The following is a 121,491-nucleotide window of genomic DNA, read 5'->3' on the forward strand; positions in this document are numbered from 1 at the left end:
TCTGTCTGATCACAGCTGGGCTCGGATCGCACCAGCACGTACCAAACCTGAGGAAACATATTTAGAATAATCAGTAGTGGAAGAAATATTCAGAGCCTTTACTAAAGTAATACCACACAACATATTAAAGCAAAAGTACCACGCTGTTATAGTAAAAGTCCTGCATTCAAAGTCTTACTTAAAGAAGTATTTCACCGCTGGAAAGATGTTTTTTTTCTGTCTATGCAGTAGAAAAGCACAAATATGTTTGAAATTGGTGCTATACATGACCAGAGAAAAGAGAGAAAAAGGCTGTGTTATTCACTTTTGCTAAAAAGACAAAGCTACAACACCAAGAATGCACTGGGCTTGCCACTGAGTAGACAATTTTTAAATCAACTTTTTTATGTCACTTAGAAAATAAGTACAGGGACAAACAAAGTGCTGTCCAGTTCAAGCAAGGACTTCTGTCCAAACCAAAATATATATCAAATAGTAGCCTATATATTTTATATATTACCAGCAAAATGTACCTGTGCCAAAGTAAAAAGTACTTGCAATGCAGAAATAAATGGCTTCTTTGGTGGTGTTTTTATTATAATATATAACTTGGTTTTGAGAACCTTGATTTCCCAGATGTCATTGCAGTACGGGTGTTACTGTTTTGTGAAAGTTGATTTAAATCAACTTAAAAAAAAAAAAAACTTGTCTGTAGTTTGAAATAAGACAGAATAAGGCAGGTTGCTGAACTGGAATTATGAAAAATGACATAGAAAATACTTGAAACAAGTTCACATGCATTGAAAACAGATTATTCTTATAGCACTGGCAGATTGACTTTTATTTTTTTAAGAAAATAAGACTTTAAAGGTGTTGTTGATAACATTGATAACATTCAGTGGCTAAATGTCACACTCTCCTTCCCTCGTTCCATTGCTTTCACTTCATAACAAGGGGTTGCCAGTTTGTTGCACAACCTGCATATTTTATGGTTGAGTGGAGTGAGACTTTGACAGACGGACATGTCAAGTGATGAATTACAACCTCAGCTATAGTTTTTTCTACACTATCTGGCAACTTGATCGCTGACGACCCAGAGATACCACATGATACCAGCGTCATTTTACTATTGGCTCACAAATCTTGTTAGAAGCGGGAACAAAACATCAGATATCTTCCACAGAGATAAACAAAACATTAATTTGGACCCATCAACATTTTTTAAATAATTAATTCACAATCATAATAAATGATACAGAATTAGAGGGTCAAAGTTTAGAAATTTGTTAAAGGAAATTGTTTGAAGGTCAAACCTACCATGAGCAGAGCAGCAGAGAGAAAAGCCTCCATTGGCAAACTGTACTTCTCTAAGGAGTAAGTTACCCCTCTTTCTTCCTGAAACAACCCTAAAAAAATAATCATATGATATATTATTTATAATAAAAATAAGTATTTGCATGTGAACACAACTCTAAAATCAAACATATAAAGACAGCTGCTACCAAAAAAATCCCCTTCTCAGAGGCTACCAGAGAAAAGCAATAAAAACGTACTTATGTTACTGATCCATATAGTTCAATAAGCAGTGTATCTCTCATAGACTAAACACAAATTTGCAGCTTCCAGTTTGGTTCGCCTCCCTACAAGCTGCTCCACATTCAGCAGAGGTGAAGCGGTGGGAAAACTCTTTGGGAATGCCCCTCATGCTACATCACTAATGACGTAGGAGAGGTTCCCCACCAGACTACCAACCAATGACTAAGAGACTTTCAGGTCCCCCACCTGGGCGCCTCACGTCACACCTGGTCTTCTCATATTCCCTCTGGGGAACCCGCTCGTTCTGGCTCCGGCCTCTCAGACAGTGAGCAGAGAGGAGGAGGGGAGCCAAATAAAATGCATGAATGAGACCCTTGTTAATAAAAAACGTGTTTCCAACAAAGAGACTTTGTGTGTGTGTGTTTGCAGACTGGAATAAAATCTTTAATACTGCAACCGGTATTGTTTTTGTTCTCTTAGACTCCGCTGACGAGGGGCATGCTGAAGGTGAGATGCTGTTAATCAGTGGCGGACTCAGGCTGTCTGAGGGGCAGGGACCAAAATAATAAAGGGGGCACCAGCACACAGAAGCCTTTCTAGCATGATGGGCAGCCTATAGTGCACTGCAGCTCCTTTTCTCCATTGGAACGGCACCATAGAGGGCATTTTATCATGTTTTCTCCACTAGAAGGACATCCTAGAGGGCATTTTATCATGTTTTCTCCACTAGAAGGACATCCTAGAGGGTACTTTATCATGTTCTATCTACTGGAAGGGCAGATTAGAAGGCAATATCATGTTTTATCGACTGGAAGGGCATCCAAGAGGGCACTTTATCATGTTTTCTCCACTAGAAAGACATCCAAGAGGGCACTTTACCATGTTTTCTCTACCATAGAGACATCCAAGAGGGCACTTTTGCTGCGTTGAGTCCACCAGTGCTGTGAATCATAAAATAGTTCCCAACTTGACAAAATCATTCATTTGCAATACACTGTTTGACCACTTTGTGGCAGTATGGAGACATAAAACTGACATGTCTCTATACTCACCACACTGACAGGATATTATGGGTGTACAAAAGGAGGAGATATTGACATATATTGGTTGTTTGAATTGTTTAGGCTTAAAGGAAGGCTGCACTATGGACTAGCTTTACTTTCAGGTCTGTACAGCTGAGAACCAGGCAGACATGATCATCACATGTCACACAGAAAAGCCAATTAGATTTGTTTGAGCAGCTATCACTTGAGGATAATTGTAAAGCACAAGAGTAGAACAAGAATATTACTTTGACTGTTTGCAGACCTGACGTAAAGAACACATACACCTGTTGTCTCAGTCATAACCATGAACATATTGAACCATTAAAAAAAATATTTTCATATCCAGCATTTGTAAAACAATTGCAAGCTATGCAGACGGTGTTTTATTTCTATATATTGAATCATGTCATCTTTAGCTTTTAGCTAGTAACACCACACTATATAAATAAACTAGTAAAATTTTCTATTTTCTTGCACTTAAGTAAAAGTAAAGAAACATTACTTGCAAAACGTACTTAAAGTGTCGCAGTAAAAGCAGGTTCTTTGGTGGTGTCTTTATTATATATATATTAGGGCTGTCAAAGTTAATGTTATGTAGTTAATGTAGTTAATTGTTACGATAATAACGAGTTAACACAAAGTCGTTTTAACGCCACTAATTTCTTTAATGCATTAACGCAATCGATCTTTCAGAGGTTGTTGCTCAGTTTTAAAACTAGAGTGAAGGTACTGGTGATATGAAACTAGAAAACCTAAGGAACACATTGGTACCAACTGTCATGTCATACTAGCTTGTCGCAAAGGAGGCTAAATAATGCTCCAAACTTACTTCCTTAAACTTTGGCGAGGAAAAACTGGCATGGCCATTTTAAAAGGGGTCCCTTGACCTTTGACCTCAAGATAATCGAATGAAAATGGGTTCTATGGGTACCCACGAGCCTCCCCTTTACAGACATGCCCACTTTATGATAATCACATGCAGTTTGGAGCAAGTCATAGTCAAGTGAGCACACTGACACACTGACAGCTGTTGTTGCCTGTTGGGCTGCAGTTTGCCATGTTATGATTCATATTTTTCTATGCTAAATGTGTCCTGTGAGGGTTTCTGGACAATATTTGTCATTGTTTTGTGTTTTTAATTGATTTCCAATAATAAATATATACATATATTTGCATAAAGCAGCATATTTGCCCACTCCCATGTTGATAAGAGTATTAAATACTTGACATATATCCCTTTAAGGTGCATTATGAACACATAAAAATGTGCGATTAATTTAGGTATAATCATGATTAACTATGGACAATCATGCGATTAATAACAATTCAATATTTTAATCGATTGACAGCCCCAATATATATATAACTGGGTTCTGAGAAACTTGATTTCCAGGTGTCATTGCTGGTGTTATTGTTTTGTTTAAAGCTTTTAGCTGCTGTGACCATTAATGTCAATTAGAATCAGTTCTCAGAAGCATCCCTATAGATGGAATTAAAAAGAAAGCTTATAACAACCCTAAATGTAAAGCTTGTTATGTATTGAGACAAGCCATTTTGATAACGTCACAGCGTATCATCAAAATCTACAAAAACAAGGGTGTGTGTCAAGCACTTCTCAACGTCCTGCAGCAGTATTTCTTGTAAACTTTAAGCCTTGTTAAGATAATTATTGCCATTAAAACTTTCTCTGGGCCCACTGACACTAAACCCAGGTGCATTCACACTGAACACAAATTACTTGATTGTGTCAATAGGAGAATTTAGAGACTCACATTTGCACAGGTTTCATGAAGTTGTGATTGTAACGTTATCGTGCTTGTTAGTTAGGTTTATTGCCGGTGATTAATGAGTAACTCGGGGAGCTGCAGGGAGAGGGCGTGGAGGTCCTCTTATAGAGAAATGAGGTGACGCTTGCCAGCAGATTCAGACTCATGGCTCAGACAGCTTCTGAACTGACATTGATTTCTCACAAAATAGCTTAAACTTCAGATTTGAAGGAGATGACCGTGGTAAGTCTAAGTTCTGAATTAAGCCACATAAGATAAGTCAATAATTATTGTATTATTTCAAGGTAAATGTAAATTAAATCTTTTCTTTCAGCAGATGACTACTTGACTGACATTGAAAGCGTTTTTGTTTGCTGTCATGAACTCCGTCAGAAGCCTGTCTTCTCTAACTCTAATCTGTCTGTGTCTGCAGCTTCTGGGTTCAAGTAAGATTTCAGACCAATGTTTTTCAGACCAATGTTTAAAGTATTACAAAATATAACTTAGAGCAATAAGTGTAAATACAAAAAAGTGTAACTAGTATCAGAAATTCCACAACAAGTACCAACACTTTTAATGTCTTCAATTGTCAATTTCTTTTTTTTAATTGACTCACTTAAACCATTCATGTACTTTGTTCTCCACAATGGAAAATTGTTTCATCACACAATATCAATGAATACGGCAAAGAAAATGTCATTACATAATCATAAATCCAAAAGCAATATTTTTATGTGAGGGGAAAGAAAAAAGAAAAAAGAAATAGAATAAAATAAAATAAAATAAAATAAAATAAAATAAAATAAAATAAAATAAAATAAAATAAAATAAAATAAAATAAAATAAAAAAGGATAACATTAAATTAAATTAAATTAAATTAAATTAAATTAAATTAAATTAAATTAAATTAAATTAAATTAAATTGAATTAAATTATTAAATTAAAGCCAGGAGAAATAGCTAAACAAACAGACAGAATAATAATAATGTTAAATAAGTAATTGAGTGGAAAATAAATTGAAATTCAATTGTCTTATTATGTTTATATTTTTGTATTGCCTGTTGTGGGACAGCTGAGAATAATTGATTGCTTTGAAGGCATACATTATGCCTGTCGGGCTCTTTTTTTTAGTGTGATCTGAAATATCTTCTTGTTTTTCTTGATCAGCTACCTCTGCCAGTACCAGCCTGTGGGGTAAGAAGCTGCCGTTCAAGAGTCGTCCGTGTATGTGGCAGCTACAACCAGATGTTGTGGTACCAGCCCTGGAGGAGCTGAGTGTATGCATCCTTTTACGTCGTACCTATGAAACACAATGGACAGGTTTTGACTACAAAGCACCTGGGGGAATCCGCACAGAGCTGGGACTCAGGGGCACAAAAACACAGCTGACAGCGTGGCTCTTCGGAGAAGAACACAGCCTGAAGTGGGATTTGAAATTACATGAATGGTACTCTTTCTGTGTCACCTGGTCCGGCCCAGCTCGCAGGCTGCGGATCTACATTAATGGAACCAGTCAGCTTAAGGCCCCCCTGAGCTCCGTGACCCGACCACTGCAACTGGCCCCAAACGGCACTCTCACTCTGGGGGTGTCTCATTATGTAAACACAAAAGGCGAGCTGCAGCCGCAGACTGGGACGAATCTGCTTGGTGAGATTGGTCTGTTCAGGATGTGGGCCAGAGAGTGGAGCGCCGAAGAGCTGATGGAGCAGAGCTGTGCAGATGGAGACGTGGTGAGGTGGGACCTGCAGCAGTGGAAACACAACCTCCACTGTGCACCTGAGCCTGACAATGACCTACGTTGTGGTAAATATAGTAGGACCTTTTCATCAGCAGTTTGAGCTGTCTAGACTTTTAAAAATGAATTACTCTCAGGGTTTCCTCACACACAACAAGGCAATCTAGGGTAGGGGAGAGTTGAATGAGTGGAATGAGTGGGCAGATAATACACTTTGTTGTTCAGTAACTACGGTTTAAGGTCAAAGAAAAGGTAAAGCACACATTACTGAGTTCAGCAGTAACAGGTTCATAAACCTGTTGATAGGTCTAACAATTTCCTTGGGAAAAATTGCAGATTTTTTCATTCATTCAATCTTTATTTAAATCTAGAGGAATCATTGAGGGCATGCCCTCATTTTCCATGATGTCGAGGAAGAGAATTATTATGCTTTTGTGTTTTTTCTTCTTTCCTTTATTGTGTTATTTATGCATGTAAAAGGTCTACAAAGTTACAAAGCCCAAAGTCCAGAAACACTGCTCCTGAACTACCTGAAACGCCTTGCTCGAAGTCACGCCTTTTCTTCCATAACGTGGTGATGTCACCAAGTAACACATTTGCATAATACCTGCCTAGCAGCTAGTTTGGCACACCCTCAAACAAAGCTAGTTAGAAGAGTTTGGTTTGGTTGATCAATCACAACAGAGTGGGCCAGCTGACCAATCAGAGCAGACTGGGCTTTAAATAAAACGGTTTTGAACATTAAGCATGTAAATATGTTCTAGTAGAAACCCGTATTACAAATATGCACCTGAAAATATGTCGTCTTTAAAGCTGCCATTTTCTTCTCTTTTTTTATTTTTTTTAGCATGGTCACTCTACAAAATCAAAATGTGGACATTCATAGTTCCCGCTACAGAGCCTGGAAAATGTTCAGTGTCACTGGAGGAAGTGACAAGAAACTGGGTATGAAGATTGTTCGGATATGTAAATGGAATTTGTCAAACAATAACAAAAAAGTCAGATAAAAATAGTTCATCTTTTTGTCATCTCTTATCAGATGGAAAGCATTTTCCCTCGCAACATTTCCGTCCATAACATCCATGTGTCATCGCCAAGGTAACGCAACTGTTATTAGCAAAACACTCCATTCAGCTGTTAGTGGTGGAGGAAGTACTCAGATCATTATCTTACAGGAAGTAGAAGTAGCAATACTGCAATATAAAGATTTGAAGAGTCCTGCATCGGAAATATCACCATCAGGTATTATTAGTGACAAGCACTTAAAGTATCTAAAGTAAAAGTACTCAATGCAACAAGTGTTATACTATAATATATATATATTAATATATATTATTGGATTATCATTACTGATGGAACAAATTTTAGCTGTTTTATATACTGTTGGACAATTTAATCTACAACTGTGCAAGGGGGGTCGCGATATACCGGTATTGACAATAACCGTGATATTTAAAAATGAAATTTTGATATCATGTTAATAAGACACATATGATAATGTTGTGTAAATAATCCATTTTTATATACAGTTATATTCTTTTGTATGTAATCTGTAAAGTAACCAAAGCTGTCACATTTATGTAGTGGAAGTACAGTATAAAGTAGCACAAAATGTATATATTCCTTTAAAGTACAAGTACAGTCCTTATAAATGTATTTAGTTACTTTCCACCACTGCCAGCTGGTTTCTCATTAAGACAGACTAGCTGTGTGTCTGTCTGTGTGTGTGTGTGTGTGTGTGTGTGTGTGTGTGTGTGTGTGTGTGTGTCTTCTGTAATCATGGTTGAAACCTTTGACGACATTTCTGTCTGTAATTTCTGTTATCTGTGTTCCCACACAGCCGCTCCTGCCATGTGGTTAATAATTCTGCTGCTCAACCACCTCAGGTACAGCGCTATTATTAAGAGTCCGCAGTTTGATTTTCCACAGAAAGAAGCAGCAATATCCTCAAAGACCAGCTGATTAGGAAACAGATGAGAGGCTTTTTCTTTTTATTGAGAACATGACGTACGTGAGGTCAGTTCAGAGGCAAGGTGGCTGTGAATTATTATATTAAGATAAATCAGTTAAGTAACTAAGTAAGTAAAATCGTTCAACCTTTTGAATGAAATGTATTATATCAGGATAAACTCCTTGAGATGCATCATCTCCAAACAAACACTCATAAAACAAATGGAAAACAGAACAGTACAAGACACAATGTTATATAACACAACGACAGCGACAAAAGAAACAACAATAATACATATATAATAATAATAATAATAATAATAAGGAGAAGAAGAAGAAAAAGAAAAAGAAGAAGAGCACAACCTTAGACTAAACACAATCAAACGAACAATGATCAATCTCTAAATAGTGAGAGGAACAGTGATGGCATTCCTGAATGCATTGGTCTGTTTTAAGATGTGAAAAAAACATTTTTAAATAAGCGAAATGATGACAGAGAACAAATATTTAAAGGTAACTTATTCCAATCTGAAGGAGCCCAAAACATTAAAGCTTTCTTACCAACTTCTTTATCTACAAAGGGGACAATAAAAAGGATCTGATCAGGGCACCTTGGTGAATAATTTGACGTATAAGGAACAGAAAATTGTTTTAGACAATAAGGATAGTTAAAGTTAATGCATTTAAAAAATAAATTGATACCAGTGAAATGTATGTCTTATATCTAGAGGGAGTGTCTAACATTGTGCAATGGTGTTTAAACCTTTTAATAAAGATGTGAAAAAATATCTGTGTTCTCAGGGATCAAGAGCATTGTCAAACTCCACCTGTGACAAGTGGTAGGATTAATTCAAATCATGAAAAGGATTATAATAATTACAGTATATAAACAAAACAAGCCAGATATTCTCCAAACAAGGAACAAATGCAGATTTAACACATGCCACTGTGATATATCCCCAGTTTCAACTGTGAAGTCTACGTGAACGTGGATCCTGCTGCTAACGTAGAAGTGGTTCAGGCGGGAATCGCCTCGTTGCTGACTTCCACCTTCTCTTACGACTTCCTCAACCTGACAGCTGACCCGAACAGCATCAGCATACTACCTGTGGGTACGTATAGTCTGTACAGGAGTAAAACGCACTCACTGTTGTGTTTTAGTGGACTACTGCATCAGTCAAACATTAACCAAACACACATTTTATGACCATAATTATTGTCTTCAAAAAGGATGTATGTTCATGTCACATGAAAGTTGACGGCTTCTCTCGGGAGTGTATGTACGTATATGATTGTATGATGTTTGTTCAGTTCTTGTATTTTATGAACACAAGAAGACTTTGGGGTTTACTGGCAATATTCACTTGATGTATGAACATTAACAAATCCATTAAATTGATTCAATTTACCATGCACTTTCCCTGAGGTTGTTAAGTGGCTGAATTAAAAGGATTCTGCCTATATAGCCCACACTAATGAAAAAAGTTATTGCACACTTGCAGAAATACATTAGAGCCAGACACGTCATTTCTGTGTTTCTAAAAATACCTGAATATGTACGACTATTTATTAGAGGAAATTTACATTTCCATAATTTGATTTCCATCAGACATCATGCTATTTTTGTAATGTATGATTTATTTGGTCTCTGTCAGAGTTACTCCCTCCAGTGTCAGAGCCACTGCCAACTGTCAGCACCGGTGCACTTTCATCAGGTGAGTATGCAAGAAACGATAAAACAATGTTCATGAGTAACAGAAATATGAAGTAATGTAATTTATTTTAATCAAGTTCAAGACAATGTCTTTGTGCTGTGATATTATCTAGTCTTGTCATTTGATTTCACAGAAACAGGTCCGACTCAAAGTCATGGAGCTCGACCCGCTAACATGTCAACGACAGGAGATCCTCTAGAAGTCAACAAGACGGCCGGTCAGTTCACTAAACTCAGATGAATCATGTTTGTCCGTCTTCTTGATTCTTAGTTCAGATCTTCACTGTTCTACTGTACAAGAGAAAATGCATTTTGCTGGAAGGCAGCATTTAAACATAAAAACATGAACAACATACATAAAAACACAATGAGACATTGAAAGACATTAAACATGCTGGTTGTGTACACAGAACAGAGTACAATAATGTGATAAAAGCAAGAAACAATACGGAGAAGATGAAGTGCCAAGCTGTGCAGGGAACAAAGAGGCAGTTTATATTAAGAGTGCTTATTGCACATGAGATGAAGAAAAACTTGTTGCATCTAATTTATGGAAACGTGAATTCCTGACTAAAGAAGTCCCTTTAAGACAGGCTGGTCTGGATTTGCTATGATGGATCTCGAATGATTTTAGTCGCTGCCCTGATTGATTCCAGTTTTCACACAATTACCGGGTATTATGATCAGTAAAATAACACCATCAGCTCTCTGTCAATATTTAACTTGAGCAGAATTTATAGTCTTTGTTGCCTAAATGGTAAATGGGCTGCGTTTATATAGCGCTTTTATAGTCTTAGCAAGCACTCAAAGTGTTTTACAGCACAAGCCAGCATTCACCCATTCACACACACATTCATACAGTGGTGGCAGAGGCTGCCACAGAAACATTCACCCGCACATTGACAGGAGCAATTTGGGGTTCAGTATCTTGCCCAAGGACACTTCGACATGTAGACTGCGGGAGCCGGGAATCGAACCACAGACTTTGATTAGCGGACAACCTCCTGAGCCACAGCCGTCCACCAGCCGCCTGAGTGTTCAATTCAAAAGCTGAATTTCCTATCATTACAAGTACAAAGGTACTGGGGTCATTAACAGTTTATTAACTCATAGCCATCAGTCATTGGTGAAGAGACTAAAGAGGGGGGGCAGAACCAAAATGTTTCAGGGAGCCTGTGGAGGACAAATGCAGCTTAGACAGAACACCACTTTTTATTCTTCTGTAAAATGTTTGACAATTTGATTCAGATTTTGTCTTTGAATGGTCCGAATCAGAGACGGTGTTACATTTAAATCGGTGACCGCAGACAGCCAGCAACACGAGGTCACCGTTTCTGATGGCTGTCGTACACTGTACCTGTGTAATACATGACAGAAAACAGACAAAACTAAATTGTTAAAAAACATAAATATATTTGATTATTTTTATTTTAAATATATATTCACAAAACTGTAAAAGAAAAGTAAAAGGAACCCCATAGGGGTCACATTTTCTGACGGCAGCCATCAGAAATGGTGAGTTTATGTGTTACTGGCTCTCTGCGGTCACAGATTTCCGTGTAACACCGGCTCTGACCAATTTAGTGCCCTAGGCAAGACTTTAGCTGGTGCCCCTTGCATCACAGCTAATTCCATTACCAACTATTGTGTTGATACACTCACACAGAAACTGCATAGCTTTATGTCTTTGAGACTATAAGCTATGCAGATCACACTCAAACAAAAAACTGTATTTCTCATAATTATGTTGTAGTCTGTTCCCCAAACACCTGAATAGTCTTTCCAACTTTCCCTAATGAATTTAAGGTCGAAGTACTTGACGTTAACTCTAGCTATTTATTAGCTATTATAGTATGATGCGCCGGGGTGATGCTGCGGGCAAATCAGGAAATAGGGCCTATTTAATAGGCTTCATATTTATGTTGTTGTTGGCTTTTTTTAATATTTTGAAATAGTATTAAAATAGTGTTAGCAAAAAATAGTTAAAGTTCAATATTTAAAATTAATTTTCTTCCCTCATTTTGGGGCGCCCCTGTGGATGGATGGTGCCCCTAGCATTCGCCTATACCGCCTATGCTTAGGGCCGGCTCTGGTCAGAAAATATTGACAAAAATACACATGCAGTGTAAAGATGCATCGCTGTTTTATCTGCGTTCTTTTCACTCCTGCAGTTCGACCAGACACGTTCTTCAGAGTTAATCTGACCTTAAGCATGACTGGCAGCCCGACAAAACCAGAGGAGATTATTGAGAAATGGGTATGAGACTCACACAACTGCACATGAAAGCGTCCTTTACTATAAAAAAAATAATGTGTAAACTGAATTTCTTCTCTTTGGGCAAAAGGTGAAAGAACAGCTGGATGTGAATCACACCATGATTGTGCTGAATCTTCTCATAAAGGAGAACGCTGGCAGGTGGGTCCCATTGAATTCACTTTATTGTTGCATGACTAGCATCTCTGGTTGACTTATTATTCATCTGTGATATTTCATAGGAACATGGAGCAGCACAATGGACAGATGGTGAGAATGTGCTTCATTTTAATACCAAGACAAGTCAGATCAACAGATAAAAATTCACTTTACAGTTCAATCCTCGGAATAATATCTCACACCACTATAACAACTGATGTATACAACGCAACATCTCTCTGGTTCCCTTTCTTTTAGATTTCCCCCGGCCAACAAAAACAGTAGGTGACTAAAACAAGAGAAGAATTATGGTGCAGAAAGCTTCCTGTTTTATATGCAACTAATTGTATATTTCATCCGCAGATATTGCTGCACCTTCCATGTTCAAGAATACAACGTAAACAGTGCGGCAGAAACTCAAACTGTTATTAAAGCTGCCTTGACATCAAAGTATGAAAATAACTCCATCATTATTCAACCTATGGAGGTGACGATCAAGCACATTGGTAAGTTGGATTTACCAAACACATATAAAGATGTGTTCAGTTATGGAAGAAGACTTGACAACGTGTATATATTATTTTTTCAGTGCCAGAAAACTGTTTAGAAGAAACTACTTCAACAATCTATGGATTATACATTTGGCCTGAAGCATTTCCACAAGTCAACCAAGAAATGGGATGCAGAAAACCCAAATCAGAGAAAGCCTTCAGGCTTTGGTAAGACATTAACTTCCATTTAACGTCCAGTGGATTTAATATTTGACCGGAGATGAGGAAATTATCAGGGCAAGAATATGATCTTAACATAAGCCAATAATCAGCCCAAACACTTAAGCAACCATCATGCTGTACAAAATGATTTATTGACTGACATTATAAAGCAGCGTATTATAAATGTCTTTATAATGACGCATATTGTGATTTACGATTGAGACAAAGTGTAATAATGTTCAGGGGTTTATTCACACCAGCCTGAGTCATCTGAGCCGACACTCATCTCTTTTTTTTGGGTATATTGCTCTATTTACTCGTACAGATCCTGTTTGTCTTTGTCGTAACAACCTGTTTCCATAGAGACAGCTGAGCGAGACAAGAAAAATTCCCTCAATTACGATGTCCTGTTCTCAACCAGTCCTCCCACTCTGCACACAAGCTCTGACCCACATACATGTAACACTGATGGATCCGTGCCAGCCTGCAGCTCAAATCAATTTCCTATAAGTGAATTATTAGTGTAATGAAGGGCTTCAATCTTCTGGCTGCCAAATTTGATATAAATATCACTCAAGGGACAATATGGGTAATCAGTTTTATGGTCTCTTAGTGAAGCCGTTGATGCTTATTAAGATTAAAACACATCATCAGCAGTGGACAGGTGGTTTTTATCACCCTTTTTCTGATACTTTGTCAAGTTCAATAAACAGACCAGAAATCATTATTAATGTCTTCTTCCTCTGTTGTTTCTGTTCCTCTGATTCTCTTTAGTAAGTTAGACATTGAAACTGACGCGACCAGCTGGGCTAATCCTGATATGAAGAACTGCAAACCGTTTATAACCATATCAGACCTCGACAACATCACTGTCACTACCGGTAAGAGCATCAGACACACACCATCCAATGTTTATAATATTATTTTAAAAAGATACTTTAAAATAAAACATTTCCCTTTCGTGTTTATTTTTTATCCTTCCATCTAAATCCTGATATATCCAAAGACAAAAGCAATAGAGTAACACATCACAGCACTAAATTTGGACAATCAGCTTTCTCCATGAAGGGTTGTCAGCTACACATTACCAACTGAAATCAAAGTAATTCCAGGTATAGAGTCCTTTATAACAAACGTTAAGTGTTTGTGACTAAAAGCAAACCAGAGCTGTATCCATTTTTAGCAAGTTGTACTGTAAAATACCAAGTGGTATGGGTGTACTGTGTGATGTGTATTTTATTCTATTTCCATATTTGTATTGTGTTGTGGTCTTATGATATAAAAAGCTGTGTATTTAAATTACCATGTAGATGTAAAAGACCAACTAAGGACAAGAGTTGAAAATTAACAATAGTTCTAAACTCTCTGCGCAGCACATTTGTTTCATACCCTGTATGGAACTCTGTTAAATCTAGAGCAATAATAACGCTTTAATGCAAATTTATTTTAACGCCTCTAATTTCTTTAATGCATTAACGCAACTTACAATTTTTAGATTGTAGTGAGCTCAGTTTAAAGGCTAGAATGAAGATTTTGGTATCATATGAAACTAGAAAACCTAAAGAAACCATTGGTACCAACTATGTCATACTAGCTTGTCACGAAGGAGGCTAAATAACTTTCCAATCTTATGCTAAATTTTGGCGATGAAGGTGTCCCTTGACCTCTGACCTCAAGATATGTGAATGAAAATGGGTTCTATGGGTACCCACGAGTCTCCCCTTTACAGATATGCCCACTTTATGATAACCACATGCAGTTTGGGGCAAGTCATAGTCAGGTCAGCACACTGACACACTGACAGCTGTTGTTGCCTGTTGGGCTGCAGTTTGTCATGTTATGATTTGAGCATATATTTTTATGCTAAATGCAGTACCTGTGAGGGTTTCTGGACAATATTTGTCATTGTTTTGTGTTGTTAATGGATTTCCAATAATAAATATATACATACATTACCTTTGTATAAATTGCATCGTTCATAAATCATAAAACAATAAATCATACATCAAAATCAAATAAAACTACAACAGAAAAGCATGGCGAAAACACAACTAGAAACATTAATGACAGTATTGTTTTGTAGGTAACGTGGCCGAGGTGGTGGACATGATTCAGGACCTTGTGGATGTTCAGTTAGGTAGCAGTGCAGAGCTATCTTCCTCCGAGCTGGACACGGTGGTGGAGAAGCTCAGGGAAGTGGTTGATATCAGCAGCATCAAACCTGCTGTTGGTGCCAACATCGTCAATATTGTTGCAGATATCCTGATTTCCAAAACTGACATCACGCTAGTGGCCAGCATGTAAGTGTGTGTCTGTTTAAAACACATGCATGTGAGCAGTGGTAGAATGTAACTAAGTACATTTACTCAAGTACTGTACTTAAGTACAATTATGAAGTACTTGTACTTTATTAAAGTATTTCATTTTATGTTACTTTAAGCTTTTACTCCACAACATTTTGACAGCAAAGATTATGCTTTTTACTCCACTGCATTTATTTGACAGCATTAGTTTCTAGTTACTTTGGATATTCAGATTATTAATAGAAAATAATAAATAAAAAAAAAATCAACTAATACATTATGGTGTATTATCACGGGTTAAGTTACCCAGCAGTATACAGTATAAAGTACTTACAATGAGCTCCACCTTTACCAGCTGCAACATTAAAGTGACGGACTCATGCATTACTATTTATAATTAAAATTAAAATCAAAATGCATAATGAGTACTTTTACCTTTGATACTTTAAGTATACTTTGATGCTAATACTTTTGTACTTTTACTTAAGAAAGACTTCGAACGCCAAAACAAAGTATTTTTTCACTGTGGTATTGCTACTTTTACTTCAGTAAAAAGTCCTCATACTTCAACCTTCTTCCTCTAAATATTGTCTTCTCTAATCTTATTTTCTTGTTAATCTATCTGTATTTTTTCTTTGGGAAAAGTGTCCTTAATCTGACAGATCAAATGGGGAACAATATGGATTTCCAAGATGAATATACTGTCAGTATAACAGCACCCTCTCTGGCCCTGTCCATGATCAACGTAGATAGAAATAATTTCAGTGGCCTCACCTTTGGTGTGTCCTCCATTTCTTCAACCATGAATCCAGAGGTGAGACGCTATAATATGTAATAAAGGGTGCCGCAAGTTTTACTCATGAGTAAGTGAGATATCCACAAGCCAAAGAAATGCCAGGCATTTTTCACAGCAGCCATTTTGACATGTCATTGTTCCGCCCTCATAAAAAAGAGTCCCCTTCCTTAATGACTCTTTCAACACACTGTAGTCAAAGAATGATGGATTCATTACGCACCACCGTTTAGTATTGACAGTGTGAGAATGGGGTAAAACTCAAGTGAAGAAAGAAAGTAAAGGAAACAATGATAGGATAAGCCTCATTCATACACATTCCCATCATGCCTATTTTATACCTCATAAATCTGATATATCTGGCTACCAATATAGCTAACTGAAAGCCATTAAGAGGACAGGTTATATGGTGAAGGATGAATAGTGCATAACACATAAAAACATGGCCTAACCTATAGCCATCCACACAAAATATAAACATTAACGCAGTATGGGCATCTTATAAAATCTGTACTTACAGACAATGCATCTAAAAAATGATTCCAAAAGAAGATGGATGTAAATGCTTCAGCAAAATAGTTCCACAATGTGACTTCTACCCAGGAGTGCAGGGAAAACAAAGATGTCCAACTACAGGGTTCAAAGGTCAAGCAATGTCACCTGTTTTAAAAAGATTCAGCACCACGTAGGCCGTAGCCACAGTGGCTGCAAAAATTTACTAAAAGTTTACTTTTCTCAGGCCGGAACAGTCATTGCAGGGTAAACACAAGGTTAATTAATAACATTATTATTATGGCCCTGTTCCATTTAGGTGGGCCAGGGCCTGGTATTGTGCATGCTGGCTCACGGGATGTTTTTTAATTTAACCTTTATTTAGACAGGTAATCTTTAAAGGACACAATGTCTTATTCTCAAGGTTAGGAATGGCTGTGACACACTATTACACCTGTGTTTACCCTCTGTTGCATTAATGTCCTGGAAACAGTGTTAATAAATTGACGGTTGCTTTTAGATTGACAGTTGATGAGAAATGACCCATGACCTTTTTTTTCTCAGATTTTTGTCAGCCAGAGCTTTGAGAGTCAACCGCTCCCTGACACCAATGCAACGATCTCTTTGCCCTCCGAAATCCACAACTATTTCCCTCCTGGAGAAAGAAAGAAAACTCGAGTCCAGTTTCAGTTCTTTGGAACAAATGAACTTTTTCCGGTATTAAATCTTCTTCGCTTGTTACTATCTGTCATCTTGTTTTTTTCTTTTTCATTTTTCTTATTGTGCTTTTTGTGACATTTTGGAAACAAGTTTATTCGCTGTCTTGCAGAGAGTTAAATCAAAAGATCGACACCACTCTCACGTCTGTGGGATAAATATGAAGCTACAGACAGGAGATGGTTAGCTTAGCTCATCATTGAGATAGGAAACCATTGACTGTATGTAGTCTGTAACAGCATAAGATGGACAACATGACAACTCCCTAAAAGTGAGCCAAAACATCTCAATCGCCCCCTGGTGGCTGGCGGCAGTATAGGTTATAAAGCCCGCCTCCTATGGGACGTGGGATGGGACATGGGCCAAACTAAAACGTCAAAATACACGTTGAATATGTCAGAGATGGTTTCTGTCATTTTAGGTAGTTCTTATCACGCTGATGTATGTTCAAGTGTTAATTTTTCTGATACGTTTGATTTAAATGAGTTATTATGATGCTGTAAAAAGGGGGGGTGAGACGTCATGATTGGCAGCTGTGAGCTTCTCTCGCTGACAAGCTGCAGCTGTGCTCGGCTCGTAATTGGTTCGGGCAGGTGGAGCCGCGGTATCGAGGTTACCCGCTCACTACTACACAGACTCTGGCTACAAATGACGTCCAAATCTCAAGATGGTAGATATTTTGGCGTCGTTTCTGTACAGTGGGAGGAAGTGGAGACGCGACATCCATCTTTATATAGTCTATGGTGGAAACATAGCCAACAAAAAACGCCTACAAGCGGCTCGTAATTAAAACACGTTATTTCTGTTTAATCCGTACAAAAAACAAACTGTAAAAATGACAATTTGTGGGTTTACGGGGGGTTATGTACCAGACTATTTCTTGGCTGGGCGCAGTGACTTCCGCGAGTTTTGTCGTCACCTTGAGGTTGCCAAGTAACCAGCAGAGAATAGTTGTTTTACACTTGGGTTTTTGTGAGGATTAAACAAATAAGATATGATGTGCTAATTTAGAGGATTTTGAACTGAGACAGGCTAGCTGTTTCCCCCTGTTTCCAGTCTTTGTGCTAAGCTAAGCTAACCGGCTGTAGTTTCATATTTACCGTACAAACATGAGAGTGGTATCAAATATCTCATTTAACTCTCGGCAAGAAAACAACTTAGCGAAATGTCAAACTCTTCCTTTAATGAAATAACAATAAAACAAATGTGGCACTGAAATAATTATATTTTTAGCATATTTTATTGACCAATGACCTTATCCTTGTCCTGTCTCTTAATGTGACAATACTTTTAACAGGAACCACACTCCAATGCAACACAGAGCAGCTGGAAATTGAATTCCTATATAGTATCTGCCAACATCAATAACAGTGATGTCAGCAACCTAAGTGATCAAGTGGTGGTGACCCTCAGCCACCAAACGCCTAAACAGGTGAGAAATGAATACAGTTCATCAGTAAGAAGAAAGGTTCTGTATTTCACTCTAAAACCATCACCTCCCTGTTTTTACAGCCAGAAGACAAAGTACAATGTGCGTTTTGGGATTTCCAGAAAAACGGTGAGTTTGTCATTATTTATTATACTTTATGTTTACAGTTGTATTTAGATGATTTACAGTAATTGAGCCTCATAGTACGTTTTAGGAACCAGTGACATCAATAGAGATCCTTAACGCAGGAAGATGTGTGTCTGTTGATAAGCTGCTTTAATCAAATGTTTGTTTGCCAGGTGGGCAGGGTGGTTGGAACAGCAATGGTTGTGACACCCTGAGTATTTCTGCGTATCAAACCAGCTGTCTCTGTGATCATCTCACACATTTCGCTGTACTCCTGGTGAGTCATTGGTCTGCTTTTTATAAATCAAACCAGGGAACAAGCAACACCCACAACCACCAACATACTGGGTGCAATCTGGCCAGTTGCTAATGATGCAAGAAGCTGATGTTAACACCACAACACCACTTCATAATTATATCATTTATCTTTCAAATAATTATGATGGGATGAGTCTTAACAGCACAGTCTTGCACTTCTGCTTCCCATCGTGTCTGTTTGGGTACTACCACTAGGGGGGTTTAAATACAAGCAAACAATAGATTTTGTTTGTATGTTGTGTTTCAGGATGTATCCAGAACGCCCATCAGTGAAGCTGACAGCCAGATTCTGACAATGATCTCATATCTTGGTTGTGGTATATCCTCCATCTTTCTGGGCATCACTCTTCTCACCTACCTTGCTTTCGAGTAAGTCACGCGGAGCGACACTATCATGCTCATCACATTTTCTGCAATAACCAGTTAGAGGAGACTGGCGTTGGAAAAGCGGAGGTTGTGCATTAGCAATGCTGCTTAAAATCTAATTTTGCCTGTTATCAGTGTGAAATCCAGAGGCCTTTCAGACCGAGTTGTTCCCTGTGTCGCATTTCAGGAAGCTGCGTCGAGACTACCCATCTAAAATACTCATCAACCTCTCAGCTGCCCTACTGGGGTTGAGCATGCTCTTCCTGCTGGGCTCCTGGCTCTCGTCCTTCTCCAACTACAGTCTGTGCATTGCCACCGCTGCAACGATGCACTACTTCCTGCTGGCCTCTTTCACCTGGATGGGCCTGGAGGCCGTGCATATGTACCTCGCTCTGGTCAAGGTCTTCAACATCTACGTTCCCTCCTACATCCTCAAGTTCTGTGCTGTAGGATGGGGTAAGACAGAACCTGAAGTGCTTCTAATTGTAGTTGAAAAAGTCCAGTTGGCTGATTCAGGTTCAGGAGTGGATTTTGATAAGTTGGGATCAAGCAGCTGGGGTTTTATGAATCTTGATTTCCATCAAGTATCCTGGAAAGAACCATGTAATTTATTACAGGGAAATAGGAATGTCCTTGATTGAAAAAAGCTCCATTTGCACACAATTAAATATTTATGCATTGCTCATTTATCATATCTCTTGCTCATAGACAAATTGTTCCATGTTCAGTTGATCTACTGTGCTGTGACTACAAGCCTCTCCGGGTTAAACTAGCAATTCATTTGAATATCATTGAAGCTGCAGTCGGTAACTTTGAGCAAATACGTTAAAAAAGTTATTTTTATAAAACGGTCACTTTATCCTGACAGTAGTGCATGAGACAAGTAATCTGAAATAAAATCATGTGTCTCTGTGTCCTCCTATAGTTCTCCTAATGGCATTTGCAAGACTGCACAGCGCCTGAAGAAAAACAACCAATCAGAGCCGAGCAGTCTCTAAAGCAGCTGTTGCACTGCTGGTGAAACTCGCGAACTCCAATCAAATGGTCAAACTAGGCAGCGCTGATCAAATATGAATCAATTTTCTGTTACTGTAATTCCTATTTCTCACCTCAAATGCTTTCAGAAACATCTTGTAGTGTACTGTTTAGCTGTAAAATGAGGCCAGTGGGCGGGGCTTGTTTTTGGCTCGACTGTTTTTAACATGTCACAAATTCCTCGGCTGCTCTGATTGATTGTTTTTACTCGGGCGCGGTGAAATCTCACAGATGCCATTAGGAGCACCGGAGGACACCGGAGGACACAGAGGCCCATGATTTCTTTCAGATTATCTGTCTCATGCACTACTGTCAGGATATAGTGACCGTTTTATAAAAATAACTTTTTATCAGATTTGCTCAAAGTTACGGACTGCAGCTTAAAGTGTAAGTGTGTACATATAGAACAAAGTCTCTGTTTTACCTATAATTAGATTAGATTGAAAAAAAGCCCATAAAATAAAGCATCACCAATGAGTTAGACGTGATCCAGGGGTTGTAGCAGAACCTTTAAGGGGAAATCAGCTATTTAAAAAAAAAATGTTTGTTTGTTTTTGATTTGAGAATTAATTCAAAAGCAGAAACTGCAACAGACAGAAAATAACACTCATTTCATTATTAATGGCAGGAAAATGAGCACCTCACACGGTCAGTTTGGGAATTTAAGAGAAAAACATAAATCAACAAAACTTCAAACCAGAAATATATCTGGGAATTGTTTTCTTCTTTGCCACAGTGTGTGAATATGTTCAGTTAACTCTGATCTGAATAGTATTTTTTTTGTGTGTTCCCACAGGTGTTCCTCTGGTCATAGTCAGCCTGGTGCTGGCCATAGATAAAGATGCATACGGCAGCAATGTGTCTGAAGAGTCGACTCTGGCGTTTCAGTCCGCTGAATTGTAAGTACAAGCACTAGTGGTCTGTAGTTGAAGCAGGGTGAGTCATGGTGAGTAATGGGAGCTTCATGTCTAAATTGATATTCGGCAGTGTCTTAAACAAATAAAGCATGTAGTTGATGACATTTATCATAAATCCCAGTGTAAATGACATGATGACCGTCCCTCTCCCTTCCTTCAGCTGCTGGATTCAGAATGACGTCTTCTTCTACGTAACGGTGGTGGCGTTTATCCTTCTGATCCTTCTGTGCAACGTCTCTGTATTCATCGTGGTTCTGATCCAGATCAGACAAATGAAGGCCAATAAGCGGTCAACAAACAGCAGCAGTGCTCTTTATGACTTGAGGGCGGTGGCCAGTCTCACCGTCCTGTTGGGCCTGACGTGGTTAATGGGCTTTTTTTCATTTGGGCCGGGCAGAGTGGTCCTGCTGTACCTGTTTACCATCGTCAACACCTTTCAGGGTAAATATGAGCTGCAGCTGGTGTTAAGTAGGTACAGAAGAGCGAGTCATTTTTAACTCAGCATGTGTTCAAACTGTTCACATTCACCACCATGCATTTTTACAGTTTATCTCCTTGGTTTTAAAGAGGACCTATTATGCTCATTTTCAGGTGCTTACTTGTATTTTGGGTTTCTACTAGAACATGTTTACATGCTTTAATGTTCAAAAAATGCTTTATTTTTCTAATATGGCTGTGCTGCAGCACCTCTTTTCACCCTCGGCCTGAAACGCTCTGTTTGAGCGCCGCCTTCCCCTCCAGAAAAGCCCAGTCTGCTCTGATAGGTCAGCTGAACCAAACTCTATGGACTCCGCTCCAGCTCCGCTCTAACTGCTTTGTTTGAGGGTGTGCCAAACTAGCCGCTAGACAGGTATTATGCTGATGTGTTACTTGGTGACATCACCACATTACGGAAGAAAAGGCGGGACTTCAAGCAAGGCAGTTCACGAGCAGTGTTTCTGTGGGGGAGAGTAACTTGCTTTGGCGCGGACTTTGGGCTTTGTAACTTTGCAGACCCTTTACTTTCACAAAAAACTATATAACACACTACAGGAAAGGGGAAAAGCACAAAAGCATAATAGGTCCCCTTTAAACTGATTTCATATTTGTGGTACACAAATGTAAAGACAATAACACTTTTAAGAGTGCAGTTAAAGGTAATAAACGAAAATGAAACTATGAAGTGCTAAAATGAATAGTAAAACAAAAATACTATTGTGTCTATATCATGTTGCAGTATTTCACAATTGTCTACAATGTCTGCTCTTTTGTCCTACAGGGTTTTTTGTCTTTTTGTTCCACTGTTTGATGAAAGAAAATGTGAGGAAACAGTGGAGAATCCACTTGTGCTGCGGTCGTTTCAGACTCAGTGATTACTCAGGTACATATTGTTTATGGACGTGGAACGTATTGCAGCACAGTGGCCAGATGGTTGTGGGGGAAGTATTTTCAAGACGGATGATTTATGCATTGTTTTCTCTCTCTCTCTGTCTTTCACTGTGTGTTCAGACTGGAGTCGCACTGTGACAGTGGGCGGTCGCTGCAAAAAGAACCATCTTGTTAACTCTGACTCAGTCGCTTCTGACAACACTTCCACCATCAGGAAGGTCTCCGACTCCTCAACAGGATCAGCACCAAACCACCACCAGGGGGCATGAGCAGGCCTCTGTATGTGCCCTTCAGTATACAGTAGCTCTAAACCCTTCAAGATCCACTGTGCAAAAACAAACACTGATAGCAGAAAATAGAACAGCTCCATGTCTGTAATGGACAGGGAAAGATCAACTAACCACACGTTCAGAGAGATACAATGGGTATGTGGACACTCCTGCACATTAATTAGCCATAATAATAATAATAATAATAATAATAATAATAATAATAATAAGGTTACAGTCAGAACAGTAAGTTCAAAGTACCGTAAAGGTTACAGTCAGAACAGTAAGTTCAAAGTACCGTAAAGTGCACATTGTATGCAAGCATACATGTTTTGTGTTTGTAAAACTTTTAATAGTAATGAGTGAAGTAAATGTTGCACAGGAAGCAGTTATAAGAGTTTTCCATTTAAATGTAATGTGAATGTAATGGAAAGGACAGTATCTGTAACCAAGAACTGTTTTCAAGTAAAGTACATGAGAAATTATACTCGTGAATATATATATATATATATATATATATTTATATATATATATATTTGCACTTTAAAAGACATGAAACCATCTCTCAGTCTGCAGTCTGCTTCTTCTTTGGACCTTAAAAAGTTTCACTGCTCATGATATTTTCCTTTGAAGACATTTTTTTAAAGTATACTTAATGTCAATGATAATAAAATATGAATGTTTGGTGAGCGTCTGAAGATTGCTTTTTTTCTATGTGAAGATTTCAACCCATCAAGAGCACCAGTTTGTGAAACAGTCATGAAAGTCAGTGTATTGATTCGTGTATATAGACACGAATTTAAAAAAAATTTTGTGATGGTCAGCACGAAATCAATCCACGTTGTATGTAATCCACGTAATTGTGAACCGGGAAGGAGGCCGTAGTGGATGGGTGGATCAAAAAACACATGACTTTCGCCCAGGAGACTGGTCGAGGTTGATTTAAATGCCATGTAACATCTGTACTTAAATTAGGCCGCTTCCAATGTTCAAGTAGTTTTGTTGCCTAAACCTAACTAAGAAGTTTTATTTTGAAAAGACTGGAGCGAAAATGGACACGTATTGCTGGACATTCGTAGGAAAACAGGTCAGGTGGTAGAGCAGGTCGTCCTGTAGTCATAAGATCGGGGGTTTGGTTCCCAGCTACAGTCCACATGTCAAACTCAAAACCATTTCCTTGGGCAAGATACTGAGCCCCAAATTGCTCCCGAAGGCTGTACCATCGGTGAGTGAGTGAGCATTTAGATTATCTTGTAGTCTATGAATGTATGTGTGTGAATGTTGACATGTAAAGCACTTTGAGTGTCTGGAAGAACAGAAAGGAGTTATATAAATGCAGGTCCATTTACCGTTTACCATCCATGTTGAATTAAAATACTCTGAATGGCAATTCACCTCAGAGCTGTTGTCGAACTGTGTGTAACTTTCAGACAGTGCGACTGAGGAATGTTTTAATAAGGTGTCAGACCGGTTCAGGAGGAACTCGCCGGATGACATTCTGTTCATAGCTCTCTGCGTTAAGGAAGCATCACACGCCCTCCCAGTCCAACACATTAAGTAACTTTTGAGGCTCAGTGAGCGAGATGTTTTGTTCGTCGAGGAAATGAACGTTGGCGTTGGTTCTTCGAATCTAATCGATGACTTTGATGTTTAAACTCAAGCCAGGTGATTTTTTTTTCAACAATTCCGGCTGCTGCTCATGCAGGTGAACACATCAGCTTTGATAAACCAGTCAATGCACGGACGCACTACCTGTTCATCTTTGGTCAATCATCAGGTCAGGTAAGAGAAGCGAGATACTTAAAATATAATTGACTCAATGCTTCAGTTCTTTAATCACCAACAGCAGTTCAATTAAGTTTTTATAGGATGGATGTAATAAAATTATTTACACTTCACTCCTTCATATAGTTTGCGGTTACAGTGGCTGGCATAATGTTTGCATTTCTGCAGTGTAAACCCATACAAGATATTACAAATGGCAAATAACAAAGTGAATTCTTCCAGTTATTGACATGTTTCTCAGAATTGATCATTTGGTGCTGGAGTAAACATGATGTGCACTATCATGGGATTTCCGTGCCTACTGAGCCATAACATGTACCAAAAGGAAAGGTGTACTTTTCTTGTTTGTGGGAAATGTTTGTGGGAAACTATAATCAGTCTGCTTCAAGGAGCAGCAGTGAGTCATTCAAGGCAAGTTTAGTTTAAATTGCTTCCAATAATTGGCATCCAAGAGAAGAAGGTTTTTAGGTGTTTCAGGGAAGCAATAAATAAAAACCAGGTTATCACTATTTGCAAAGACAGATGAACTGAGAATGTGGACCGCTACATGATGGATTAAGTTGTCTTTTGTGTGACTGCAAATAAATTCAGCGAAATATCAAATCTGTAGTAGCATGCATGTTGTGGAGTAAACAACCTGTTTTGTCTCAGTCACAGCTGACCCATGGAGGACAGAACAGACAGTCCCATAGCTGTGAAGGTGGAGGAGCATTCACGGTGTGTCATCCTGACTTACTTCCAGGGGGACATCAACAGCATGGTGGACGCTCACTTCAGCCGCGCTCTCAGCAAAGTCTGCAAGGCCAAGGCACCGGCAGCAAAGACAAAGAAAATCCGTAAAACTATTAAAATGGGTAAGAACATGAAATCAACAGTGTATGAGCTACCTGACTACAAGCAGGACACATCCATCCTCACTATTTGGCTTCTGTCTTTGTCCCCTGCAGAGGAAAGCAGCCCCTGTCAGGGGAGTTCTGTCGACTGCTACTCAGAGTCACAGCTCCCTCCTGCAGCAGGACGTCTCCTGAACTTCAGTCCTGCAGACGACGCTCCTGGCTCATGGCACACGTTCACTACCAGGGGAGGAGAGGCCCCGGGTTTGCCGTCCATCGCCTACTCTCTGTCCCAAGAAGGGTTGAGTCTAACTGGACAGCAATACGCCAACTCCCTGCTCAACCTGCTGCACAGTGACCGGGGTGAGATGGGACCCAGCATGGCCTCCAGCTCCAAGCCAGAACTGCATCCCAGCTGGATGGTGCCTCAAGGATATAGAGACTCCGTGGACCCTGCTGTGGGTGTGTTTGAACCTGGTATGCAATTTAACATCTTTAAAAATGTCTTCCAACCAATAAAATGAAAATAACTGCTTCTTAGATAGAGGATTACACTTGAGAATAAGGTCAACAAAATCTTAAGAAGTAGTAAGAACCAGTCGATAATTAGAAGTAAACAAGATACTAACGGAAACAATCTAATGAGGAGCTTCTACATATTTATGAATGTGCATACTGATTACCTTCTCAATTAATTAGTCCTGTTTTAAGGGGGTTAATAGTCATGGGGAGCACTACACAGCCTGTTAAAACACTTGTAGTTGTGTCTGTTGTGGCTCTGAAGGAGCGTTCTGAGAAAATAATCCCCGGTGATGTCACCCGGGTCATCTCGCCTTGGACTTGGAGACTTCAAATGATTAACAAAGAGCCCCAAACTTGGGGTGTGGAGTTTAAAAGACGTAGGCATGGAGGGTCTAACGAAAAGATGGTAGTCTGTAGATTTTGGATGTTGAAACATACTACGTAGGGACTAAATATCTAAAATATCTCGGCCTCTTCTGCATCACGTTTGACAATCTGTTTCTTGTGAGTCCCCCAACTTCAATGGAGAAACTAAATTCCTGAACGAATCATACAATGGCAAAGGCATAACCCACCTTACTCTGTGTCCCCTCAGATAAAGTAGAGGTGTCACTTACCCAACAATGACCAACTGATTTTTACTGGACAGCTTTAGTCGTTTATAAAATCACTTCAGAGAGAGCAACAGTCCAAAATAAAATTAAAAAAACATATCATATTCAGAGCACATTCACGGTAATATTCACACCCATTTGTTACAATTACCTCTTACGTAAAATAGTAAGTAGATATGTGCCAGAATTTCTAAAAAGTATGAGCCAATAATTACATAAGAGTTAATCCTATAATTTAGTTTCAGTTTAGAGTTATTTTGGGACTATTTGTTAGGTATTTTTTAATGACCTGTTCCTGTTTTAATGACCTGTTCCTGTTCCTGTAACCACTCAGGAATTTGTGCATCATATTCTCAGAAATCCTACGATGTGAAAAGGATACTATATATATATATATATAGCAGCTAAATTTGACTCAGCATGCTTGTTCATGTACATCCATTAGAGCTGCTTAGAAATAACTAACATTGTGTCTCCTTTCTGTCAGGACGACGTCTGGACAAGAAGGATTTGTACTGGTATTGAAGAGAGAGCGTGGCTGGAGCAGCAGAGACAGGGAACGGCTTCAACTACACCACATACTTGTGGCTCTCTGAAGCCGCCCAGCTTCTGTTCAGCTGTCACATGTTTTCTTGTCAAACAGGCCTCACTGAGTGGCATCGAACAAGGAAGAAACACTGCAGCGCTTCCATTCCCCTCTTTCTACTTCTCAGTGAAATGACATCAGCATGTCGGCATGTACCAAGCGAAGCGACCTTTCTGAAAGGGAACACTCTCGACAAACCTGTTCTTCAACTCTGTTACTCCTCTTGTAGATCTCGTAGCACTGTATATGTTGTTGCACCCGTTGGATGAGGGGCATTTTCTGTTGCCTTAATCAGGCACTTCTGTCAGTGGGCCTACACCAGTAAATGGACCAGTATTACTGTAAGCTAAAGTGTGGACATTTGGACATTTGAGTGTATAAATATTAATGTTAATATCAGTCTACAGTTCACCTATATCAGTTTAAGTTTATATATTCAAACAACAAAAATGAAGGATAGTAATGTTAATGACTTGTTTTCTGTAATCTTGAACTTGTATTATGTGCTGTACAAAAATGGAAACATATACAAACTTAAATAAATATCTGAGCGGACAAACAAACAATCTCAAACATCATTCAATGCTGAACACAGATAACTTAGCTACTTAAAGGTGCTAAATTCGAGATTGAGAGCATTTCTATTGCCTCCGCACGGCTCTCAACATGGGATGAGAGTGGGATAACAGTGTTAACCTGAAAGGGAACCGGAGGGTGGTAGCTACGGTTCCGCGACGACACCGTCAGTCGGGACGGCGTTATCAGCTGTAACCGCCGTATGAGAGCAGTGCAGAGCGGCGACCGTGAGCTAGCCAGTGGGGCACGCTCACATGCACGAACATGCACTAAAAACAGACGCAGCCGGTCCGGCTATGTCAACAAAGCACAGAGAAGCTCTGATTACAACACACACAGAGGGAGACTGATTTCATTCTCTGCTCAGGTACTCTTCTATATCTTTACATAGAAAATAGTTGTTTGTTGCAATATTAATGCTCTGAATATCGTATGGAGAACCTTTAACATATTCATAATGTGAAATACCCCTGAAGTACAAAAAAATTATCAAAAACCATACTTTGTAAAGTAATGAGCATCAGACAGCAAACCTCACAACCTGAACAATACTGATGATACTTGATACTTGATGACGTCTTGTACAAGATTTTTGTTATACAAATGCATAGTAGACATATGACCAGGGGCGGAAAGTAACTAAGTACATTTACTCAAGTACTTACCAATTTTGACATACTTGTATTTTACTTGAGAATTTCCATTTTATGCTACTTTATACTTCTACTCCACTAAATTCAAGAGGGAAATATTGTACTTTTTACTTCAATACTTTTAAGACAGCTTCAGTTCACCCTACTACTTTTCAAATTAATAGTTATCTAAAACATATGATTAATTCATAAAATATGATTCATTATCATAGTCTAGATTAAACAGTACCTATAATGCTCATTTTCAGGTTCATATCCCCAAATGTGTTGCAAATGTTTTACTTGGTGCCATCACGACGTTGTGGAAGAAAAGGCGGGACTTCAATCAAGGCGTTTCAGGTGCAGTGTTTCTATGGGGGAGAGTAATTCCCTTTGGCGTGGACTTTAAGCTTTGTAACTTTGCAGACCTTTTACATGCACAAAAAAACTATATAAAACACTAAAGGAAAGGGAAAAAGTACAAAAGCATAATAGGTCCCCTTTAATCTACACAACAGTATGAAGTAGTTAAAATTAGCTTCACCTCGCCCAACTACAACATTAAAGTAGGCTTACATATTAATGTATCAATAATGATCCAAAATATATTAGTATATATTAGTATAGTATAATCCTGACATGGGATATTCTGTACAATGACTACTTTTACATTTCGTTGCTAATACTTGAACTAAATGTAGGACTTTTACTTTTACAGGAGTATATTTATAGTTTATTACTTAGTAAATTATATGAATATGTCTTCCACCACTGCATATAATGTATATTTGGAAATCCAAGGTGTTCAATATTGAATAGATAAATGAAACATTATGAAATTAATAATCACATGAAGAAATACATACAGTATACTGAGACACTGTAACTGGCTCTGCTCCGTTTGTCTTGATGGTCTTTGGGGAAAATTACGAAAAAAGGACAATAAAAAAAAAAAAACTAGGACTACTTGTCCTATAGAATTATTCAATATTGAACACTAACATTTTCCCCACAAAGTAATGCTGCTTTGCGAAGTTTATGGAGCAAACCCATTAGAGCTACATTAGAGTGCCACTCAGATAACGAATTAACGAATGTACAATTTTACCAACAGGAGGTGTGACTCAGAGTCTACAAGCTGTTTGTTGAGGACACACAATGTCCATCATCATCACCACCCCTAATTAATTCAACTCTATTCACCGGTTTGTTCCTCTACCCCTTCACACATCCACGTCTTCTTTCATTTACTAACCGCAGAAGGAGATGGTGCAAAAGTAGCCTAATTAAAATGTGTTTTTTAGTAGAACTTCGGAGGTCTGTTGTTGGAGCATGTTGACACCTCGAGTTTTGCTCTTTCAACAAGAATTACACTTGAAGCTTTGTGAGAAAGTTTATTAAAGTTTTACACCGAGATGACACTTTTTGAAAGGTGTTAATATTGAAAGTAGACGAGATAGTTGAAGTTTATTTCAACTTCAGACAAGAAGAAGTTAAGAATGAATTTCTTGACTGAAAAGTCTAGTCTAGTATAACACTGGTCATTTTAACATAATCACATCTTTTTATTGTGGTGTTTTGGAGGAAAAAAAACAAGACTAGAAGGGTGTTTGAATTCGCATGTTAACATACTACTCATACTAAGTAGGCTATGATGTAAAATTTAGTATGTAATGCATTCCAGCTGCATAATATATGGATTTTGTGGACACGAGAAATGCCCAGATGTAACTAATAGACCTTTTCATTGCCATTTTGTTGCTAGGGCAACACCTGTTGTCCAAGTTTATCTTCTGTCAGCTACTGCATTAACATACTGTATATGTTTATGTTATCAAGTCTATTTGCTGATTATCAAGACTATCTGAGTGCAAGACGTGAACTTTCTGGACATACTCAAACACCCTTCAGTGTGAACAGTCCGCTGGTGGCATAATTAATCATTAATTGAATAGGTAGTTTGCAGTACAGTATTATCCAGTACGTTACGATAGTATGCATTACATTAGTATGCAGTACGTTAGTATGCAGTGTATTAGTATGTAGTACGTTATGATGCTGATCTTTAGCATGTTAGCATATAATGTTTACCATGTTCGCATACTAAAATATATTAATTATCACTAAACACAAAGTAGCCTACAGCTGAGAATGATGGGAAAGTTATTAGGTCATAAACCAAGTGTTGGACAAATGAAGGTGCTAGAGGAAACGTAAAGGGATCATTTTTTATTATAATTTTATATATATATTTATTTTTTTACATGTGTGCTTGAAAAGGGAAATTCAGATGCATCATGTGAGTTCCCCACACTGTCAGAATTTATTGAAGGATTGTAAACAGGGAGTCAATCAAACGCATTTGGACACTAGCACTAGGACTATTTCTGCTGCCTTATATCCATTTTTACCTAAAGTGACACTGAGATTATTCATCTGCAACACATGTTAAGTTGTCTGATTTGTTCTTCCATAGTGAGTCAGAGATACATGATGACCGTATCCACATTTCACTGCAGACACCATTCATGGTCACAGTTGGAGGAATAGCCATCTCCACATGAAGAGGGCGGATTATTGAAGTTTCTGTGCTAATATTAGTTCCAGATTCCAGGTGGGTGGAATAGAGGGATTTCATGTGTCTTCGCTCAGGGGGCCAAACATCTCATAATCAGGCCAGGGCATTAAACAACGTCTGTGTTAAAAATGTGACGCCAGAACACGGAAACATCGCAACTGTCGTCATTGAGGAACATACACATAACACATTTGTTGGCAAAACTGATGCACAAAGGCGTATATGCATTGGATGCCTACACAGTCTATATCTAGATTACATATTGAAATGTTCTCATAAACTGGATCTGCACAACGTCTACTCATTAGCGTATCTACCACCTGGTGCACATAAGCAAATAATATGCAACGATAATTGAACATCCTCAGGAATATGACTGACTACACTATGGTGTACGGTCTAAAGACCTGCTCTATATATAAAGCATCTTGAGATATCTTCTGTTGTGATTTGAATCTATAAAAATAAATTGAATTGGTTTGCTTTTGTAGAGTTTTTCTTTTTACTGGAGAACCAATTTTTTTCCTTCCTGGGTTTTATTGTCTCTGCAGTTAACATCCAGACGGACCCAAAAAGCCAGTCACCAATTGGCCCACTCCAAAGGTCCTTTGATCATCTCAACAGCTACAGGATAATCATCAACAACTACAGTTTTGCCAGATGAAAGGCTGACCAGGTGATCGCTGACCTGAAGTGATGGTTCAACCGATGTGGGGATGAGTGCGATCACAGCACTCTTCTCAGGACCAGAAGCACCATCTCCTGCTGATTACGTCCTGCAGTGTGAATTACAGCATCAGTAACACATCTTGGTCGTCAGACTCGCCCAGGAGGGATGGAATCCCATAAAGTAGACTGACATGAAATTTTATATAGACATTCGTGTTCCCCAGATGATGACGTCTACTGACTGAGGATCCCTTGACCCTTCCTTTAGAGCCACCATGAGGTTTTAACATTTGTGGTTTTGAGTGAAATGTCTCGACAACTATTGGAGGGATTGCTGCAGGATGAATTGAAATAACGATCCCTTAACTTTTCATCCAGCACCATCATCTTTTCAAGTTATCATTTTGTCCAGTACTTTGGTTTATGGCAAAATACCTGCAACTGTACTGTACTTGTACTTTATGTTTAGTGCTAATTAGCTAATTGTCACAATCAGCAATGCAGGGAAACAGGGACTGGACCCAAATGCAGACAGACGAGGAATCAGCGGGATGAATTCAGTGATTTAGTTTCAAAAAGCTTTCAGTGATCAAGAGTCCAAATGGCAGTGGGTCCGGCAGGCAGGTAGCAGACAGGTAACAAGAAACTGCATAGCAATGATGATGATGAGTTTTGGTTTTCCACCTCCGATGAAGAGCAGCGCACAGCCACTTCTCAAGCCTAAGGGCCCTATTTTAACGATTATTTGCTATTTTAGCATTTAATTATTAAACAATGTTTATGAAAAAGTAATTTTAGATAAATTTTGAGGTAAATATATTGGGGTAATTTGACAGTAATTCCAAAGAAATTTCAAATAGGTTACTTGCTAATTATCACCTAATTACCATGAAATTCGCAGACCTGTAAAATGAAGTGTTACCATATTTGGTACATATTGGTCTTTTTCTAATGTAGCCTGTGGTATGGCGATAAAACATAACAATGAATATAGCTACATCTGATTAAACACAGCAGTCAAAATAACCAGTTCAAGCACTGTAACAAGCAGTTTTTTGTCATTAAAATTAATAAAACTATTATCTGCCGGTCGAACAAAAGGAGAGTCTGAAGGGAGAGGAGACAAGTCAGAGGTCGCAGTGCATCGTGGCACCAAAGACAGATGGTAAAAGAATAATCCCTACAACCAAAATACACCACTCACCCAACCTATAGGTGACCACAACTAAATAACTGCAGAAAAAACGCTGCCAATCCACGGGCCACACCACATGAAACCATCCCCAGTGTACTCACTGGCTGCCACCAGGCAACCCTACAGAGGGACACGGGGGACCAGCATTAGTTCAATATTAAAAATATGAAAAAGCAGGCAGCATTAACGAACAAACAAAACATAACGGATAATCATTGGCACTTAACAGATATTTAAGTTCACACAACCCAGCAGCCATAGGGGTGTGTGTCCTCAGGAACAGCTCGGGCTACCAGTCACTAAGGTACTTTGAATTACCACCACTTTATATTTGAGAGGGGAGGACTGTGTTTAATCAGCTTAACCTAGATCTCAGTGTGTGCCTCAAAAAAGAGGTGAAAGACAAAGAGGTATACCACACTTCAAGCTAGGCCCTTTCTGTGACCCAGCCTCCTTTCCATAGGCCTTGATCTGTCATCTCCTAATTAACTACATATCCTGGATCCTAAAATCCCTCCGACTATAAAAAGTTTAGATACTGAACATATGCCCTTGAACACATATGCTGTTGGGCAGTATAGAAGTCTAGAGCACAATGTTGTGCTGTTACACTGAAGTTTGTGTGGTAGCTTCACTAAAAAGCTAAAGTTAGGTCAGGTTACTTGCAATTAAAAATTATTCACTTTATGTTAATAGTCTTTTCTTTGCTTCTATTATTCAGAAACCATCTAATATTATATGACTGTGGAACAACAGGCTGCATGTACAGTACATGATAGTTCAAACTACCCCAGAGTTTCAGTAATGTCACTTATTCATATGGTAATTTGTCATTTGACAGCACTGGGAACTTATTGAAGATGGTATTTAACACACTGTGGTCATTTAGACTCTATAATTAACTGACTAGAATCCCATTCATGAGGCGAGGAGGATGAGGCGATTGGGTCTGCGTTGATGACTGCCCATCGAGCTTTTAACAAGCCAGTTATGCAGATTGCAGAGCGGGAAAAGGTATTAATAAGTGTTTATGGTCTCTCCTGCTGACACCAGTGGCTTCAGCAATTGAGATTAATAGAGATCTCCCCTGCGACGGCAGCGTCAAAGAGCACACTGACGTCAGTCCCTCCAGTCATGTATCACTGGAATCATAAGATTTCACATGAATGCATCTCGTCTTCACAGCAGTGTCTCTCTCCTCAGCATCACTGAGAGGTCTAGTGTCAAATAAAGGTAATAAAGATTTTTTAAATGTTTTTTCAGTGTCTGTTTCCTTTCATCTGGGTCTTATTTATTTACAGTTTTGATGAAAAATAATAAATCAGAAACAACAGAGAAGGACATGCCCAAAACAAGTGACTTAATTTTGCTTTGGAGGACCATACTGGTGATTTTGCATTTTTAACACCATTTACTAAAACTTAAATATACTTTACATCTCTGCTAACTACTTTCCAAGGCATATCGTAGTGTTTTATACATATATTATATATATATTATTCTGGAAGGTTTTTTTTCTGTACTTACAGATAACCATTGGTTTCCATTTATTTCACTGGCATAAACATTTGTTTAAACTAATTTGAAACTAGCAAGTAAAGTAGTCCATTACTGTCTGCTTTTGCTGTTGTATAAGTGACGGTAGCCTTTCATAGCAATGCAGCTGGAAGTGCAGATGTCTTCACTTCATTAACATGCAACAATAACTGAACTTTGGCAACTTAGACTTAGATTTTCAACACCTATCTCAAGTGAGTTTCATGTCAGCTCACACAAAGCAGAAGTCAATGGGAAGTATAGTGGCTGTAAGGACAATTTGGATAATGGTTAATGCAATCTAAATAGGATAAAACATAGAAAAACACTAGGATGGTAAAGTTATTGTGGAAGTTTTAAGAGAGGCTGTGCATAAAATAAAATGCTGAACAGGTGTGAAACTTTCTTTGTTGATGACTTGCTTTGTTCAGCAGCAGTCTGGCACAGAAAGCAGAAATGAATATAAAACGCACAGCTTAACAAAGTCATGCAACCAAAGTTTGTATTTCTGGAGCGGAACGCTCCTGAATTATTCTGGGAAATGACAACTTCATTTTGGACAATCGCTTAATCTGGCCTATATCTGCAGTGGAAAAATCCTAAAAGCCAAAGGAGGTCGGTGTAACTATGTGGAATTGATGCGCGTCTCAGACTGAGCTCAGCAACAACGCCATGAAAGGCATTGCATCTGCTGCTGGAAAGCAATAAATTTGAGGGATTTACTGTATTTACACAGGCCATTGTGATCAAAAGGGAAGGCAAGGCACGGCAAGGCAAGTTCATTTATATAGCACATTTCATACACAAAGGAAATTCGAAGTGCTTTACATACAGTATATTAAAGCAAGATAAAAGAGCACAAAGTGCATAAGATAAAAACGAATAAAAGAATATAAAAGTATAAGTTAAAAGAAAAAAATTAAAAGGATAATAAAAACAATCAAAAGACAGTAACGTGCAGCATTTGATCAATTAAGAAAAGCTTCTGAGAACAGTTTGGTCTTGAGTCTAGATTTAAAAGTGGCCACTGTTGGTGCATCTTTGATCTCATCTGGAAGTTTGTTCCACAGTTTCCACAAAAGGACTCATTATAATAACTGCACTGTAAACAATTGCTGTTAATTTACAGCAGGATTTCAACAGTATTAACCTGTTATTGCTAGAAACATCACTTTACTGCTGATCAACTGTCTAAAGTATCATCAGTACCAGTTTCAATCAGTATTTTTTTAATTCTGGGACCTGATCTGCACATGTGAGGCTTGTACATTGTACATGATTGTAAAATCAGTGAATTAGCTTTATTGTTCTTCACTCACATGTTGTTATGGTTTGCATTCTGTGCTTGTAGCCAGCTATAGACACACATTTTGGGAAAAGTGTCAACAAGTCTATTATAGCCTTTTTCCTAACAAGTGCCTTTAATTATATTTAGTGTGACTATTCCTATGTCTGTAACCTGCTAAGTCTATTCATCTAGGCAAAAAATAATGTTTATTAAAATGTATGTACAAAATACAACCTAAATAGTGCATTAAAACAAATCAGTAAGATAATGTAAAAGAAAGTTGAAAAACAGCTATATAATGTATCTTTAAGCTGTAAATTAACTGTAAAATACTGTGAAATTAATAAAAAAGAAAACTGTATTTTTCATTAACAGTACAAAGCTGTAAATTTCAGCGACAGTATAATAATGTTAATTTTACAGTAACATAAAGGCAACCCTGCTGCCAGTTCTTTACTGTTATTTTACTGGGAAATTCTTAACAGTGTGGAGAGACTCTGAGTAAGGAAAGACAAACAGTGGGTTTAGTGCTGTGAGAGAGAAGGGGGTGGGTTGGTATTTACATACATTATAAAGGGTGCAGGTATAAAGAGTGCACATGGAGGGCAACTCTCTTCACACTCTAATAACTGTGGCATATAACCCTCATATGAGCTGCTGGCTGTAGTGCAGGACTTTCTCTGCAGCCCTCTGCATCTCCTCTCTCTGCTATGGTCGTCCACATCGTACGCAACTTCAGCACCACAGACAGCTCAATCTCTGTCTCCAGCTCCAGCTCCATCCTCAGCACCGACTCCTCTCTGCGGGACTCCCCGGCGTCCCAGATGAGCCGGACCGGACACACGGTGGTGGCAGTATGCCTGGGTTTTATCCTAGTAGCGGGAATCATCAACAACTTCCTGGCTCTCCTGATCTTTGCAAAGTTTCGCTCCCTGTGGACGCCCATCAATGTCATCCTGTTGAACATCAGCCTGAGCGACATCCTGGTGTGCGTCTTCGGCACACCGTTCAGTTTCGCTGCCAGTGTGCACGGCAGGTGGCTCATTGGAGAGTACGGATGCAAGTGGTACGGGTTCGCCAATTCACTCTTTGGTGAGTGGGAACTTTTTTGTCTGTTTATTCTACACTGTAAAAAATAAATAAAAAATTTGCCAAATTTTTTTTTTAAATCTTGAAAAAAACTGTAAAAAAAAAAAAATACTTATTTCACACAATCAAATGCAAATCAATTTATAACTTTTATATGATATAAATAAACCTACCATTAAAATTATAAACCGTTCTTTTCTTTGTCAGTGGGCAAACTTACAAAATCAGCAAGGGATCAAATACTTATTTCCTCCACTGTATATACTTTTATTTTTCATTTTCTATTATTATTATTTTTATATATATTTATATATATGTATAAAATCTGCCTGGGACGGTTGGGACAGTGGGTTCGGTTGTTCTGAGCTAAAAATAAACAACAAAAAAACATTTAAATTAAAAAAGATTGCAGTCTAAATTTGAACACCTTATATTTACAATGTCACTTGTTCACACATTTCTTCGAGAAAAAGAAAACATTTGTAAAATTATTATATTTTCATACATTACTGAGATACAGGATTTGGTAAAAAAAAAAAAAAAAAAAAAGTTTCTGACTGGCAGCAACTTGAGTAAACATTCACTCAGTGACTTCCCAGTGGGTCTTATTCAATTAGGAAAAGCCTTTGTCTGGTTTGTGTCTGCTTTTTGTTGATTGTAACAAAGTAAGAACTATAAACAATACTGTGAGAGCAGACACACTTTGGACTCCTGTGCTATAGCTACCAACAAAACTTCAGACAGCAAACACCAGCATCAACTGATAGGTCAGAAAATAAGCTTTACAACAATATGTTTTTTGTATGTGGCATAACTAAAAACAGGATGGTAGAAGAAAAATAATAAAAGAGCCAAAAATTAACTTACATGCTGTATATTTCGAAACTTATAATAAAAAAACTGAATAAAATGAGGAATAGTCAGAAGGTCTCCACTTTGAGGTTGAAAGTGAAGAGGGTGTGGATGAGTATGAGCATGGTGAATGGCATAGTTGCTTTCTAAATTAATAAAAAGGCTAACTGTCACTACTGTCCTAACTGTCCCCCTGTCCCCACCGACCCCACTCTAAATCCTCCTGAGAAGAACAAGAATGTGTTAATGTCATGGCAAACCATCCAGTAGTTGTTAAGACATTTCTCTCAAAACCACAGATTCAAACCTCATACTGGCGTAACAGGAAAAGTCACTAAACTCATCAGGATTCAGTGTGTGGGAATGTCTGTACAAAACAATCCATCAAATGGTGGCTGAGATAGTTCAGTCTGGACCGACCGCCGTCAGCCGAGCCCCGCTGTCTGAAAAGGAGAAGATTTGACAGCTGTCTAGAACATCATGTGATTGTGTAGGATGTTTCTTTGAAGTTCTCTCGGCCTTTGAACGTGTTCTGTCTCAATAAAAGAAAAAAGAAACGGTTTCCCACCCACATTCCACCACAGAGCGTCTTCAGTATGGTCCTATCAGTCAGTAATGTCTGTGTGTACATGTCTCACATACAGTTTGTCATGAGGATCTAGTGTCATGATCCTGCCATTGGATTAAATAAATCATTCTCCATGTAACGAAAAAGCTCATATGCATGTTTACATTAGGAATCACATTACTAAAACCTATAGTTTTTGACAAAAAGCGTCTACTTTCACATTTTTTTATTTAAAAGTGTAATGATTTCTAAATTGAATTAGTTCCTTCAATTAAAATAAGGGCTCAATAAATCCATAACTGTTCTCATCCAGTAATCATTCAGCCGATTAGACTGTCATCAGGCCATTAAAAAGTCGCCATTATCAGTCGCTATAAGCACCATAAATGTAGTTTCAATAGGGGCCTACTACACCCACTAGTCGGTTTTATCATCTATTCACATGGTAGATCACCGATAAAAGGAATAAAAGAACACGACAGCGACCTCTCGGGACCGTAGTAAGTAAGTTTCGCTTTTGAAACATATTCTTTTTAAGCCAAAACACAATGTTTTCCCCTAAACCCAATTGTTTTTGTTGCCAAAACCTAAAGAAGCCAATTTGTTTGTGTTCAAAACGTAACGTTTCATTCAGTTTTAAAACGTGTTTGAATGTGTTGCTTCTAAGTTTCACTTTCACTTATACAACGTAGTAGGTGTAGTAGGCCCTTATTGACCCACATCTATGGTGCTTATAGCAACCGATTAGGCCTATTTAATGGCCTGATAACAGTCGAAACCATTTGTGAGAATTGGTTTTGAAAAAAAGAATCCTTATTCACTGTGAAATGAGGATTAGGTTTAGGATTAGGATTCTTCAGCAGGTTGCGTTAGACCCTCAACATGGACTCATTGGGAGGCAGTGAGTTTAGAGTTGCTGGGGAAAATGAGAGGAGTCCTTTCAGGAGAGGATGAATCCCTGTAATAATTGCATTCTGATATCTTGTGATCTATTTTTCTGCCTCCTCCTCTCTTGATCTTTAAGGGATCGTGTCCCTGGTGTCCCTGTCTGTCCTCTCCTATGAGCGCTACACTGCCGTGCAGCGTTCCTCCCAGGTCGACATGTCAGACTTCAGGAAGGCCTGGCTCTTTGTCGGAGGCTCCTGGCTCTACTCTCTCCTCTGGACCTTGCCGCCCCTGCTGGGTTGGAGCAACTATGGGCCCGAGGGACCCGGCACCACGTGCTCCGTCCAGTGGCACCTCCGCTCACCCACCAGCGTTTCATATGTGTTGTGTCTCTTCATCTTTTGTCTGCTGCTGCCCCTTCTGCTCATGGTCTACTCTTATGGCCGGATCCTGGTGTCAATCAGGAGGGTGAGTGAGTTCAGACTAATCTGTGACACTCTTAACAAGGTAAAGGCATGTTGAATCACAAATTCACTGACAAAATTTCAAGATTTTTGATAACTACTACAAAATAAATGTGTTAATTGTTTTTTCCACTGAGTGCTACAGGAATGAGTCCTAAAACCCATAAATGAGTTAGCATCTTTGCACTTCCAGTTCCCTCGTCTGGAAGTCAATGTTTTTTTTTGAATGGGTTTGTTTATAGCGTAGCGTTTCTACTTCTGGCGATTGCATTTACATTTCAAGAATCATAAAAGTGGTGCTCATTTGTGGAGATTATTTTACGGAACAAAACGTGTTAGTATCATAAACGTTTGTTTGCCTCAAATTTTATTTTTCTGCAATAATCCCAAACCCAATGAAAAAATCCCATTGGTATTTAGTTAAGGTAACCAGGGCGATGCTCACTTCCTGGCTGGCCTACAAAAATACATCATCCCTGCAGCACTTTATTGGGGATACAAATACAAATAAAAGCAGGGTAATGAAAACACATGTAATACAAAATCACATAAAAAAAACATATAATGCAAATTTTAGGTAAAGGGCCATCGCTTCTGTTTTGTTATTTAATTATATACGTACATTATTTCTCCTTCGTGCGTGAATGGGAACACCCTTGTATAAAACAGCACATAGGAGAAAGTCGCTGAATAGCAGATGGCGGCTCAGAGTTAAAGTGACTTAGATCTTAATTTAGATACATGTGTCATTCATATGCAAACTTACCTACAGTTATCAATTATATCTGTCATGCTTTGACTACTTTTTCACAGTAAATCACCCATTAGAATTCATGTTTTCCCTTTTTTAAGCCATCAGTGGTTTCTCTTCTTTTGCAGCATCACTGAAATAATGTCACTCTATTTTGTACCATCACTTACATTGTCTTCAAGAACAATTCCCAGACAGTATGCAATACAATATATATAAAGGTTCAGTGCAAAACACACATTACATGCACAGAGTTGACATTTTCCCAGGATAATGTGCTCAAATTGCCGCCTTTCACCATGTCCATCTGCTATGGAGCCTTAATAGCTCTGTTAAAGTAGGCTCCATTGTGGCTTTTCTTGGACTATCAATGCGTTCTTAGAACATAACGATCGTAGCTCAGTGGTGGAGCAACGGGTGTCAGACTCTTACAATCAGTTTATCCAGCAGGAGAAGGAATGAGGGCAATGTTTTCAGCAGAATGCATATATGTTCTTGGCCCCCCCTCAGCTTCCAGTGACTCATCGCCACTTTGATGGCGCTTACACAAACCTGCTACTCACACAAATAATTGACAATTAAGGGCTCCAAATTGGTCTTTGGCCCCTCTGTGTACTTTGCAGCTACTACTCCTATCAATGAATCACCAAGAAGTTATTTTTAGATTGTGGAAGTAACCTGTTACTATTGGATACCTGCTATTATATAAGCACCTCCATTCTTTTTTTAAACTCCATGCACCCGAGGGAGTCAGAGAGCCTTGCAGACTTGATTACTGTACCGGTGAATGTGGGCTCAGCCGCCCGCCTTAGGCTTTTCTTAGACACCGAGCAATCAGTCTGTGGAGCCTCAAAGGTGGCTTGAAGTGACACATCAGGAGGAGACATGACATTTATATCAACAGCATCAGTGTGGATTAGGCATGAGTTTTTGTCTCTCTCTGCATGACAACATCGCATTTAGAATCAATTCATGATACAGTCTATATAAAGCACACACACTTTTGTGAATTACTGTTCCATAATTGTGTCCAACACATTGTCATCCCTCATCCTTTGTCATGCCCCTTGGCGTCACTTTATTTTCGTCATCCAAACCACTATATTTACCCTGAGCGTCACTTTAGGATTAGGCAACAAAACTGCTTTAGTTAGGTTTAAGAAAGAAATACATGGTTGGGCTTAAAACTACTACGGTTGTACAGAGAAAATGACACAGGGGACACGAACGAACAGCTGATTGTAACATGATGCATGGGGTACGAACAGCGATCTCCTGGATGAAAGCCTCATATTTGTTGGACCCATCCACCTCCCGTCTCGCCCGCCCAGCCAGCCCGTTCTCACTCCCAACTCGTCAAATACCACCGCTTGGTAAGTGCCCCTCGGCGTTGGAAACCGACGCATGGAGGCACCTTTTAGCAACAGTATGTGACGAACCGGATTTTCAACTAACTCCAATGTAAACCCACTCGTGGAGTTATTTGACGGTCAGAGCAAGTGACGTAGTATTAATAGCATGAGAGTTCACTCAGGGCGGGTAGGAGAGGTGGTGGATGGGTCAAACAAACACAAGACTTTCAACCAGGAGACCACTCTTTGTGTCCCGTGTGAAACTAAAAGTAACGTTGACTTATTTTGTCACGTTAGTCACGTGACTCATCGTTATCGTCAGTCCCGTGAGTCACGTGAGTCGTAACTATCGTCAGTTCCGTGAGTCACTAGTCAGTGAAATTAACGTCAACCACGAACGTTTCCTAACCCTACCTCAGTGGTTGTGTTGCCTGAACCTAACTTCCTGTGAAAACGGAAGTTTATTTTGAAAGGACACTATGCATGTAACGAGCACATATTGACATACCGTCCCTGGTTCGTCCAAAAGTAACGCAAGTGGGGTACCCCGTGCGTCGGTCTCATCAAGAGATCATTTCTATAACCCATCTGTAAATCATTCAAATTACAGTCTAATACCAAACATTAACAAGGATATTACACATTCCAAACACATATTATTGGAAACAATAGTATAATTGCCAATATCACGTAAATGACATGCCAGATAATAAAAACTGCAAACCCCTGTTTGTTATAATTGTGATTATTCGGTTGCAAGAAACGCTAAAGTTTCATAAAGACATACCTTTGTTATTACCACGGACATACAGTTATGTGTATTTGCACGTCATGATTGATCCAGATAACAGCAGCTGTAGACTATATGGCGGACGATACATTTTTGGCATGACACCTGTCATATCTGTCCTAAAGGGTGCCGTGTGTTGCGGTACTGAACGCCAACAGCCGTGACAAAGCGTTTGTATTTAACGCCCTGGGAATGAGAACAGGTTGTTGTGTCTTGTTGTATTGACAATGGACACATTTCCTAACAAAAATATACAATTTTTATTCCAAAACAAAAGGCTCAATTGAAAAGAACAAAACATTTATTTCCATTTATTTATTGGGGCACAATTCTTTTTAGGATTATCTGCCATATTTTAGAGTTCAGATGAGGTAGAGTTATGTATTAAGTCTTGCCAGTGGGATCTAGCTGTGATGGTTCTCAGATTTATTATGTGGCTAATTCTCCAAACATAACAACAGTGCAGCCATGCAGAAATCACCGGTAATGGAACGTTGTCAGAACACGTATAACATGACAGGGGATAGAGTAAATGGAGCAGCAGAGGTCTTGACCTGATAACCACACAAGGTGAAGTGTAATTGAGTGTGCGAGAGATGTGCGGTAATTTGACAGTAATTTCCTTCATCTGCCCGACACACTCGTTTATTCATGAAGCACCGCGATGAGCATCACCGTGGTAATTACACAAGACTGTGACTACAGGGGTATGAAATCAATACTAAGGAGGTGACAATCACCGCAGACGATAAGCTGCTTGGCTTATAATATATGATCTAATTTTAGCCCACAGCACCTCAGTACATCAGGAGAAATCAGTAGGACAGATGTATTGAAACACGCCGTATGGCCACACTGCTGTCGGCCAAACTTCAATCATGTAGTATGATTTTTTATGAATGTTTCTATGGTTACGATGACCATTTCTGAGTCATACACGTTGCATCTGTTCTACTGATTAATTAGATCCAGCAGTCATTAACGAGCTGTGCTGCAAGTGTCCACCATAGTTTGTCTCTGAAATAAGTGGGGGAACAATTGATTAAAAGGCACAAAATGGAAAAAGTTAAATTTGTTCTGTCTGAGATGGAGCCCTCATAGGTATTAAAGGGGTGCGCCACTGATTTAACACATTAAAGGTGCAGTGTGTAGGATCACACTTCAGTTGGTTGCAGATTGCAACCAACTGAAGCTTCTCCCATGTGCCAAGTTTGTAGGAGAACTACGGTGGCTGACGTAAACCCCAAATGGCCCTATCTAGAGCCAGTGTTGGGTTGATTGAAACGGCTAATTCTAAAGTAACGAAAACACCATTCTTATTTTTAGGTGATTATACACTAAAGAAAACATACTTATTCATATTGTATTCCATTCCTGCCAATAGATCCCCTAATTGTTACACACTGGTCCTTTAAGGTCAGTTCAGTTGTCATGAGTTTTCATGAGTTGTCTTCTGTGGCGTTGGAGGGAGTTTTCCAAACTGTGAAATAATAATGCTGTTGACATCATCAGGGATAGTTTTTTTTTGTCTTGTCGAGTCACATTTATAACAGAAAGCCAGTGTTACAAACTAAGTGTGTGATGCCAGACAGGGAAAGTCTAATGAAAGAAACTATTGAATTATGGGAAATGTAGGATCCAGTGTTTTGGGAGCTTGAACCATACAAGATATCTCGGCCTCTGTTGTTTTCGATTTTGACCATTCATTTTAAAATGTGTCTCATTATGGAAGAGCAACACTAAATTGCTGGCGTACCCCTTTAAATCCACAATTTGTTGAGTTACAAAATAATCCAATCCCATGGTTCACTTAACAGCTTTCTTAGAGCTTTTAACCACATCTCATCAAGTGAGCGCAGCCCGTTCTCATTCCCAGGGCATCAAATACCGGCGCCTCGTCACAGCAGTTGGCGTTAAATACTGACGCACAAGGCACCCTTTAGCATTGGTATGAGACGCACCCAACCCATCCGCGTCAACATTTAACGCTCAGGGAAAGTGCGCCAAGAGTGTAGTGATGTAGCTTTGAGAGCGAAAAGAGACACATGGGGCGTGTCCAGTGTGTCAGGTTACAATAAGCTACTCGTTCATGTCCCGTGTTCACAACGTTCAGTGTCATTTTCACTGTACAAACGTAGTAATTAAATTTTTTTCCTAAAACTAACTGAGTGGTTTTATTACCTAAACTTAAGCAAGTGTTTTTGTGTACTTCACAACATTAAGCACGTGTTTACTGCGACCGAAAAGAGTGATGCTGTGGGGTCTGACAAAGCGTGATGATGAGTTGAATGTGTTTTGCTTTTTGTGTGTGATTATAGCCTCTTTCACATAGTTGTGATGGGTTTTGTTTGTAGAAAAATTAAACAACCTCATTGATGAATCTCGGTGCTGTCTTTCTCAGTGTTCCTATGATCCAGGAGGAGTTTATCGGCATGCATTGCTGTGTGACCCTGTCTTTTTTTAATACTACCACTGGATGGCGCCAAATAAAGAAATGTTCAACAAGATGAAAACAGAAATGCCTGTAGAAGAGGCATGAAAAAACACCTTATCTACCTTTCCCTATAGCCCTTCTGGCTCCACACGCCTTAAATGACACAACATGCCTTTTCTTTAACGATAGTATTTAAATCAACATTGGGTAAAAATGATTGTCAATACAGGTTTAACATCTCCTCCTCTTTCATGCCTCCAGGTGGGTAAGATCAATCTGCTGGCAGCTCAGCGCAGAGAGCAGCACATCTTGGTGATGGTGTTGTCCATGGTGTCCTGCTACATGCTGTGCTGGATGCCCTACGGCATCATGGCGCTGATGGCCACCTTCGGCAGGTCGGAACTGGTGACTCCCACGGCCAGCGTTGTGCCCTCCGTCCTGGCCAAGTTCAGCACCGTCATCAACCCGGTCATCTATATGTTCTTCAACAACCAGGTGAGGGCAGGATGAAGAATGATGACCCAGAATCACTGTCTTTCTAATGCATTTGTTACCACATTGAAGAGTGTCATGTAAGATGGATGAAGGCACCTAGGCCTCTGTGACACTGAGGATGCAGCTCAGTGTCAGTTATTATCACTCAGTGTCTCTTCACCACCACTTCTCAGGTGCTGTATGCAGCACACTAGATGGCCACAAGAGCTCTCTTTTCCCTACAGCTGTATATAATGGCCAGATGTTGTGTGTTCCTACTGATTTGTTTTGAGTTAAGCTTCGATTAGGTGATTTGCAGGTCTAATGACATTTGGAAAATCTGTTTTTCAGTGCTGTCGAAACAATGGTTAAATGTAACCTTTGTGTCTAAAAATCTTTCATTTTCAAACCAAATGATTCATGCTTACTGGTAATGACCCTAGTCTGTTGTGCTTTTACACAGTTTTACAGATGCTTTGTGGCCTTCGTGAAGTGCAGCGAGGAACCCAAGTCTGTTCAAGGAGAGGAGCACCCGACTCCGGGGACGCGGTTCTCCGGTTTCTTCCCCGTCCGCAGACAAGCCTCCCTCAGCTCTTCACAGCGTCAGATCTGCAGCCGGCACAACGACCGCCACACTCTCGTTGTCCACTACACGCCATAAGAGCTTTTCATCTTTTTCATCTGACAGACTGTGAAAAGTTAAAACAAATGTTTGTTTGTTTTTCAGAATCATTATTGTCCAAAAGTGCAACTAAAAGACACAGATTTCTCAACACCCTGTTATTGATTTTACATGTGCAGATGAATGTCAACTCTTTAACATTTGAATGTAAGCTCAGTGCCGTGTAGTTGAGCCTGTGCTTTAATGCATATTTGATTTGGTCACGTGCTGACCTTCCAAGTGCCAATGTACATGTGTTGAATGAATGCTCTGGAAACACATGAATGCATTTGCTGCAGGTTTGACCAAGTTGAAGCAGTTCTCTGAGAGACATCTAGATGCATATAAGTATTAATGAATGTCTTTCATCAGTTATATAAAAAGTTATATCCACCCCCCACTTATCAGTTAGACCAGAAACTTGATTTTCAAGTATCATCCTTTTTTTTTTGTCTCCACAATAAACAGCAACCACAGCAGATATGAGTATTGAATTCAATATCGACAACTACTGATACAACAACTACAAGAACATAACTTTATACCATTAATAAAATGATCACATATCGTCTGACACCACAGGTAAAAGTTAAGACCATAAACTGATTAAGGGAATTCTGGGATTTGTTATCTATCAAGTATATTTATATTCTGTATGTGCATATAAATACTTTTAAATATTTTTAACCACTAGGGGAAGCTATGAGCCGTTGCAAAAAACTGTCTACACATGAAACTTTACATGAGCAGTATGATATGCTGCATAAATAAAAACATAATAATAATTTGCGTTGCTTTGCTGGACTCCATGTGAGTCCGTCTTTTTGGCAGCATCGATTTTCTTTTTTTTCTTTAAGGAAAAATGTCTGTTCAGAGAAATTAAGCTTTTATGCAAATGCATGAATGTATTCTATTGTATACTCTTTCCAATAACACTTTGTAGTGTACACAGTAAACATACTACAGTATACTGTACATATTTAGGAGTTTTAAAGCGCAAAACAATGCTGTATAAAGACCAAACTAAAAATATTACTCAGTTTGGGTCGCCATAGCAACGATGCAATATTGGATTAACTTTAACCAATATCAAAGGGTTGTTTTGGTCAAGTGTTAGTGTTGTCTTTTTAAATTACATTTGGGTTATTTATCCAATTTAATATATATATATAATACTTAAATCGCAATGTGACACATGATTGTCCATAGTTAATCGTGATTAATTGTAAATGAATCACACATTTGTTCAAAATGTACCTTAAAGGGAGATTTGTCAAGTATTTAATACTCTTATCAACATGGGAGAGGGCAAATATACCTGCTTTATGCAAATGAATGTATATATTTATTATTGTAAATCAATTAACAACACAAAACAATGACAAATGTTGTCCAGAAACCCTCTCAGGTACTGTATTAAGCTTAAAAAATATGCTCAAATCAAAGCATGTCAAACTGCAGCCCAACAGGCAACAACGACTGTCAGTGTGTCAGTGTGCTGACTTGACTGGGACTTGCCCCAAAACTGCATGTGATTATCATAAAGTGGGCATGTCTGTAAAGGGGAGACTCGTGGTTACCCATAGAACTCATTTTCATTTACATATCTTGAGGTCAGAGGTCAAGGGACCCCTTTGAAAATGGCCATGACAGGTTTTCCTTGACATCCTTGAATTTCCTCGAAAATTTTGTGTAAGTTTGGAGCGTTATTATTATAGGACAAGCTAGTATAACGGTTGGTATCAATGGACGCCTTAGTTTGTCAAGTTTCATACGATCCAAGTATCGTCACTCAAAACTAAGCCCACTACAACCTCTGAAAGATTGATTGTGTTAATATGCGTTATTATCCTGTGTATGGTGTTATTGTCAACCGTGTAAAATTATGTCACTCAACATTCAAAACTGCAAAGGATGTTAACAATCAGTAACAAATAGAGTGAATAAAGACAGTTCACAACAATACAATATTGTACTTTGGGTAATTAACCCAACAGTAATATATAAAAACACTGGGTCAAACGATCAGTTGTCTTGGGTTCTCAAAATCAAAAGCTGCACTGACCTGCTGACTAACAATAACTTATTCTTATTCACAGTGTGAATACGCCACATTAAAAACGTTTCACAGTAGCCTAACCAGACTCTGTGGGAACAATGAAAAACATTTGTTGGTCTCATTCCAGACAAATGTCCCACCACAACCAAGCAGAGTTCACGTATACTGCGGTTGTCGTCAAAGATCAACGATCTCGATATGCATCTGAATAAACCTTTTCAAGTTGAACTGGATTGAATTCAGCAGGCTAATACTAATCTGGTCATTGCTTACTTGTTAAAAGGCCGAATTCCTTGTGAAGTAAATAACTGCAATAATCAAACCAACATTGTGAAGATTTTGCTCACCATGTGGTCGTACAGTTTGCTTTTGTTTAGTGGTCACTGAGGTGTTAACATTGATGTTTTACTTCGGAAAATGAGCTCTAAATGTGTTATTTCCTGCTTCTCTATAAATCTATTTGCCGCTGCTGTGGACTCAGAAATACCCACAGCATCAAAACTGTGTGAAAATACCATTGAAGACATACATAGACCTGTGGGTGTGCTCTGTGTATTCTCGCCTACTTTAAATACTAATATGGTACTATTTGTCATTCTACATTACATACTAAACTTCTTGCAAATTCCAATGGCCAAAAATAGAAGTATTGCCACGCTGACACAGAAATGCTGAGTAACACACAGCCTCATGGCATTGTGTGGCAACTAGGGAAACATATCTGACAGAAAGGTATAGGAAAAAAATGCACAGAAGTATGTCTGACAACACACACACACACACACACACACACACACACACACACACACACCTGAACTCAGAGGTCACAGATCTGCGTCTGCAGAGCTTCCAGGAAGTAAAGCGAGAGAAAAACCAAGTTGCTTAAGTGAGCAGTGGTTCAGAAGCGCATGGGATGTCACGGACCCGTGCCTCTCTAGGTCTCACCTCTCTTCTCCACCACCATGATCAACACCTACCAGACCAGCCATGCTCCACCGCCGGTGCCTCCGCGCCTCAGCAGGTCCCACCCGGTCCTCATCCCGGCTCCATCACAGCGAGGCCACAGCAGATCTCTCATCCGATTTTTGGTCGGTGTGGTGTTGCTGCAATTGTTTCTGTCGGTCGGAGGATTCATCTATCTGTACCACAATGACAAAATGGTAAAAAATAAATCATCTTATTTTTTTCTTTTAGATAAGTACAGTTTAGTTGTATAGTTGGTGGAACTGCTGCATGTATTATTACAGTAATTATACAGTAATCTTCCACGACACTACAAGTTAAAATATTTTACTTTGCACCTGCTATATAAATGATAGAGAACAAAATGTATTAAATATATAAATGATAATAATAACAATATATTCTTTTTATTTTTATTATTATCAACTACTGTTAATCTAAAAAAATACGTTTTAATTCTATAAAAAAAAAATCAATTTTATTGCCAAATTAATTCAGTTTCATTATAAAACGTGAAACAAATGATTACCACATTGCACTTGAGTTTACTTACATTAGAATATTGAAATATATATGTTTTTTTATTAAATCTCCTGATGGTTCACACATTTTTCTCAGTGTAGAATATAACAGTAAGAAGGTATGAAACGGTGTTTGAAGAACAGGAAATGCTCTGGAACAAACAAATGAGGTGTAAAATTCACACCTCAGGGTCTTGTTGCAAGTTTGTGAACAAAGATATGACTGATATTTAATTATGGATATTATACATTTATTATAAGTATCATAAAAAAATCTAAATTCAACATTTTGTACTGCCTGTTCCTAATCTTCTACTTTTTTCATTCCCTCAGCTTTCATTTCAGCATTCATCAGATGAAGGAAAAAGTAGGTTCATTGAATTAATTTCTTCCTGAAAGTAATTTTACAAATTCAGTTGCATAAAAAAAATGCAATCTCAGTGTCTCTGACCAGATGTTTGTTCTCTTTTCCAGCTGCCTTTCTCTCATCAGAGAAGCAGGAAACTTCCTACAAAGCCTTGGCACACATGGTAGTCATAAAACCATCAGATAAAGAATCTGAATGTAAGAAATTATGATATATGGGATTTTTAAAATGTAACAATAAGTAGCCAAAATGTATTTATTTAATCTATTTAAGAGTAAAAATATTCTCAATAATGTTGCCTAAACTTCTTCCTCTGTCTCTGCAGTGAATTATCTCCAGTGGGACATCCCCCACTCCGTCCGTAGGAGCATCAACTATTACCACAAAAGCTGGCTGACCATCCTGCAGCCTGGCGAGTACTACGTCTATTCCAGGGTGACCTTCTCCAAGGGCCTCTCTAAGATCCCGCTGGTCAGCAGGGTGAAGCTGAGGAAGAACGAGACAGATCGAGAGGAGAAGATTGTGATGCAGGCCTACTGCAACCTGGACAGCGGCAGCGGGTCTGAATCGATCCCTCGCCTGTGCACGGCCACACAGGGAGAGGTGATAACACTGGAGAAGGGAAACCAGCTCAGTGTCTGGGTACCAAACCTGTCACTGGTGAACTACGAGGAAGGAGCCACAACCTTTGGGATGTACAAACTGTAGGACTCCTGTGTGAGCACATGCATGGAGCTATAAGCTGAACAGTGGGAACTACTTGGATTTAAATCTACTGAGAACGCTGTTAAATAGACTGGATCAATAATCAAACTAATGGATCTTTTTTTGTGGAGACAAAGACCACATTCCTAAAACATAATTTATTAAATCAGATATAACTGTTGTTATTTTTGTGGCAGTATTGTGAATGGTTGTTCTGTATTTATTGATGTAAATGAGTTTGTATGGCTGTGAAATGAAACTTTGATATTTAATCTAAAAGGTTTCTTCTCTTTTCCTCACTTCTTAAGGTGTTACCCAGATTTATCACAAGTATTAAAGGGGACCTATTATGCGTTTGTGCATTTCCCCTTTCCGTTAGTGTGTTATATAGTTTTTTGTGCATTTAAAAGGTCTGCAAAGTTACAAAGCCCAAGGTCCAGGTCAAAGTTATTATCCCCCACAGAAACACTGCTCCTGAACTGCCTGAAACGCCTTGATTGAAGTCCCACCTTTTCTTCTGTAATGTGGTGATGTCACCAAGTAACACATTTGCATAATACCTACTGAGGGGCTTGTTTGAGGCACTCAAACAAAGGTAGTTAGAGCAGAGCTAGAGCGGAGTCCGAAGAGTTTAGTTCAGTTGACCAATCACAACAGAGTGGGTCAGCTGACCAATCAGAGCAGACTGGGCTTTTCAGGGGAGGCAGGAGCTCAAACAGAGCGTTTCAGACAGAGGGTGAAAAGAGGTGCTGCAGCACAACCGGTATTAGAAAAATAAAGCATTTTTAGAACATTAAAGCATGTAAACATGTTCTAGTAGAAACCCAAAATACAAGTAAACATAATAGGTCCTCTTTAACACAGCAAAGATTAATACTCTTCTGACATACCCAAAAACGTTCCTCCACGGGCTACTCAGAAATCAGACTTTTACTGCATTCGTTGTAAAACGCAAAACCTACTGCATTCTAGCTCAGTGGTGTTCAATTTCTAGGACGCGAGAAACCACATAGCAAAGATGCATTTTCTCATGAAGCAAAGCCACAAGAAACAATACCACTAAAGATGTAGGTTACCACTCGAGAGGTGGTAACTACACTCAGTACTGACGGTCATTTTGATGTATGTATAGAAACATATGCATCAAACTGCATGTTGATTTCGCTGGTACAAGAAAGTTCACATCTCAATTAACTCCAAATCATATACATGTTTGACAGTTTTTCCAAGCAAGCTGCAGACGTTCCACTTTTTGAGATTAATTTTTCCTTCTTTACACGCAACCATTGGTTCCCATTCATTTCCATATGGTATATGAATCATTTATCAAACTCTTTAAATTTGTTTGAGTTGTGTAACCATCACAGTAAACCCACAGGTTTCATTTATGTTCTTTGTCATGTGGTGATACAGGAGCTTAAATGCAGATTGATTTCAAATATAGGCACTACCTCACAATGAGAATTAAACTTTGACAGAAATGATTAAAGAGGTAACATTTATTATGATAACATTACACAATTAGATTTTTACACTGCATACAATTAAAACTATACCAATGGCTCCTAAAAGACAGGAAAAAAATTATTCAAAAGCTGCAAATGGACTAAAATATGAACTGTAATTGTCCTGTTAAAATACACATGTACAGTTTTAGACTTTGACCTAGATTTGATTTAATCACTGGATGCACTACAGGCAGGATATGAAATTAACACCTGCCACTTGCCATACAGGGTAAATGTTGGCTGTGGCAGGTCACCTGCCACCATGGCAGACAGGTTTTCCTTATATTAAGAAATATTATTTTTTAAAAGCAATTCTAAAGCCTAAATTAAATAGTCATGGATTAAGTTTACATGATATATTTCAAAATTCTACAGTCTGGTACCACTGACTGACTCAGTGTTTACAATTTTAAAGCGTTCTACCTAGGTTTCAGAAGTTGCATAAAAAAAAAAATGAGTGGCCGTTAGAAATGTTCAATGAGCCGCCACAGTAGCAGGTGAGGAAAAAGGTTAATTTCAGACCCTGCCTACAGGTATGATTTACTAGTAACTTGCTGACTAATATAAGGTTTTGAAAGTACTTGGTGAGTAATGTAAAACAGTTCTACCCCACCCAACCCACCAAAAACAAAGTGCAGTGCAGTGCAAGTTTAGAGTTAGCACCTCAGACATTACAAAACCTGGCAGAGCGTCTCGCATGTCACTGCTGAACAGTATGGAAAGTGTGAATCTCTATGGAGGTGTGTACGGATACAAAGGCGTCGCACTTTCACAGGATGTCATCTATTCTAGTCACCGCTTCCATCCTGTAAAGGGTTGTTTCTTGCCTCCGAAATCTGAATAACCCACAAATTCCTGAACCGCACATGTGCCGAACGCTGCATGGGAGAGCCCGTCTCGGTGGATTTTCCAGTATGAACGAGGAAAACCTGCAGTTCGTGCTGTGTGTTTGAAACCTTTGGAGTTTTCCATTTCTCGCAATGGTGAAATTAATGTCAAAAACTCCACCTTTTATATTAAATTTTTAATAAAAGAATGACCATACCAACACAAAGTACAGAGTGTCTAGAAAAACAAAAAAGCATTACAATACTTGCAACAACAATAATTGCATAGAACAACCTTTCAAAAACAATACACACACAGTGGTCTGGAGATAAACAAGATGAAACCGGAGGTCAGCCTCCTCCCACCAGTAAGTGCTCGCTGAGGCTATTGAGAGTTGAAAACTACAGTATGTAATGTGTGTTACCTAATAGAAATTATTTAGGGTACAGGAACAGCAATAATGTTACAGGGACCAGGCACACATCTGTACAGGAAGCAGAGTCTAGTCAGAGGGATAACAGTTAAAGATCAGCCTTTTTACACGCTGAAGTGCCCTTGAGCAAGACTCTGCTGCAGATGTGCCGGTGCTGTCTTGTACCCTACACAGTGCTCTGACCTCCCTGGAAGGAGGTGCACTCAAAAAACAGCACTTCCCAACAACGATTGTACATTATTATTACATTTTGGATCATTTCTGATGAAAATTGGGACCTGGACAGTGATCTTTAAACACTCGTCAACACCAAGAGACTTGATTAAATAAAGGCAAATGGAAAATAATGAATAGCCGAACTGTGTGGTGGATTAACCACACGGTCTGGCCCTTTTTTTTTGGTTAATAAATTGGGTTAATTCATTCATTATTATTGCAATTTCTCCAAATCTGGCCTACCATGCTGGGACTTACCCAGAGATCGGTCAGTAAAGCAGTCACTTATTGCATTTCAAATAGCTTCCGCTGCTGCTCTGAAGCGCAGCAAGAGTAGATAACAGTGTTGACAGTGCACACGCTCAACCTCATGAGGAAATGTACCGCGGTGGGTCTTTGTGAAGAGGCTGCATCTTAAATAGCGCAAAGCCCTGCATGTTTTTCAGACCCACATATATATACCCATTAAGCTTGAGCCATTCTTATTGAAATAATACAACACACCAACTGTGACACTTTCGAAATAAATCATGCATTTAGTCCCAGTCCGGTCTTAAACTCTCTTTTAAGTTTATCGACCCCTTTCTGGAGGCACTTAAACAGTTGAGCTCTACTCTACTCCCACAGATAAACCTCTGTTAATTTCCTGTTTCCATCAGCTCTGCAGGACCCTGTTAGGAGGCCACAGAGGCTGCAAACAAAAACCTTTGAATTCTTAAAGTCAGACTCATTATTAATGTAATTTTTTCCTTTTTTTGTGATGAAAAAATTTCTATTTTCCCTTGACCAAAACGAGGATATTTTTTCTGCCTTTACACATCAGTGTAGTTTAATAAAATTCCAGACACAAGTAAAGGCAGCAAAACTATATCTATAAGGCTAACACCACAATTAAATGCTCGGGTGAACAATAAATAATGAATATTCTTTTAAAAATTCAAAATAAAGCAAGGCTATGTAATTAATATGTTAAAATCATACTTGAATATATTTTAGTAAGAAGAGTAAGGGTGACATCTCTGTCATTATTTGCGTACTGTTGTATATAAATGATACACAGTTAAGCCTTTTCTATTCTATAATGCAGCTGCATCCCTGATAGCTTTGGACTATATATCTGAATATTGTGATTATCACATTTCTGATGCAGAAGTCATACTGTAGAAACACTGTACATTCATGCAGTTTTTTAAATATACAGTCATTTGGAAACAACTGAATGCGGCATGATGAGCTAACCTGTTTGAATTGCTTAAACGCCGACAAAACGGCGAGGAAACTTGTAATGTGAATGTCCAGAATTGTACAAAAATGCCAGTCGCACATGAAGCTCAATGAATCCATTTCCCCGCTGGGCGTCCTTGTGACACATAAAATATGACAATGACAGAAAAAGTCATGATGTGAAGAGAAGAAGTCCCCTTTGTAACAGAAGTGCATGCAAGAAGAGAACACCTATTGGACGTGATGGCTTCGTACTCCTCTATTTCCGACTGAAGCAAAAGAAGCAAACAGAGAACTTTTTTTTGTCCTAAATTGTCCCATTTGCTTGGGGAGTGTTCACAGTGCAGAGGCAGTATGTCGGAAACATCCCACTCTTTAACCAGTCTTGATTTAGCTGAGAAGCATATTTCTGGTCTCGTCTAGTGAGGCTGGATCAGGAAGACAAGATTAGATTTCATCAAAAAAAATGTCAACTCGAGCTCCAGCACTTGAAGTAAAGAAACTCCAAGCGTCGTCGTCGTCGTCGTCGTCGTCGTCGTCGTCGTCGTCGTCAGCGAGGGAGTTCAACTCTGCGATGTGTGATTGAAATATGGAGACGCAACATAGACAGATACACACACACACACAACTAGCCCTCCACAAGCACGCTTACATAAATGTACACACACACACACAGCCAGACTAGCATGAGGATGAGTGTGTGGATGTGTTCAGTGGCCGCCGTCGTCCCAAGCACAATCGTTCTTCTGCTTGGCCAGTTTTCGAACCACTCTCTCCAGCTCTTTGCGAGACTTCTGCTCGTCCTCCAGAAACTGCTTCATCCACTTATTCTCCTGTACAACATATGAGCAATGACAGTATTTACCAATGCATCATTAAGCTGATATTATTAATAATAAACTTTATTTATACCGCACCATTCAAAACAAAGTTACAAAGTGTACTACATGGTTGAAACTGGGATAAAAAACAATTCATAATTTCATAATTACAATAACAATACAAGGTAAAAAGGGAATAAAATACCCAAAAATAATATTAAAAAATAGACGGCAGTAACATTAAAAAGTTAAAGTTAATTAAAAATTATATGACATGTTGGAAATAAAATTATGTGCTTGCATTGAAGGTGTAAAATACGGGGTTGGGAGCATTTCTATTGCTCAAGGGCTTGCCGCTAATGGTTACAACGCGAACAGTGTCAACCAGCAATGACAGGAGTGCAGAGCATCATGCACAGAGGGAGAGCGACTTCTATCTCTGCTCAGGTAGACATTATTCCATTATTTCTTTACAAAGCAAATAGTCGTTTGATGCTATATTAGTGCTCTGAATGTTGAATTTAGCACCTTTAATAACAAAAAAAAAAAGATTTTGAGAAATGATTTAAAAGATATTGGCTGATTAAAGCTTATGACAGAAATACTGAATCTGTATCGACATCTATGTTGCAAAGTAGTAAATGATGCAATAACAAGTGTTTTATTGGTGGAACTTTAATGTATAGTTGATTTATTTTCTAACAATAGCCATGTTCGTTGTTTAAGTTTATAATGATCATTTTGGGGAGTGGCTTTGGAGGGAGGCCTGAAGCTACGGGCTGTCAGTGTTGCCGTCTTGGAGACTTTTTCTCTAGATTAAGCGACTTTTGGAGCTACTGCTGCTAGCTACTTTCATTGGAAACGAGATGGCAACATTTTTTAAAAATCTAATGTACTTGCTGGTTTCTCAAGATCACTGCCCCTGCCTTTAATGTGCTTTTATTTATAGTTAAAAATTCCCTTTATTATGAATTTACTGTTTTGCGACATTCATTTGTATATGCTGTTGAAAAACATGATAGAAAATAATGTCATAATAAAAAGTTAAGATATACAACACTCAGCACATTCAGTATGTTAGTGAAGCTACATTCACACTTACCTTTTTCAGTTCATGAACCTCGTCCTTTAAAGCATACACAGCATCAACCAGGCTCCTGAAAGAAATACAGAAAAGTAAGTATTGTGAGACAACATCAATATTTTCCCTTTCAAACATCTACTCACAATTTAGATATCAAGGTTATACCAGCTTTCAACCAAGCAAGGCCATTCTGTGCAAAGATTCATGCCTCAACAGCCTAAATAGGATCAATATCATATTTCCAATTCCAATTACAGAGTAAATAATGACAAAGCCATGTTTGTTAGCACAAATACAAAAAAGCCTATCTATCCAGAGTAATAATATGCTTACTTTTCCTCAGTAACTGTCTGCCCATTGCTCTTCATCTCCTCCACAATGATTTTCTCTTCCTCGGGCAGAAGCACCTGAGGGACGCACTCTTTCCGCACCGCTGCAATAAAACACAAATGAATGAGAAAGCTTGATTCATGGCTGTATCAGTTTATGAAGACGTACAATCGAAGAAGGCATTAAAGAAAAACATTGTCCTTACATAAACGCACGCCCGTGGTGGTCTGGTGCACGCTGGCTCCGGTGCAGTACGCCTCAATCACTCTCAGGATCTGAGCGTCCTCCTCCAGCGCCACCGTGCCTGTCGGATCCAGAGGTGATCACAATCAGAAATACACACTCATTCAGCAGATGGTGTCACACACATTGCTGCTTTGGTGGTGGATACAATGGATAAAAATAATTGCAAGGAGGCTAAATCACAAAAGTTAGTTTCAAAGTTAGGCAAACGTTTGGCGAGGAAAAGCTGGTATGGCCATTTTCACAGGTGTCCCTTGACCTCTGACCTCCAGATATGTGAATGAAAATGGGTTCTATGGGTAACCACGAGTCTCCCCTTTACAGACATGCCCACTTTATGATAATCACATGCAACTTTGGGAAAGTCCTAGTCAAGTCAGCACACTGACACACTGACAGTTGTTGTTTCCTGTTGGGTTTGAGTTTGCCATGTTATGATTTGAGCATATTTTTTATGCTAACTGCAGTACCCTACCTGTGAGGGTTTCTGGACAATATTTGTCATTGTTTTGTGCTGGTAACTGATTTCCAATAATAAATATATACATACATTTGCACAGAGCAAACATATTTACCCACTCCCATGTTGATAAGAGTATTAAATAATTGACAAATCTCCCTTTAAGGTACATTTTGAACAGATACAAAATGTGCGAATAATTTGCGATTAATCATGGACAATCATGCAATTAATCACAATTAAATATTTTAATCCATTGAAAGCCCTAGTGTGAATATTTCTGCATACTGGGGTCCTTAAACAGTCTTGGAATTACATGAATTTGGTATGATTGTAAAGCTGAGACTCTTGTGGATTCAATGAGCCGATTGTATTCATGTGTGATGAATTTAGTCCCCATAGTAGCCATTTCATATAGTGAGACCATTTTTTAAAAACTTGACCTCATTGTATAAAATGACCTGTGGTGACCGCTAGGATAATCCCAGCCTCATGAAAAAGACCTAGAGCATTCAGAGGATGGATGGCTTTCTTAGGTAGATTGACAATAAGGGGGTTTCTGAGCAGTTTCCAGAACAGAAAAGCAAATATGCAATTCTTGCAGAACTCTCCAAATGTCAAAAGTTTTTGATACTGAATCACAGCATGGCTTTTTCTATGGCGTTCCTCAAGGTCTTGGTGTCTTAATGTGATATTCTGGAGGGATTGTTGATAATTTTGATCAATTCTCTTGTGGTAAAAAATGGTTAAATTTAGCACCAAATCTGTTTAACAAATTGATCAACCCAAAAATTGCTGCAACAACGTATGAGACATGATAGAGCATGGGAATGGCCATCATTTACTTCTATCATAATGTTCTAAACCCTTATACGCTTTCACAATTTATTTTAATTAATTAATTAATTAATGTTTATTTCTGATTCATGACTAGAACAACTTGACACACAGTGCTGAGCTGCATCTTAAATTAATCTTCAGGTTCCCAGCTTTCAGATGATGTACACCACTTCCATGAGACATATACTGCTGACCTGCTATCTCCCCCTAAAAATACCCCCCTTAAAAAAAGAGAAACAAAAACGGGTCTATTATTGGTCTCAGAGGGTTAAGCAATCTCTCATGCCTCCCATACATTTCATATTATAGTGAGATGAAAATCTCGTACTTTTCCTCGTTTGAATGTCGTCATCGGAGGGCTTTCGCTCTTTCTTCTTGCCTGGCAGGAACTTCTTTATGGGCCGTGGGCTCTTGCTGGAGTCCTGGAGGAGTGCGACATCAAATTCAGTACATCTCTCTCTACACACACTGCGACACACACCTGTAAAGCCAAGGCTCCAAACCAAACAGAGGGCAAGCTTACAGGGACGCACATCCCTTATGAACAAACAACATCAACAAAGATTCCATCAACAAACAAGGCAGCAAGCGTGTGGTGATGACTGTGACCAAACCAGCCAGGTGTGCTAATATGAATCCTGCCCAACCAAGCATAAAGAAAACCAAAAAATCAAAACACAGTACTTCTCATATCAAACACATTTTACCCACCGCTGACTACTGCCGGGGAAGGAGAGAAATGCTTAAAATATTCAAGCTTTACCTGTACAGTGTTTACAAAGCTATGGGACAGGAAGCCAAGATGTTATCACATTATTTACTACATTCTATCACACCACAATCTTGTGGTTTTATGAATGAGAGATTCTCTTTTGGGTCTGAAGACAGGCGCAACGTCTCACAAGCTGAGGTGTGATGAATAATTAAGTCACTAAAAAGAACAGTTTAGTCATGGTGAAATGTTCACACCAATGCACACGGGTGCTGCTAACTTATGTCATATTCTTATAACACTTGAAAGGAAGGAATTTGCACCAAGTCCTTCCCTGGAACGGAGAGGCTTAGTCAAACACACAACAGGAAAATAAATAGTAAGCAATTGTCTGTTTTAGTAGCTCATGGGGCATCCTAAAACTCTACCACAGACTCCTAAAAGTCCCTCGTAAGAATCAGGAGGAATAATTGACGGCATCATGTTTCTTAAAACCTTTGAAGGGGTTAGGCACGAATGCAGGTGCACGGCACAAAACACCTTTTCATGACGTGTACTGAGAGGTTCTTTCCTCTCGTGTACAACAGTGGGAGGAGAGGTGAAATGGGGTTTTGTGCAATTCAGTGGCACGCTGCGATCTTTGCATCAAGATTGGCAGCATTTAGCTCCATCCACCTGCTTGGAGTACATCAGTAGTGCATTACGCACAGTGTGCACACATGTTCTGTGATATTTACTTATCACTTTAAATGATTGAAATGATTGATTTTTATGGCCACTTTGGAGCAGGAGAACTTCACCAGAAGCTTACAGACACAAGGCCCTGACATATGAACGCCTGATAAAGCTGTTTTGTCCAACATGTTAAACAACTGCCAACACATCCAGCAGACACAGAGGAGCTTTAGCGTTCATTTGTTTAAAGCCACCTGGCGGATAATGAATGTGGATCATTGTGATGTCTAATACATGACGTATTTTATGGTGTAGAACAAAACGTTAGAATCTCTTCAGCTTGTGTTGACCAAAGACCTTATTTTATCTAACTAAAAATCCACTCATAAAACCCATTGACTTTCAGACAAGGGAACCGGAACTGCTAATAGGATAACTCATTCCCGGGTTTTAGGACTCATTCCTGCAGCACTCTATGTCATCACACACACCTAAGCCACGGCCGTAGCTGCCAGTATCCCACAGGACGCTGATTGGTCCGTGGTCTGGCTTGCCGGACACAAACGCATTACTTGAAGGTTGACAAGATGGATTTTTGTGTGATATGTGATCCCGCGATTCTCGGGTGATCTCGTGACATCGCGAGAATCCAGCTGCCGTGAAAGTTAAGCTCCGACCAGGTTTCTCCAGAAACACGTGTGCAAACACATTCAGGCCTGCATGAGAAATGAGGCATAGTAGACATGACTGTGTCTCGATTTACCAAAAATAGCACCCCCAAGTAGAAATTAGTAGGCTGCTACTCAGAACGTTTTTTTAACTCGACGCCCTACTGAGAATGAGAAAAAAAAGAGCAGACACGCAGGGCCACAGAAAACAGGAAACCAACAGATGACAATGAGAGAGGAGTGAAGCAAACAGAGCAAAGGCATGCCAGCTCAACACTGGGGCAAACACACACACACAGGCAACCCCATCCCCACCCCCCTAACCCACATCCTTACCCACACACACACACACACACACACACACACAGAAAGGAACAGAGTGAGATCTAACCTTACCTTCATGATATAAGACATCCTCTACAGAAGGCAGGATGGAGAAAGAGAGAAAAAGGGGAAATGTGCATGAAAAAATACGACGAGAGAAGGGTGTGATAGAGAGTTAATGGTGAACATTTTTACACCCCCCTCTGCCATTCACCTATTCTTTGTCTATGCAGAATAGGGTGATTACTTCATGTAAAAAAAGAGAGAGATATGGAAAGAAAGAAGGTTATGCATTCAGAGGACTACGCATGCAATCTCTGCAGGGCAGAGAAAAAGAGCCGGACAGCTACGAGCCTGCTTGGTTCTATTTTCACTGAATCAGTTTGTGTGTATTTGGTGTTGAAAAGCATGGAGAGGCATTCATTTTTAGATTAGAGCTTTTAAAAAAGAAAGTGCCTAGATGCATGTTTACTGTAGATATATCTATTCAACACATCAATAGAATGCTAACTGAAAGTTTTAAAGTGCTGACTGATGATAACTGTGTGAAAGCATCAACCTCCCACGTGGACCACAGAGTGAGAACACCATCACACTTAACGACAAGAAGCTTATAACCGTTGAATGCCAGTCAGACTTCATGCTGCCGTTACTGGAATTAACTTCCTCAGAACATAGTCATACCATGTCTCAAAGTAGTTTTAAATCTAGTCTACTTTCTCACTGCATAATTAATAATGCTTTAATACTATTTGTTGCTGCTTTTCAGTCACCACGCACTTTATTTAGCTGGCCCACGCGCTGTGCAAAGTGCTAATCTACAAGGCTTTTCCTGTTTTCATAACAGCACAGTACAAGGTTATTAGAGCCTGTGACTAGGGCTGCAACTAACAATTATTTTCATTATTGTATATTTCTCAATTAATTGATTAGTTGTTTGGTCAGAAAGTGGTAAAAAAAAAAAAAAAATGACAATCAGTGTTTCCCAAAGCCCAAGATGACTTCCTCAAATGTCTTGTTTTGTCCACAACACATAGATATTCAGTTTACTGTCATAGAGGAGTAATGAAACTAGAAAATATTCACATTCAAGAAGCTGGAATCAGAGAATTTTGAGGGGTTTTTTCTTAAAAAAATTACTCAAAACTTAATTTAATCGATTATGAAATTAGATGGCGATTAACTTAAAGCTTCAGTAGTCAGAAACTTTTTGGCATCATTGGGCAAAAATTCCATAATAACCTTTCATCATATTGTAATTGTTTCTGAAAACATTTGAGGGGAGAAATATGCATTGCAGTAACAGAATATTAATTAATATTTGATCAGCGCTATATGTTTGATCGGAGTTTGTGAGTGATTGACAGCTGCTCAGAGACGGCAGACTCCAGCTCAGCTCTGATTGGTTGTTTTCCTTCAGTCTGTGAAATCTTGCAGATGCTGTTAGGAGCACCGGAGGACATCGGAGGCACATGATTTTTTTCAGATTACCTGTCTCATGCACTACTGTCAGGATATAGTGTTTTATAAAAATAACTTTTTTTAATCATATTTGCTCCATTTCTACCCACTACAGCTTTAATAGTTGACAACTAATCGATTCATTAATTAACCGTTGCAGCTCTACCTGTGACCATGTGTAGTTTAAGTTATTGTAAACATATCAAACGTCGCTAAGGAGTAGTTAATAAAGGTGTTGTTGCCTTGATGAAAAACACTCAAAGCACAGTTCCTGCTACTAATCAGTACAAATGTTGAGTAATAGCAGAAACGTTACTAATCAAATATACATCTATTAATATCTTTTACAGCTGAAGATGTGTCACTATGAGTACAATTATTGGATTAAAGGTGTGTATGTCAACTTCACTAGTGTTATTTGCATATCTGGTGGAAAGTTTTGTGTAAAACAGGATAGTGGAGGTCTGAATAAAGTCAGAAAAGGGGGGACAGAGGGGGGCTTATAGAGGAGGAGGGAGTTCTTGCGGTGTCTGACTATCACTGTACTTCACGACCGCTTTTCAGAGATGCGTATCAAGCTTGTGAAAGTCTCTTTGAGCAGCTCTACGACCTCCTACCTCTTTGTATCCCAGTGCGGCAGAGGGCTTGAGGGGAGGCGCGGGGCGCAGGCAGCTGAGAGACCAGGGCTTGCTGATCTTTGGCTGTTCCAGGGGGCCGCGACTGACGGCACTGAGGCTTCCCAGATGGGACAGGTGAGTGGGGGTGCCGACCATGCTCAGCGGCTTGCCTTCTACGGTCTGCATGGGACGATCAAAGGAAAGAAGACAAGCGAGCGTGTGGGAATTATACGTGCAATGAAAGATGTTTTTCACACCTCAGCATGTTGCAGGTTCACTTGTGGTATTGTTATGACACTTTACTGTAATATGTGTGTTTGCTAACCTTTAAGATTGTGCCCGTGGGGCTGCCTCCTTTGGTAAAGGGCTGAAGGTGCTCTAGCCATTCTTGTAACTCCTGGGCACTACTGCAGAACACTGTAAAACGATCGATCATACCTCCTGCAGCACATAAACACACACGCTTCCTTCAGTGAAAGTCACATATGGCTGACAAAAGTCAACACATGCCACGACAATGCAATTCATTCAACGTGACAGTAACAAATACATGATTAAATGCTAAATCTAAATTTTCTGAATCAAATGCTTTATCTAAATCCATGTGTGTAGCAGCTGGTTTTCTTTGAAAAAGTAGGGCACGTCTGATATTCTTTTATTGAATGTGTACAGACACCAGCATGAATATTTCACAGGGCTGCCTCCACAACTAGTTGAAATTTAAAATGTTCAGAGTACTGTCGTGCCCTGGGATTGGATTGACAACTGTAAGAACTTTAAGACAGAGTCCCACGACTGTTCAATGAGCTAATGCTTGATCTGTGATTCTTTATTTGGGCTGCAATTCATTGTACTGTGTTACTGCGGTATCCTCAACTAAACTAAAGAAGATCATTTTCTCCAGAGCTTCAAATGCAAACCTGTGATGTCCAAGGCGTAGTGGGCGTTGTCTGCATCCTCTGCATGTCTTGTTACTGTGGTGCCTGTCAGTGGTAGTTTTCCCTGAATGGGACAAACAAAGGGAGAGGAAATAAGACACCATATAATAGGTTGGACATGTGCTATATCTTGTTATCACCTGACATTAAGGGGAGACACTACAGGTGAATAGGGTAAAAAATGTGATAGATATCACTGTGAAACTTTACCAGTTGATTATTTACATTAAAGCAATTCTTTTTTTGTGTTACAAGTTTTCTGAAAATGTATGTTTAAATATTCAAATGAGGCATTTTCTTATTAAATATGTGCTAACCAGAACAGAAATCTGAACATTGGATAAATCCTAGTTCAGAATTCTTGTTTCATTTTGTTGACATATTAGAGTCAAAGGTTTTTACACAGGGAATGTTGGATCTCTCTTTTTTATCATTCCATAAATCAGAAACTGTCAACAGCCATAAAAAAAAATCCAGTTTTGCCATGTTTTAAGGAATAAAATGTTCTATAAATCAGGCTATGAATGATATATGAACAGACCCCTCTGTAAAAACCTTCAGAATATAAATAGGAATGAAATTGGAAAGTTTGGTGTATGTAAGTGCTACTGAAGTGGAGATTTCTGGCTCAGAGTGAGCTAAACCTAATTTTGCAGGTTTAAAGATATGGATTGTAAAAATTCTAAACATTTACACAACTAATAGATATCACTATGAAACTTCCCCAGTTGATTACTTACATTAAGACAATTCTTTTTTGTATTACAGGTTTTTCGAAAAAGATGTAAATGAGGCATCATCTAATGCTACCTTTTGGTGAATTTAGGAGAAATCTACAGACACAGATAGACAAAGTGTAGTAAAATAAACACCTAAATGTGTATTTTGGATGTTTTCTTTCCACTAGTCTGAAAGAAAACATCTCAGCCCAAAATCTCAAAATTGACCATTGAATGAAAAACGTATTTTTGTTTTATGTAGTGTCTCACTTTAATGGAATTATGTCCCCATTACATTTGAAAACTTATACAAATGGACAAATACTCATGAAGGACTGATGTAGGGGACATACTGTGTACAGTGTACCTCACCTGATAAATAAAGCCACTCATTCGGGGACTGGCGGAGAGCATGACTAACATATTAGGGAAAAGCATTACATAACGCTCCTCTTTTTCCTGTAAGAAAGGGACAACAAAAAAAAAACATTGGGGCCTATTAGTTTATGCAGTTAGTGAAAGGAAGGTGACCACAGCTGAACCTGTTTATTATCTTGCTCGTCAGAAACCAAATGTGTCACACCTACTAATGCGAAACCATCATTATAGCTGATTTGCATATTTAAGCTCAAGTGGGCAACTAGAAACTGCTTGTTATAGAAATGGAAAATAAGATGAGCTAGAACAAATGTGGTAAATAGCATGGTGGTTGGAAAGCGGTTAGCAGTGATTAAAAGAGGGTGAATCTAAAGATCTATCGTGGGCTTCCTTCCAGCCACCGGCTCAAAGTCGACCCCTACACAGAAACCCCACAAGACAGAGGAGATGGTTTCTCAGTGTGCATATGGCCTACATAGGTTTCTGTTTTGACACGAGTGGGGATACTGAATTACCAAAAAAGGAGGATGGATTTTTGCACATACCCTTCATGAATATTAGAATAACACTTAAATTCACATTTGTTTTAAATAATGACACGCTTCTGGGCATCAGTGCCTTTAACTCGTAATAGTAAGACTTGGCATTAGTCAAACAAATCTAGAGCACTTCACCTCGAAGGGACATTCCCACTTCCTCTGTCTGCTTACCTGCGTCAAAACATCGCATGCATTCTCAATCTAGGACAATGCATGAAAAATAAAAGACCCGATATAAAGCATGCAGGCTGTGAAAATATTAGCCGACGGATGTCTGAGCCATGCATCTCAATTTGGACTCATGTAAGGAAAGAATACAACATTTCTTGAACAAATGTAGATCATTACAGCTGTCTGGATTACGGGCTAAATTTGATGACAAAAATGCTAAATACTTTTTTTACAGTGCAATTTTGACAACTGCATGTCTAACTGCTAGTATATGTTATACTGTATGGGAGTATGAGCCAGTGGGCTTCATTGAGAAATGGATATGATCATATTGATATTAGGTTGCATTCACACCAGATCCGGCGATGAGGTATAAACGCAAGTCCTCCTATTCATTTTGAATGGGGGTAGTGTGTTTGGGCTGCGGCTGCTGCGGTCACAGGTGGTGCTGGAAAGAAAAATCCAGCGGCGGAAAAGTAGAAACAGAATCAACTTTTGGATAAAACGCAACCCGACGTCACGCTGCAGTGGCAAATCACGTAACCTCCAATCCAGAGCTGCACAACCCAGCCATGAGGGAACAAAAGACATTAATCTTTGTGCAGTCAATGGGCCATTAAGTGACTCTCCCACACCACCGCACAACCCTGTGGCGAATCGCCACAATGCCTGATCTGGTGTGAATGCAGCCTTACAGGGAATGACTCTTCTTAAACTATTCTAAAGTATTTTAGAGATGGGAAAAGAGGCACATAGAAGTCCTTCTTACAGTCTTCTCTGTACATGCTAATGCAAATTTTGTGCTTAGCAATGCAATGAATCCTGTGACGGTTCTTATCTATCCTCTTTGACTGAATGTAACCCAGGAGACTCTAATCTACAGCTTTAACTAAGACATCCAAATCCTGATGTCACTAAATGACAATTGATGTGATTTCTGTGTTGGGTTGCACCAGCTATTCATAAAATCCATCACTAAGTTTGAACGTTCCCTAAGTTCTTAGCTACTAAGAACTTAGGGAACTACACTAGTCTTACATACACACAGGCAACATGTTACATGTTACATGGAGACCAGGGCTACGGTCTCCCCTGAGTCTTCTGGCCGCGGTCGGGGCGCTGTAGCAGGATTTGCTGGTTTGCAGGTTTTGCTGCTTCCGTGGAACTTGTGTTGGAACAGCGTAGTCACACGCGAGCACGCATGGGATACCCAACCCGCAATGATTTATAAGAGTGTAAGTGTAAGAAGTTACAAACAGTACCTTTAAACACTAAAGTTAGAACTATCTAGGCGTTTGAACTTAGGTGCAACTAGCTCCTGGTCGTCCTGGACAAACACGTCTCTCACCTCATTGGAGCCATTTTTCACGTGGACCTGGGACATGTAGGCCACGTGACCCAGGCTCTTCATGCTGTCTCCCTCCCAGCCCCGTACTGGTTCGGACAAGATCTGGAGCTCCAGGTTCTTGCGCTTCCGCAGTTCCTGGCACTGTGTCTAAACACACACACACACACACACACACACACACGGACACACACATATGTATATATATATATATAGACATAAACACATGAGTCAATGAAGATGACAAAACGTTTCATAATTCACTGGAACAGGGAGATACATGGGGCGACTTTGGATAGATTTGGAAATAACTTTTGTTATTCATATCTATTTATAGATTTCTGGATTTGATGAGTTTTAGTCAAATATGTGACACCTACTCTTACAAAACAAGGTGGTTTCTTGCCTTTTAGAAACACTGAGTAATGAGCAGCAGGAATTTCTCCCCACTGTGGATGTAGCTTTGGAAAATGTAACTGTTTACGTCGGTATTTACTTTTTTTTGACTTCGTTGTCAGAAGTATATGGAGTAACCTGCAACATAAAGTAGGACATTTTCAGGTGCTATGCAGGGACTCTCCCGCTTCAGTGACAATGCAACATCTGCCATTTTCCACAGCACGTTGAGCAAAAATTAGGTTTTTGCAGAGGAGTAACTAGCATTTCTTTAGCGCCTGCCCACCCAACCACACATTCAAAAACACACAAAGAAAAATGAGACTTGCAAATTACAACAGTCAGTATTGTGTGATGTGTTTTCTTGTCCCGCTTTCCTGTGCAGCTCTTCTGAAGAGACATCTGTGAGTCACCTCATGTATTCTTACTAGGAACTTGGCGCGCTGTACCGAGGAAACTGTTTCTCAGAGCGATGTTCACTCAGGTAAAATGCGGTTACTCTTTTCTAATCCAACTCCTCTAAAATGACATTTCAGTTCACACCCACTATGGGGAACAAAATGATCACTCAACATGCAGCACACACTATTTCTTTCCCCTCTCACCAGAGCTGTGCTTGGTTACGAAGTGCTACTGTATGTTATGTTACACTGTGATTTGTGTTTAGTGCATCTGATAACAAAGGTGACATCATAAAACTCTAAACAATTATATAAAAATAACCCATACACAAGACTGATTTAATCTGAGTGATTTAGTCAGTTAATTAACATTAGAGACAAAACATAATGGCGTACATTTGAAAAGCAAATTTACTTAAACCTGCAGGAGGCAGAAAGTTTTTGGCATAATTGGGCAAAACGTCCATAATAACCTTTCAGCATATTGTAATTCAAGTGTTCTGAGAGAAAACTAGACTTCTGCACCTCCTCATGGCTCTGTTTTCAGGTACTGTGATTCGAGGCTCTAGCGAGCTACAATATCAGCAAAGTGTTTCAGAGATGGAGAGAAAATGTTGCTAATAGTTTCTCCTGCTAACCATAGCTAGAAACAGTTAGCAGAAGGCTAAACTATTAGCAACATGTTCTCTCCATCTCTGAAACGCTTCGCCGATATGGTCGGACTCTCTTTTTGATAAGTCTGTCTCCTTTTTTCTGGGTTTCTTTGCAGTGTAGACAGTATTTCCTGTAAAAGTTAGTGCTGTAATAGCAAGATATCCCAGCATTGAATCAGGCTTTCACCCTCTGAAGGGATGTGCATGTCCATCTGTATTTGTAGAGCAGCCAATAAGAACGCTCTCTCTCTCTGAAATGACCGTTGATTGGCTAAAGTCTGCTGTCACAGGCTAGATTTTCTAAAGCCTAAGAACTGAGCCAAGAGGAGAGGCATAAGTCTAGTTTTCTCTCAGACCTTGTGAATCACCATAGTAATTATTTTAAATGAATCATTTTTGCCCAATGACGCTAAAAAAAAAAACCCTGCCTACCCCAGTTTTAAGCCACGTTTTAACCTTTGACACAAAACTGTGTCTTAAAATCTGTTGGGAAGATAAATCAATAAATGGACAAAAATAGGAAATCCAGACGATTTACAACCCAATAATTGAGAATTGACATGAGACGCTTACAGGTTGTTAAACTCCTAATCCTAATCCCTGGTGGGGATGAACAAAGATGATATAGTTTAAGGCTAGTTTAAGCATGCAGAGCCCCCTGGATGTCCCAGACTTACCACTAGGTTCCTAAACACTGCCGTTGCCTTTACAATGTCAGCATAGTCTGGGTGGGCTTCCTGTGGGGGAAAGAAAAACCACATCAGATCAAACATACAGTAACAGCCTGAATCTAGTCCTCTGAATGTTAAAGCAAGACAAGTGCACATGCTAACTAGCGATTGAAAGAGGTAAAGACTCAGGGGTTCTTAACATTGTCAGACATTAGTGCTCATTTAAAAGCTGTCTAAACTGTGCTTACAAATATACAGTACAGATATACAGTAAATACAACATTCTTATAGTATTTCAATTACTTATGTTTTAAATAAATCAATTTAATTATATATTATTTCAGTATATATTTAGACATTATGTGTTTATTGTACCTCCACATGTCTCTCCAGCTCCTGCAGCAGCGTGGGGTATTTGTCGAGCCTCATGAAGGGCTTACTGAGGCTGGTGGTCAGGGTCAGGATCCCTGGAACAGTGGCTCCCTGGCTCTCCATGAACTTGTCTAGTTCCTCACTGGTAAACACACACAAACAAACACGTTTTTATGCACAGTTAAGGTTGTTAGATTATGTTTATGGGGATAAACTACAGAGTACAGAGCAGCAGCCTGACGGTATAGGTCGAGTTTCAAGGACACTTCAAAGATGCAGATTTCTGATGATAAGAATTTGATGGTACTGTAAAAACATTAATGCTACGGCAAAAAAAAAAAAAAAATTGTTTATTTCATCGCATTAAATTGAAGATTTATTTCAATAAAAAGTTTATAATTGTCAATAAATACATCTGTGAGTCCAGATGGTACACACACAGTAGTACTAGGATTCACATTTTTTACATACAATAATGGTTTTACCATCTAGTCAAATTTTCAAGAGTAACTTATTAAACATGATGCTATCTGTGTAGCTTAAGTGGAAAATAGATATGTAGATTTTGATGTCACCAAAGAGGCAGTGTGTTTCCACAGAATGAGCATTATATGTGCCTCCAGAACAAAGATACATTTACATACAACACAACACAGATAAACATCATTTGTACCCTAAAACTGAAAAATAGGAACATTCACTGCATTATGAAAAGCTCTCTGAATTCAGATTTTGTGACTGCAAAACCATGAAATAAAAAAAGAGCTCACTTTCTAATGAAGCCTGGGAAGTGGGCTTCATATGTAACCACTTGTTATTTATTTGTCATTGCTGCAAAACCACTATGCATATATCACAGGTGGGGTGCGTGTGAAAATGTACCACAAACAACTGTAATGGGGTTAATAAAATTGCACCACAAATTAGGTCATCATTTTTTTGCACTTTTCATGATTCAACACGCTCACTTTACTGCAAACAAGATTTGAAAGTAACACCATTCATGAGTTTCCATTATCCAAAACTTCAGTCATATGGTATCCTGTAGCAACACTAACTGGTAACATTTAGTAAATGTCAATGTCACTGCAACTGAAAAATGCAAATGTGCTTAGTGTGAAAAAGCGCCTCGCTTGCATTTCAACATAACCACAACTATATGTATCCTGTCAACAGTCGGCTTCCTGTGTGTCATTGAGTTTAACCTGCAGCTCACAGTGTAGAATCCGACAAGCCACTTCTGCATGACTCAAGATGGGATCATTTAAACTTTACTTTAAAGCAACTGTGATCTATGCAATACATATTCATAACAGCAGGCCCTACTCAATGAGAATGATGCTTTTTAATAGTAACTGCATTGAAGGAAACTTTTAGCAGACGGGGACTTGGTGGAAGAGCTCAGACACCTCCCGGTCATTTACAGATGGGAAGCCTGACACCATGTGGTTCAAAGCTGAACTACAGCTCATCCACAGAAAGCAACATGCAGTAGTTCAAAACAAATCATGAAACAATGACCCATGTCAACTCAAAATAAATAAAATATATGAAACAAATTGTTGTAATGTTTATAATAAAGTAATTTTTGATACATTTTGAGGTAAAGAGTGGCGTAATTTGGCAGTAATTCTAAAGAGATGTCAGATAGGTTACTTGCTAATTATCACCTAATTACTCTGAAATTTGTGGACCTGTAAAATGAAGGGTTACCCAAAACTCAAAATTTATGTAGTAGCCTATTCTTTTTTCTTATTTCATACCCTGGAAATCATCTCATGACCCCTTCCATTAATCTCATCAGGGGCGGATTTAGTGATTTGGGGGCCCCAGGCCATCATCAGGCCGTCTTGCTTTACTTTTCACTTTTGGCAGTGGTAGAAGAAAAAGGCTACTCAAAACTTTTTTCTGAAGTAAAATTATTGACTGTTAATAGTAAAACTATTAATACCGCACAGTAAAAGTCCTGCATTCAAATGTTTACTTCAAGTGAAGAGTGAAAGAGGGGCATTAGCAGAACACTGTACTTAATGTGGTGGATAACTTTCAATTCTAATATGATGCCGAATAGTTTAATGAATACTAAGACATCATATTTTAATTGTAACCAGTAACATTTCTCTAGCGGGTAAATGTAGTACTACAATGTATTACTCTGAAGTAGAAGTACACAGTAAGTAGCCTACAGTTGAGTTGCATCTTGTGACCCCTGCTGGTTTATATCATAGTTTGAAGGATGTTGTCAACTACTACAAAGGTGTAACCTTCATCAGTTGAGAGAATCTACCACCATGAGGCACATTAAAGTCAATTAAAAGCTTGAAAATGAGGCTAAATGACATAACACAGTGGTCATGTGACAGCAGGGTTATTACATTTGCATTATTCATCCCAATTCTCAAAATATCTTCATGATTCAGAATAGGGGTGTCACAATATACCGGTATTGACGTTTTCCATGATATCATTTTAATAATACATATTCGATAATACTGTGTAAATAATCCAGCACCTTTTAAATAATTCTATATATAGTTATGATTACAGACTCTCTCCACCTCTCTACACTCGCCTTTTGAGTGTAATTAATTTGTCAAAAAAAGAGACAAAACGCACAATAAACAAAGTTAAAGATGAATTTGACTGATAGCATTATTATTCTATTTTTTTTTTAAATATAGATATCACAATAATATCGTTATAGTGTTAATTCTTTTGGATAATCGTGTATTGAAAATCTGATATAGTGACAGCCCTAATTCAGAATCAGACTTTTCTTTGTTGTGGTAGTGAATGACTGTGGTGTGCTGTTCTGTGTGCAGAGGCTGACTGACCTGTGGTCAGTGAGGATGCAAACAGCTGAAGGATGGCTGGAACAATAAGCCAGGTACAGAGTCTTGATCTGACACAACAGGTTTAAATAGCAGCCCGTCACTCGCTGCTGGCCCTCCGGGACTCTGCAAAGACAGAGAGACAGACGAGGTTAGAGAAGTGAGAAAAAAAAATGGTTGGGGAGAGAAAAGAGATATAGGAAGAATCAAAAAGAAACTATTGCTGTGATGATATACTGAATAATTTCCCAATAACTGAAAATCTGCCATTATTCAGGGTGTCTTAAATTTCATCGTGTCAGAGATGTTTTTACTAACAGGTAGAATATAAAGGTCTGAAACCTGGCACAATACAGGTCTTCAACTGATTTAACCGTCTTTAACTTTAACTGACAAAATCGTCTTAAGATTTCTTAACCATTCCGAGGCCTCAAGCTAAACTGCTAGAGTTTACAGTATTTTAAGATTTGCACATACTTCACATTCCTACCGGCCATTTTCCAAAGCATACCTTTGTCTAAGGCAGCCATTTGTTTCCAGAAGCTTTGGATGTCAGAATGCACCAACACAATGTGTGTAAATTCACAACTTTGAGAGGAATGCATTAGGCTGTAGGTTCACTATGTTGTATTACAAATTTCAAACATTATCAGTCTCTGCAAGTTGGTATCAGTACCATGAAGAAATAAATAGGAAGAGACGTCTGGGAGGAAGGAAGTGATTGCAAAAATGTAATGAAGTATGGTATGCTTTGCGGAACACTTGGCAGTAAAGTAGTGTGCTTGCAGTGTTGTAAATGAGCTTCTGTAAAACATAAATGAAAACTAGAATGTTCTTCTAAAGGCTTTACATTATGTCTTACAAAACAAGCACAGCAGGGTCCAACCAGTGGTCTCTACTAAGATAAGTTAATTGAATAAAACTGATCAAACTACAATGAGTTTCATGGATGTCCGTGTCCAGCATGACTTACTTGGTGCAGTCCTCCAAAGCCACACACAGTCCCTGCTGGAAGGTGAGGATCTCCTCCAGGTTTCCACACAGGGTGGCGCTGTCTGCACTGCTCAGCCTGAATGTACACATGTTTAGAGTAAGCGGAGAGAGTAGCGATTGTCCTTCAACATGCACGGTGAAATAAAGTATGCATTATCATCAATTACAATTTCAGTAAATTCAAGAATATTGACTTATTTCTAAAAAAACGTTAATTTCATATGTAGAATAAATTGTTTTTCGATCATCCAATTAACCAAAGAGGTTTCCCTGATGATCCACATTGCTCTCTGCCTTAGATGATGCATTAATGGATCTGTCACATCTCCTTGGCGTTGCTCTTACTTGTCGCTGGCTTGCAGGGGTCGTAGATAACAACTCAGCACTGTTTGTAATTCTTTGACAAACTCCCGCTCGTGTTCCAAGATGTCCTGTACCACCTGCAAAAGCAACATAATCAGCTGAATATTTCATGTTGGCAGATTCCAGGAAAGCAAAAGTAAACTGTTCAATATAATAATCAGAAAAATCTGGATGATTTTTGTCTTTATTCGTTCACAATACTTCATCGGCACTCTGGTTATCTTTAGTTTCACTTCAAATGTGAGAAAACAAAGTGATGCCGTGCTGATAGACTGTTGTTTAAAAATGGAGAAGTTACATACAGTATTTGTCAAACTTTAAAAACAAGATAGCTCCACAATGTATGAATTTCTGCTTTATGTATTATTAAGATCTACAAAGCGAGCAAAGTGACATAAAGATTAAATATTTTCACAAGTACGGCACAATTTTGACTCACCACACTGTAGTAGTTCTTGGTCAGCTGAGTTCCTTTAGGAGACACTGGCTTCTCTGTAGAGGAGATAAGTAAATAAGTAAGAGTTCATTCATAATAATCATCAAAAAGATAAAAAAATTAAATAAAAAATAATTTATAGTGAATATCCAGACAGTAATAACCATTGCAGTTTGGGATTTTTAACACCCAATTGGTTGTATGACTCCGCCAACCAGTCAAGTGTCAGTTTACATCCATGTCTGTCCAAAATGTCATCCCTTTATTATTTTATCCTGTTAGACATTTGTGTGACATTGTCATAATTAGCATAGGAATTCTTGACTTATGGCCGAAAACTAGTTTTGTGAGGTCAGAGTAATCTTTGACCACCAAAATCTAATCAGTTTATCCATGAGTCCAAATGGACGTTTGTGCAAAATTTGAAGAAATTCCCTCCAGGTGTTCCTGAGATATCACGTTCACGAGAATGGGATGGATGGACGGACAACCCAAAAACATAATGCATAAAAAAAATTAGACAATTTCTTTATACAAATAATGTTAAAGATGTCATACTATCCCTCTCTGACCAGGAGGCTAAACTAGGTTTCTAGCTATTATCTATCTAGCTATCTATCTATCTACAGAGCAGCCACTCCATCATCATACTCTACTATAGCACTATCATTACACTTCCAAAATAAGGCATTAATACAAATTACTATGCAAGTTTAGTTAAATTCATATGTTGTACATTATATGAAACGCTTGTATAATAAAGTCCTTTTGAAACATGCAGCACCATCCTACTCCGGAATGGATGATCCCAACTCACCGCAAGTTTTGATCTCCCGGACGTAGTTGCTGGGGAACCAACCCGACTTTCCGTTGATCGTGCCCTCCCACCATCCTCCATCCTCCTGCCGCATCACATGGATCAAGTCTCCTTTATTGAACGACAGCTCATCCTCGTTGTTCTGCTTGAAGTTGAAGCGGGCCTTCACCATAGTCTGCCCGCCTCCACCGTTCTCAGACATCTCCTGTTAGAGGGTACGGTAAACACAAACACAAATCTCACTGGGGCTTATCAGCGAAAATATACGGTGCATTATAAACAAAAATATTCAACCAATCTTTGACCTGCACATTTTGCTTAGTATGAAATGTTTTGTGATATATTATTATTCATTGTGCAGGGGAATGCAATGTGTAGTCATCTGAGGTAAACAAACACTAAATGATCTGACAAATTCAATGTAAAAAATTTACGAAATGTGGAAAATCAAATTGGGGGTGACCCAGTTTCAAGCATGAGAAGTGAGTAGACAACAGAAAGACAGAAAGTGTAGATGTGTATAGAAGGTACCATACCACTGATTTGGATTGTCTGCGCAGAGAGCCTTTGGATTTGGCGGAGGAGAGTGTGTGTGAAGATGTCGACTGACTAGGAGAGTGGGCACCGGACTGCGAACATGACCTCTCAGCAGCACAGTCTATGGACACACACACAGAGGAAACACGCTTTTACTTTGGTTACATTGATGTTTGAACCTATGACTCGCTGGCCTTGTTCTCATCAGGTGAACAACTTCACCAACAACACACACACCACCATCATCATCATCATCATCATCATCACAGTTGACGCAGGTGCACATACTTTGGGGGCTGACAACATGATGATAATTCATGCGAGTATGGTCCATTGCTTTGCACAGCCCCAGGATAGTAAATACACACACACAGGCTGCACATTTACAATGCCTGATAGAATCATATGACTTAACCAAAACTGGCACACAGCTACAAAATAAGATGAAACAGCTGTAAGAAGAGAGGCACTATGCAGTCTTCAGATTATAATATAAATGACTCAGTGATCGCTCATACTGTCTATGTGTTAGTTCAGCAAATACGTTCATTCTGACTACTTGTTTACACATATTTAAGGGGAGACATGACAGGTGAATGATACTATGTATTACTTACATTAAGACAATTATTTTTCTATTACAATTTTTCTTAAATGTTATGTTTAAATATGCAAAAGAGGCATTATCTTATTAAATATGTGCTAATTTGCTTACATTTTTAGAACAGAAATGTGAACATTGGATAAAGCCAGGTTTCAAAATTGTTGTTTAATTTTGTTGACATATTAGAGCGAACGTTTTTTACAGAGGGGATTTTGAATATCTCTTTTTATCACTCCATAATTCAGAAAATATTGTCAACAGCCATTTAAAAAAAATCTATTTTCGTCATGTTTTTAGGGATATAATGTTCTTTAAATCAGACTATGAATGATGTATGAACAAACCCCTCTGTAAAAACCTTCAGAATATAGATGGGGATGAAATTGGAAAGTTTGGTGTATGTAAGTGCTACTGAAGCGGAGATTTCTGGCTCAGAGTATGAGGAAAAACCTCATTTTGAGAAATCAACTGTTAAAGATATGGATTGTAAAATTCGATACATTTAGCTGAACACTACAGGTGAATTTAACTGATATCAACATGAAACCTCCCCAGTTGATTACTGGTATTAAGACAATTATTTTTTTGTGTTACAAGTTTTCTGAAATGTTTTGTTAAAATATGCAAATGAGGCATTATCTAATGCTGAATTTTGGTGACTTTAGGGGAAATCTGCAGATGCAAATAGACTAGTGCTGTACCGAATACCATTTTTGGGGTATTTGAAGCTTCGCGGAGCAGCACGGCGGGGCAGGCTGACATGTTCTTCTGTCTGTCTGTCTCCATTTCCACCGTTTGAGTGCCCGGGACAGTGCCGCTGTACACCGATATCTGACTGAGAATAACTAATAATAATTCATGTTGAATATGAATAATGAATAATGTTGTAGGATATCCGTATTTCAAAGGCTATTTTGGGATTCATACATCATTAAAACGAAGCATTCAAATAGTGATTTGGTTGAATACCATGGCAACGGTAGAAGCTTAGAAGCTCCAAAGCATTCGTGTCAGCCCTAAAATAGACAAAAGTGTAGAAAATGAACACCTAAATGTGAATTTTGGATGTTTTTTATTTCTACTAGTCTGAAAGAAGACGTGTTATGGAAGCAAAATAGCCCAAAAAAAATGTATCAGTGCATGACAAATTATGTTTTTGCCTGTAGTGTCTCGCCTTAACAATATTTCCTCCAACCCTGTCTGAATCTGAAGTGCAGTTCAGTGAAAAAAAAAAATTCTAATTTATGTTTCTCGACACTCAGCCCGTCTACGGTGTCATCGCTGAGCCGCTGCAGCAGAGGAGCGGTGATTTAGGGTCAGTAGCTGCCATCTGTCCTGCAGCGTGAGTGCAGTCCTTGAGGTGCACTGACAGAGGCATCAATTGTGTTGCCAGTACTCACTTGAAAAGTGACACATGGCAGCCCTGCAACCTCTCACACGCTAACAAGCAGAAACACACTAACTGAGGAGGAGTCGCCATCAAATGCCAACTGGATGCCAGCCAGGTCCACTGTCTAATCCGTGTGCAAATCACAGGAGAATTAAACATCAATAACAGTGAACCATTAGCCTCATAACCTTTAATTCAGATCCAATAAGTAGTTCAACTATAAAACTGACAAATGATTTAGCGCACTTTCGCTTACAGGCAGTAAAATGCACTATGGTAACACTTTGTGAAATCTTGTTTCATCATGTAGAACATGTGGAATGTTTGTTAAGATGGAAAAAGGCTGGATGTTCCCGACTGCTTTCCATATGCTGGGACTTCAGGGAGGCCTAACTGATATATGATGAAAAGCACACTGAAGGCAGCAGGGTAGTCCACATGTACTGCAGGTGGGGTTCACGGATCCCCACATGCTACTCCCGACACACACAGAGAAGCCTAACAAGCCCTTCTGTCAGCTACGCTCTGTGGTTACCAGAGTTATATTTGTACCCAGGCTACATTCAAAAGCATTAACCCTAAACAAACATCCATCCCGAGCACAGAAATAACGTCAGGAGCAAAGCCAGACTTGGAAGAGGATCACGAGTAAAAACACAGAGAGGCCTCTTATGTTTGATCATATCAACTAACTTGTGACTAATCCACCTCAAATCATGTTCACTTTTTTGAAGATTGGAGAACAGCTGCTGGGCATAGCCGGCCCATAACAGATTTGCATATCAAGCAGCGCCGGAGTGCAGACGGTGGCTTCTGGTCCACATCCCACACTGTGGCACGCGTCCTCTCCTTCATTTAGGTGCACTCAAAGAGATTGATCGTGCATTAACAAAGTCATAGTAAGGGGAACATATCACCAAAGGAAGATAATAGTGTTGAAACAATTAGGTGACTAATTGATGGGTCAAAAACTATTTAGATAATGAATTAATTTAGTCATTCATAAAAACAAACGTGCCAAATATTTGCTAATAGCTTCTAAAAATGTGAGGCAAACTGTGAAGGTAATTTCTTTGACAATTTCCTGACATTTATACATTAGACTGTAATCAGAAATTAAAATAATCATTAGCCAAAGCTAATATCATGCTCCATCTTTACTTTCATTTAGGCACTACACTGTTTAACGCGCGTTTTCAAATAGCCTGGAACGTTATGCATTCATCATAAAGCATGCAGAGGTGGCAGATTGATCCAAAAACGCTGACTAAATAATTCTGCTGCTGGTTCACCCGTTCAGTGCCCCCAAACAAGCCTCTGGAGCAAAGGAATTAGCCCCAAACTGCTATGAGGTCTGCTGCACTGCGAACCATTTTATGCTGTGTCCTTATTGAAGAAATGCTCTTGAGAAGGGTGTGTGTGTGTGTGTGTGTATGTGTATGTGTGTGTGTGTGTGAGATGCACTCATATTCCGCCACATAATGCATTTCACATCATTCTGAGCTTAAAACGAACAAAATGAGGAGATTATTCAGAGTGTATCGATGGATGCACATGACTAAATATGGCACCCAGCATGACTACAGGCACACACTGCCATGCCAGCTGCTCAGGGGTAACAAACTCTATCATGATTTACAAAAGGCTGCATGGACAAAGACCACCATCATAGCACATACATGTGGGAAAAAGGCATCACCTGCTACTGCTAATATGTAGCTACATGCACTGTTTTTCACTATCCAAGCTTGTTTATTGAAATGTTTGCATCAAGTGACAGGGGAGGGATGAACACTGAAGAAGCATTTTGTGTATTAGCGTAATATACAGACTTTCATTGTAACGCACGTGAGACCTATTACTACTACTAGTGCTGGGCAATATGACGATATATATCATCAAAACAAAAAACTTCTATATTAGGCCTGTCAACGTTAACTCGATAATAACATGTTAACGCAAATTTGTTTTAACGCCACTGATTTCTTTAACGCATTAACGCAACTTGTGATTTTTAGGTTGTAGCAGGCTCAGTTTTAAAGCTAGAGTGAAGATGGTGGTATCATATGAAACTAGAAAACCTAATGAATCCATTGGTACCAACGATGTCAAACTAGCTTATCGCAAAGGAGGCTAAATAACGCTACAAACTTACGCTAAATGTTGTCAAGGAAAAACTGGCATGGCCATTTTCAAAGGGGTCCCTTGACCTCTGACCTCAAGATATGTGAATGAAAATGGGTTCTATGGGTACCCACGAGTCTCCCCTTTACAGGCATGCCCACTTTATGATAATCACATGCAGTTTGGGGCAAGTCATAGTCAAGTCAGCACACTGACACACTGACAGCTGTTGTTGCCTGTTGGGCTGCAGTTTGCCGTGTTATGATTTGACCATATATTGTTTATGCTGAATGCAGTACCTGTGAGGGTTTCTGGAGAATATTTGTCATTGTTTGGTGTTGTTAATTGATTTCCAATAAAAAATATATACATACATTTTTATAAAGCAAGCATATTTGCCCACTCCCATGTTGATAAGAGTATTAAATACTTGACAAATCTCCCGTTAAGGTACATTTTTAACAGATAAAAAATGTGCAATTAATTTGCGATAAATTGCGCTCAACTATGGAGAATCATGAGATTAATCGTGATTAAATATTTTAATCGATGGACAGCCCTAGTATATATATATTTTTCTATATTGTTTATATCACGATATAGGCTAGGCCTATATTTATTTAATTTTTCTCTATAATTTCACTTAAAACTGTTATGTTCATTTTGCACTCAAGTTCTTCAAATGAGAAAATACTTTTCATTTGTCAAGTATTAAATGCAATAGGCTTTACAATGTGGTTATTTCATATAGACCAGATAACGTGCTGTATTGTGATATTTATCATTATCGAGATATGAAATGACCTATATCGTAATAGAAGATTTTGGTCAAATCGCCCAGCCCCAACTACTACTCACTACTATTTGTTATCAAGCAGTCCCCAATATGAGAGACTTGAGGTACAGAAAGAGACAGACTGCATAAATCTTACCTTGTGTGGCAAAGTTGACTGCCATCAAAGTGGTCAGCACCTTTCCAAAACTCTCACCAGTGTATAAACACTCTGGTTCAAACCCCTGGATGGAAAAGGAACAGAGAAGATGGCATCAGACCAAAAAAAAACAAAACCATCTGTTCAAACAAGCTGGAATCCAACAGATGTGGAAGAAGAGTAGAAGTTTTTCGACTGATAGCACAGATCTGAGCCGTAAGGCTTGTTAAGTGTACACAGAGAGGCTGCAGCCCAAACAACAGAAAGACACACACACAATTAAACACATACAAGGATTTGAATAAGCTCATAACAAGACAGAGATAAAAACTGACATGTTGAACATGACCTATATTCAGTTACTTAGTGGTTTGTAATAAAAACAGACAGAGTGCCAGACTCATTTGCGATTCGCTATACACACACACACACACACACACACACACACACACACAAACACACACAGTCACGCTGCTTGCTCATTCTGTCTCAGACAGCTATCTGCTTTCCTCCAGCAGATAAGGTTTCCCATTTTAAATAAAACATCTTAAATATAGAGTTTGAGTAGTACGGCCTTGGTGATGAGTTGTGTTCAACCTCATCCAGAGATAAAGCAAGTGTGACCATTACATCTCTAGGTCTGGGAGCAGCCTAAGGGTCGACATGACTACCAAGATTTACTGCTATTCATCAGCAGCAGCTAGAAGACACCGCTATGCATAATGATTTCGTATCACTGGTTTTAAAAACAGAAAATACTGGGAAAAAACAATTACCACAGACAAATTGGAGTACATCTTACATCACAGTATTGATCAGCAACAAACTGTTGCTGGTACTGACATCTTGACCACGGTAGTTTCAATGAGTAGTGTTATGAATACATGTTACCCTGAATAACTGTAGTAGTGTGTAAAATCAGAACAGATAAATCATCTAATGCAGTTTATAACACGGCAAAAACATCGGTGGACTTGAGCAGTTATTGGGCGCTTCCTCTTTCTGCATCTCAGGGCAGAAGTGAAAGCAGTATGACTGCTCTCTTTGTGCAGTCACAGGACAAACAGGCCCTATATGCTATGGCGGAAAAAGAGAGAAAATGTTCTCCAACCATGATCACATCACTGACCAAAGGATGGGTAGGGCTCGTTGTAGCGCCACAGACTTGATACATTTGTGACAGAGGCTCTCCAAAAACTACTGCCCATGAGCTACTGGCTGGCCGCAAAAGGTCTAATTATGGGCTAAGGCAGGGATGGTGGATAAAAGCAAAGGGGACCTCCCAGACATAACAAGCCAGCTGGGCAGAACTACTGAACCACTTGACTTTGCAGTGAGCCAAACTCGCTGACTCAATTAGCTGTTTAAAGAAACGAACCGATGTGACTCAAGACCAGAAAGGATTATTTATAAAGCTGGACGAGAAATTACTGTCCAGTGTGGCAGTCACAAACAGGCTGGTACAGAGACAGGGAAAACTCCCAACATCTGTGAATGATTTGCCTCTTTCCAATATTAGGACAATTTTAAAGCCCTTACACACCATTTCTCTTTGTATGCCCGGGTAGGATGGTCTGCCTTTATCCAACCGTAGACTGAACCACTGGTGTATTCTTATTTATAATGCTATTCTTAGTCTGCTTCCTTCTTACCTATTCGGATCTTCAAAAAGAGTACGGGAAGTTACTGTCTTCGCTCCCAGGACTTGATCCTACTAACTGTCCCCAAAGTTCGCACTGAGCTGAGAAAAAGGAGCATTCAAGTATGCTAATCGAGAGCTGGTCTCACACTGAATGTTTTTAAAGTGTTTCTAAAAGAGGAAGCAAGCACATTTGTCTGTAGATGTTTTGTATGCTGTTTAATGTCATACCTTATGACTCTGTAATTTGTCTGGGTTATGTTTGTTTTATGTCTGCAACTGTGTAACTGTGCCGCTGCCTATCTCTGCCAGGACACTCTTGGAAAATAGATTTTTAATGTGAATGAGTTTTTGCTCCTGGTTAAATAAAGCTTAATTGAATAAAAAAATTGTTTTTAGCAATGCACTGTAAACCCTGTGGATTGTTTGAAACCTGCAGCAACAAAACAAATAGCAATGTCACTGCAGTATAATAGACAGAGAGAGAGGGGAATTTAAAAAGGAAGTGCTGCAAACTAATTTGTGGCCATTTGAAAGCAACTAGTCAGAACAGTTCCCTTCCTGTCTGGTCTGTGGGAGTGACTGACTGGCTGAGCATTGGACGTGTGAGGAAAACATAATGCCAGCAGCTGATCACAACACAAGCAAAGACTGTGTTGAAGTCTAATCTGTAAAACTGCAGTAAAGAGACACTGAAAAGAAACTAACTTAACAGACTTACCTCCACTTTGAGGGACGAGCATCCTCTTAAAAACTCCTTGATGTTGGTGATGCAGTCAGCTTCAGTTCTCGGATCCTGGCAATACTGAGCACACAAAATAAATATATAAACACAAACCACCTCTTAAAGCCTGTGACAGACTGGCATCTGACACATTTAAGCACTTATATAACGCCGACGTTACATATTGAAAAGTAACATTGTTCTAGATTTATCCGAAAACGTACAGTAACTAAAATAACTGTGGGTTCTTCCTACAGTGCGTCTCCTTTCCTGCATACATAACCATTAAACGCCAAAACAAGAAACCATCAAAGCAGCCAGATTTAACCACAACATCCGCTCACTTTCAAAACTTTTCAAAATAAAGGTCTTATTAACAGTCGCGTAGCAACGTTCGAAAATTTAATATTAAATTCAATTAAATAATAATTAAATATTTGTTTCGCTGCTTGTTAAGTAAAGTTTTAAGTGAGTAAACTATTATTTTTTAGAGCAATGTATGACTACCACAACAGAAAGAGCAATAAGATAGTTGCTCTTTAAGTACATCCGCTCACTTTTCAAAATAAAAGGTCTTATTAACGGTCGCGTAGCAATGTTCAAAAATTACAAATGTAAAATGAATTTAAAATGTTTTTTCCGCTGCTTGTAAAGTTAAAACTAAAGTGAGTAAACTATTCTTTTTTTAGAGCAATTTATGACTGCCAAAACAGAAAAGAGCAAACAAGGTAGTAAAATAATACAAGAGAGAAGTTACTACTTCCGGTTTTATTCTATTTCAAAAGCAAGGACTATAGAAAGGAGGCTAAATCACGCGTCATGAAAGCGTCATACCTCAAGGGGTATTACACATGCGCAGTAAAATCTGGCCGCAATTGAGTTACACTGCGCATGCGTTTTACCGCCCACCCAAGACCCATGACCCAGCCTCCTTCTATAGGCCTTGTTTTATTCTAGTTGAAAGTGGGAGGTCGCACCGGGAAGAGCCTTTTTCTAGGAGGAAGTGACGAACTGTCCTTTGCAACTGTTATTTTGTCATTATCAACTTTGTCATCTCAACAACTAAAGCTATGAGCATGTAGTTCACGTTGGTTATCACGTCAAAAAGTTTCCTCTTTGCTCCATCTCTCCACTATAGTCTGTGTCCGATGTTTAACGCACTCTTCCTCCCTGAATTTGTCCTGTTTTGGTGGGTGTTCAACACCGACTACCATGTCAAGAATGCGGAACATTTTCCTCCCCTTCACAGGAAACCACATTATTGAACTCTATATATTTGAAAACTCAACAAATGCAGCTCTAATTCAATGCATTATGCGTCATAAACTTCACAACTCGAGTACTGTGAAGCTACAGACATTAAAGGCCCTGCAGCAGCAGAGAGAGAAGTTCTTCACGGTAGCATTTTTTCCGTCAAACCCCTCCCTCTCGACCTTTCCTTTCACCGTCGATCATTTGTGCATTTTGTTGACTCAAGTTAAGTAAACTTACCTTGGGTGTGAAGCCAGGTATGAGCCGCTCCGTGAGCTTGCACAGGACGACCCCATCCTTCAGCGAGGTTTTCAGAAACTCCTCCGGGTCCGCTATGTTCTTTTTAGGCGAGCTGAGCACTCCTAGTGATATTAACCACGTTACGGTCTGCTCCTCTGGATTCATAGCTCCACTAAGCACGCATTGCTATAGAGGGAAAAAAAACACAAAACTGGCGGCCTTGTTCCTGTATCAATATGCAACTCACATCCGCACTTCTGCTAGAAGTTAAGAAAAGGAGGCGGTGGGGGGGAAGGACTGAGCTGTTTCTACACGCAAAAACTGATGATCACCCCTACTGGCAAATAGGCACCTCAACAATGCACTCTTTCCTCTGCAAAGTTAGCACATGCTGGCACTTTCTCTCTGATATTATGTTACAAAGTTAAAATGCAGCAATGATCAGGAAGCGCCACCAGGGAAGTGATTATCTGACATGCATCAGCATGTTTCGCAAGAGAAAAAAATGAACCATCTACTGTAGGAAGAGCTCATGTGATCAGTGGGACTGGTATGTAAACAGTCTGCTAACATTTATTGTAGTTTGAGATTATGATCATGATGAAAATTTGGTCATGCATGAAGTACTCTGACAGCAATACAAGCTGTGGGACTATTGCTGTGGCATTTATGTAGACTGAATTGTTTTTTTATTGTGTTATAAAGTGATTACAAAACAAGTGAAGACATGTGCAGGGACATATAAAAAAAAGACCAAAATATATTATATAGAGAAAGACAAATAAAGTACAAAAACAACATAAGTTGATAAAAGCAGGTTGAAGAATGTGTGTGTGCGTGTGTGTGATGTGGATAATGGGTGTCTGTTTAGCATTGAATGAGGCTAGATGGTCATATATGACATAGCTACTCTTAAACACATATACCATGTATATGCACATATCTACATGTAGACTGAATTGTGATATTTGCAGGAGTAAACATTGGACTGCCTCAATCTATAAAAAAAAATTAAAGTAAAATGTAAGCTGCTCATGCTTTATGCTGGTTTGTCACCATTAGAGACGCTTCAGAATCATAATGGAGGTAAAAAAAAACATGTGTTATGAGCCGGTACAACACCTAACAAATTCAGGGAAGCATTGTGCTAATTGCATTCTTCTTTCATGACAAGACAAAACTGAGTGAACAAAAGGTCCTTTTAAAGTCTTTATTGAAAAAGGAACACTTTAATTTGAAAAAATCTTCAGCCTGTGTTCTTCCCACTTTCCGACACGCATTTCCACTAGAAGAAAGGATCCAACCAGCTCTCTCGACAGACGCCTGTGCCAGCATCTGAAAGAAAGTAAACATGACAAACAACTGATTACATAAACAGTTTATTTTCTCAGCAATAGAGGCGAATTCCCGCCCCTTCCGGTGGGGTGGACCACCATGGGACCTTATTTCGGAAAAAAATATTAACGGTAGTCAACGGCAAAATACAAATATTGTTTGGTCCCGTTTGATTTGCACCATGAATCACACCTGATGTTTTTCAATTTAAAAGATCATTTTGCAAATCAATAAAGTTGCAGTTTGTTGTAAAACTGTTGGAAGATTAGACTGTGAAACTACGTAATTAGGAAGACTACACACCCCGAAGGTCACGTACGTGACATCTCTCACACTGAAGTTACGATGCCTGTGTGTTTCATACTTAAATGTACTCTCACGAGCAACGAGTGTTGCTCGTTCTTTCACTCCATGGCTGAGAAAAAGACCAGGGGTTGCTGGATGAACACATCAGGTAAGATATTGTTTGATTAGTGCGTGGAACATAGCTAAGTTATTTAAGCTAGCGTTGGGGACGTATATCGTGCGAGACGAGAGATGTAGTTCACTGAGCAGTTTCACACAAAACTAAATGATTCTACCACAAACTGAGACTTTCTTAACTTGCAAAATTATCTTTTAAATTAACAAACATCATATGTGTGATTCATGGTGCAATTCAAACGGGATCAAAAAAATATTTGTCTCTCGCTGTAGACTACTGTTCATATTTTTTCAGAAATAAGGTCCCATGTGGAACACTGCCTCTCTATAAAGTCCACTCACTCACTTGCAGCATTTTGTATGCAAAAAAACATTTATTTTGCAAAGAGCTTGTCGTAAGTGCAGCCTGGTAAACATACCCGCACTGGAGCACTGTGGTTTCATTGGTCACACAACTTGAGGACACAATTCAGGTTAAGTTGCAAGGGCAGTTAGTTGCCTTGGAGGGGTGTTCATCCTGCAACGAGAAACATAAAATTAACATGGTGACCTTCTCTTAATCATGTATTCATAAAAACATCTGAAAATGATTTTATAGTCCTTGGTCCGACAGCGAATTTGCTTCAGCGATTGTTTCCAGTTTGGCCGTTGGCACGTTGGTGTTCTTCCAGGAGTCTCCATTGTTTGGATTGGCATGCTTGTGGAAAAGGCTTTGATATGAGAAATGGCTCTTAATTTAAAAATGGCTTTTAGTTTTCACCAAGAAGTAGTTCTTACAAATACTTGGGCCATCTTTACTTAAGATTTAAAAATGCACTGTTGCCAATCATTTTACTGAGGGTTGACGATTGGTTTGGCAAAAAGGGTCACTTTGAAGGCTCAGTTGGCAAAATGGCATTTAGATTTTCATTGCTGAAAAGGGACGAAACTTCTTGGGATGTTGCTGCACTTTTGACAATGTTAGCTGGTGAAAACGGACTAAAATGAACAAGGCACATTCAGTTGATCTCCTTTTTTTTCCTTTTGTCCTCTGAGGCAAAAGTTGTCTTGAGTATCACCCTTTGAGCGGAGATTGCAATACAGGACAAAGAGAAACGCATTTACAGATGAGAAACAAAGAGGTTTGCTTTGCTTACCAGCTCTTGACTACCAGTCGAGTTGCATTTGGTTGTTGTTGCCTTTGGTTTTGTCGTTGCATGCCATCAAATGGCTCTAGGGTGATGGATCCATTTCCAAGGAAACTACATTGGAACATTTTGACAGTAACATTTGCCTAATCCTTGAAAACAGTAGCGTCCAGTGGATGGCACATTTGTGTTAGGAAGGAACTCAAGTCATGAGCAGAGACTCACCTATGCTTTGCACAGAACGTTGTAAAGGAGATCATGTTGCAACTTAACATTCATGTTACGGTCTCTGGTCTTGTTTTGAAAATCGATGAGCAGTGGTCAAGGTACAACTAAAAGCTTTATTAGAGTAGGAAAGCCAGACTGATAGGGCATTGCAGATTCCAACAGCACTGAATGTACAAAAACTAACACTCACTTGGTAACTGTACTGTTACATGAGCAAGAGAAATACTAAAAAAAACAACAACTTTTACACATAAAAAAAACTGGAAAAGTCAAGATACAGGTCAACGCTAAGCTTCCACAGATTTAGACATGGCTAGTTTGTGTTGTTGTCAGGTTTCTTCCCAAACACTTGTTAACTGTGCACGGAGACTAATGTTTGCTTTAGTGTGATTTCCAAGTCCAGTTCAGTATCTGCTGCGAGCCATCCCTCTATCAGGTCGATTGCCACCACGACCGCCGCGTGGCCCTCCACGGCTTGAGCTGCTGTACGAATCACGAGGAGGGTAGCCTCTCTCGACAGTGGGAGCCGGGCCCCTCTCCTGCCTGCCCATTCGCTCACCACGGCTAGGTGGGTATGTGTCACTCCGACTGCTGGGGTAACTGTCACGACTGCCATAGCCATCCCGGGAACTGCTGCCATAGTCATCGTAACGACTGCTTCCACTGCTCCCACCATAGGATGGTGGGGGGCCCCGTGAAGGTGGGGCGCTGCGAGAGTTACCTGCAGGGTCAATGGGTCAGGTAATTGGCAAGGTTCAATTTATACATTTTCTTGCACGGTGAAGTGCTCATTTTTTTGCCAATAGAATTCATTCTCTGACAAATAAATTCAATGGACGACATGTTTAAATGTCCCATCATGTTATCGATCTTAAGTTTAACATGGATATTTAGTTGATACGGGCAGTAATATATCCAAGCACAGGGAATAAATGGGCAGTGTTACCCATTTCAGCATGCCATTGATTTGAGAAGCCATTTTTCCTTTTAGAGCTCCAAGTGTTAGAACTGCAGGTAAGGACGAGGTTTTCAGAGTTGTCTTGATGGTTTTTTTTGAACGGTACTCCTTGAGGGAGTGCTTTGCTAGGCAACACATACTGAGTGGTCAACGGATGTTTCCAAGGACTTTTTTGGGGTTCCTTGTGGTTGCAAACTCTCTGGGGTACATTAAATACTCTGCGTTATTTCTGCATGATGTTGCCACAAACAGATTCTTTGGCCGAATGCAGCGGTAACATGGACTGATGTGTGGACACAGCTTTTGAATAGAATTTTGTTTTTCACTCGAGATGCCAATGGTCATACATTTCTACTAGCTTGACAATATGCAACTTGGATTGCAAGCTGGGGGTGCGGCAAAGGGAAAGAAAAGAGCTTAAAGAGGCTGACTGAAATGCGGTTTCCTCTGCAGCATCTTGTGACTGGAGATTGCGGTAGTCAATGGTATGATTTGGTTGGTTATTTGTGCAGCTCTTCTTTGTGCCACAGTGGTTATCTGTCGTCATTACACTCATGGAGTTATATCTTACCGTAACCATCATATGAATCTCTGTAGGAGCCGCCGCCGCCGCCACCACCACCACTTGAACGATCCATGTAGCTTCTGGGTTCCCGGCCTCCACCATAGCTATCGCGGTCACTACATTACAGGAACAATTGTTATTTGAGGACTAGGTGGGATCCAATCTCAGTCTTTAACCTTTTGTATGAACTCATACCTGTATCCTCTTGACATTGAGCCATAGTCATCTCGGGAACTGGAATTGGTGAATTCTCTGTATGAATAGTCTCTTTGAGGAGCTCCATAGTCCCTTGAATCTCTGGAATTATAATCCCGACTGGAGTAGCTGTGAAACATAGCACAATTAACTGCAAAACTGTAATCATGATATGTTAAATATATTATATATGCTTTCTTGCCTAAAATCTATACAGTTAAGTTTTCTATTACACTAAATTGGAGTTTTATCTTCTCAGATACAGGACAGCTCCGACTCAGCTCCCCATGAGTATTCAAATAAAAGTAAAGTAAGAGATCTAAGCAGTATAAGATATGAATCTGGATCATATCATATTTTACTCTGGAATCAAATATTTCTCTACAATGCCTATTTTCATTTTAAGTTAACAAAACTTATGCGACAGTTAGTATATAACAAAAACGCTATAGATATGTCGGAAACAAACACTTCAACTACTTTTGTTTCCGCTCCACAAAACCTGCAAAAACATGGATAATAGTGTCATACCACTGTATAACTAAATATGAAATATCCCACCTATCTTTGGAGTTGTAGTTGTCATCTCTTGGTGATGGATAATCATCCCTCCTGGACATGGAGTCTCTGCGAGCAGGGGGTGGACCATAGGGATCCCTGTCCCTTGACATGGGTGCTGAAACACACAAAGTAATGACAAACATTCTCATTAAGCACTATATAAGCCCAACATGCACGCAGCCCATCTGGGTACTTGCAGGAGAGCTAGATGACAAGTGAAAATTGGAGGCTACAAAATGTGTTGGAAGTGTACACAGCGAGAACTCACACTTACTTCCGCTCATGGGACCAGATGGGGCCGACCTCTTTGGTGGGGGACCTCCGTTACGAACTGGGGGTCCTCTCTTCATTGGAGGGGGACCTCTGGATGACATCCCTTTAAAGAAGGGTTCTACATTCCCTGAATTATCATAGTAGTCTTTTCACAGACAAGAAATGCAAATATTAACACACTAGGCTCCCAAGATGCATTACAAACAGTACATTCAATGAGAATATTTTATTATTGTTCAAACCAATTTACCTCTGGATGGCGGGCCCCTCATACCAGGACCGCCCCTGGAACCACGGGGGCCTCTGGGTGGACCACGACTGCGGGAGTGCATGGCTGGAGGTCCTCGTCTGCCAGCACTCTCAAACTGAGGCTTTGTTGCTTGCTCCACTTTGATAGGCTTGCCATCAAGAGACTGTGGTAGAGGAGTTACAATTAAAAATCACAACTTCAAGCAGATTTTCTTAAAGATTATGGCTGATTTAGGATTGTAATTACCTTTCCATTCATCTCACGTGCTGCATCCTTTGCATCAGACGGGCTTTCAAAAGTAACAAATGCGAAGCCTCTTGATTTGTTTGTTTCGCGGTCTTTCATCAAAAGAACTGAAACGAGGAGTGAGAGGAGAGCTTGTGACTGATAGTTTAAACTGATTGCATTATTGTATGACAAAAACATCAACCAGAATCTATCTTGCAAAAGTTTCAGTTGAACAAAAACAGGCTCTTATCACTACCCCCATTTTGCTAACTGTAACCAAAGTTCATTGTTTTCGGTTCTAACTAATGTGTTCCCTTCACGGTTGAAAGATTCTTATTTCCTGCTGCAAGACAAGAGTAAACTTCACTGGCTCCCTGTGCGTTTTAGGATTGATTTTAAGATTGTATTATTGACATATAAATCATTAAATGGGCAAGCTCCGACCTATCTCTCTGATCTTTTAAAACCACATCTTTTATCGAGGACCCTCAGATCAACTGACCAGTCGCTTCTGACTGTCCCAAGGTCTAGATTGAAGCTCAGGGGTGACCAAGCCTTTGCAGTTGCAGCTCCAAAGCTCTTGAACGCTCTGCCTCCACATGTTCGGCTGTCCCCCCACACTGCCTGTTTTTAAGTCAAACCTCAAAACGCACTTTTATTCCTTGGCTTTTGGCTCGGCATGAGAGTTGACTATTTTAATCCTTTTTCACTTTCCTATTGGTCTTAACGCTTTTATTATTTTAATGTCCTGTTGGTTTTAAGTTGGTCTTAGTATTTTATTGTGTTGTCTTTATGTTTTATGTATAATTGTACAGCACTTTGGTCAACTTTTGTTGTTTTTAAATGTGCTATTTAAATAAATTTAGATAAGATAAACTTAGTAGTAAAACAAGGTCCTTAGCTCAGAATAAGCTTCATGTTAAGTGAAGAGAAAATTGGGACTGCAGTGAAGGGGAAACTGAGCTTGTGATTGATTATTAAATATGAGTATCAATACATTCACAGATTCATACCAACTAATTCCAAAAATGAGCCTAAAGGTCATTCACCCCCTCCCACAAAATGAGAAAAGGCAGAGATTTGATGCCTTTACGCATTTTGCTGTAACGTTACATTAAAAAGGCAAAAACTGGAGAATTTCAAGAATAACTGAAACAAAATGTTATCTAGTGTTTTTTATTTTGTTTCTCTCTTCTTATTATTTATTTGTGGATACTCTCCCTGTGTTGTATTCTCTACAATTTGAATTGTATGTATCCATGATTGAGAATCAGTTAGGTCCTTTGTGGCTGTCTGTGTGTATGTTGTTGTCAGGTATGATTGATTGATGTGTTGTGTCACAGGTGAGTGTTGTTCAGAAAAACAAAAAATAACTTTCCTTGTATAGTGACTGTTCTATTGATTATTGTCAATTAATAAAAAGACCTTTGAAAGAAAAATGTTATCTAGTGTTTTTGAAAATCTTTTTATTTTATTTATTATCTATATATTTATTTTCTGTTTGTGTGTATCTTCAATTTGTTAGAGGTGAATGTAATGGCAATTTTCATATCTGCAGTTTAACACTGTACCTTTAGATAATCTCAGGGCCTCACATGTTCAACTTCGTCACCATAAGACAGTGACCTGACATTTTAGTTCTCTGTAACTGCAAACAACAGATTGCTGAAATACTTGTTATGTCTTGTGATGCTCTGTTGTCTGCTGTGTGCTGACGCATTGATACACTTTCTATCCTTCTCTTCCTTTCTTCTTTGCACTTATCTTCATGTTATGCTTTAAATGTATAAATACTGACTACTCTTTGTATTCGGGGCTCACTTGCCACAGTCCACAACAGGTGGCTGTGCTCGTGAGTCCATCTGCAGATGTTTTAGTTATTAATGTATGCCTTTTTATTAAATTCACTGAAAGACAAGTTGTTACGTTGGTTTGTGTCTTGTTTTAACAGAAACTGCCACCACATGACATTTAACTGTTTAATTGTATGATTGATACTGTGAAGTTTCTGAAAATATTTTTATTTAATGTATTATTTATTTTCTATATATTTATTTTCTGTGTGTATTTTCTGTGTGTTTCTAAGTGTATCTTCGTTTTGTTAGAGGTGCCATTTAACTGTTTAATTGTATGATTGATACTGTGAAGCTGTATATTGATTTTGGCCCTGTAAGGGAAAAGTTAAGAGAGAAAGGGGTGGGTGTGTTTGGTATGTTATGTTTGTTAAAGTAAATCCTGTATTGAACATATTGCATAATAATGCTGAGGTTTGTATAACAAAAAAAAACAATAAAGACATTATTAAAAAAAAAAAATGTATCTAGTGTTTTTGAAGATCTTTTTATTTAATGTATTATTTATTTTCTGTTTAAGTGTATCCATTTTTTTAGAGTTGCCATTTAACTGTTTAATTGTACGATTGAAACTGTGAAGCTGTATATTGATTTTGGCCCTGTGAGAAAGGGAAAAGTTAAGAGAGAAAGGGGTGGGTGTGGGGTATGTTATGTTTGTTAAAGTAAATCCTGTATTGAACAAATTGTAAAAATAATGCTGATGTTTGTATAACAAAAAAAAACAATACAGACATTGTTAAAAAAAAAATTATCTCGAGAGTTAACCACGGTACAAATGTCAACCAGTAGTTTTGCTCTCACCTTCCACAATCCTGCCATATTTGCTGAAGTACTGCTCCAGGGCCTTCTCGGTGGTCTCGGTGTTCAGTCCACCGATGAAGAGCTTCCCTGGTCGGTCTGCCTCTGCCATGCTGCGAAATCCACCACCTGGGTCACACATAATCAGTGGAGACTTTAAGCATTTGCAAAAGGTTAGCATGCAGCGTTGCATGCGCAGACATGCCTGTGTGATGACTGTACCTTGCTGCGGCTGGAGAAAGTCTGTTGAATGCGCAAAATGGCGATAAACGTGCAAACTAGTTTAGCTGGTTACTCGACTAACGCTAGCTAGCGAGAAGTCAATCTACTAACAGCGGGCTTTACTAATGCCTACACGCTACTTTAAAAACATAAAAGAAGCAATAGTGCTCTGTAGTTTGTATTAAGTATGCAAGCAGGCAGCCAGCTGTTCCCAGACTGTCCTGTTTCGTTGTTTTGTGGAGCAGCTAGTGCGCAACGGCAACGGTTCTTCCTCGCCCTTCCTTCTTCTCCTTTTTCTGCTGCTGCTGCTTCTTTGGTGTTTATTGGCGGTTGGCAAACCAGCTTATAGGCGCATTACCGCCACCTACTGGACTGGAGCGTGGAGCAGTAGATTGGCAGGGAAATAAAAAATAAAATTAAAATAAATAACATAAAATAAATAAATAACAATAAAATACAAATTAATAATAATAACAATAATAATAATTATTAAATTCTCTCCATTATTCCTGTTGCCCTTAAAGGGACTGTTTGTAACGTTTTAAGCGTATAAATGTACCGGGTCGGGACACAATAATAATAATAATAATACATTTTATTTAGTGGCGCCTTTCTGGACACCCAAGGACACCTTACAAGGATCAGTTTAAAACACAGACAGATAAAACAAATAAAAACAACAGGACATGACAGAGACATAATTGTACAGACACATAGGATGGGTGCGGATGAGTACTATAGAGAGTAGGCCAGTTTAAACAGGTGGGTTTTGAGGAGGGATTTGAATGATGTGATATTGTCAGACTGCCGGATGTGTGGGGGGAGTGAGTTCCATAGCCTGCGTGTGGCCGGAGCCTCTCCTCCTCTGCCTGCTTGCCTTCACTCAGACAGCGCGCGCGCATTCTCGCTGTCTCCTCCACCTCTAGACGTGAACGCGCGCTCAGCTCACTACACACTGCAGAAGAGTTAGTTTAGCTCTGAGAATATCTAGTGAATGTACACTGGACTGTGGTGGCAGTTTTCTGTTAAAACAAGACACAAACCAACGTAACAACTTGTCTTTAAGTGAATTTAATAAAAAGGCATACATTAATAACTAAAACATCTGCAGATGGACTCACGAGCACAGCCACCTGTTGTGGACTGTGGCAAGTGAGCCCCGAATACAAAGAGTAGTCAGTATTTATACATTTAAAGCATAACATGAAGATAAGTGCAAAGAAGAAAAGAAGAGAAGGATAGAAAGTGTATCAATGCGTCAGCACACAGCAGACAACAGAGCATCACAAGACATAACAAGTATTTCAGCAATCTGTTGTTTGCAGTTACAGAGAACTAAAATGTCAGGTCACTGTCCTATGGTGACGAAGTTGAACATGTGAGGCCCTGAGATTATCTAAAGGTACAGTGTTAAACTGCAGATATGATTGAAAATTGCCATTACAGGACATTTTTGCAGAAATAAATGCTGCAGCTCCTCCAGACCAACAGAGGTTTTCCGTGTCTTGTGAAGTGACGAGGCTCCGCAGAGAGAAACGTTATCAGCGGCACCCGGTCGGAGACGGTAACGTTTCTCTTCCTGCTCAGCCCCGGCACCGACCCGCTTTTCCTGCTCAGGTGACACCGGAGGCTGAGCAGGAAAAGCCAGCATTGATTCATGGAGAGACCTTCGTCTGGTCAGCTAACATTACTGCCAAGCAGGTGAAATATAGAGTGATATTGTGGTTTTAGCTGCCGTGTGACGCCTCACTGTTTTGGAGCGATGCTTGTTCATGTCTATTTAGAGCGAGCAAGCGCGAGCCTGACGCTGACTTTCGTTGACTTTACGGCCACAGGTGTCGCTGCTAACAAGCATTTCTGAAAGTTGCAAATAGTCCCTTTAAGTATTTAATTAGAAGATTGTGTACTTTCTTAGATGTCTTTCCTGGCAGATTCTTCATTGGAATATTTCCATCATCTACTCCTGATAGCAATTCCCTTCTTTCTTTGTCATACTTGTTGCACTCTATAAGAACATGCTTGACACCTTCCGGTTAATTACAGTGCGTGCATAGTCCAGTTGGGTGCTCGCTTATTCTATGGAGTGATTGGTTTAATCAGGTATGTCCTATTTTCAGACAGGAAATGACCATCTCTTCCCTTGGGCTCCCGCTCCGTATCCTACCAGCTCCTACATGTTTCTGAAATCACTTAAGTCCCAGTATTCTTGCCAGGTTTTGTGCATGTAGTCCTTAATGATAGTTTTAACCTCTTGGAGGGCAGAAGTTGATATTCCCCATTTTAATGCACTACTGTCAGGATATAGTGACCATTTTATAAAAAAATAACTTTTTTAATCATATTTGCTCCAATTCTACCCACTGCTGCTTTAACAATGCATCATAATTTGTAATCTATGTTTTGTATGTAAAATCTCAATCTGCAAGGTAACTCAAAATTTAACATTAGTGAAGTCTAAATCACAATATTTTTTCTCTAAATTGAAGTGAAGTAGAAGAATAAAGCATTAAATGGATATGTATGTATGTGACCATTCCGGTTATTACGTTCAGCAATTGAGAGCTAGACGAGATAGACAGAAACCGGTATATCTGCCTGCAGCATGTGAAGTCCCTATTCTGGTTTTACAATGATCTCTATGAGAGTCAGTATAGCTGGAAATGGATTCCCCCTTCATTTTCTCTTACTTTCCTCTTACTCTTATACTTGTATAAATATACTTTTTTGGAATTGAAACCAATAACTGTGTATTTTGTGATGATACTGAAACTACTGATCATTTATTTTTTCATTGTATGTATTCTAGAGCTTTATGGCTTTATGATATACTGGCTTTTCCCAAAAGTTTCTCATCTGGGAAGCTTCTCTCAAAAGGACATTGTTTATGGTCTTGTCATGGACAACAACAAAGATGACTTTCTGGTGAACAGAATTGTCATTCTTGGAAAATTTTATTTGCACAAATCCAAGTATATGAAAGTGAAACCTATAGGTTTAATGTGTTTCTTTCTGAGTTTATTTCTTACATAAAAGCCCTTAAAGTCATGAAAAACAAAAATGCATTGAAACTTCTTAGTATAATAGAAGAATATGACTTACGGGTACAGCCCAATAGCCCTTAATTTAATTTATTATTATTTTTATGTATAATTTTACACATTTTATCTGTTCCTTTTCTGTATGCACCTTGACCTTTTACTCTAATGCAATGATTTATGAGCCATGTTGTTTGTAAATTTGAATTTGTTCAATAATAATAAAAAAAAAGCATGTGACGTCCCTGCTGTTTTTTTGAGTCACCTGTCTTTTACAATGATATAAAATGAGTCAGTATAGTTGGAAATAGATTCCCCCTTAATTTTCTTTTACTCTTATACTTGTATAAATATACTTTCTATGTAGCCTTTATCTTTCTGAAGATATTCTTTAATTTTTTTAACTTATGTTGCAGTATACAGTAACGCTATTGTTCATGTAAAGAAAACAAGGATGTGTCTATGGGAGGAATCGATAAGCGCAACGTCACTCTTACTTCCACGGTGTCAAGTTAATCAGAACAAAAATATGACGTCGACATGCTCCACTTTTCAACTTAAAACCACTTGCGATGTACTTGAATGCTCAGTTTAAAAATGTCACCGTTTATGATCGTATTCATACAACAAATATCCTACTTACGAATCAATGAGTGTATCAACATAAGTTACACATGTATAAATCCTACATAATAAACAGTGTATTTATTACAAGTTTTTATTTTGAAGGTATAATAATTTAAAGTTTAACTTCCGGTGCTCATTCTTAGTGGCTTCCGGTTAACTTGACGGAGCGAAACGTCACCGATGCTGGAGACAGGTCAGCTATCTGCGTCCAGAGTAGAAAGAAGACGTAGCTAGCTAACATCTCCCTTTCTTAGAACAAAAACAACACTCTCCTTTTGACATATAACATCTGAGAAGCAGCCTGTAACCCGTGGTAAAGATGAAGAGGCGGATACACGCTGGTGTTGTGCTGCTTTACGCGCTAGTCTCGTATCTCTGTTCGTGCTCTGCGTTTTATCTTCCGGGTTTAGCCCCAGTGAGTTTCTGTGAAGAAGGGACAGGCGGGGATGATTGCCAGGTAATGTATGAATTCACGACACTCACATGTCTTCTGTAATGTAGAGGATTTTCTTCTGTTGTTGTTGGAATTGGCAATCAATTTGTTATCTTCTTTAATCTTGCTATAGCTAGCCAAACCTCTCTTTTAGGCCCCGACTATTACCTGGGACATCAGCATTGGCATCATATTTTAATGCTTTGTTAACCAGGGGAGTTTATATAAACTAACTGAGAGGGATCTGGGGGTTCACCAGCCTACCAAGAGACTGTTACCACAATAATACTGACTCAAAATAATGAATTATGACAGATAATAGTCATCATTGTACTTAATCTTGACTGACCACTGCTCTGCTAACGTTACCTTGTTTATTTGTTTTGCACAATTTAAGACTATACACCATAACATAACATAACATAACATAACAACTAACACAACATAACATAACAGCTATAACATAACAGCTATAACATAACATAACAACTATACAACATAACAAAAAGAAAACAAAATGAATAATGTACAGTGCTGAAGCCTCCACCTATAGAGACAAGATGAATATAAAGAAATAATATGAATACATAATAGTGATATTATGTCACTATTACCGGCCACCGTCTGTGGCCAAGCCTCTCTTTAGGCCCCGGCTATTACCTGGAGCTGGAGCATTGGTATCATATTCTAATGCTTTGTTGATTGTTTGGCCAAAGGGAGTCTATAGAAACTAACTGAGAGGGATCTGGGGTTTCACCAGCCTACCAAGAGACTGTTACCACAATTATACTGATTCAAAATAATGAATTATGAATCAGTATTATTGTGGTAACAGTAATACTGATTCACAATTATACTGATTCATAATTCATTATTGTGAATCAGTATTATTGTGGTTACAGTAATACTGAGTCAAATAATGAATTATGAGCGATAATAGTCATCATTGTGCTTGACTGGTAAATGCTCTGCTAATGTTACCTTAAGTTTATTTTTTTGTTTATTTGTTTTGCACAATTTAAGACTATACAACCCCCCCGCCCCCCCAACCCCAGGAGGAGAAAAAAAACAATGACAAAAAAGGAATAAAGACCTAAACTAACATAATTTAAAAAATACAACAAAAGTTAAACAACAACAAGAAGTACACAAAATGTGCAGAAAAACCTAACCAAACAGTGGAAAACAATCTAATCAAAACAATGAAACACATACAAAAAACAGTACAGAAGAAAAGAAAATATATCTAAACATATCAAAAGATAATTAGACATCATAAATTAAATGCGATGATAATTTCCTTTTAAAATGTTCTAAGTATAGCGAGCTCTTGATAACATGTATTTTAAACAAATATAGACTGAAAGACCAACTGTTTTTGCTTCTCTACAGACAGTGATTCAGCTGTTTGTCAATCGCTTGGACTCAGTGGAGTCAGTCCTGCCTTATGAGTATGATGTGTAAGTAACGTTTCGTTACCACTTGATGCCACTTGTGTAATGTCTGTATGTGGGTTTTTTGTTTCTGCTCTGTAACATCCCCTCATTGTGTGTGACCATCTATAAATGTGTTAAAGGTTTGACTTTTGCAAAGATGCCAAGGAAAAGAGGCCTTCTGAGAACCTCGGACAGGTGCTGTTTGGCGAACGAATTGAGTCTTCACCATACAAGGTGGGGTGTTAACCAGAAAATTTAAGCCTGCATGGCATCTGTTATGGTGTTGCTTATTTTGGATTACATTTGATTTTTTTTTTAATGTTGATGCAACATGACTCTCATTTGCCTTTTACAGGTCAGCTTCAAAAAAGATGTTAAATGCGAGGCAGTGTGCACCAAAACCTACAAGAAAGGCAACCAGGAGGATGCCACCAAACTGGATTTTCTTAAGATGGGAATGCAGCTGAACTACCAGCACCACTGGTTTGTGAATGATCTACTGCAGTGTACAGTCATTGTTTACTTGTGACTTATTTATAGTAGGGGAGGGGGGTTGTTTGAAAGTTGGATGACAGCAGAAAAGCAAACAGACACAAGCACACAGACTTTTTTCATGAAGAAGTTTGTTGAGGTAAACCACATTTTTTTTCAGGATCATTGACAACATGCCGGTGACGTGGTGCTATGATGTGGAAGATGGTCAGAAGTACTGCAATCCGGGCTTCCCCATTGGCTGCCTCGTTACCGTAGACGGCCGAGCTAAAGATGCTTGTGTTATCAATGTAAGTTGTGATTTCCATCTTTGAACTGGTACTCTACTTAACATATTAAGTTTCACCTAATTGGTCATCTGCTTGTGAAGTGGTCCTCATTCTGACATGTTGAGTTACACGGGATCCTTGATTTTGTCAAGGATGTCCCAGAAAGATAGAGTAATTTAGCATTTTCACATCTACAAATAATCACAAAGTGTAATCATTTCTAATTTCTAGTTTTAATGATAATGTATATAATTTTGCTTATTTTAGTGAAAATTTATAGAGCATATTAGATTATTGTGTTAGAATACAAAAATAGTCTTTAATCTTTAATAAGCTGTCAATCAATAGTTTACTAATGTAATCATAATGTAATTGTTATTGTCTCTAATCAGCTATGATACTATATAGAATTTATAAACTAATTATTTCCCATTACACAAGGTAATAATAAAATAACAAATTATAGCATTACAAGAATTTGTAGACATTAATTATCATTTAATTGTTAACAGTAAAATAACATTTAACTAAGTTTAATTAACTATCAATTTACCATTTATAAGTGATGGTTATTATAAAGTGTTACCCAATTCACTTACGTAGGATAGAAGTGAAGTTGGAAGTCATGTTATAGAATTCTTTGAATTAGACAAATTCAGTCTAGAAGATACTCAACAACATATGTTTACAAACCTTACCCTGAGGAATCTGAGTACCTGAAATTTGATATGCTTTCTTTTTCAGGCTGAGTTCAACAAGAAGAACACATTTTACGTGTTCAACCATGTGGACATCAAGATCACTTACCACAGCGGCGCATCAGAAGGATGGAGAGGGGCTCGGCTGGTCGCTGCCACTCTGGAGCCAAAGAGGTAATTGTGGTTTGTTGGTAGTAGATTGATATGACATCACCATATTTTGATTTGGGTCTAATCGACCTCAACATGTTGCATCTGAATGACGACTCACCATTAAAAAAAAACCAACACTAGCTTTATTAATAATCTAACATGGAGGATTTTGTGTGTTTTGTGCACAACAGTATCAAACATGCAGATGAAAAGAGCCCCAGCTGTGACGGAGGCAACCCAATGGAGGTCCCTGGGGCGTTTGATAATGATGTGTCGATAGTTTACACCTACTCTGTCACATTTGAGGTAGGCCTCCAAACCATATGACAAAATGTATTATGTAACTAATATATAACAGTTTCTACACGAGAATGAGAAAAATAACATTTTGTTTGTGATGTTTTTTGTAATACTTTTACTTCCTTTTACAGGAAAACAACTCCATCAAGTGGGCCTCTAGGTGGGACTATATCCTGGTCTCCATGCCTCACACCAACATCCAGTGGTTTAGGTATGAAGATATTTTTCACATTGTGCACCACAGAGACGGTCTCTCCCTCAAACTCCCTGGGTCTCGATGCTGGTTAGCTGATGCTATTGTATGTCTTGTGTGTTTTTCCAGCATCATGAACTCCTTGGTCATTGTCCTCTTCCTGTCTGGTATGGTTGCCATGATCATGCTGAGAACCCTGCACAAGGACATTGCCAGATACAACCAGGTGGACCAGGTAAAGACATTGTAGAACTCTCTCTCAGTTGGAGCCGATCCAGATGTGTATATGAAGCGCTAGCATACAAGTGAAGATTTCTTGAAGATGCAGATTATGTTTTTGAAGAGGACCTATTATGTTTATTTTCAGGTGCATACTTGTATTTTAGGTTTCTACTAGAACATGTTCACATGCTTTAATGTTCAAAAAACGCTTTACTTCTCCCATACCGGCTGTGCTGCAGCACCTCTTTTCTCCCTCGGTCTGAAACGCTCAGTTTGAGCTCCTGCCCAAACTAGCCGCTAGGCAGGTATTATGCAAATGTATTACTTGGTGACATCACCAAGTTATAGAAGAAAAGGCAGGACTTCAATCAAGGCGTTTCAGGCAGTTCAGGAGCAGTGTTTCTGTGGGGGAGAGTAGTTCCCTTTGGTGTGGACTTTGGGCTTTGCAACTCTGCAGACCTTTTACATGCACAAAAAAACGATATAACACACTAAAGGAAAGGGAAAAAGCACAAAAGCTTATAGGTCCTCTTTAATGGTACAATTTGAATCTCATTAGTTCTAGTCTTATTTGTGTACTGCACGGCAACATGATGCCACCATGCAAATGAACTATTCAAAGTAGATGCTACCATTTCCGTGAAAACCTCATATATTCAAGCTTGGATGAGCCGCCTTGTTTTTAGCTAGATGACCATACATTATTGAGGCTCTGTTATTGGGGTTTAAAAGATCACTTAATGCCTGTGGTTGTACATTTTTCTTATCCCATAATGCATCATGAAATTATTAGATTTTAGCTGAAACGTGTAACTCACAAATATCAGAGGTTGAGGTTTTCACCTGGCAGTAAGTGTGTGTTTACTGCTTATCATTATCACAGTTACATAGCTAATGCTGTCATTCTGCAGTGTGAAATACCAGTCAGCACACTGGATGCACGGTACCCAGAAGTATAAATATTTTGTTACATTTCACAGGGAGACTTGATAAAGATTCCACCGACCAAGGAAAAATCCTCTATACTCTACGTAAGCTTATTGAAAGCCGTTTTGAACAGAACATTTTGTGGTTATTAAATCAGGTGTTTGGGTGTGTGATTGCAGCAAACACAATGTTACACTACATTAGAACACACAGTAAAATATGGTGTGAATATTTTTTAACTTTCAAGGAAGGGGGTTATACTAATGAATTGACGGAGGACTTTTTCACACCATATTTCACAGCTTTTGGTAAAACTCAGTGTTCTCTGTCGTCACCTTGTTTTTCTTTGCTGTCAGGTGAGGTAGTATTCACTGCTTGGTGGTGGGTTAACCTTTAACTTTTATCATTTGCAAATATTGAGTGCTTCCTTGATTGTGACAGCTTCTGTATTACTTTCTGCCTCCCTTCCCAGGAGGACGCACAGGAGGAGTCGGGGTGGAAGCAAGTGCACGGGGATGTTTTCCGTCCCCCCAGGAAAGGCATGCTGCTGTCTGTGTTCCTCGGACAGGGCACCCAGATCTTCATCATGACCTTCATCACTCTCTGTAAGGACGATTTTACATTAGGCTGTAATACTGTATGTAATACTGGTAATAGTTACACACACTGAATTAGAGTTTCCTTCTTATTAGGGATGTCACAATACCTAAAATTTTGTAGTACCAATACCAGTGGAATTCCATGATTCTCGATACCAATTCGATACCACGGTAAAAAACTAAATAAAACAATGAATCACAATTACTCTCGAGCCCTGACGGTACCTGCAGTACTGTGGAAAAACGAGTACTGTCACGTTTCAGAATTCTGACATCGACTTCTCGTGACATCCCTACTTCTTATTAACGTCTATCATCAGTTTCAAAAAGTGAACTTTGTGTTCACCACATTAAATACATCACAGAGTGACACCAGTGTCACATTTTCTTTGCACACACACACTTGTTGCAGCAATTTATATATTGTTGCCAGTAGTACACTAAAAGGCTGCCTTGTTGTTTTATTCAGTCAGTTAAGTTAACATTTATAAAATAAATATAAACAATATTTAAAATAGAGTGCATGTGAAAACTGAATTTAAACAAAAGACATTAAGTGGAACTCAAAGACAACCAGCTGAGTTTTTAACCTGCATTGTTTCCCAAAACATGCTCTGTTTAATTCCCAGTTTAAATTCAAAATATTTCCACCGAAGAAGTTCAAAACCAGGTTGAAGGCCCGGCTGTTGGGAGCCTCTGAAATATATTGAACTTCATTATCAAGCAAGACGACACATTTAGAGCCTTATACATTGTCAAGACAGTTTTAGGTTTTACAGTCTAAAGTTAGGGGGCAGCTGATAGGAGGAGTAGCATTAGACTTTGTATTTATATTTCAATTCTTAATTTGAAATGGTGCTGTTATGTCTGAATGACTGATGACTGTTTGTCCACTGTAGTCCTGGCCTGTCTGGGTTTCCTGTCACCGGCCAACAGAGGGGCTCTTATGACATGTGCTGTGGTCCTCTGGGTTCTGCTGGGCACGCCTGCTGGCTATGTGTCTGCACGCCTTTACAAAAGTAAGAGTCCAGTGAAAATGTTGTTGCAAAGTTTCATTAAAGTCTTAAGAGCTGTCACGGTCAGTGTGATCCTCATCCATCTCTGTTTCTGCTCTCAGCTTTTGGAGGTGAAAAGTGGAAGACAAACGTCCTGCTGACAGCACTCTTGTGCCCCGGGTAAGTCCGCTTGCTATTAGGCAGCATTTCATTCATTTGTCTCATCTTTGTATTTTGTTCTGCCCTGGAGTGACATGTTGCTCTTATTTTGTCACGCACACTGCTTTTGTAATTCTCACATGTATTGACTTTCTCTGTGTCATTGTCCATCATCTATCTCCATCCCCTAGTATCGTGTTTGCAGACTTCTTCCTGATGAACCTGATCCTTTGGGTGGAGGGCTCCTCAGCAGCAATCCCCTTTGGCACTCTGGTGGCAATTTTGGCCCTGTGGTTTGGAATCTCTGTGCCCCTCACCTTCGTTGGTGCCTACTTTGGATTCAAGAAAGCTGTGAGTTAGGCCTCTTAGTTTATCGAATTGTCGTGCTTGAAATTATTGATTGTAGATGAAATGTGTGTGTGCTTGAGAGTTTTTGTAATCATTTCCTCTCTTTCTGCTCCTCTGCAGGCAATCGAGCAACCAGTGCGAACAAACCAAATCCCCCGTCAAATTCCTGAGCAGTCGTTCTTTACAAAGCCTATTCCTGGTATAGTGATGGGCGGCATCCTGCCCTTTGGCTGCATCTTCATCCAGCTTTTCTTCATTCTCAACAGCATCTGGTAAGAATTAGGGCTGTCAAAGTTAACTTGATAATAACGTGTTAATGCAAATTTGTTTTTACCGCAATCATTTCTTAAATGCATTAACACAATCGATCTTTCAGAGGTTGTAGCGGGCTCAGTTTTAAAGCTAGAGTGAAGATACTGAAGATATATGAAACTACTACTAGTAACTAAATAACTCTCCAAATTTGCACTAAGGTTTGGCAAGGAAAAACTGTCATGGCCATTTTCAAAGGGGTCCCTTGACCTCTGACCTCAAAATACAGTATGTAAATGTAAATGGGTTCTATGTCTCCCCTTTACAGACATGCCCACTTTATGTTAATCACATGCAGTTTTGGAGCAAGTCATAGTCAAGTCAGCACACTGACACACTGACAGCTGTTGTTGTCTGTTGGGCTTGAGTCATGTTATGATTTGAGCATATTTTTTATGCTAAATGCAGTACTTAATCTCTCTTTAAGTCACATTTTGAACAGATAAAGTCATTTTAATTTCATCACCATTAAATATTTGAATCGATTGACAGCCCTGGTAAGAAGACATGAATCGTGTCTTTCCTGATTGGTCTGTAATTCCTGTTTTCAACTGCCTGCATTCTTTACATCAGGTTGGGCCCTTGTCACATGTTTCTTTTTATCTTTTAGGTCTCATCAGATGTACTACATGTTCGGCTTCCTGTTCCTGGTTTTCATTATTCTACTCATCACATGCTCCGAGGCCACAATACTGCTCTGCTACTTCCACCTATGTGCAGAGGTACCTGAATGTTCAGAGAATTTTGTCTCATTTATCAGACTTGAGTCTGGAAAAAATTTATTACTTCAACTTAAAAATAAATTCTCTGTTAGTAGCACATACTATAATTGTCATATCAAAGGCCTACTTGTGTAAAGAAGGAAGAAATATCTTCCTCTGATTCTTCCTCTAGATCTCGCCTTTGAATATATTAGTAATTTCACCGCATAGCACCTGACTACATGTTATGCAAATAAAATGTTTGTACAGGGTAATTTCAGTTGACATATCCTAACGTTTTAAATGTGTGTCCAGGACTACCACTGGTGGTGGCGTTCCTTCCTGACCAGCGGCTTCACAGCGGTCTATCTGTTTATCTACGCCGTGCACTACTTCTTCTCCAAGCTGCAAATAGTCGGAGCTGCCAGCACCATCCTCTACTTTGGATACACTATGATTATGGTCCTCATCTTCTTCCTCTTCACAGGTGAGGCTTTGAGATAAGTGAGCTCTTTAAGCAGCCACAATGATTTCCTGCTTTGTTTTGACACATTGAAATAATACCTAGATATCATACACAGTGGAAACCGCTTATAGTGATCATGTCTATCTGGGTCAAATTGATCACTATAAATGGAAGATTCTTATAACCGAATTTTTTTTTTTTGTTTTGCATCATTTCTCATGCAGATTGCCATCTAATTGACATTGGTATATTTATTACAAGAATGCAAAGTAATGAAACAGACCACTTCGCTATTTACTGACTTGCAGACAATTCTTCTGCCTTTTGGTTGAGGCATTGCCGTGTTTGGCCAGCTCTGCAGCGTGAACGTGCATGCAGAACGACGCCCCTTTGCCGGGGCTCCTCGCTCTCTCACCCGGTAGCGGTACGGAGGGAGACGGGCACCGTTCTGCGTGTGTGCCACAGAGCTGGTTGAGGATCGGCAAAGTTTCACTTTGAGGGCATTACATGTACAGGCATTATCAGTCCACTTGACGAGGGCGGCTTCAACCACAAGTGCTTTCCCCGTGCCCATTCGTTTTTTATTCAGAGAAAATGTGGCTACTTTCCTTTTCCCGTCACACTATCGTACACGCAGCACAGGTATCTAGTTGGAAAGCAGGCAAAGTATCAGGGAGTAAAGTAAAAAACAAAACATAAATTCACTTAACGTTAGTCTAATGTAGTTTAAAAATGTTTTTCCATATGTTGTCATGTATGAAAAGATCCAAAATGAACAGTGTAAGCGGACTACTTAATTACTATAAGCAAATTGTTTAAACAGCGTTTGTATAGGAATGATTCTCTCCCGGGCTTTTTGATTCATATAAGCAGTTGAGCACTGTAACCGTGATCACTATAAGCGGTTTCCACTGTAGTAGAAAAATCGTTTGCATGCCAGGCACAACGGCGTGTGTAGTTTGTAGGTGTGATTGCTATTGTTTGCTCAGTGTCAATCCAGCTGCATTGTAAATATTCAGGACATCCATCCTGTACCTAAGTCATTAAAAACCAGGATGCAGCCCACACTATTGTGCAATATTTCTTTTGTTGTCGTTAAGTTAAAGCCAGGCCCAAGCTTTGGCCTTTTTATTTCTATACTGGCAGCACAGAAGCAGTGTGTCAAATGAAGTTAAAGAGCATTCATTTGCCCATTTTGACTGTCATTTTTTGTTTAAAGTTTAATGAAAATCAGAGAGACTGTGGGAAATTTGTCTAGAATGTTCAACGTCCCTCTTGGTCAGATCTAGTTTTTCAGACTTATTTGGGTCAATTTTACTGTCTGTGGTTTGCTGTTTGACAAGCCAGAGCCTAGTTTTATCAGGGAGTTTCTTTTTTTTTCTGTGGATCAAAAGACACAGGCACCACTGAACTCGTTGCCATGGATGATAATGAGTCTATATGCACTCAGGATTCCTGACCGTTGCTTAATACCTCTGTGCTTGCACGTAAAATCCAGCCGTGTGACTTGAGGTTGTGCAGATTTGTGTACCACACTCGTTATCACAAAGCCAGGATGAACAGAACATTGTTGCCGCTTTTGTCTCCATGTTAAAAGAGGCAGAGATTGACACTTGTTGACATGGTAACAGCACTCTCCGGCCCTGTCCAGCTCTCCTGCACACCCACTCAGATGAGACTAGGGGGTTGTGCACTGCAGAAATAGGATAATACACAGGACTAGATAACAGCCTAGTCTTTATGTCATGCAGAAATATAATGCTCACCATGATGTCAGATGATGACATTTTTTTTCTGGTGTTATACCGTCATTAGTCCAGATAACAGTTAGCCTGTAGCCCTGCTTGACACTATCTTAAGACAGAGCTGTAAGTAGCAAGGGGACGAGATGTCAAAAGATTATCACTAAGAAATAATCCAAGGAAAAGATTATCAGTTTTCCTTCTTGCTTCCAGTTTTGATTGAAATAATCCTAATCTCTCTCATTCCCCATCTTTAAGTTTTTATTTTTTTCCACCTCATCCCAACTTTGATCACAACTTAATTCGGGATTGGGCTGCGTTGTCCCCTGTTGAGCAGTCAGATAGGACTTTTATACCCACTTGAATTGATCCAGGATTTTGACCAATCTGGCTTCTCAACGTTGGGGGAGAATGTTCTCTCTTCCTGACAAAATGAAGTGCTGGTGTGTTTCTGTGAAGATTGCAGTCCCAACTTTCAGAAGTTATTTTTCAAGCTTTTAGTGGATGGAGTCTGGTTTTTGCTGCGACAGCAAGCTGGCTGTACGATTTGACTCTGTGGTTATTCGTTGTGTCTGTGCTCCCAAAGTACATTCATTTCAGGACCTTGTGGCCTTTCATTAAAGGTGCTCTATACAATATTCAGAGCATTAATATAACAGCAAACAAGTATTTGCCATGTAAAGATATAGAGGAGTAATGTGTACCTGAGCAGAGAATGAAGTCACTCTCCTGTGTGTGTTGTAATCAGAGCTTCTCCGTGCTTTATTGACATAGCTGGGCCGGCAAAACATGCTTTTAATGCATCTTAGTGCATGTGAGCGTGCCCCACTGGCTCGCTCACGGCCGCTGCTCGGCACTGCTCTCATACGGCGGTTACAGCTGATAACGACGTCCCTCACTATTCACGATTTTCAAAGGCAGCTAGACCATCTTATGTGTTTTAAGTTTATTTGAATCTTTTGTAATATTTATCAAACCATTCCTCTAACTTTCTCTTTTCTTCTCAGGTACAATTGGCTTCTTCGCCTGCTTCTGGTTTGTAAATAAGATCTACAGCGTGGTCAAGGTGGACTAGAGGACTGAGGGAGAGAGTGACTCCTTCCTGTCGCAGCACTGGCCTCCTCAGTGCTGGCTGGGTGATAAAGTGGTCTGAACGGCCCTGAACTGAAACCATCACAGATCATTAGAACAGACCCGAAGAGCAGAGCCCGTCCTCTTTTGTGCTTTAAACCTATGTTGCTATTGTTTTTCTTTTTTTCTAAATATATATAATTTTGTCTTCACTGTTGACCAGTAATATTTTGAGTGGCACCTCGAAAAATCAGTGTGGGTTCCAATGATCTATTTAGCCGTCATAGTGAGCAGTTTGTTTCGGTGGGTTTAACAAGAAAAGCTGAAATGTTTTTATTTTTAAAGAAAGTAAAATGCTCTGTATTTTTGCTTTTCTATTCCCTTATGGCTAAATGTTTTGTTTTTCATTACCTGTACTGTAATGATGAAAAAAATGTGTGTACATATTCTGTATAGAGAGAGTGAGCGAGAGAATGCTACTTAAAGATTGTCACCATGAATCATCTGTAGGAGTTTCTTTTTCTTTCTTTTTTTGTAAGGTGATGATGGGGCTTTAAATCCTTAAACATCAGCCTGTATTGTAGTTCAGAAATTATATATAAAACACTGACATTGCTATGATACATGTCCATTCTCTTGTTTTTGATGGCTACATTTAAGTGCATAGAAACAAAAGGTACATTGATAAAGAAGCACATCTGTATCACAGAAGAATATGCTACAGCTCCAGTATGAAGGATGACATGCCTGATTTGTTTGGTCACAGGGGAGATTCTCGCGTAGTTGTCATAACGCAGTACATGAATTTACTGATTAAGTACATATGCACCGTGGAAATGCGCCGTTTTAGATTTTAAGCAGTCTGCTGAACTGTAACTTCGTAAAACACTGCTGCCTTTCGCTTCGAGCAGTGTGGAGTCTTCACCAAAGGTGATAAAATTTTTTCAAATAAATGCAATTAATTGAAAATGAAGGCCACATGTTTTTTTTTCTTTGAGCCACTAGAATGCATACATGAACATTTTTACATGATTTTATTGCTATTATTATCGATGCATCTTCTATAGTAGGCCTATAATAAGCCAATAATATTGCAACTGGAACATTATAGGGTTAAGGTGGTGTGTTTAGTGTTAATAGTTTGAGTGCTTTCCTCTATTATTTGCAGCCTATAGTAGGGTATCATTCAGGTTTTAGGAGCAGTGTCCCAGTCAGGATACTCAACACAGGATAAAGAGAATATTCTGAATTTTTACAGTGAATGAAAGATACTAGGAGATATTGAGTTCAGGGGTATTTCCCTCATCATATGGGACCACTATTATTACTAGTTAAATGATTATTTTATTATTTACACATATCACAGCCTTCGTCTGAACATTTAATCCATCTGGAAATGTTTGCCCTAAAAGAGCAGATTCAGAAAACATTTAAATAATGTTTCATTAATTATATTTGTTTACAAATATAAAAAGTTATGACAAACAGTTGACTAATTCTTTTACAAAAAGGACATGAACATCGTATCGATTAAATTGCAGCACCCTCGTAACCTGATATGGAGAGGGCAGAAAAAAATACCGGCAGCCGTGTGAGTAGTGCCGGTGCACATGATAAAGTCACGGTATGCAAAGGAGTAAAATGAAGTGCCAGTACTGCGTACCGGTGAGTACCGGCCCACTTCCAGAACTGATTGTTTGGCATAGTCTATATAATAGTATAGAATATAATAACCTTTGCATCTGTGTGAGTGTAGGGTCTATAAGCATTAGCACATTTAACCTTTAACACTACTTTTTGTTCTAACTTTAAAAAGTGTCGAACTTTACCACAAATGCACAAAAACCTCTAATTAAGAACTTTCAACTTTTGTTTAAACCAAATTAAATTTCTGGCAAGCATTTTAAAAGTGCTGCTCAGGTTTGCTTTTATGTAGCTGAGGATTCAAAACTAACTCCTAACATCTGATTTAGATTTCTAAAGTCAGGCTTTGGTTGATCCCTAACACACATACTGTATGCACACCTGTGGTCAACTCAAGGAGGTGTTTCATATGAGAAATGTGTCAAATTGAATACAAACCTTTACACACATTACAATTAGTTCACCTTTATTAAACAACAACAACTTTTGATGTTGAAAATAAGACAGAAATAATACAAAAGCACAATAGAAATCACAAAAATATGTAAGTTTTAAAGCACTTATAAACATTATTTTCTCTTATTTGACAATAAACATTATTACATACTGTACTGTACCGCTTCTTCTCTCACAGAGCAACATTTTGACAAACTTATTATACAAGTTTGATTGTCATTTATAAAACTAGTATGGATATCTACAGTGACCTTTTCAATAAACCAAGCCAAATGTTTCCCAGAAAACTATCACAGTCTAATAATAATAATAATAATAATAACATAATGGGAGCACCCTTCTCATTCGGCTGAATTGTTTTTTTCCTCATTCCCAAAAGGTTACAAAAACAAATTTGTTTCAAATAATGCACATAAAGTTGTGATGCACCTGTGACATCCTTTGGCAACACATCATCTACCCGATCAACCCAATGGATTGCCTTTCTCTGAGATGAGTCATTGCAAGCACAAGTACTCCTCTTTCAGCACACAGGTGTTTCCATTACAATTACTGTATCAGGAGGTATCTTTACAAATCTACATGTATTCAGTGGAATATAAGAAATCTGTTACATAAGATCTTGCGGCATGCAGCCTACGCTAAATAACTGGTGCAAGGAGTCCACTGGAGTTGTGTTTTTATCATACCCTGCTCTCTATGCTCAATAAAAATACTGTGCTTCCTCAAAGAAAGGCTGACATTACAAAGGCAACAAATACTGAGTCCAAATACACAGTGGCACGCTGCAGTAAGATGCAGATTTCCCACCTTGGTTGAGTTAAAGGAACAAAGAGGCTAAGACAACGTGGCGGGAGTCACCCACTCTTGTGTGTTCGGTCACCAGCAAGCACAATTAATCACTATTCTACTCATTGACTCAAAAGGCGCTTCGAGACTAAGAACAGTTACTGCGACCGGGACGTAAACACGCATATGTTCACTAACTTGCTCTACAAGATCTAAGAACAGAGACTACCCATTGTTCACAACATACCCTGAGTTCCTTAGTAGCAGGCAAAGAATGCTTGCACTAACACAAGGACAGTACACCCTGTGCCCTCAGGCAGAGAAGACGACACACAGAACGTTTAAAGGAGTATAGTAGTTGTGCAGATACTGCAGATCAACGCCTCATCAGAGACATCTATGGCCCGTGATTAGGGCAAACCACTTCGATCCAACATAACAATTTTCATCTCGACATGGAGAATCTAGCTAAAAAAACAAACATTTATAATACCCCTGCAGGCAAAGATTTAAAATACAAATGAAATGTGGGATCATGGTTTTCCTTAAGTTTGAATCTTTTTAAAATTTAGATTGATTTAAAGGAACAGTTTGTAACATTTCGGGTGTATCAGTAACTCAGAACGGACAAACCGAACACTGGCTCTAGAGAGAGCCTTTCACATTTTTACATTACCTGAAGGCCACCGTAGTTCTCCGACACGCTTGTGAAACTGCAGTGACGTGAAGCGCAGAGTGCAAAACCGTGGTACCGCCAGACTGACTTCCGTTGCTCCTAAAGCAGCGTTATTATGGTAAGGATGGCCTCTGAGCAAGGCGAACGGTGTTACCACGATTTGGCACTCGGCGGCTCACGTTATCGCAGTTTTGTAAAGGGAAGCGTGAGCGGAGGGGTACTCAGTTGGTTGCAATCTGCAACTACGCCACTAGATGTCGCCAAATTCTACACACTGTACCTTTAAATGCACAGTTTATGTAAAAGTAGCTAGTTCAATAATTGCATTAATTTAAAAAAATACTAACAATGGTTTGTAGATTCAAAACATAATCCAACATAAAAATACATAAATAACAGCTGCTATCTGACACATGATAACTCATAATACTACATTTACATATAAACCCTAAAAAAAACAATGTATTTCTCAAAGTTTGACCAAATGAGAATAAAGTAATGATCATTGTTTAGGATTTCTTTCACACAGCCAGTCTATTATACATTCATAATGCAACAATGAATGGATCATGTAATTTTTTCAAGAGATATGCAACCTCAAGTTCATCATTTAATTAGGCTCATGAGAAAATAGCAAAAGATCACTATGTTGGTGATCAACTACCACTATTCCTAATGCCAGCAACTTCCGAATGAATGACCCTGTTGTCAAGAAGGCATAACAGCTTATGTGTGAACACACTGAATAATGTACTATCCCGATGAATCCTCAAGGCAGTTTTATGTGCTTGGTTTGCTGTGGACTGTGAGCTCCCTCTCAGAGCTCACGCTGGTGGAGGTGGTGTCTTTACGGCTGTCCCTTGACTTCCTCTCAAAAGTGGGAGAGGAGGACGTTGTGCACTCTTCCCAAGTCCGCAGAGGGAAGACTCGAGCGGTCAGGCTGGGCAGGTGATTGTGGGCGCCGAAACGTCCCTCTGTGGTTGTGAAGCAGCTCTCCACGGCGGAGCTCTGGCTGGGACGGCCCTGCTTGCAAAACAGCCCGCAGAGTAGTGCGAGGAACTCCTTCCTCACGCTGCGGTGCATGTAGCCATAAATGTACGGGTGGAGGCAGCACTGCAAAAAGAAGAGCACGAGGGCGAGGGAGGACAGCCAGGGGGGCACAGCTGCTCTGGCACTCATCGATATAGTGTTTAGTATGCTGTAAGGTCCCATGCTGAGGATATACGAGGCCATGATCACGAACACTACGCGAGCTGCCTTGCAGTGGTAGTGGAAGCGTCTGTGCCTAACTCGAACAGGGTACCTGGCTGAGTAGGGGCCATCAGGTGAACTGGCCTGCTGGGTCTGAGGCTGGGGCTGGGTCTGGGGTTGCCGCTGTGGACTGCTAGACCCCTGTGGCCAGGGCTGGGAGTAGGATTGTGTCTGTATGGGGTGCACAAGTGCGTTCTGCCTCCGAGCCGCCCTGAACACCATCCAGTAACATCCGAGCATGATGAGCACAGGCAGCCAGAAGGAGAAGGTGGACACCACAGCGGAGTAGGACAGGCTCGAGGACCACACCACCGAGCACACGTTGTGATGGCGGTCAAAGTCAATGGCCCCCCAGCCGTAGAGGGGAGGCGTGCTCTGCAGGAAACTGAGCACCCAGGTGCAGATGATCAGGTTGGTGCCCAGGTGAGGGGTCATGCGGGTGGGATAGGACAGAGGATGGATGATGGCCAGGTAGCGATCCACAGAGACGACTATGATGGTGTTGACCCCGGCGAACGCAAAAAGGTGCATGAGCACCACCAGAGCCTGGCACAGTCGGGCATCCAGGGGCCAAACCCCCGGCACGGTGGCCGCGATGGCGAAGGGCATGACTAATATGGTCTGGAGCAGGTCTGCCAAGAGGAGGTTGAGGACGAAGCGGTTGGCCACGTGGAGGAGCTGAGGCTTCCTCTGGAATACCAGCAGGACCACCACGTTCCCAAACAAAGACACACACACAATGAGGGAGATGAGCACCATCTTCACCACGCTGTTGGCGGTGGAGGACCAGACCAGGTTCTGGTTCGAGCCAGTGGTGAAACCACGCTCCCAGGGAACATCAGTGAAATTGGCGCCCACGTCGGGCGCCTGAGAGCTTGGCATTGTTTGCATGTGTCGCCTCACATCCAGCAGGGTGTTGACATAAAGTCAGGTTATAGTCCCATCTTGATCAGCAGGGGGAGAAAAGGTTTTGTTTGCTTTTCACAACAATAATTATTCAGGTGCAGAATTCAAAACTCATCATCCTAAACATGCCAATCCATTATGAAAACAGTTCAGTAGACTCATCCATGATGCTGGAGATTATTAACATTTGCTGTTCATCGTGATCACTGATTATAATCCCTTCACCAGGCCCTGTTCTGTTCTTCTTGCAGCCACACATCTGCAGAGTGAAAAAATGGAATTTCGTCTGGCGACAATAAATGCTCAACCATTCAACCTGTCAGCATCGACTGACAATGTCCAGACAGTGGCAACAAATTGCTAATGTGTAAATGATGTATGATACCTCGAAATGATCAGTGATGCGACGCCTTGTGCGAGAGGATGCTGCTCACTCCGCCGCGCTCGTGTTTCACCGTTTTTGCGCCCATTTCCATCCTCTCTCCTCTCCTCCTCTCCTCCTCGCTCCTCAACACCAGTCAATGGCAGCGAGCTTTCACGGCTCAGCTAACATACGCTGCGTGTCTTCACCCAGCGGGGGTCTCTCTCATCCAGACGAGCAGATCTCTTCCTTCGCTGCTCCTTTTCGGATTTCATGGCAGATCAGACATTTATTATTATTTGATCAGCTTTGATTCCTCCTCAAACAGTCTTTAGGCTACTTACGGTTTTACGGTCTTGTCTCCGAGGTGTCAGAAAAAAGGACACCTGCACTGAAATCATCCCCCCGCTGGAGCTGGAGCTGGAGGAGCTCATCACCACAGACCCCCTCCATCCCTCCCATCCTCTGCTTCTCTTTTGTTGTGAATGTGCACGATGATGCTGTCTGACACTTAGTAATACATGCTGGACTCAAAAAGATACAACCGTTATCACCATTTTTCATTTTGTTACATCTGTCATTTTCTAGTATAATATAGAAGAAAAACATCAAATGAGGGTTTATTATTATTTATTTATTTCAGCAACATGTAATCACAGCCCTGTTTATATGGCTCACTATAGAAATCAGTTCACAACAAATCAGTCTTTAATTTAGTCTTTTGCTCCCCACAATAAAAAGCCTGATTTTCCATTTAGCCTGCCTTCAATCAGCCAGTCTCTCAGATATCCTCAACAACAAGTGATTCAATCAGGTGGCTGTTTATGTGATCTTCATCTAATTGGATGGCTGTCAGTGGGAAAACAAAATAGGACAGCCTCCATTGCAGGCATCTCTGCAGAGCACCAGGTTTATAATATTAAAGGGACTGTTTGTAAGAATCAGAAATGCTTGTTAACAGCAACACCTGTGGCAGTTAAGTCAACGAAAGTCAGCATCGGGCTCACGCTTGCTCGCTCTAAATAGACATGAACGAGCATCGCTCAAAACAGTGAGGCGACACACGTCAGCTAAAACCACAATATCACTCTATATTTCACCTGCTTGGCAGCAATGTTAGCTGACCAGGCGGAGGTCTCTCCATGAATCAGTGCTGATCCTAGTGTTGGCTTTTCCTGCTTCAGCCTCGCGACTGCGGTCGGAGGGAGACAGCGGCATCCGGTCGGAGACGATAACGTTTCTCGCTGCAGAGCACCGTCACTTCACAAGACACGGAAAACCTCTGTTGGTCTGGAGGAGCTGCAGCAGTTATTTCTGCACAAACGTCCACTGTACATTCACTAGATATTCTCAGAGCTACGAAATCTTTTGCAGTGTATAGTGTGCCGCATGCACGCACACACGCATATGCGAGCGCGCATGGGACACCGACCCAGATGATTTATACGTGTAAGAAGTTACAAACAGTCCCTTTAACTATCAGTGTTTTAACATCCCAGTTGGTAGGGGACACCTGGGAGTGTTGTAAATGGTAAATGGACTTGCATTTATATAGTGCTTTTCTACTCTTCCGACCGCTACACGTCAGCATTCACACATTCACACACACATGGAAGAGGCTGCCATGCAAGGTGCCAACTTGCCCATCAGGATGTAATCGAAATACTCATTCACACACCGATGGCTATGCTTTCAGGAGGGTTAAGGAGCAGCCGGGGCTCGAAACCACCGACCTTCTAATTGGTGGACGACCTGCTCCACCTTCTGAGCCACAGCCGCCCCAAAACAAAAAGAATAGAAGCAAAGAGACGAAACTCTGGTGCTTTTTTGTCAATTGCCGCTAGATGGCGCTTCTATAGCGCTGCCGCCATTTTGGAATGAACACGCCAATGAGTCCATGGCCCTGTTCAGACCATGGATGTATGAAGGTTCAGATTTGGTATTAACATGCGTCCTCAGTGATCAGATCACAAGTGGATAGCTTTAAGTACGTCTGTTCACATCTGACATTAGAATGCGTCTCTACATGCGTCTTGAGTGGTCACCTGTGATCCGATCTCACTTTCCCGCTCTATATGCAAATAAACACGCCGTAAACACACGGCCAATACAGCAGACAATGTGACTTAATATTACAGGAATGTCAGTAGTAATATCCTACTTATTCGTGAATTTGGGTACAATTTATTGACATCAAAATAAAAAGTTATTGTACGGACGGTCCCTGGGGACCTCCGAGACGCCAGCACCGCTACCTTTGCCAGGCAACAGCGGGATGAGAGCAGGCGGGCAGGTGGGGGGGTATCAGCTCCATGCAAAGCAGTGGAACAAAAACACGGACACGTCTCTGACAATATGATAATAATGCACTTTGCATGCCTAGTCTGATAGTTTGTAGACTATGTAGCCTATAGATAAGATATATTTTAATACAATACAGTTGTATCGACAGGATACAGTAGAGCACAGAGGCCGTTTCCATGCCACAAGGCAGACAAGCACTCGCGTCTGACTGTCTATTCACCTGAGGAGCGCAGAGATCCCAGCGGGACCTCTGAATGTGGTCTGAAAGATCTGATCTCAATGCATCTTGAGTGCGTTCACACCTTTACTTAAAGCTGTCCACTTGTGATCCGATCACTGAGGACGCATGTTAATACCAGGTCTGAACGGGGCCCATGGCCATGAATATATAAAGAGACGTCTGTAAATCAGAGGATCTTTTTTTTTTAGGTAACTCAACTTCCCAGTACAATAATTTAATTAGCCCTTTTTAAATCGTTATGTCCTTAAAGTTGTAAAATGAACTAACAGCTGAATCCAGAGTTGTTTTCCTTGGCATAATGAAAGTGCATCAGACCCACAGGACTGCTCCGCCCTGTCCTCATATGACACATCCAGTTCTTCCAGATTCCTGCTAGCTGTATGCGGCCGTAATCATGGATACATTGGCTGTAATTTATCCCTTTTATTATCTTATAATGCACCCATGGGCTGTATGCTGTAAGCCTGTACCGTGGTGGATGTATTAATGTCTCTGTTCCCAAACAACTGGCTATCGGCCAGTAGCTAGTAGTGCTAGTAGCATGACATAAACAGAATTTAATGTAGTTGTAGGCTATTTACTAACAAGCAGGGCAAAAGCACAGGACACAACCTGTTATACATCCATGGTCTGTGGTCTATTGGACATCGATTTTGGAGGTCCTTAACATGAAAAAGTTTGAGATTGCTCTCAATATCTGTGTGCTGGATGTTTCTAACTTTCATTTATGTCGCTTACGTCACTTTATGCTTCTCTGAAGTGACTGTGCAAAAGGTTTAATAAATAAATAAGTATGTAAATAGTTATAATAGCATGCATAGTTATAATATGATTATTGTTCAACACAGGCCATTTCGGTAGAGATATTAAGAATATGACAATAGAATAGAAATAACTTAGTTTTACTTTTGTACGGCACTGTGTAGGCAGACATTTTACTGGCATCCGGTAGTTGCTTTCAGTCCAAAATGGCGGAAGCATAGCTTTTCTGCTGGGCGCCGACGTCTCTGAACAGTTCTCCTGAAGATTCACATAGACAGAAGACAAAGGACAGAATTACACTACCTGTTTTAGTTGCCGGAGGATAATTCATATTTGATATTAAACTCCATTATTTGCTAGTATACTGTACCAGTTATGTAGGCTACCAGACTTCAATACAACAACCTTTTAAGAAATACTTAAAGCAAATAATTTATTTGTACAAACCTCTGCATGTGATTCATTATTACAACTCCTTCAGGCGTCATTATTCAACCTCTGACAGGATGAAGCGAAAACTAGCCCTTGACTGCCAAGTCAAAGGGCCCTGAAAGAGGTTATGTTTTCACCGGCGTTGGTTTGTTAGTCTGTCTGTCTCTCTGTCTGTCTGTCTGTTAGCAGGATTACTCCAAAAGTTCGTGATGGATTTGAATGAAATCTTTTGGAGGGGTGGGGTGTAGCACAATGAACAATCCATTCGATTTTGGTGGCGATCCGGATCATGATCCGTATTCAGTAATTTTTTTAAGGATTCCGATCAGCCAGAACATTACGACCACAGGGTATAACACATACGCAGTGTAACTGATGACGCGTTGATGACGCGTTGATGACGCGTGACCCAACTGCCCTCCTTCTGCGAGCAGAGAGATACGTCTGTGGATGTGTGGCGAGACATCGAGGTGCGGGAGCTGCTGGCGGGATGAGAGACAATGTAGTGTGTAACGTTATACATGACAAGGCTGCTGAATGAGAGAGGCATCCGCCGTTACGTTACACGGAAACACATCGTGTTAATAATAAGCCCACCTCCTCACGGTACCGCCACCTGTGAGCTGTGATCTGTTTTTGAAGCGTGTTTGCACATTTTCTATTTGTAACGTTACCTTTTTAACTTTTTTATCTTTCCAAATAAACCTGTAAAAAGATCCATCTGTCGCATGTTCTCTCTGTTATAAAGTACCAAACCCAGTCCCAGTTCATTACATTATCGAGCATTTAGCAAACTAAATGAAATATAATCTAATTTTATTACATTTGGACAAGCTCTTAGATTATCCAACAGTTGCCACATGCCGAACAGAAAAACTTAAGTAGGTCTACTTTATGAAGCAAATCTTTGCTGAGATGGTGGAGTGAGTGAAATATACATTTCAGTCAGGCACCTTGGCGGAGGTCTGCGCTCTCTGAGTGCTATTCTAGTTCTAAATATAACTAAACAGATAAATAGGAGCCCATTGTACTGAGCTCCAATGTATTTATGTGGAACTTCTGACGGTTCTATTAACACAAAAAAGCGTTCACATTTAGTGTTTATGAATATGTGGATAGCTCAGTTTTGATCAAATAACCACAACCTCTCTCCTATGATATACAAATTTGTACAAGCCACCATTCTTATTGATGGAAACATAAAAAAAAGCTTCAACATTTCAGCCTTTCTAGCAAAAAAGACTTAATTAAGATGCACAGAAAACAAAAGCAGTACTACATTGTGCAATCCAATTAGTCTGCAGCTTACGTGGCCTACTAATCAACGCTCGTAATTAGCCATTTTATTTCAAGTCTTTGCTCTAACCGAGTTATCAAAAAGCTCTTTGATGTGAGTCTCGAGCACCCTGTGTTTTAGATTTAGATTGCAAATGAAATGCTGGTGACTGAGAAGGGGGGTGGGGAGATGTTTCGCTGTTCTTTTGTTGAATGGACTGTGGTTCAAAGGGAGACCCACAGGCCCAGTGCCTCATGGGATTATTAGACCGTTAGTACAGTGTTCACAGTGGCCTTAGGTGCCCCATCTCTCTGTCTTTAGCTCTGTAATGTAGTTTCTCTCTCGTTCACTGTCACTCACTGACACCTATGGGCCAGTAAAATCAAACACACAATGAGTAGGAAGGACCTATTCTCTCTTTCTGACCCTGCTGTTGATCTCTGAGTCCATTTTCCATTTCATTTATCTTTCAGTTAATAGGGGCTTTACTGGCATGATTTTAAATGTGCAATTTTGTGAAATTAATAATGTAAGAGTCTATTAAGAAGAGCAAAAGAGAAACTACATTATAGATCTATTCAAGACCCAAATTAATTTAAACATAAATCTTGCTGCACTGACATATTTCCCATTTTCTAACTTGGAAAAAAAGATAAATCTAAAGTGGATATTTTTAATTTCTTAAAATCTAGCTCTCCAGCTGTTTATCCTCCATGAATTGGCATTTTTATCGCAGTCTCTGCTCCCTTGAGGACGAGGACATTCTACCTCTCATTCTTGAGATTATAACAAGTGATCACCATGATATTTTCCAGGACTTATTTTAGGTCTTAGAGTCAGATAATGTTTGAAATTCAGATAATGTTTGAAATTCAAATACTTAATCGTGATTAATCGCATGATTGTCTTTGATTAATCGTGATTAATTGCAAATTAATAGCACTTTTTTTTTATCTGTTCTAAATGTACCTTAAAGGGAAATTTGTCAAGTATTTCATACTGTTATCAACATGGGGGTGGGGACATATACTTGCTTTATGCATATGTATGTGTATATTTATTATTGGAAATCATTTAACAACACAAAAATAAGGTACTACATTTAGCATAAAAATACGCTGAAATCATAACATGGCAAACTGCAGCCCAACAGGCAACAACAGCTGTCAGTGTGTCAGTGTGCTGACTTGACTATGACTTGCCCCAAACTGCATGTGCTTATCATAAAGTGGGCATGTCTGTAAAGGGGAGACTCGTGGGTACCCATAGAACCCATTTACATTCATATATCTTGAGGTCAGAGGTCAAGAGACCCCTTGGAAAATGACCATGCCAGTTTTTATTTGCCAAAACGTAGCGTAACTTTGGGTTGTTATTTAGCCTCCTTCATGACAAGCTAGATTCCTTAGGTTTTCTAGTTTCACATGATGCTAGTATCTTCACTCTGGATTTAAAACTGAGACCGCTACAACCTCCGAAAGATGATTGCGTTAATGCGTTAAAAAAATTAGTGGCGTTAAAATAATTTTGTGTTAACACATTATCGCGTTAACTTT

The 121,491-nt window shown here is 39.4% G+C and overlaps 8 protein-coding genes across 16 annotated transcripts; 5 read left to right on the forward strand and 3 right to left on the reverse strand.

The window, feature by feature from the left end:
- Positions 1–4,453: 4,453 nt before the first annotated feature.
- On the forward strand, positions 4,454–23,680 carry adgrg4a (adhesion G protein-coupled receptor G4a). Of its 3 annotated transcripts, none has more exons than XM_074648473.1 (29): positions 4,454–4,570; positions 4,662–4,773; positions 5,496–6,131; positions 6,911–7,008; positions 7,103–7,161; positions 7,904–7,949; positions 8,815–8,852; positions 8,977–9,125; positions 9,669–9,728; positions 9,862–9,945; positions 11,899–11,984; positions 12,073–12,143; positions 12,224–12,251; positions 12,399–12,421; positions 12,504–12,646; positions 12,730–12,859; positions 13,628–13,734; positions 14,937–15,153; positions 15,802–15,970; positions 17,006–17,158; positions 18,456–18,590; positions 18,671–18,716; positions 18,887–18,990; positions 19,279–19,400; positions 19,585–19,853; positions 21,229–21,331; positions 21,510–21,790; positions 22,608–22,709; positions 22,838–23,680. In XM_074648473.1, exons 2-29 carry the CDS (start codon positions 4,707–4,709, stop codon positions 22,984–22,986), a joined length of 3,675 nt encoding a protein of 1,224 aa, XP_074504574.1. In that variant the 5' UTR covers positions 4,454–4,570; positions 4,662–4,706; the 3' UTR covers positions 22,987–23,680. The 3 variants fall into 3 exon arrangements, with proteins under 3 accessions (XP_074504574.1, XP_074504573.1, XP_074504575.1); XM_074648472.1 differs by having other exon boundaries at positions 4,464–4,570; positions 4,665–4,773; XM_074648474.1 differs by lacking the exons at positions 22,608–22,709; positions 22,838–23,680 and adding an exon at positions 22,149–22,250 and having other exon boundaries at positions 4,464–4,570; positions 4,665–4,773; positions 21,510–21,835.
- An 869-nt stretch (positions 23,681–24,549) lies between these two features.
- Positions 24,550–27,889, forward strand: vgll1 (vestigial like family member 1). Of its 2 annotated transcripts, none has more exons than XM_074647633.1 (4): positions 24,550–24,768; positions 25,423–25,625; positions 25,719–26,081; positions 27,228–27,889. In XM_074647633.1, the coding sequence occupies exons 2-4, from the start codon at positions 25,436–25,438 to the stop codon at positions 27,263–27,265; spliced, it is 591 nt and encodes a 196-aa protein (XP_074503734.1). In that variant the 5' UTR covers positions 24,550–24,768; positions 25,423–25,435; the 3' UTR covers positions 27,266–27,889. The 2 variants fall into 2 exon arrangements, with proteins under 2 accessions (XP_074503734.1, XP_074503735.1); XM_074647634.1 differs by having other exon boundaries at positions 24,550–24,691.
- Positions 27,890–35,993: 8,104 nt separating this feature from the next.
- Positions 35,994–46,842, forward strand: tmtops3a (teleost multiple tissue opsin 3a). The gene is made up of 4 exons (XM_074647635.1): positions 35,994–36,892; positions 39,334–39,662; positions 45,247–45,480; positions 45,923–46,842. Exons 1-4 carry the CDS (start codon positions 36,511–36,513, stop codon positions 46,118–46,120), a joined length of 1,143 nt encoding a protein of 380 aa, XP_074503736.1. The 5' UTR covers positions 35,994–36,510; the 3' UTR covers positions 46,121–46,842.
- A 2,020-nt stretch (positions 46,843–48,862) lies between these two features.
- cd40lg (CD40 ligand) lies at positions 48,863–51,014 on the forward strand. The gene is made up of 4 exons (XM_074648475.1): positions 48,863–49,339; positions 49,997–50,030; positions 50,138–50,227; positions 50,356–51,014. Exons 1-4 carry the CDS (start codon positions 49,142–49,144, stop codon positions 50,736–50,738), a joined length of 705 nt encoding a protein of 234 aa, XP_074504576.1. The 5' UTR covers positions 48,863–49,141; the 3' UTR covers positions 50,739–51,014.
- Positions 51,015–55,502: 4,488 nt separating this feature from the next.
- arhgef6 (Rac/Cdc42 guanine nucleotide exchange factor (GEF) 6) lies at positions 55,503–84,924 on the reverse strand. 2 transcript variants are annotated; one of them, XM_074648476.1, is made up of 22 exons: positions 84,644–84,924; positions 83,150–83,233; positions 80,790–80,874; positions 75,739–75,860; positions 75,203–75,407; positions 74,389–74,441; positions 73,932–74,026; positions 73,567–73,662; positions 72,597–72,719; positions 69,766–69,904; positions 69,397–69,456; positions 67,273–67,419; positions 65,209–65,295; positions 64,100–64,181; positions 63,505–63,620; positions 63,180–63,359; positions 61,174–61,194; positions 59,051–59,144; positions 57,385–57,483; positions 57,183–57,282; positions 56,868–56,922; positions 55,503–55,777 (listed from the first exon to the last, which is right to left on the reverse strand). In XM_074648476.1, exons 1-22 carry the CDS (start codon positions 84,806–84,808, stop codon positions 55,655–55,657), a joined length of 2,331 nt encoding a protein of 776 aa, XP_074504577.1. In that variant the 5' UTR covers positions 84,809–84,924; the 3' UTR covers positions 55,503–55,654. The 2 variants fall into 2 exon arrangements, with proteins under 2 accessions (XP_074504577.1, XP_074504579.1); XM_074648478.1 differs by lacking the exon at positions 61,174–61,194.
- Positions 84,925–87,849: 2,925 nt separating this feature from the next.
- On the reverse strand, positions 87,850–93,977 carry rbmx (RNA binding motif protein X-linked). 4 transcript variants are annotated; one of them, XM_074648482.1, is made up of 9 exons: positions 93,660–93,977; positions 93,441–93,566; positions 90,805–90,911; positions 90,559–90,721; positions 90,304–90,453; positions 90,036–90,150; positions 89,475–89,603; positions 89,286–89,395; positions 87,850–88,477 (listed from the first exon to the last, which is right to left on the reverse strand). In XM_074648482.1, the coding sequence occupies exons 2-9, from the start codon at positions 93,547–93,549 to the stop codon at positions 88,161–88,163; spliced, it is 1,200 nt and encodes a 399-aa protein (XP_074504583.1). In that variant the 5' UTR covers positions 93,550–93,566; positions 93,660–93,977; the 3' UTR covers positions 87,850–88,160. The 4 variants fall into 4 exon arrangements, with proteins under 4 accessions (XP_074504583.1, XP_074504584.1, XP_074504586.1 ...); XM_074648483.1 differs by having other exon boundaries at positions 90,310–90,453; positions 93,660–93,971; XM_074648485.1 differs by having other exon boundaries at positions 90,310–90,426; positions 93,660–93,950.
- A 3,479-nt stretch (positions 93,978–97,456) lies between these two features.
- On the forward strand, positions 97,457–109,806 carry tm9sf5 (transmembrane 9 superfamily protein member 5). 2 transcript variants are annotated; one of them, XM_074648479.1, is made up of 18 exons: positions 97,463–97,778; positions 99,147–99,214; positions 99,331–99,424; positions 99,546–99,673; positions 99,843–99,972; positions 100,696–100,823; positions 100,994–101,108; positions 101,234–101,313; positions 101,425–101,530; positions 102,498–102,548; positions 102,917–103,049; positions 103,943–104,062; positions 104,161–104,218; positions 104,389–104,548; positions 104,666–104,817; positions 105,468–105,579; positions 105,874–106,045; positions 108,774–109,806. In XM_074648479.1, exons 1-18 carry the CDS (start codon positions 97,641–97,643, stop codon positions 108,839–108,841), a joined length of 2,013 nt encoding a protein of 670 aa, XP_074504580.1. In that variant the 5' UTR covers positions 97,463–97,640; the 3' UTR covers positions 108,842–109,806. The 2 variants fall into 2 exon arrangements, with proteins under 2 accessions (XP_074504581.1, XP_074504580.1); XM_074648480.1 differs by lacking the exon at positions 102,498–102,548 and having other exon boundaries at positions 97,457–97,778.
- Positions 109,807–113,040: 3,234 nt separating this feature from the next.
- Positions 113,041–115,070, reverse strand: gpr101 (G protein-coupled receptor 101). The gene is made up of 2 exons (XM_074648481.1): positions 114,945–115,070; positions 113,041–114,597 (listed from the first exon to the last, which is right to left on the reverse strand). Exon 2 carries the CDS (start codon positions 114,542–114,544, stop codon positions 113,183–113,185), a length of 1,362 nt encoding a protein of 453 aa, XP_074504582.1. The 5' UTR covers positions 114,545–114,597; positions 114,945–115,070; the 3' UTR covers positions 113,041–113,182.
- Between the last annotated feature and the right edge of the window lie 6,421 nt (positions 115,071–121,491).

This window comes from Sebastes fasciatus, chromosome 10 (genome assembly GCF_043250625.1).
Source record: "Sebastes fasciatus isolate fSebFas1 chromosome 10, fSebFas1.pri, whole genome shotgun sequence".
NCBI classification, from domain to species: domain Eukaryota; kingdom Metazoa; phylum Chordata; class Actinopteri; order Perciformes; family Sebastidae; genus Sebastes; species Sebastes fasciatus.

Bases quoted from the DNA above. Each gene is read 5' to 3' on its own strand.
- gpr101 (XM_074648481.1), bottom strand. From the start codon at position 114,544: ATGCAAACAATGCCAAGCTCTCAGGCGCCCGACGTGGGCGCCAATTTC.
- cd40lg (XM_074648475.1), top strand. From the start codon at position 49,142: ATGATCAACACCTACCAGACCAGCCATGCTCCACCGCCGGTGCCTCCG. The intron at 49,340-49,996 runs GTAAAAAATAAA...TCATTCCCTCAG, and splicing joins TGTACCACAATGACAAAATG to CTTTCATTTCAGCATTCATC. The intron at 50,228-50,355 runs GTAAGAAATTAT...CTGTCTCTGCAG, and splicing joins ATCAGATAAAGAATCTGAAT to TGAATTATCTCCAGTGGGAC.
- arhgef6 (XM_074648476.1), bottom strand. From the start codon at position 84,808: ATGAATCCAGAGGAGCAGACCGTAACGTGGTTAATATCACTAGGAGTG. The intron at 64,182-65,208 runs GTGAGGTACACT...TGTCCCATTCAG, and splicing joins TGAGTGGCTTTATTTATCAG to GGAAAACTACCACTGACAGG. The intron at 63,360-63,504 runs GTTAGCAAACAC...CGTCCCATGCAG, and splicing joins CCACGGGCACAATCTTAAAG to ACCGTAGAAGGCAAGCCGCT.
- rbmx (XM_074648482.1), bottom strand. From the start codon at position 93,549: ATGGCAGAGGCAGACCGACCAGGGAAGCTCTTCATCGGTGGACTGAAC. The intron at 90,454-90,558 runs GTAAATTGGTTT...GTCTGTGAAAAG, and splicing joins GAGGGGCCCGCCATCCAGAG to ACTACTATGATAATTCAGGG. The intron at 90,151-90,303 runs GTGAGTTCTCGC...TGTGTGTTTCAG, and splicing joins TCCCATGAGCGGAAGTAAGT to CACCCATGTCAAGGGACAGG.
- tmtops3a (XM_074647635.1), top strand. From the start codon at position 36,511: ATGGTCGTCCACATCGTACGCAACTTCAGCACCACAGACAGCTCAATC. The intron at 36,893-39,333 runs GTGAGTGGGAAC...TTGATCTTTAAG, and splicing joins GTTCGCCAATTCACTCTTTG to GGATCGTGTCCCTGGTGTCC. The intron at 45,481-45,922 runs GTGAGGGCAGGA...GCTTTTACACAG, and splicing joins ATATGTTCTTCAACAACCAG to TTTTACAGATGCTTTGTGGC.
- vgll1 (XM_074647633.1), top strand. From the start codon at position 25,436: ATGGAGGACAGAACAGACAGTCCCATAGCTGTGAAGGTGGAGGAGCAT. The intron at 25,626-25,718 runs GTAAGAACATGA...TGTCCCCTGCAG, and splicing joins CCGTAAAACTATTAAAATGG to AGGAAAGCAGCCCCTGTCAG. The intron at 26,082-27,227 runs GTATGCAATTTA...CCTTTCTGTCAG, and splicing joins TGTGGGTGTGTTTGAACCTG to GACGACGTCTGGACAAGAAG.
- tm9sf5 (XM_074648479.1), top strand. From the start codon at position 97,641: ATGAAGAGGCGGATACACGCTGGTGTTGTGCTGCTTTACGCGCTAGTC. The intron at 99,973-100,695 runs GTAAGTTGTGAT...TTTCTTTTTCAG, and splicing joins AAGATGCTTGTGTTATCAAT to GCTGAGTTCAACAAGAAGAA. The intron at 104,219-104,388 runs GTAAGTCCGCTT...TCCATCCCCTAG, and splicing joins ACAGCACTCTTGTGCCCCGG to TATCGTGTTTGCAGACTTCT.
- adgrg4a (XM_074648473.1), top strand. From the start codon at position 4,707: ATGAACTCCGTCAGAAGCCTGTCTTCTCTAACTCTAATCTGTCTGTGT. The intron at 12,422-12,503 runs GTAGGTGACTAA...TTTCATCCGCAG, and splicing joins TCCCCCGGCCAACAAAAACA to ATATTGCTGCACCTTCCATG. The intron at 19,401-19,584 runs GTAAGTCACGCG...GTCGCATTTCAG, and splicing joins CTCACCTACCTTGCTTTCGA to GAAGCTGCGTCGAGACTACC.